Below are 137242 nucleotides of genomic sequence, written 5' to 3' on the forward strand. Positions count from 1 at the left end.
AGGCGTGTGACTAGATTTCTGTGCAGGTATGGGTTCAAAACAGAGCAGGCACTGCTCAAAAAGGGAAGGTGTAGAGAAAGGAGGACAAAGCTGACAGGAAATGGAATTTGTGGGAAGGCTGGCTGGTGAAGGAGCTCACGAGGAGACCACAAGGCTGTGGAGTGTCCCTGTGCCATGGCAGAAGAAAGCAGGCTCCCACCTGTCGCAGTAAATTCCAGCGCTTTGCCTCACAACTTCATCTCTGACAAAACACGTTTCCATCCCCTCATGGCCCCTGCACTGTGGGGATGAGTGTGTGACCTAGGGGCCTTCGAGGGACCTCTGGTGAGGGCCAGTAGAGCTTGGGGAGCCCTTGTCTGTGTGCCATCAGTGCTGTCTGGCCCCTGGGGTGCCCACCTCCATCACCTCAGGATCTCTGTCAACCCAGGGGCCCTGTTAGGGTGCCCACCTCTGTCACCTCAGGGTGACCCCATCACCTCAGAGGCCCCCCCCAACACCTTAAGGGCCCTGTGGGGTGCCTCCCCAAGTCACCTCAGGAACCCTGTCACCTCAGAGGCACCATGGGGTACACTCCTGTCACCTCAGGGGCCCCATCACCTCAGGGGTCCCGTGGGGTATCTCCCACCCCACGCAGCTACTTCAGGGGCCCCGCGGGAACGCGCCACCTCCCGCGCTGCCCCTTTAAGAGTCTCTTTGTCTCCGATACATCCTTATTTACCCTCTTGTGACTCAACCGAACTTCAGCCCGGGATTCACAAAGCCCGGTACGTCACCGTGCGGGGCCGGGCCCGGGCAGTCCCCGCCCCTCGGCGCTGCCCTCCCGCTGCGCGACCGTAAACCATTGAAGAGCTCTCCCTAGGGGCTACGCAGACTTCGTAAGATGCGCCAGAACTCTCTCTGCCGCGGCGTAGACTGCGCAAACGACGTCCACCGGTTGGGCCGGCCGCGCCGTTAGAGCCAGGCTCCGCTCTACGGAATTGGCGTAAGCAGCGGCTCTGAATGGGGAGCGGGGTGTGTGTGTGGGGGTGTGTGTGTGTGTGTGTGTAGGAAGGCGCGAGCGCTGTGTGGCGTGCTCTCCAGCCAACGGTGGGGCGGGGAGGGGCGCGGCGGGCGGCCAATGGGCGGGGAGTGGGCGTGGCCGGCGGCCGTTGGGGCGTCTCGCGCTGGGTGACAGCTCGCGCGTGCTGATGATGGCGGTAAATAAAGGGTCCGGGGGGGGGGGCAGGAAGGGGGGAGACCGCGACCCTCTCTGAGGGGAAAGACGAATGGGGGGGGGGGAGGCTGAGGGGGTGGGACGACACCCCGCTGTGAGGAGGGTGCTGAGGGGTGTCGCTCTCCCCCCCCCCCCCCACCAAAGGTTGTCCCGCACCCCCCCCCCCCCCTCCCCTCAGTGCGGTTGAGGGGCGCGGGAGCCTTTGTCTGCGGGCGGGAGCCCCCCAACTTTCCCTTTGTTGAGACGCGGGGGCGGCGGGAGCGACTTCCCTCCGCCTCAAAACACCCCTAAACCCGGTACCGGCCCCCCCCTCAGCTCGGTACCGGCCCCTCCCGGCGGCGCCTCAGCGGGGGCCGGGCTCTGGCGCCCCCTGCCGGCCGGGCGGGGGCACAGCGCGGGTCCCGCCGAGAGGGGCGGGGGGGGGGGGGTCGTGGCCTGAGGGGAGGGGAGAGCGCCCCAAAACCCCTCTACCCGCAACCCCCGTGCTGTGTTTGGAGAGGGGAGGGTGGGGGGATGGTGAAGAATGAGGAAAATCAGTCCTTATTCGTGTTTCTTTAACAAAAAGCTGTGGGGGTTTGTGGTAAACAGGAAAGTTAATAACGGCGGGGGTGGAGGGGGCGTTTTGGGTTGAGGTCTCCCAATGGCGAGCACCCACCTCAGGGAGCACAGCGGGCTTTAAGATCACGTTTTAAGCACAATTGGAAGCAGAGGGGATCGCGGCAGTTGGTATTTCCCCCCCCCCCCCCCCCCCCCCATTCTGTGAATGTTCAGAAATAACTGCCTACGCGCGTGAGCCCCGGCAGACAGGAGTCAATTTTAGAAAAGCTGCTAATTTTAGGAAAGGCGCCCGCTAATCGTGTTACGTGCAATTGTTCGTAGGGAAAAAAGCGGGGCGAGCTGCGTGGCAGGACTGCTCCCGATGGCCAGGTACAGTCGGGGGGGAAAGGGGGGGGGCAAATATTGACAGATGTGATGAAAACACCCTTTTATTTTAAAATTTACAGGGCGGGGGGGGGGAAGCATCTTTACTTTTCAGTGCTTCGCTTGTACTTTTAATCATGGATAGAGCTCTGGGAGTCCCTGAGCTCGTCTGGTGCGAAATGTTGCAGAATTTGGTCCTTTTATATCCTCCTGCTTCAGGGAAGGTGCTGGCTGGAACCCGAGGAGCGTGCGGGGAAGGATGCGATGGGAACCGCTGCTGGTTCCTCAGCCCGGGCAAAACTCTAATTGGCTTCGGCGGGAGCTTCTCCTGAAGCAGCGTCAGTCGTTCTCGTGCGAAGGCAAGGGGAAAAAAAAATAGGGAGCAGATTAAAAGGGGTGAGAGGGAGGTGGGGCTGGATGCAAAAATAAGGTGTCGGGGAGGAGGAGGAAGGGGGCTGTCGGTGGGAGATCTGAGCGGCTCCTCGAGAAGAGGGGATGCACGGCTGGGACGTGAGAAGGTTTGGGTTGAATTTCTGCTGCTTTGCCCTTGGCAGCTACATGTGGGGGTGGCTGTTGTTGTACAATCATCAAATGAGCTGGTATAAAAAAAGTGTAGGGGGGAGCAGCAAAAGCCTTCGGTGGTGTTTTTAATTGCTTTGAAAGGATTTTAGGTGCAAATATTTGAAAATTATGTGCCAAGCGTGAGCAGCATTTGATGTCTCTGAGCTAGGTGTGCTTTCAAACACGAGGCTGTGAACGGTAAACGCTTGCTTATTTTCCCCCTAATCGTTCTTCCTGTTAATATGAGATGATTTCAAGTGAAAAGGGCGTTTTGAAGTTGGCAGCTTTTCAGGTCTGGAATAGTTCTTGGTCTTGTGCAAGTTCTGTTTGTTACAAAGAATTTTGCTTATTCAGGAGCAGGGCTTAACAATAGTCACATATGCAACGGTTTATGGAGTGTTACAGCCAGTAAGTCAAAATTGGGGATTTATTTAGCTGTTGTATGTCCAAAAAATCGTTAGTAAAGAATCTGTCGCTGCAGTTCCTGCGGAGATTTCAGATTGTATGTGGGTACAAAGCCCTGTGGTTTGACAAGACGCGCTTGGAGGCCTGTGAGAATGGAGAAATTGTGAATAAGCCTCATGTGCTGCGGCTTGCGAAATGAAAACAGCGCTTGGGCTGATTAGTATTGGGATTGATAAACTTGAAGGGAAACGGCAAAGCATCTCTCTTTCGCCTGTCGTACTGTTAAATCATGGCAATACTGCTGACGGGAATGAAAAAGGGCACGTTTAGCTGGGTGTATGGCCTCTCTGCCTCTGGCTGGGAAAGCCCGGAGTGCAGGTTCTTGCTGCAGTGGGTTTCTGGCCGCTAATCGTAATCCTTCGCTTGGTGATGGCTTGTTTCGCAGCTCTCTGCATCAGACCTTGCAGGTTGTTTTCCTCGGTGCTAAAACACACTTGCTTGTTAATTGGGGTTTTTTTAAAAGTAGTTATTGTTTTGTCTCAGCACCTAAGAACGAGTGACAAGGAGCACTTTCTCTAGTAGCAAAGATGGTATAAGTTCCTGAATATGTCTTTTAAGACCCTATTTTTATTGGCCTTTTTTCTTTCATTAGTTGTTTTTACACTGAAATTTCTTAGGACTTCTGCTGGGACTCATAAAGTGAAATTTAGTGTTTTCTCAGCCCTTAGAAGATGTTAGTGGATAGATTCAGACTAGCTAACGAATGGAAATGCTACCAAATCCAGCTTCTCTCTTATAAGGTACGTGTGAAATCTTTCATGTGCAGTTTTTGCTTTGGGAAAGCGTAAAAGCATTTCTGAAGTTGACCTCAGCTCTGAGTCAAAAGAAAACTAAGGTTTTTGTTTTAAAATCATTCCTTAGAAATGAATAGAGAGATACTACGTCAGAAAACTGTGCCTGTGACTGGGCGCAGTGATTGGGATCGAATGGGGGAAAGGGAAGACGAGGTGGCTCTAGTGACAGCTCGCTCAGAGCTGTGTGGTGGGACACGCTCCGATAGATCCCCCCGCTCCTTTATTTTCTGCAGGAATCCTCTCCGGCTCACAAGACAGTGGAACTTTCTCACTTTGTTTAGCAACCTTTGTGGTTTTCAGCTTGAGTATTTCATCAAGGGTTGTTTTTTTTGTTGTTGTTTTTCCTTTGGGGAATGAAACCTTGGGAGATGTTCTTGTCTCAGCAGCCTGTTGTTAATTGCTCAGTATATAAACACTTCACCTTTCCCAAACACTTCACCCAATGAACAGGCTGTTGAGTTGATGCGGGTGGGTAGAAAAAATCCGCCCCCCTTCCCTTCAACGTCAGTGAATGGAAGACCATTCTCGTTAGCATGAAACCCTTAATGAGTCACTGCTTTGGAGTGTACTAAGCAAACTCAACAAAATGTTTAACAGGAACCGCTACCATTTTAAAATCCAATTTATAGATCAGAATGTCTCAGTTGTTTGCTCCTATCGCCGTGTGTACTGACACTAACGCTCTTCACTTTTGTTTTTATTAGACTTTAGAGCAAAGATGGCTCATGTGCCGCTGTTAAATCGTATGTGGCTTGCGAGCCCTTGAATTACAGCCCCAGCATGGAGGCTTCCTCACGTAACTGGCAGCAGAGCCCCGGAGCAGCTATAACATGCCACTGAAACAACAAAAAAAGATTAAAGTGGGAGTGAGAGGAGAGAAGGTAAAAATGGAGGTGGAGATTCTGTCCTTTGCCAGGGTCGCAGGGAAATAATTTCGAAGTGGCCCAAAGCTAATTATTTGTACGTTTGCAGTAATTCATATCATAGCATGTTGAAGAAAATGCAAGTTAAAATGCGCTCTCTGGTACACTGCATTCTGCTGGTTTGGAAAGGAAAAAAAATCCCTTTACCTTTTGCAACAGCATTAAGAAGTGAGTTACTATCTTTAAAACAGGTAGAAAAAAATTAACTTAGCTGCTTTGTGCTAAGTGTTGTTAATTAGCTTTTTGCTTATAAGCTGGTAAAGGCTGCACATTAACTGTTACACCTCCAATTCAGCACAAAGATCAGCATGAAATCTCTCAGAAAACGGCAAACTTGTTGGGGCGTACCTTGAGATTTTTTTAAAGGAGGCTCACTAGAGAAGTTCCTTTAATTAGGTAATCATCATGTAATTTACTGAGAAGTCTGCCCTCTTAAGAACTTTACTGAGAAAGCAGAAGAAAAATCCAGGCAGCTCTCTGAAAACCAGAAGCTTTTTCCCTTGTTCCTCGCTTTCTTGTCTCGCTGCCTTGGCTGGGTGATTCAGCCGCATTTTCAAATGAAGACAGAAAACTGGAATACGCGCATCTGACAGCTCAAAGTTAGTACGAGTGCATTTGAAATGTATCTTGCGTAACGTGTCAGTCGTGACAAATGTACTCTTTAAAAAAAAAAAAAATTCTGACTAAGGAAATGCTTTTTCGATGTTTTCTAATTTTGTGAACTGAAATGCAAAAGGGTGCTCTAGCCAAAGCAAAACCCACACACTCAGACACAGGAATCCCTACAGAAGGTTGGAATTATAAAACAACATGCTCCATCTTGGTCTTTAAAAGAAAATAATCGTTTGGTCTGTTATAGTCTACTTCAGTGGGTAGAATATATCACAAAAACTTTCACACTCAGCCTCTACCCAAGCGTACTGAAAAAGAAACTTCTTTTTCTCCCCCCTCTGGGTAAAGCCAGTGGCGGTTTTGAAAGAACCAATTTAATGGAGAAAAGCTTTAGTGCATTTATGTTCTTTTCAGGCTTTTCAGTCGAACCATGGAAGATCAAGTCAAGAGTTATGGGCCACAGCTGTGTCCTTCCATTGAGACCTTCTATAGGACATCAGCTGAGCCGATTAAGAAATGGTGACCACAGCTCCCTTCCCTTATTCACTCTGAAAGGCAAATCCGTCCACTTGATTGAGAAGCATTGCCTTGCAACCATATTTCCCCATTCACTTGCAGTGGGCGGCTTAGATTTGATTAAGAAATACTGTCCTATAATTACATTCTCTCCCTCTCTCTCATGCTATGAAAAGCCTCCGAAGACAATTCGAGGTTTTTTTGAACTTTCAATAAAAATGGTGCGGAAGGAGGGGGCTAGGTGGGTGTGCAGATGAAGTGATAAGTAGCTTTTAGCTAGAAATACTAAAAAGAGTAGCCCAGGAAGGGCAGTCAGCGCTGGCTTGTGTTTCTCTACTGCTCCGGCTTTGTTCCCCGCTTGGCTGGGAGGGATCAGTGTCTCTAAGCCTGACTCTGTTCCAAGAAGTTTGTGACAAATGTGCTTTCCTTTTCTTCAAACAGCAAAACCGGATTTTATATTAAATCCTTTCATTTCTCTTGGCGTGATGGGACCTGGTTCATCTCTTGCCTGGTGCTGAAGCCAGCTTTCCCCACTAATTTTAGATAGTTTAGAATTTCACATTATGTTGTATATTAAATGTGTTCTAGCTGAATAACAAGTGCCTTGTGTATTAAGAAAATGATGGCGATTTGTGGCTGAGTTCTAGCTTGAACGTTTTCTGCATAAATACTCAACACTAGTCTATCATAACAAATAATTTTTTTCATACACTAAACTTTAGCAAACACGGTTCGGCGTGAACGCCTCCCCTCCCGCCCCTGCAGGTTTGTGTCACTCAGTCAAATGAGGAGCTAACATCTTTTTTTTGACTAATTGGGGTTTGCATTTATGTTCACTGGGGTTTTTTTATACTTGATGGGGTTTTTGGGTGGCAGGAGGGATCTAAGGATTGATTTAAACAGACTATGTCTATATATTTGTGTGCGTGCATCTGTCTAGATATGTGTTGCTGGGACTGGACAACACGCTCTGCTTTTGGATGATTAGGGGTTTTACAATCATTAATGACCAGTGCAAAGTGATGTGTTCTAATTTGGAGATTGCAGCTGGCTTAGTATGAGCCAGCGGGATACTTAACGATGAATTAACTGAAACTTGGATTGTGTGTTACTGAGAGAGAAAACCCCCATCGTCTGATGGGGATGTAGATCAGCGGATTTCAGCATCATGCTCTCAGAGGAGTGATGCCTCCAGCTCTTCCATCCAGTGACCTTCATCAGGAGTTACAGGGGAGTTTTATTTTTGCTTCTTAGGGGAAGCTTCTTGTCTCCTCACCGTCCCATCCATGTCTCCTCTCATGGAAACACAGAAGGCAAAAGCAATGAATTAAGGCAGCTCGTTGAACCGGGCTGCCTCCCTTCTAATTAAATGGAGAGAGTGATGGCTAAATTATCTCCATCCTCTGCCAAGATACAAAAATTTGGGGGAAGACTGCTCCTCACTTTCCTTACTCATGCTGCCGATGGAGGAGGAGGACATTGAAAGGGTGACTTGAGGTACCTGCTTGGCGGCTGCTTCTGCGTTACTTTGTTGGCGTGTAGTGAAACCGTTTGCTGATGGCATGGAGATTTGTGGTGTCATATTTGGAATATTTCATATAAAAACAAGGCACGCTTAAACGTGTGCTTGATGTCCTCAGCGGAGGGGAGTCATTGACTGGTTGCTGTTCGGGAGAGCTTCACTTTCTGTCTCTGTAGAATCGGTCATGTCTTCTGCAGCTGGAGAGATGCAACGGGAACAAATGTGCCACGCTGGCTACAAAGGAACAGGTTGATCAGGATAGCTGTTTCTCTCCGAGGAGAACAAAGGGGTTTTTTATGCGCTTAAAAACCACACAAACATGAAAGACGTGTTTTAATTTTAAGGACAAGTATTCTAGACTTAGAATGATATTAATTATTCTGAAAAAAAATCCATTTAAAGCTCTGCTGTTGTGCTTTTTTTTAAAAAAAAAAAAAAAAAAAAGAAGTCCCGTCCGCTAACTGCTTATTCACTGGAGTTGTGAGAAAGCCCTTAGCTTGGATTTAATGATGTTTAATCATTCTTTCAAAAATACAAAGGGGGTACTAAAAGCTGTTCAGCTAAGCTTTAAAGAACTAATAGCTATAACTCAGATTCAAAAGTGATTTAGTTCCAGAGGTAAGTCTATAATCCTACCAGTCATGAGTTAATCTGTCATCAGACTAAGACTAGAAGCAAATCTATTTAACTAAGAATAGTTAATTCACCTGAATGAGAGAGCGAGGATGAAGATCCTTCTCACAAGAGTTAGTTTATTTTGAGAAAAAGTAAAATTCATGGTAGAGAGTGAAAATATTGAGTGTTTTTCAAAGGTAGGCTGAAAAACTCTGCTTTGAAATGTGTACTGCTCTTTTTCTGAACTTTTCAGGACAGTTCGGTAGCATGGCTGCCCAAAGTGCTATTTTGGACACTGTAGAAATGAGTGAGTGGGTGAATAAGGAAGATAATATCCTGTTTGTTATAAAATTGGAAGGTTTTAAGAACAGCTTTTTGAGACACTGGATCGTGGCATCAAACCCAGATTCTCCTCTCCCTCTTTCCTTTCCTTGTCCTGTTTCATCTCAAGACAAATTGATGTGATGAACTCTAACCTCTTAGTAGGATAATTTACTAAAATAACAGATGCTATAGAATCGGGCCCAAGTTGATCTTCAGTTCTTAAAGAAGATTAACAATCTGATATTTTGCAAATCAGGTTCCCATTTCCTACCTCATTCTGTTATGTCGACGTGTTGTGGTGAGGACAAAGGCATTGCTCGGATATTGCTTGTAATTTGTAGAAAAGGATTTCAGCCAGAACAGGATTCATAATATGCAAATTAGGAATAATTCCATCAGGAAAGGGGGCGGGGGGGGAAAGGTGCATTTGAGCAAGTGAAATTGTTTCTTATGTACCAGAAAACAGGCTCAAACCTCCTGTGTCCGCTGGGAGGCTGGGCTTGGGGAAGGCTGAGGCTGAAAATACACTTCTTGGTTTTATTAATACAGCTTTAAGTCCCCTTTTGCCCACCTATGGAGAGGAGGATTTGAGGTACAGATTTTTTTCCAAGTGCAAACCAGGCGCATCAGTTGGGCAGAGCAAGAGGAGGCGTAAATCTCTCTGTCTCATTCTTTGTCAACAAGAAAACAGAGGAGACCTTGGCCGAGCCCAGCGGTCCAAGCCAAGGCTGGGTCACATTTTTCCCTGCTTCTGGAGCTGAGAAGGTGGCAGCACCCTCCCGTACCGGGCCGTGGGCACACTTATGGGTGCTGTTCAAATAATTGTGGCATTTTGGGCTGTTTTCTGGGTTTTGTTGCTTAAAGACATAAAAAATCAGAAGTCTTTGGTGCATGTGGATAAATTGGTCACTCTGATTTACCCCATTTACCATCTAACAGCATTTATTAAAAGAACATGTTCTAGCTGCTGCTCTGTTTCACTCGCTTGGGGCTTTAAAAGACCGAGTAGTGGTTGATTGGCAAGTGAAGGAAAAGAAAATGATGGAGAGGTGTGTCGAAACCCTTCGTTATTTTCATCTTGTTGTAATCTCTGCTCCTCAAACATATCGAAGGCGCCTTTCCCGCTTAAAACGCAGCAAAATGGGACTGTGGAATACTGTACTTATATTTAATACTATTTGCCTATTCATTATGGCTGTGAAGATAATAAGCCACAGCCTGCTGGGGTTGTCTTGTTCTTTATTGCTTCAGTAGATGGCACTGACATGTTCATTTGACTGATTGCTTTATATGTTGTATCAGCTGTGATGTTGTTTTAGATTAGTTAATAGTCTTGTCTTAAGATTTTGCCAAGATGAATATGAATTAAAATGGGGGAGGAAGAACGGCAGAGGGACTACCCATAACTTACCAAGTATTCACTCTCTGGTATAATCCGTCTTTGTGTCTATCACAAAGAGATTCTGGAAGAGGCTGTTAGTCTGCCGCTGAATACCGGGGCTGTTCAATTGATCTCTGCTGCAGCCGTCGGGTTTGTGTGCGTGAGCAGCACCCAGAGGATTCACTGATGCTCCGGAGCTGGAAAACTTCACCCCGTACCTGTGCGATGAAGGGCTTTGGGTCTGGTTTGGTTTATGAAAATTGCTTGTTTTTTAATACAAAAATAATCCACTTTTGCAAATGCTGGGGGAGCGGAGCAAGATACTATAGGTCAAAACGCAACCGGTTCTGACCTTGCTAATGAAGTGCTTTGCAAGTAGCGGAAAGTTCTGTTTAATTTTGTTGATGTTATTGTGAAGGCGGGTGGAAATTGTGTGGAATTTTCCCTGTCAAAGGTTGAGTGTGTGGTTTTTTGCATTTTTAATATGTAATGTCTGAACTATTGCTGCGAACCTCAACTCTGAACGTATTGTTTACGTGACAATTGGTGATAAATGTGATATAAACTCAATGTAAAAAATAATGCTTAAGGATCATGGTCAAAAAAAAATAATGCTTTCTGTGTTCTGAAAAATGTAGCTTTTTGGCTGCATTGTAGTAGGCCGTGATTAAAAGGAATAATAAGGTAGGGAAAGTGGGGACACAAGAGAATGGCTGTTTATCTCCTCTATCCCTGCTTTGTTTGGCCACGATGAAATGTAACATGGCTTGCTTTGTTTAACTTGTACCTTGTTAATTATTCTTAAACTGCCTTGTTCGCTTGTGCGCAGGTCCTGACCCGTGAATACGTAAGCGCGTACTCTATCCATTTGAGCAGGCTCACTAAAGTTGAATACTTGCCGAATTGGGCAGTGGTAAGTGTGAAAGGAAGCAAAAAGACATCAGCTTTGGGACGAATCCTGACAGTTCGGGGATGGTGGGGTGTGAAAAACTGAATTTCTAAATAGTGATAATTGATGTAGCTCCTTGACGTGGAGTCAGTGCCACTAATTCTGCATCCGTTAAAGCTCTGTTAGGGTCTGCTGTGGCAGGGAGGGTTTCAGGAGCGATGTTTGGGGGCAAACACGTAGAAAACTTTAAAATGTTACGTCGTGTCACTCTCTGATGTTGTCACAACGATGGAAATAGAATTTGTTGGAAATTCATGGATTCTCTAAAGCTGGTTGCTTGACTCATAAAGTGAAATTGTGGCTTTATACTGGGCGGTTAGCATCTACTTTCAGGTTGTTCTAATGCAAAACATTTTTTCATGTTTGATTCTGGTAATTCAAATTGTATGTATTTGCTGTATTTGCTTCAGGCTTCTACAGCTTTAAGTACCAGTGGAATTACTGCATTGACTCCTTCCCTTTTGGACTGGTTCACTAGGGCTAGGGGAAATACTGTGAATTGTTTTAATGTAAAGCGAGTGGCTCTTTTAAACAGCGTATCCATATCGTGTTTCCCAGCTTATTAACACTTCAAAAAGCCAAACCGAAAATAAAACCTCAGAAGCCTATGAAAAGAAAGGGGAGGGGGGAAATTTATGTGTTGCAATAAATGAAGAAACATTAACTTTCAGAAAGCCATGAGCTAAGAAGTATATAGCATTTTAATAATGCTTTTTAACATCCAGAGCCATTATATAGCAACTTCTCACATTTTCAGGGAACTGTAGGACATGTTTGTTTTACGGTGACCCTAAAGAATAAATATTATTGGTGGTATTACACATTGAAAAACTATTCTTAAGGTGAAGTTCAAAAGGTGAAATTCGAAAATGCATGTAGCTGGGGGCATTACCTGAGGCTTCAGTCACTTATTTTAATCCATCTCTTGCCCTACACAAGAAACAGCATGAGTTTGGTTTAGTAAGACTATTATTAAATAAGAATATTTTTAAACTTCCAAGTTTAAACTTGTATGGCTGGAGAATTTGAATGGCAGTGTAAGTAACAGAATAGCTAGTTTCTAAGGACAGCTGTATTAAAAAGCTTTGCGAACTGAAGAATTTCACCTTCTCTTCGCCTTTCTGTGATTATTTTCAAACCATAAACTGTCGGATCCATTCCTGGTGAATGCTGAACTGTCTCTGGTTTAAGCGGATCTTTATTGGGAAGAAATGTGGATAGAAGACACATGCACATTTGCAACTATTTGTTGGCCTGTATGAAGTATGAATTACTGCTTTTTTTTTTTTATAAAGTTTGAATTATTGCTCTTTGAGGACTCAGGCAGTGTGAAGTCTTTTGTTTTAGTCGTAAATTTATTCTGACTGAACAAAAGGATTTTGGTGGTTTTTTCTAACTTCTTAGAGTTTGCCAACAACTGTCTTTGGTAAAGAGAGTGTGTATCTGCAGAAAGGTTGGTTTGGGTAGTATAGCTGAACCAGTTCACCAAGCACAGGAAGCTGGAACAGCAAAAAAAAAAGGCAAGATAAGTTTATCTGTTCCAGGCATTGACAAGTCTGGAATGGGGACCATTTCACATTCTTTCCAGTTTTGATCAGTATAGATGGGTTAACAGCACATTTCAGTTTATGCGAGGCCTTAGATTTAAGTATGAAAGTCATGTTGAAAACAGTCTTGGAGACATGAAAACTTTTTTCTAAAGTACTCAAAATTCCAGAGTTCTAGGAAAAAGAGAAAGTTTTTTCGTCCTTGCTCCTTCCCTGGAGCTTCGTTCCCTGAGGACTGAATTCAGCTTTAGCAATTTGTCTGACTTGGTGGTTAGATTGTTAACAGATAGCACCCATAAATGGTGATTTTATATATATATATATATATGTATATACTACCTGTAGCTGCCTGGAGTTTGACAGGTTTTATGTCCGGTGCATTGTGCTAGTGGGATCTTGCCATCTCTGATTGGGGAGGTTTGGGACATTTACGTCTGTTGGGTGATGTAAAACATGAAGCAAATGGTTCTCTTCTCTCAGTCCCTGCCCCCTCCAACCACGTGAGCTGAACTTCTTAGAGAGGATGACCAGTTTTTGTGGGTGGGTTGGTGTTAGGGACAAATTGGGGGCCCCCTGGAGCCTTGTACTTTTTGCTGTGGAATAGGAAATGTTTGAAGCTAATTGCACTCAGCACATCACAGTGTCTGTGCTTTGTTGTACTCTAAAATCAGATATGGACCGATATCCGCCAACTTTAGCTTCCCAAGATGATTCAGAGAACGAAGTCCTGCAGAAGTCGTGTTTATTCCCACCGAGGATGCCAGTGCAGAAAATAGGATTTTCTCAATCCTCATGCTTTTGAGTGCTTTGGGGGTTTTGGGGTTGGTTTGGGTTTTTTGTTGGTTGGGTTTTTTTCCAATGACTGAATATTTCTTTGAAAACTGATTCCCGAGATTCCGACTTTGAGCCTAAAGCAAATTTTTACAGCACAGCGTGAGCTCCCAGAAACAGTTTAACATTGACATAGTTATAATTAACTTAAAGGAGTTAATAAAATAGAACTCGCTGTGGAAGTTGGCAGGAAAGTCACATTTCCGTTGGGCTTCCTTGTGATTCTTGCTGCAGAGTCCAACAGGGTGGTGGGGCATGGGGTCCTCCAGCTCCTGTATCATTGAGACCAGCCAAAGTCCTTTGAGCTTGCCATGTCTCCTGTAGGACACCGGCTGCCTTCCCACGGGTGAGATGTGTCAGAATTCCGTAAGCTTTGGGTTCAGGTGGAGTATTTCTGTGTTACAGGGCTATGGCCGGGTAAGGAGGTTGATGCTTGAGGAGGGAGGTGGGATCGGTGACTACTTCTGCTGTCACAGCTCAAGTCTGTTTGTCCGTCTGTCTTTCAAACTGTGGTTTATCATTGTATTCACAGTAGCTATTTAATTCACTGCTTTGCTTGCCTTTTCAAAGAAACACCGAATCCTGAGTCATCCGTAACTCTTCTTCCTGCATTTTCCTTCTTTTCTTTGTCAGCTGTGTTAATTTGCCTGTAACTAACTTGATAGTATGTCATCCTGGATAGAGGGAATCCAGCAATTGTAGGGTATAAAGCTGACAGTTTTCAAGAAAATATGCTTTCAGAATAATTGAAAAAATCTCTAGGGCTATTGTTACTCTTTGGAGATGCAATTTAAAAGTCTAAAAACAGCAGGGTTCGAACTGGAGGAGTCAAGGGAGAAACCCATTCCTGCCCAGGCAAACTGGTGGCTCTTTGGAGGAAAAAAAAAAAGAAGCAAAAAGAGCTTTCTGCACGTTTTCCTGGGTGTTTTCCATGCTCTGGTTTCCGTGTGAGCAGTTCTGGACCATGCAGCCACTTTGTAAGGACAGAGGATACCTGCTCAGGTGATGGGGTGATGACACTCCTTCCTTTTCTCTAACGGAATATCGATTACACGAGTTTTTCCTGTTGGACGAAGTGTCGTTGCTGGTGGTTTAGAGAAGCGAATGCAGGATTTTGCTGTGATTACGTTCACGGATGGCTCTTGCTGGCGGAGGAACGTGAATGTCTTGAGCAGGAAATTTTTTTCACCATTTTCCGCGCAGCTCAGATTCCATGTTTTCATTAGACATCTGGTTGAATAATTGGTTCCTCACAAATGGGTAGGTTAAAATAATTGGCGGGAAAAAGTTTTTTTGAGTAGTTGTATGCAATTTTTAGATATGTATTATCTCTGTTACCTCCTTATTTGCATTTTTGAATATTTGAAGCAGGCTAGAAATTCTACTCTGGAATTGAACGTAAAAAAATGTTTATTAGAGGGGAGAGTGAAGGTGGTTGGTTGTTTTGCATCCAAGATTTTTAAGCCTATTTGATCAAATGCACTGTATTTGTGTAGGACATAGTTTTGACTGAAAACAAGAATATCAAAGGATAGTTTTTTCTTACAGTGTTTTAAAACAAAACGAGAAGGAGGGAAAACAAAAAAAAAGGCAAGTGTGCTTTATTTATGGCGGTACCAGTTCCTGGTGGACTGGGGAAATGCTGCCGTGTTTCACTTCTCCGGGGAGAGGGATGAATGAACGAAGCCTGAGCTTCCCACCTGTCTGTAAAGATGATTTCCAGACCACAGCTAAAGGAGTTTGTGGCAGCGCTGAATACTCTTATTTGTTCTGGAATCAACTCTTAGCCAAATGAAGGATGCGTCTCGTTTCCAAGGCTAAACATCGAGCATCTTTCCTGATGTATTTTTTTCCCCTCCTTTTCTTTTTTGCTTTGTGCACATTTATTTAGAAAAAGAAAGTAGCTAGTGTCAACAGATCCCTACAGATGTCTTTAATCAGTTTCCAAATGTCTAACAATGGTACAAAGAAACATAATAAAGTCATGTGTTTTATTTTAACACTCTTTTAGGGTCAAGAGCCAAATTGTTTCTGCTGCGTTTGGTTCTTGAAGCTGTTAGAGCATCTTGCCATAAGTTTTTCCAGGATTATGAGCCATGCAAGGAAAGAACGTAGAGTTTGACCCAGTATTTAAATACTATAAGTCATTTGCAAGGAGAGAACTTTTCAAATTGTCTCTAAAACATTGCTGGCTAAACTAGAGTCCCTATTTTCGTTTTATTTCCTGTTATTTTATTGGTGTTTTAACTCCTCTTTAGTTGTATTGCAGCGCAGCTGCACACTTCTCTGGTACCTCTTCTCCATGCAGAGCAATTAAGCTTGTTCCTACTCCCCTCTTTTCCTTCCCCCACCCCTTCTCTGGTAAAGAAAAGATTAAGTAGGTGAGAAAGGACAAATTTATAGATATTTCTTAAAATGACATCTATCTTGATGGAAAAAAAAAAGTTGTAAAACCAAGAAGTCAACCTGATAAACTCATTGCCAAGAGAAGAGTTATGTTTGTTTCCAAGACCTTAAAATGTAAGCTGTTAATTCTCCATCATTAAACTCTCTTGTTGCTCGTGGCTTGTCCTGGGCTGTCACATCAACCACATCAATCCCTGCCCGGTTGTTGCAATGTCTTAAGCAGCTCCAGCTCTGTAATCTCTGCAAGGTTTGTTGTTTCCCCTTGTGCGACTGTTTACAAGTTCTGACTCATCCGTGGGTTTCCCTTTAATCATCGCTCTGTAATTTCTCCTGTTAGCGCGATCTTTTTGTTCTTGCTAGTAGGTTGGGGCAAGCTATTTGTTTACCTACGTAAAAGGAACAAATTTTGTTCTCAGTCGCGTAAACGTCTTTCAATGACTTATTTAATAGTCTGTTTGCGTGTGGGATGGCAGGGCTGAACCTGCAGAGGCTCCAGCTGCCTTCAGTACGTGTTGCACAAGGCGAGAGAGCCAATTTTTTATTCTTTTTTTTTTTTTTAATGGAGGGGGTCAAAAATGTGAGTCGGTAAGAGGCATGTTTAATTGGAGAAATCCCAAAGCACGGGGCTGCACGGCCAGGAAAGCTGCGCAGGTGCTGTGCAGGCAGCGTGGACACCAAAACCACAGCGAGGAAACGCAGCTCTTATTTGAGGAAGTTGAAAAGACGTATCATTGAAGTGGTGTGGGTTAAATAAACACCGTTTATTCCTAACTTGCAGAGCGGCCCAGTGTATATGGTATTAGGGCTTGGATTTGCAAGGGAAGTATCCATAGATACCTAAAGAGAAACAGGTGGGGGAATATCGCATGCGGTATCAAAGATGCTTTTGTGCTGAGAATTACTGAATTAAGGTGTAACAGAGCTGCTTTGTTAACTGACCAGCGTTGTTAAATTCTCTTTCCTTCTGCAAACAGGAAATCTTGCTGGCCCACACAGGAAAAGCAAAAGCAGTTGACAAAAAGGCTTGTAATTTATATACTGACAGCCTACTTCATTGTTAAACATGATTCTTTAATGCACTGTATCTGGTATGTGATTGATTTCCTTGTAGCCTGTTACCCAGCTGAAACCAGCAACATATCAGCATTGTTTCTTTTTTCTTGGAAATTGAGGATAAATTCAGTGCTCTTTGAAAATATCGTGTCCTGAGACCTCGCAAAGCTGGTGAGCGATGGCCCTTGGCGGCTGTTTAATTGGGCTCTAGAAAATTGTATGTAAAAGGCCTGTTTTTTGTTACACAGTACAAATCTCGGCTGTGCTGGTGAGACTCAAGGGTTAAATTCCCAACACTGTCGCATATGGCAGTGAGCAGAATCACAGATGTTGATGATACAACATAATTAGTATTCTTTTATGTAAATGAAGGCTGTCAATGTTACCATAGTGTCTATACTCTTTCAAGCTGGAATCTATGCCACTTGGTCTCACCAAGGCTAGACGGGATTATTCCACAATTTTCTATCAAGACTGGAGCAGAAAAAGAAAGAAGAAAGAGGGGAAAAAAGGTCAGGGAGGAAGGTGAGAGGAAGGTGGGAAGGGACGTTTCCAACTTGGAAGCAGGAAACCAAATCAGTCCTTTGTTTAGTGTTGGATTTCCAAAAGTGTCTTTCCAGATCCTGGGATTTGTGAGTGAGTGAACACAGCGCAAAGGAGAGGTGGAGCAGGTTTTTGAACCATTTTAAAGAAAAAACTAAAAGCAGTTATTTAGACACCGCGCAATCACTCTGTGGAGGTGGGTTCTGAAGTGGCCACTTGTGCTTTAATCTGGAGTTGAGAAGAGTAAAAGAATAGAAGAGCTTTGATTTTTCTTTAACGGATTCCATCTTTAGCAGCAATGTCACTGGAAAAAGATTGTAATTAAAGTAAATTTGCATAATTTGGGGGCCACTAAAAATATGTTGTCTTAGCCTGGTCAGATAGGTTTTCTGCATAGCAATCGAGGCAACTGTTCAATACCTGTCCTGAAGCTTTGGGAAAGCATGTCGTGGCCTTTGTTATGTTAAACTTCACCCCTCCTAAAATGATTTTTAACTAAATATTCTGTATGCCAGACCTGACACTCTCTGTGACATCTGTAACCACTTTGTGCCTATTATAGCTGTCCCTCCTATCACTGCTTCATATTGTATTCAAGTGCTGTAGTCGTAGATGCGTAAGCAAGTTAATTTAGTCTTTCTTGGGTTATTACAACAGATACATTTTTACAATCTTTTCTGCCTTTGGCAAAACACAGGTTTTTCCTATTTTTCTCTACTCTGTAGTTCTTACTTTGTTGCAGTTCACACTTGACAGCTATTAATTACTTGGTTTTATTGTTTGAAAAATCATCTAGAAATGAAATTTAATTCAGGACAGACTTTTTTTTTTTTTCCCCTTTTTCCCCATCTCCTCCCCCCTCCTTTCACCAAGTTATCGAAGCAGCCAAAATTGAAGTGATCACAGGAGGTGCACGTTTTTGCTCCGTGGGTTTTTTTTTTTACTCAGATTTTTTTTTCTCTGCCATATGTTGGGTCATCCACTACAAAAGACTTGTGATGAAGAGGCTACATGTGATCAGCAGATTTATAGATTCTCAGAAAATGAAAGCAGAAAAAAAATTAAATTCCAGAGTGCCTCTTCCATGTGACGTTTTTTAACATCTAAGTATTTGGGTTCCTAGGTGCGTTCAATGCTTCGACTTCCAGATAATTCTGTTCTCTGTAATAAATGTGTTCTCTGCAGTAGCTCTTGCACTGAGGGGATTAATCGTGTTCAAAAGCAACCGTGCCAGCGTTCTTACTTTGTTTATGTGCATCACAAGAATATTCTCTCTCTAGGGCTTTGAAGCTGTGCTGCCTTACAGTGAAGACTTAAGTAGTAATTAAATTCTCGAAGAACCGCCAAGACTCCTTTGGCTGAAATGGGGATGTTCTGCGCCCTGGATGCTGCGTGGCGGAGGAAAGGATGTATAAACATGACTCCGTGAGTAGAGTGAGCGGGTCTGGGGGCTGTTGCTGCACCCCGACCTCTTTCACTTGGGTGGGAGCGTTGGAGGGGACTGTACAAAAGAAACTACAGCGCTGACACGCGGTGTTTTAGTTGTGCTCTTTGTACAGTGGGGTATCTTCTATAAAACATATGGATGAAGGACACGAGAGTGGAAGCTTTTTGCGCATTCCAGTATCCCTGCTTTGATTTCTTTTCACTTACAACATAGTAATTTAGTAAATCAGTTCCTTTTTCTGTTTATGTGGGCTCACACAAACATATACACATGCAGATGTTCCTTTAGGTTTACTGTAACAGGATGTTACACATTGCAGTTTTTCTCCCTGCTCATTTTTTTTTAAACACTGAAATATTCGGGAGGCTGTGGGAAATCAGAGAATCGGAGGGTAGAATGTAAAACCTGCGGACTTGCAAATGCTCTGCTTATGACAATTATCTGATATTTTTGTGGCTTCTGCGAGAAGTTGGTAACCTCCGTCTAGTTCCTGATGACACGCATTCCAATTCCAGATTCATTTTGTATGTATCAATTTCAAGGGGGCAGCTAAAGATCAAACGTGTGTGTGGACTGAATTAATCTTTTTCTCCTTGGAAGCGAGCCATTCAGGTTGGGTGAGGCGTGCTGGCAGCTGTCTGGGCTGTCCTTAGGAGACAGATAGACAGTTTTATTCTCTAGACCTTGTCAATCCAATATCTTTTGCTGGTACTAAAAACTGCTTTTAAAAAAAACTGCACGCAGGAATAATGCAGTCGGTCGAAGGAAAACTGCAGTTGGGATTGACAAGATGCGACATTTTTATAGGTACAAAAGAGATCATTTTAAATATGTATGGCGCCTCTAAGATCCTTTCCTTTCTTTTTTTGCCTTCCAAGGTCAAAGCAGCGAAGACTCCTGTAAGACATGGATAGATGCAAACATGTTGGGCGGCTACGACTCGCCCAGGACCACTCTATCCTGAACCCCCAGAAGTGGCGCTGCGTGGACTGCCAGACAACAGAGTCCATCTGGGCTTGTCTGAAGTGCTCCCACGTCGCCTGCGGGAGGTACATCGAGGAGCATGCACTTAAACACTTTGAAGAAACCAGGCATCCGTTGGCAATGGAAGTTAATGATCTGTACGTCTTTTGTTACCTTTGTGAAGATTATGTCTTGAATGATAACCCGGAGGGTGATTTGAAATTGCTGAGAAGTTCTCTGTCAGCAATTAAAAGTCAAAAACATGATCCGTCGACAAGAAGTGGCAGGACATTGCGATCGATGGCGTTGGGAGAGGATGTGTGCAGCCATCAAAGGAGCCCTCAGGGACAATCTCAGATGCTTACAGCTCTCTGGCACAGGCGCCAGTCCTTGCTTGCAAAGGCGCTGCGGACCTGGTTTGATAAGAGCTCTAGAGGCCAGCTCAAATTAAAACAAAAGAAACAAATGGAAGAGTTGGAGAAGAAGAAGGAGGCAGCCAGGCAGCGGCGGCAGGAGATGAAGAGACAGCTTCTGGAGGAGCTGGCAAACACTCCTCCACGGAAGAGCGCAAGGCTGTTGTCTCACGTGCACAGAGAGAACTTGATTCCAAGGAAATTCAGGGAGGTGGCGACCGCTTCCCCTACCTCAAGGCAGATGCAGAGCAGCAGATTCAAACAGTTTTATTCCATCCGGCGTAAGCCTCTGATGACTCCCGGGGTAACGGGTCTAAGGAACCTGGGAAACACATGTTACATGAATTCTATTCTGCAAGTGCTAAGTCACCTCCAGAAATTTAGAGAATGTTTTTTGACACTTGATCTCTGTGAAACAGAAGAACTCTTAGCCAAAACTGTGAACGGGAAGTCTAGGATGCCTGGCAAATTGGCAAATGGGTCTGCTGCTAACGAGTCAGGGAAGACTGACAAAGTGGGATCATATGGCACGCAGAGCTTGCCAGCTGGCTTAAATGGTGGCTCCTCAATAAGCAGGAGTTTAGAACTAATACAACCCAAGGAACCAAGTTCAAAGCACATCTCCCTCTGTCATGAATTGCACACCCTCTTCAGAGTGATGTGGTCTGGCAAGTGGGCGCTGGTGTCCCCCTTCGCCATGCTGCACTCCGTGTGGAGCCTGATCCCGGCGTTTCGAGGCTACGACCAGCAGGACGCTCAGGAATTTCTCTGCGAGTTGTTGGATAAAGTACAGCAGGAGCTGGAATCGGAAGGAACAAAGCGCAGGATCCTCATCCCTTTCTCCCAGAGGAAGCTCACCAAGCAAGTCCTGAAGGTGGTGAACACCATTTTTCATGGGCAGTTGCTTAGTCAGGTATGAACCTGCTTTTACACAGAAATCAGTTGGAGCCGTTCACACCAAGGAGCAAAGGCTCTGTTTTTTGAGGAGCCACCAGATCCCTAAGAACCTATTGGGTTACTGTGCAGGTTGGCAGCATTTTCAATACTTGTCACGTGTATTGTAAATTCAGTTGGCTTTTGCCACTTCAGAATGAAATCTGCACAAGTTTTTACTCTGTTTTTAAAGCGTCTTTGTAATTTGTTTTGTCCCTCCTGGGTTTGTTTCTGTGGCTCGAAAGAATATGATGAACAGCAGAGAGGGCAGTCATCTGGTGCTATAAAGAACAAGCTGTGATTTTTTTTTATTTTTTGCAGGCATTTGAAAGTCATTTTCAGATACTGAACGTGCTTAACGTGTTTCTGTAGGAGCTGAAAGTGCCTGTCATAGTGCTCGGTCTCTTATTCCTGTGCTGTTCCCTTGTCTGAAATGTATTATTCCCTGCAGGGCAGACCCTGAGAGTCCCATGTGTTTGGAAAGCCCTCAACTTCCTTTCCTTTCCAGGAGAAATGAAACTCGTGCGTAACTTGATGCTTACAGGTTGCGAGAACAGACCATGAAGTGTATTACAGAATCACGGAACGATACGGGGTTGAAAGGGACCTCTGGAGATCGTCTAGTCCAACCCCCCTGCCAAAGCAGGTCCACCCAGAGCAGGTTGCACAGGAACGTGTCCAGGCGGGGTTTGAATGTCTCCAGAGACAGAGACTCCACCACCTCTCTGGGCAGCCTCTTCCAGGGCTCTGCCACCCTCAAAGTGAAGAAGCTCCTCCTCATGTTTAGGTGGAACTTCCTATGTTCAAGTTTGTGCTCTTGTCCTGTCCCTGGGCATCACTGAAAAAAGACTGGCCCCTTTCTCCTGACACCCATCCTTTAAGTATTTATAGGCGTTGATCAGATCCCCCCTCAGTCTTTTCCTCTCCAGACTAAAAAGACCCAAGTCCCTCAGCCTTTACTCATCAGAGAGATGCTCCAGGCCCCTCATCATCTTTGTGGTCCTCTGCTGTACCCTCTCCAGCAGTTCCCAGTCCTTCTTGAACTGGGGAGCCCAGAACTGGTCCCAGTGCTCCAGATGGGGCCTCCCCAGGGCAGAGGTATTATGTGTGTGCGTTCTCATTACTATTTATATCGTCCTTCTCAGTGCCAGTCCTACTAAGCTTACCACTCCTAAGAACTTACCTGCACGCTAAAAGATTAAAATGTGTATTTTTCAAGTTAAAGCTTTTGGCTTTTCAGGGAAAGGCTGCTTGAAGTCATGGTTCGTGTGAATCATCGCTGCAGTGCATGAACTTCTTGTGGATTTCTTAACTAAAAGCGCTTTGTTCGGTTGTCTCTTGACTCTGGTCATGGTGCATGTTCCAGATTCAGTGGCAGGTCTCTGTTAACAGCCTGAAGATGTTCACAGATCAGTGTAATTTATCTGCTACCGTGATACACTATAAATAACTTGCTGAGCTACTTATGGAACTCTTGTGTACATGTACTGTATTTCATTTCAAACCCCTCTATGCACAGAAGTTTTCCTTCCCCATCTACTGGCTACAAATCCATCTGGAAGTTACTGGTGCCTTCAGTGGATGAAGCTGCAGGGTTGGGAGTTGGTTTTTGGTGGATGGTTCTCACAGTAACAATCTGACCAGACCTGCTTTCTGGTTTTGTTACCTCCTCATGGTCTCACTTTCTGCCTCTGAGTTTAACTGAAAACTTTTCTGCTGTTCTTATTTATAATAGTCTGAGATGACATAAGAAAACAAGTGCATTTGAAATTTGTCCTTTCATGCTCTGTTAATGAAGAATTTTTATATAGTTAGCAGATGAAACATTAAAGGAATTATACGCTTTGAAATATGCAAGGAAATTAGAGGAACTATGGAAGGAAGATTGCGTGATAAATGCAAACGTGTGCTTTTTATAGTAGCAAACAGATCCAAAGTGCTTGTTACCCAGCAGTGAATTGGTATTATACCTGTAGAGGTGTTTATCTGAGGAAGTCAATCCCATAAAGGTGAATATTGTCTCCATTTTTTTTGAGACTTGAGAAAGTAGTTTAAATTATTTGCTCAAGATAGACTTAGCTTTCAGATTGGAAATAAGCAGTGTTTCTCTTAATTCATAGATCATCTCTGTGTCTGTGAAATTGCGCTGCCTTTGGGGCATAAACTTGCTCTTTAGATGCGAGTGTAAATGCCAGTCTGCATGTACAGGCATACGTAACCTCATTTGTGTGTACACGTTTCATTCCCAGGTCACCTGCATAACGTGCAACTACAAATCCAACACCGTTGAGCCCTTTTGGGATCTTTCCCTGGAATTCCCTGAGCGCTATCACTCTATGGAGAAGGGCCTCGTCCCCGTTAGCCAGACGGAGTGCATGCTGACAGAAATGCTGGCCAAGTTCACCGAGACGGAAGCTCTGGAAGGGAGGATTTACGCCTGCGACCAGTGCAACAGTAAGTCAGGTCCTGCTGCTGTCTTTGCCGTTAGAAGCACTGTCTGTTTTTCTGAGTGAGAGGTTTCTGATGCGTGTTTCGTGTGTCTGAAAACATGTATTGTGGCCTCTATGTATTGGAAAACTCTGTTCTTCCTCATTGCTTGTGCTGTTGTTTCCTCCTATTGGTGGCTTCTGCTCCTTTGGACACCAGTTTGGATCTGAAATGTCATTTTGCTCTCATCTCCACCATTCAGCAGCACAATTTGCTAAGAGTTTAATACGACCCTCTTCAGAACTGCTCTCTCTGCTTGCGCTGGAGCAGGAGGGAACATCAAGAATTTGAGGGGGGGGAGAAGGGGATTGGATTTAGAGAAAAAAAAAAAGGCACCTATCCCCTATGGCTTGCTCATCTCCACATGGCAAGAAAGCTTTTATAACAAGTCATCTATACGCTGCTTGTTCTTGATGGAATCCTTTAACCAGAAATCACACATGTGGAGTTCTCAAAGTCTGCTGCCAGGTTAGAGTTTCCATCTCTCTGTAGGAATTTTCTCAAGGAGCAATGAACTGACATTATCCTGGGAGTCTCAGGTTAATGTATTGCCCTTTATATGAATGCATGTGTTCTGCTGCGCTCAGCTAAAATAAGACTTCTTCTTTCCTGTAGTAGGTCTGAGTGTAAGGTCATTATATGCCTGAAAAATAATTTTAGCCTTGTGTATAATCATGCAGCTCAGCTACTCTGATAAGCTGGATTTGAAATTTTTTTTCATGCAAGTATTTATGGCAAATGTTCATCCCCTTGGGAGGAAAATGCCAATAATTTGACTTACATTGCAACTAAGCAGCTGAAGTAGCAAATATTTGTCAAGGTCTGTTCTATATCAACTTGCAAGTCTGTTACCAAACATCTTCACAAAGCGTTAAGAAATAATCGTTGACTCAATGTTCTTGAAACAAAGCAAAATATAATTGGAACAGGTTCTGATTCACAAATAATGTTCACAAAGCATCGATATGGATGAGTACAGCTTCATCCTAACTCTGTTTTCTTTGATTCTTTGTGAAAGCCTGAATTTTAACAGTTACTTCAGGGTTAAATGGCTAAGGAAACATTAACCAGCTGAAAAAAAACGTCAGGGAAAGGCAACCAGCCTGTATCTAGGCACTTATAACTATTGGGGGCACTGCTTGTCAGACGTGATGGAGAAGGAGCGACCCATCTGTTCTGAACTGGTGCAGTGAGGTGCAGAAATCTAATTAACAGGTACATTTCTTATTGGAAGCTCCAGAAGCCACCTGTCTTCCTCCTGGTACAGTTGTATGTTCAGTGTCCTGGAAAGAGTAATCACTGGGAAGAGGAACCTTTTTTCTTCTTCTCCGGTTTCGGTTCAGCAGTTGTTTTACGTTCTTGGGCAGGCAAAACCCCTGCGAGAGGTGGGACCTTGCTCTGGAAGCATTTTTTCTGACCTATATTAATATTCTTGAACTAGTGAAGCTTCCTACTACAAGCTTCAGTAGTATAATAAGCAGATCAAAGTAGTATTTTAACAGAATACAATGTCAAATAGCAGTATTATTTGTATGCTGGTAGTTAACCTGTTGAAAGTGCTACAGCCCTGGATGTCTTTGGCACTAGCTCTGTCTTCATATTTCTGGTGTGTTTCTCAGAGCAAAATGTCACCATGAGCAGCTTGAGGTGATAACTGATGGTGTGATTATGAGCATCACAAAAGTGAAAGAGTTTAAGTATTAAGTATTTTTAAACATGAGAGTTTTGATCCTAGAGAAGTTGCTGCTCTGTGAAGAAGTGTTTACTTGCATGTCCATCCTGAGTGATGTGAGCTGGGCTACTGCTACTGAGAGAAAGAGAGTTCAGAAAGTGCTCTCTTCCCATTCTGAAAATTAATTCCATCCTAACAATCTTTGCGCGTGATTTTTTTTAATTTTTTTTTTTTGTAGGCAAACGGCGAAAGTCTTCTCCTAAACCTCTTGTTCTGAGTGAAGCTAAAAAGCAGTTAATGATCTACAGACTACCTCAGGTCCTCCGGCTGCACCTTAAACGATTCAGGTGAGTGGGGGACACACTCCATGGTGTCAGGCACTGACTCGTCTCTGTCTTTTTAGAAAGACGTGATTAGTGTGGGCCTTTAACTTCTCTGGTTTTCTGGTAAATGCACGTGTATAAACGTCCCCAAACCAGGTGTGTGATACCTCCTCAGAGTACTACTTACATTACAATCAGTAGCTTGTTTGTAGTGTGTTTTCTACTATACGCATGGTGTAATATTTTGTAAATATTAATACTGATTTCCTTGAATTGTTACTCAACAGTGTTTGTCTGAGTCTGCAGAAAAATTGAAACGGTGGCTGTGAGATGGATGAACTGCCCGGTTGAGTGACAGATTTGTTGAAAGCCTGTGATAGTTAAATGCCAATGTTATGTATTTACCTGTTGAACAAAACATAGCAGACAAAGCTCAAAATATTATGAAAGGTTTCTAAAATGGTTAGCGCAGGCAACTGAGGTGTGTGGTGTTTATATAACTGAGTATTTTAAATGCTGTTTGACTGCCACAGGAGATGTTTGACTTCCTTTGTGTTGCAAATCCCAACAATATCCTGGTTCCGGGTCCCTTAAGTGGCCAGCCCAGCCTAAACCACGACACAAATAACAAATGGGCTTCAATGACAGAATCAGTTGCGTTGAAAAGATGTTAGAGCGAAAACAGAAGGGAAAAATCATATGATGCCTGCTTGACCCTGGCAAGGAGAGCTCTTCAGAGTTGTTTAGCAGCAGCTGCTTCTGTGTTTGTCTCCCCGCAGCCCTGTACCGTGTCAGAGCAGGATCCCGAGTCTTTGATTCGTGCCCTTGTGTTTGCAGGTGGTCTGAACGTAATCACCGTGAGAAGATTGGGGTTCATGTCCTCTTTGACCAGGTATTAAACATGGAACCTTACTGCTGCAGGGACTCTCTCTCCTCTCTTGACAAAGAGACCTTTGTCTATGACCTCTCCGCTGTGGTGATGCATCACGGGAAAGGGTTTGGCTCAGGACACTACACAGCATATTGCTACAACACAGAGGGAGGTGCGTGTGCCTTATTACGGGGGAAACAAATTCAAGAAACTCATGTTTTATTCTGTAGACATAGAGCGTTGTAGAGCTTTATGATCAAAGTTGTTGAGAATCAAGTTTCCTGAAATTCGTACTTGTTTCCCAGAATGTATTGCTAGTAGCATGTTTTCTTTATTATTTTTTTTTCCATAAAGCCACAGATTGCTGCTCTTTGCTTTGCGGCCCTTTGGGATGCCTTTTATTGCTTGCTGTTAACAGCATGAATGCTTCATTTTCTCATGCAATGTCACTCTGTGGAGCTGCTCCAGCTGGGTGTCTTTTCTCAGTATCCTTGGGATGATGAGATAAACAGAAAGTGTTTTGAAACTGGACAGGAACTATTCATGAATAACATCCGCAGGGTTTTTGTGAATTTCCAGCAGTCTCTTTCTGCAGCTGAATTAGTATTGACTCTGCCTTCTGACTTGTGGAGAAAGAGGTACAAATTGGCTGTCTCCAGGGAATTTTTATTTTCCTAATTGAGTCTTTGGGCTACAACATACAATTGGTTAAATTATGATTTGGTATTTCTAAACTCCCTTAACAGCACAGAAACGATCCAAGTGTTTTCCAGATTAGAAACTCCTTCCCAAAGCATCTGGAGGGGAAAAGATAGAGGTGCCTTTTCTCCTACATCGCTCTTTTTCTCTGTGGATGTTTCCTCTGAACAGTTCCAAAATGCATTCAGATGGAATGATGCCTCCCTTACTAATGTCATCTTTCTCGCTTTGATTCCTAGGTTTTTGGGTCCACTGCAATGACTCCAAACTGAATGTATGTAGCGTGGAGGAGGTGTGCAAGACCCAGGCCTACATTCTTTTTTACACTCAAAGAACAGTGCAGGACAAAGCAAGAATCTCAGAAAAACAACTCCAAGCTCAGGTGCCCTCCAAAAATAGTGATAAGGACAGAAGACTGACATTCCCGTGATGGGGAGCTCTGTAACTCAGTCAACAGTCTCAGTTTTTTTTCAAAACCATTGGCGTTCACATCTTTCCTCTTTGTAGGAAAAAAAAGGCTCGCTGCAGGAGGGGGATCACATCACGATGTTTGTCGCCCGGGGTCTGGAAAAGCGTGTCGAGGTGTGCGATTCTGACACGTACGATTGTAGTCAGAATCTTGTTTTTAAAGCGTCTTGTTGTCAAGTTAACGCTCACAAAACAAAATGAGGGAGTTTGATGCTGTATATCGTTCATCTCGTATCAAAAAGGAGTTGCGTGAGGCGTGTAACAAATGAGCACGAGCAGGAATTAGAAGCATTCAGCTGGCTTCAAAAACTCTCAGCCCCTAGTAATGCTGATAAAACTCCAGAAGGAACAGGTACAGTACCCTTCCCTTTAATTGCCATTCAGATTTCCAGGGTCTGAATCACAGAGTCACCCAGGTATTTATTTGAACGGTTGTTGGATAGATGGAGTTGATTGCCCTGAGAGCCATTCTTGCTGGAGAAATGTTTAACATTCTTCTACCAGAGAAAATATTCCCCTATATATGCTATCTCCGCAATACCAATTTCTTTGCCGTCAGTCGAGGGCAAACCCACGGCTGGCAAGCTTTGCCAGCAGCGCTTTTTCTCAGTGTTACTGAGGTTCTGTGCACACTTGAAGGTTTATTCTCTGGGCTGAACTGAATTGGCAGCTAAATTCACTAGAAATGTGATTTTTTTCAGTTCTGCTCTGGAGAAAGTGTGTTTAAAAACAAAACGGTGTAGTACAACAGGAATGTACCTGTGTGTCGTATCTGTTTACAGTGGCAGCAAAAACAAAGCCTGTGCTACGGGCTTCTGCTGGCAGAACTTTTGTCATCGGGATTATAGAGAGGTCTGAGCCCTGGCTCGCACAGCTGTGGCAGCAGAAGCGGGGAACGTGGAGGCATCGTACACTGGCAAAGTAGCACTTTTGTACAAGGGTGGCTTGTTTTCCCCAGGGGAAACAGGGTGGTCGTTAATACCGCGACGGTGGGAGACACAGTGAGCTTCTGTCATTGCTTCTGGAATGGAAATCTTCATTAATTGCGGTTGTCACACCAGACCGAAGGCAGTGGGGTCACACAGGTGTGCAGAATTCAGCCTCTGAAGTCTTTATTTCTGCTGGGACATAAAGGGAAGGAATGTAGTTAAATCTCAAATTCCATGTTGAGTTTGAAAGGTTACAAAAATGTCTGTGTCTGTAATCATCTTGCTTTGAGAATCCTGTGAGAAACATAAGGGCCTTAGTTGACTACTTATAGTCACTTCTCAGCCTCCAGTTGCACCTCAGGTGTTTTTATGATTTAGGTTTTGGCTGTTCACATTTCATGTTTTAATCAAATCTGAATATGTAACTGCAGAGACACATGATGTCTTTCGGTCTTGATGGTTTGTTGGTTTTTTTTTTTAAAGCGGTTAAAAATGAAGTAACCTAAAATATGATGTTCTTCCAAAAAATTGGTTCCATTTTCAGGCAGAGAAGTTGTGAAAGTGTGTTTCACTTCCTTCCTCTTCTCGTTTTATTCTTGTCAGCATTTGCCCATCAGACACACGCTGACAGCCCTGTGTTGTTGTTGGAGGGGGTGAAGAGGTAAGTTTCCCAAATCCCGTTCCTCTCTTTCCACTGTGACTTTTTATCTCCTTTCCTATGGGCAAACTGGTCTCACTTCATTCTGCCGCTGTCGGTGGCTGCAGCCGTGCAGGGACGAGCACAGCAAATGAGAAACTTCTATTTTCTCAGAGCACAGTGTCGCTCTGAGTCTCCTCTGTCCTTAAAGTTTCCCATTTCTCGCGTGTCTGAGAAACATGCTGCTTTTTGAACCTACAAAACTGTCTTTTTGGCAATTAAGTATAATTTTGAGATCCTGTGCTCTTTATTCTTTTTGGAGACGAGACAGTTTGAAACAGTCCTATGGGAAGTGACTAAAAAGTTTTAGTTCTCTAAATGTAGCAGGGTCTGGAAGGATTTCTTACGAATGTCTGTAATTTCTGTGTATTTATTGGGTAGGGAATTTTTTTTTGTGCTACCAGTAAGTAATATTAATAAAAATGCAATAGGCCAAACTGAGATCCAATAGAAATAAATGTGACTGTACCTGTTGCAGGGGAAGCGGAGTTGGGTTCAGCCCAGGTGGAAGCTGACATTCCTGAAGGAATCAAAATTAGTGCTTGTGATTATCAGATACATGATGGATTCTTTTCTAGAGCAAAACAGACGCTCTGTGAAGACTGTGTGTCTCGAAAAGAAAAGGGAAAAATAGTGCTTAACATTGCCATTTTAATCGAAGAGGTGGAAGGGAAAATGGTATTTTCCCCGTGCATCTGTCCTCCCAGTCCCGTCCGCCCTTTAAGAGGATTATATTCCTTTAAGCAACAGTCATGGTTTCCTGTTGACTACGGAATGGTGCGTTCGTCCTCTGAATCCCTCGGCCATGCTGGCCCTCTTTATATTACAAATTTGATAGCAAGGCAAACCGTACCGCGGCATTAGTTGTTACGGCAGCCAGCCCAGACTCTTTGCTACGAATACTCATCTTTTGACTGAGTGTTTTGGGTTAATATTTGAATTCAGGTAGTAACACATTTGTCACGTGAGTGGAGTGGGTTGCGGAGGGGAGCGGGGACCTGGGGTTGTACCTGTAGCCGCTGCTGCATCTCATCCCCCCCCCGCCCCCGAGCAGATTCTGTAGCATTTGCTGGTGACGTCTTTTGACACGAGTGGCCTCTCCACGTGATGTTAGCTCAGTTTGTGCTGAAATGTGGAGGTACTGCAGGCAAAAAAAAAAATGATTGCCCTGATAGGGAAGGAATGAATTATACTTCAAAGTAAATAAACTTGCTTTTTCCAACACTGTGAGGTTTCTGTAATATTTAGCTTTTATTTGGAAGCGATAGCGTATAGCATTTTTTATGCTGTTTGGTTTATATTTGTCTACTGCAGGCTTCTTTATATAAGCAAAGCCCGATGCTCCCTCCGTGGTGGACACTGTTTTATAGTGTCCTGTTTGCCAGAAATTCTGATTGGAAGTTACCTCTCTCCATCAGTAAGATGAAAATACCGCTTGTGGTTACAGTGAAGCCCACTTAAGCCTGATAAAGAGTAGCCTCTAAAGCAAACTTTGTCCCTCCTTTAATGGGACGGCTTCAAATCCTAAATACACTGATGCGTATTTAGACTAAACCCAGGTTTAAGGCTCTGCTTCTGCAAACACACAGGCAGATGATGTGATTTAACTCAAGCCTGAAGTTCGGTGGCCCCAGCTGTGTGTTGCGAGCAAAGTGTCTGCAACGTAAAACCCTTTATTTTTGGTGAAACTGGGAGCAGAGTTGGTTTCTCTGTGTGCTGGGATGCCTGTACTGGGGTTCCAGTTGTGGGGCAAGGAGTGAGTTACCTTGAGAGATGCTCGGAGGAAGCGTGAGGCTCGTGGCACCTTGCAGATCACTGTCTGAAGCGCAGGAAGCCGCTGTGCGCTGGCAGAGTGTCAGCGTCGGGAGTGAGCAGCCTCTGGGACACAACGGTCCCAGCATATCCTTATTCCATTCTGCTTATAAGTAATTTGGCATTCCTTAATTTTATGTTTTTATGAATGAAGAATCTTAATGTATTCATGGCCAGGTATGATACAGCATCTGCTGCAGTTGTTGGCAAACCCTTTATTTTAGGTAACTTTATTCCATTAGCAGGTTAGTTACATACATTTGCCTTTATGTTATCCTTTTACTCTCTGTGTTCCCGAGTTGAACTATGCATCGTGCAAAACCAGTTTCTCTGCAAAGCACTGAAAAACCAATTTTTTTCCCCATTAGTTCTGACCGGAACAATTCTCTGATCTGGCTTGGAAGTTGTTAATGGTGAGGCAGCAAATGGAATGATGCATATTCAATGCCTGACCTCAGACTTGCCTGGGTGGTGGCACCACCCCCACTTAGGGAATTCCAGATGTTTATTTGAGTGTAAGAATCAAATTGGAAATGGTAAAAGCATTGTGTCCTATGGACTCGCTATCAAGAGGGATTTTTTTCTTTTAGAAGTCAAGGCTTCTAGCGTAAATATTGTCTTAGTGGTAATTTAGAAACTCTTATTGATTGTAACGTCCCCAGTGCTTAATTGCATCCCAGTGAGACAGACTAATGAACTCCTGGCTGTTCAGATCACCCTGGGATGAGCTCCAGTGGAAGTCGATGTTGTGCAATGAGAACTACGTAAGCAAGAGACAGGGAGGTTACTTTTACCTGCCAATACAGTTTTGCGAACTAATTGTGTATGATTCCTTAGACTTGGTGCCTTGTACCCAATAATATTTCGCATGGGACAGAAACATTGGGAGATAAGTCATGAGTGCCCCCCCCCGGCTGAAGCAGACGGATTTGTGTGGTTTTACAAGTACTCAGTGTCACTGACATTTTTACATGTCACATCTGTACGTGAATGAAGTTCTCCAGCAAGCTCAGAAGCGGGGATTTTAGTGTTATATGTTTGAAATCTCTGTTTTTGTAATAATTCAAATAACGGCGTGTTCAAAGGCGGATTAGATTTGGCTTCTTAGATTTTCTCATGTCATCCAGGCCCCTCCAGCCCAGGTCAGCAAGTTGACGTCTGTCAGAGCACGTAGCATAGAGCAAGGATTAGAATCTCCAGCAGGGTTTTTGCTAGAGTAGCTGTAGCTTTGGGAAGCACCTTCTGATACAAACCTAATGATAATTGCTGGTTTTGAAAAGAAAAAAAAATACAGTTCCCATTGCTATGGCCGTGTTTGCACAGGTTTCCTCTTAGCAGCCTAGAAAATCCTTCCACCCGGGAGGAAAAGCATGCGGCGGTGATGCCTGTGTGAATTTAATATGCAATAGATACAGTTGTGTACGGTGGCCAAGTGTCCCTTCTTCAAAGTAAATTGTCAAACCCCAGCACCAGCTCTGAACACTGCCTTTTTGTGTGCGTCTAATCCCTTCGGCGGGTTTGAGAGCGGATAGGATGGACTTGGGTTGAGAATTTATTGCCTGGGGGAACAGAAAACCTCAATTCGGTGGGTTTTTTTGGTGTCTATTACATTAATATTGCTACCTGTGTATTGCAGATGGGGATGTGAAGCACTCTAGCAAGCTTCGAAATTTCTAAAACCATGTTTAAATCATCAAAAGCTATATGCATTAGTTAGTGATGATTTGTCTGAGTTGATTTTAGGGGGGTGCTTTTAGGCCGCTCCTTCTGTTGTACTGATTTTTATTTAGTGCGTGTATGGGTTCAACTTGTTTAAAGCATGGTGGGCCAAAAGACCTTCAAAACAAGTTCTTAAGTTTTAAAAACGAGCTTTGCAATGTATATTCCCAAAAGGGGGAGGGGAAAAATAAAGGAAAAAAAATAGAAGACCAGCCCAATGGGCCCAAGACTGACTTTAACCACTGTTAACTGTTTATTGCTCTGAAGCTTGGCCTGATGCTGTACCCTCCGGGTTGTTCTGAACTGCCAAACTGCTGATTTTGTGCCGGCTGGGGGTAGGGAGGGAGTTGGAATGAATGAAATGACCAGTATAAAGAAAGCCAAGCAGACTGCGGTTATCACTGATCTAAGTTTAGAAGAGACAGGAAGCGTCTGATACGGGGACCTCACGTGTTCGAGGATTGTGTGTTTCGCAGGCAGAGACATTAACGAAATCCAAACGCAGTCTCATCAGCAGGAAGCTCCGACTGGTTTTGCGGCAAAAACTTTCTCTGATCAGTAGCCTCAGAGTGGCAAAACAAATGGTGCTTTTCCATTAGATATTACAGTTCCTAAGGAACAGTCGCCCAGACTCTCAAGTTTTATAAAGGAGGTACCTACTTAAGACCCACAACGTCACCGTAAATGCTTTGCCGTAACTGGAGGTGAGAAAGGAGATGATACAGTCGATGACTTTACCTAATTTGATTTGTAATTTTTAGTCTTGATGACGTACTTCCAATAGAGGTGGCAGGTGGTGAATTTGATTTTTTTTTTTTTTTTTTCCCATGCTCAAGTGCTGTGCCCTGACTTGTCAAACTAAGACTTGGTGGAATCTGGAGTAGAAAAAAACCTCCTTGTTTCTGCCATTTTCTGCGTGAGCACGTCTTTATGGGAGCGTGGGGCTTCTGAATGTCACTCCCGTTAAAGAGGAACCACCGCATCCCTCGACGTGGGCAGGGTTCAGCGGGAAGGACTCAGGCCTTATTTCCTTAGATAACCGTATCCGTACCATGGGGATAACTTGTGTTGTTAGAGCTGTGCTAGTAGGGATCCGTGCCGCGTCGGTGGCCAGACGAGGTTAAAGAATGTACGATAGCGGGTACAGGCTGGAGCTGAGCACGTGAATAATGTCACCGCTGCTCGTGGTGCACCGCCGAGCAGAATGGGTAGCTGAGAAACCAGGATACCCACCCGTGGGGCTCCTCTGTTGCAGCTGGCGTGGTGTTTGGGCTGCCTAACTCCACATCTCTGATTTAGGAATAGCATTTTCATAGCAAGTGTCATCTTGACTCTCCTCACATTTATTAAATGACATTACCAGGCCTGGCACTTAAGACAATTTCCTGTTGCTACACAATGAACCACATCTTTCCATGTGAAAACCAAGTTTTTGCCTAGTTTATCAGATTGTGCAAATTACAGTAACAGCACTGCCAACCTCGTGCCCGTGTAAAAGAATTAGGTCCCATTTTTTTTTCCCTGCTTAACTTCAGCTTTGGTTAAGCAGTCACAAACTCTTTAAGCCACATCTAACGAGCCATTTACAGGAAAGGAACAAGTGGATGAGTTTGTTTCCAGTAAAACCTTTTTTAACAGGTCTGTCTTTCTGTAAAAGAAACTTATACACAGCTTAGAAACTTAGAAGAGCTTCTCCGAGAGGAGTTGTGCCCGGGCAAGCTCCCTGAAGGTGGGACAGGTCTGGGCAGGAGGCTGCCGGGGAGCCCCTGCTTCTGCTAATGCCCTGGAAGCTTCACTCTTGACTTAAGGGCAGAATTAAAGCTAATCTTCAGCACTTTAAAAAAGTTAATCCCGCTCTAAGTTAAGGCTGCTGGAAGGGTGATGTTGGCAGAGGCCAGATAGAAGACAAGCAGTTTTCCCTCAGTTTTCCCTGGCAGCCTCATGAACGGAGCCAGGCTGGAGCTTGGGTGGGTTTCCTGATTTTTCAGTGGCTTCTGTGGGGACCTTTAAGTCAGAAAAAACCTCTAGTTTCTCCTTCTAGTTTCTGGTACTTGCGTCACTAATGACTTAAGCTGATGTCTGCCATGCTGTGCTCATGAATGAGACTGCCTTTGCTTCAAGGACACTCCTAGGCAGCAGCGAGTGACAAGAGAATCCAATTAATTACTGAATGTTTCTGGCAATCTGTCCGGCTGTCTCGCAGCTCGGCATGAGCGCGCCCCTCTTAATCGCAGGCTCAGCAGCTTTTATTTTAGTCATGGTTTGTTAAGACACCATCCAGGAAGTCACCTACGGCAGCCTTATGTGCTTAACTGCCCCAACTGCCCCCTGCCTGAACCCCGGCCTCGGGAGATTAGTGTGTTCTAAATCAAAACGAAGATTAACCATAAAATGACTTAAATGTTCTAATTAATCCCCTTTTTTTCCCTGCAGAAAGTGTTTCTGCATAACTTGGATTATCCCTACTTCAAAAGAACTTCCATTTCTTTGCGGGATGTTAAAAATACCCACTTTGAAAACAGCATTTTTAAGGTAGTGGAATGTGTTTCTCTCCGGGGCAGGCGAGGGGGCAGTTGTGGGTCACGAAACGCGGAGGTGACGCGACTTCAGAAGAATGTCTTAAACTAAAAAAAAAAACACCCCGTGCGTAACCGTCCAAAGAATCTGAAGCCATGTCGCAGTCCTACTGCCGCCGTGCTCAGGGCTGGGAAGTTTAATTCTGCTCTAGAAATAGCATCTTGGAGGAGCTGCCGCTTAACGACCCGAGTCAATCACAGCCGCAGCTCCCACCTCAGCCTCCAGCGGTGCTTTCACTGTCCCCCAAAACAGCGTCACCACCCACAGCTGGACTTTAACTTATAAGAGCAAGCTGTAGTCTCAGTCCAGGGCGCTAAAATGCTATGCAACACCAAACGGCTGCTTCTTCCCCCGCCACACAAAGACATCCTTCCTTTCCAGGGCGCATCCCAGCTTTATCTCATCCCGCCAGCACCCGGGAAACCTTCTGGTGGTTGGAGTTTCCCCAGGGCTTCTCACAGCTTCGTTTTTCCTTTTGAATAAGTAGCTGATGGGTCCTGCTTTCAACCCAGGACTGGACTCGTTCCTTTTGTCTATTGGGTGTGAAATATAAATCATGTTTTTATGATTTTTTTGTAAATCTTTACTCTTTTTACACCTTGTTTTTTGTAAGCTGAAGTTTCTTATTAAAAAAAAATGAAATTCCAGTGGGTTACGTCATTATTCTATGTACTTTAATAAACATCTAGATGGGGGTACAAAAGGAAATTCCACGCACAACGGCTTTGCACCCTTGAGAAAATTTTTCTCATTGTGCCTCGCAGAACGAACGGAAAAGAAATTCTCCCTCTCGTACTTAAGAGTTTTTTCCCCTCCTTGTCATGGCTTCAAGCGGGACAGCGCTGACCTGCGAGTAGCAGCTCTGCAGAGAAGGAGAACAGAACCTACTCCCCTGAACGCATCTCCTCTGGTCCTCGTGTGCGGGGAGGGCGAGCTCTTCTCTCTTGCAGCGCTGTTTCTTTCCTAGGGCAGTAATTAAGCAGAGTTAGACAGGGTTGTTTCTCGTTCTAGTTGGCACGTGGCAATTTAACGCAGTTTTGCAATTCTGTGTACAAATTCCACTGCTCTAGGCTTGGTGCCAGGGTGTGCTCGGGGTTTAGTCCCCATTGTACCTCAGTATTTATTATTCATTCTCCTGTGAAGACAGGCTGAGAGAGTTGAGGGGGTTCAGCCTGGAGAAGAGAAGGCTCCGGGGAGACCTTAGAGCCCCTTCCAGTCCCTAAAGGGGCTCCAGGAAAGCTGGGGAGGGACTCTGGATCAGGGAGGGGAGCCATAGGAGGAGGGGGAAGGGTTGGACACTGAAAGAGGGGAGATTGAGCTGAGATGTGGGGAAGAACTTCTTTGCTGTGAGGGTGGTGAGAGCCTGGCCCAGGTTGCCCAGAGAAGCTGTGGCTGCCCCATCCCTGGAGGGGTTCAAGGTCAGGTTGGAGGGGGCTTGGAGCAACCTGGTGTGGTGGGAGGTGTCCCTGCCCAGGGCAGGGGGTGGCACCGGGGGGGCTTTAAGGTGCCTTCCAACCCCAACCATTCTGTCATTATCTTGTATTCGGTCACCTCACGCGGTGCCATCCCCTTCCCGGGGGGCGCTGACGTGTTCTGGAGGGTTCTGCCCGCGGGAGGGCACACAGGAGCGGTCCCCCCGCCTGGGGCACCCATATCTGGGGACGAGCTTTACAGCCCGGCGCAGCAGCCGCCGCCCCCGGAGGCCCCTCGTCCCTCCCGGCGCCCCCCTCCCCCCCCGCTCCCCGCCGACTCACCGCCGCTACGGGACGGGCTGCGGGGCCATCAGGTCGATGTCCGTCAGGTTGCGGGCGACCCAGACTCCAGCGGCGAACAGCCCCAGGTTGACCAGCAGGTTCCTGAAAGACAAAACCGGCAACGTCGGCTCCCGCGGCCTGCTCCCGTTTCCCCCCGCGGCCCGTCCCCGCTCCCGGCCCCCGCCCGCGCCGCACCGACCTGCGGAAGTCGTTCCGATCGGTGGCGAAACGGTAAGCGCTCCTCAGCCACCCGCGCAGTCCCGCCGACCCGCTCGCCTGCCCTGCCGCAGCCGCCGGCCCCGCCGCCGCCATGCCGCTTCCTCCTCCCGCGCCGCCGCCGCCGCTCGATGCCGTCACTTCCGGCGCGACGCCGCCTCGCGCGGGCGCCCGGAGGGACGCGGCCTAGCGCGGGAGGGTGCAGTCCGGGATCCCTGAGATGGCGGCGGGGCCTGGAGAATCGGGAGATGGGAGACGGGGAGGATGTGTGGGAAGTGAGGGAATGGCTGGAAATGTTTGGGAAGTGAGGGAATGGCCGGAAATGTGTGAGAGGTGAGGGAATGACCGAGGCGCGGCCCTGGCCCCGAGCCGGGCCTCTCCTCCCGTCCCGACTCCCACTTTTCCAGGCGAACCCCGGAGCCGTGAGGGGCGGAACCCGCCCCGTTGCTCCCCAAAGGCCTGCGCTCGGCGGTGGGCACCGGCCTCGGGAGCCTTGGCAGCGCAGCGGTGCCCAGGAAAACGTTTCTCCCCTTTTCCTCTGCCCGTCCTGGGCTGTGCCTGAACCCTCCTGCTGTTCCTTGTGCCCAGATTCTCCCTTCCCCTTTGACTCTGTGAGAAACGCCGACTCACAATTAGAATTTGATAGAGAACAAAGTCACCGAAGCAAAGAAAAAAAAATTAAAAATTTATTATACGAAACAGCGCTGACTCGGGTGCATCTCAAAGCAGAGGCACACCTCATCTTTCAGCTTTGAGGTATTTATACCTTGTCCCGGCCGTCTGAGTTTCTGTCTCAGTGGTTGAGAAGTTGGAGCTCACGTTCTTCCCGACCGCCCAACCTATTCCAGGCTCAGTTCGTACCTGTTCACCTAATAGGGCATACGCACACCTACTCTACGAAGTCATTATTCTAAACGTGCCTTTGATTAGTTGATTACGCTACAGGTTATTTCACAGTCTTTGCTACCAGAACGAGTTCTGTCTTTGACAGAACGAGAGGGAATGGCTTCAAGCTCCAACAGGGTAGGTTTAGACTGAACATTAGGAAAGAATTTTTCACAGAAAGAGTGGTCGGGCATTGGAATAGGCTGCCCAGGGAGGTGGTTGAGTCACCATCCCTGGATGTGTTTAAGAGCCGTTTAGATGTGGGGGGGGGGGGATATGGTGTAGGGGAGAACTTTGCAGAGTAGGGTAGATGGTTGGACTCGATGATCCCAAGGGTCTCTTCCAACCTAGACGATTCTATGATTTACTGTCCAGTGTTAGTAATTACAAGCACTCTGGTGGTCGTTTACTTCACCAGGTGGTCGTATCCTCCTCTTCATCAGCTGCCCTCTAGATGACCTTAGTCCACTCAGCAGATTTATCGTCCAGGCCTGGTTTCTTTGGCCTTATTGATACTCCCCTGTCTTCTGGTTTCTTGCATTGAATGCCACATTCCAGTCTGTTTCTCTTCACCTAGATAACGTTCTGTAAACAAGGATCCCTTGACAGACCCAGGACAATTCTAAGGATTAATTGGGTACGGTTGATTAGATTCTACTATCACTAAGCCTCCTTTGTTAGTACAGACACACTAACAAACATATATCAATTTGCTGAAGCAAAACGTAACCCATTTCTCACAACTCCTTCCTGCTCTTCGCTTGGGTTCACAGATCTCAAAACCGCTCTCCACTCCATGAGCCTGGTGCCCTCAGCCCCCAGCACGGCCTCGCTTTTCCGTAGTGATGCCGTTGTGAGAAACGCGCTCACTCTATCAAATTTTAGTCAGGGACAAAGTCTGTGGAGCAAAGAATATTTATTACAGCGCTGGGAGCTACACAGGGGATTTCTCCTCCTGTGGCTTGTTCTCTTCTTACAAATGCTTGTTTTTATTTCTCATTACTGATACATGTTCATTTTTTTTCTTGTAAAATGATTTACACAATCAATGAGCTCTTGGAAAACAACCCACCCCCGAACACACCTCCCCCCCCCGCCCCACAAACGGCGCAGATGTTTCCCCAGGGGTCTTCCTGGTGGTAGTCGGAGGAAGGCTCGAAGTCTTCATCACCATGTCCTTCTTGTGGCTTCTCCATTCTTTACACGATTGACACCCCCGCGGTTATCTTAGCTAACCACACCACCCCTTGTTTTGCAATGGTTCGGTACTTCCCACTGTTGCTTCCATCTGATATCTTATCTAACGTTATCCATTTCCCAGCCGCATAACAAGCACATTCCTGTTTCAGCGGAAGCCATAGCAAGCAAGCACATATCTATTTTAGCTGAAGCAAAAATGTTTGCTAAATTACTTATTACAATTCCACCCTTTTTCTTTTCATCATCTAATTTTGCTGAAGCATCCTACATTCGTCCCGTAGGATTCTTCCATTTTAGCAAGAATTTGAGTGGCCTTGTCGAGGTTTTCTTTTTTCTTGGGTTTTCTCAAGATCATGATTTTCTGAGGCCCCGATGCTGCCATTTTTGGATCTACAGGCATGATCGTTAGCTGCAGTCCTTGGACTACACTGTGAATTAATCTTACGAAACAGGGTATTAAACAAAGCAGAAATAAGAAACCTGCTAAGGCACACAGCAAAATCAGTCCTAATTTCTTCCACCAAGCGACCCCTAGTAATCCATCCCACCAACTGGCATCTACTATTGATTTCCATTTTTGTACCGGTACATGTGCTATTTTCCGGATATCAGTAGCGATTTCTCGTACTGCTTCGCCATTGTTATCAATCTTTACACAACAATCAGATATGTTAAATTCTCCACACACACTCCCCTTCTACTGCTAACAGATAGTCTAGTGCGAGCCGATTCTGGTAGACTGCCGCCCTTGTCTGAGTTTGTTGGTGAGCTAACAGTTCTAGTCCTGAAGCCGTTTTGTTAGTGATCAGCTCAACTATCGCTTGCAGTCTTATAATCCGATTCAGCATATAGATGGGGGTTCTGTATTCCCAGCTACTGTCTTGGGCCCACGTGGCCGGTCCATATGTCTCTATGATTTGTTGAGGGGTCCACTCATCTTCTCCCCACTTTTGATGTCCTCCTATTATGTTCCGCTTCTGTCTCTTTAAGCTTTCATATACCGGTACTCCTAGCTCGTCACCATCTTTAGATGGTAGTAGGAAAAATCCTGGTTGAATTATTCCTAAGGTGCGGGTCCCTCCCCAGTTAGGTGGTGATTCCGGGAATGCCCGGTTGCCACATATCCAGAACAACCCATCTGGTGTCTGCCAAAACCCTTTCATTGTATCCTCTATATTTTCCCAATATTGCGAGATGTCTTTTATTCCTGAGAATGGATTCATACCCTCCTTCTTACATCTAAAGAGACTACGTTTTTTTCCCTGGGTACAGTTTTTGGTCTCACTTTGAAACGTTAGATATGACCTTGGTTTCTGAGGAAACCAAGTGTGGGTGAAATTTGAATCTATCTTTAAGACTCTTTTACATGGGGTCTCCCCCATTCGATCTGTAAAGTTCTCTCCCTCCCGGGTCAAACAGACTTTTCCAATTACCGTGGAACTTAACACCCACCCGTCAGGTCTCCTTTTTCATCTCATGGTGAGAGTATAATTCCATTCCAGGATTTCAATTGGACCCAAACTTGTGCCTCTCCACAGCCACTCTACAGTCATTAAAGGTCCCCCACAGACGCAGCAGCCAGTCACATTCAATTCCTTAGCTATTTCTGTTGCTGGATTTAAAAACAAGTTCTGCCCAAGAGTGGGGAATCCTAACTCTTCTTGCAACTGTTTTTGCAGCTTCTGGTATATGCTCTTGTTTTGTACTTCTAATTCTTTTCCTTTCTGTTTTATAACTTTTGTCACGTTCTTTACTAGTTCTTCCTTCACCATATCTTGTACTCCCCCTCCGTCTGCAATATCCCAGTGATCTGTCTTAGTGAAGCAGAACCATAGTTCTCCTCTAGGACATCCTACGCCTAATCTTGTTCCACCTTTTCCTAAGTTCTGTCCGACCCAATATTCTTGTTCACCGTATTTGCACACTCTTAAACTCCCACGGTTATAACATTGATGATTGATATGCGTGTGCACGGTCATAGTATAAAAGGACCGTCTACCCCAGGAGACCATCTGATAGCACTTCTGGCATTCATCACACTAGAGATACCACTAGTGATAATAACACTAGAAGTGGAGGTCCAGCATGGCTTATACTCCTGCCTCTCGTGCCTATTGGGGTGCCTCCAACAGCCGAGAAAAATATTTCTTCTTGGCAGCGAGTACAGAGGCCAACCTGGTCTTGCCCTCCATCCTCTTTAGTTCGGTATCTCTGATTTTTGTGGCACAATAGGATTCTGTTTTTGGCCCTGGAACTTCTATTGGAGTTGGTATCTCAAGGATCTATAAACATTCTGGTTGGGTCAGTCTATATTAAGTAATTCTCAGTGGGTTCTGCAACAATAATATCTAATCCACTTACACTTATCTATTGGGGTTGTATACCTACATCGGATACACCAAAGATCAAGGACTTGGGAGAGGTACTGCTCCTGTCTGCCACGGGGACCTAAAATGAGCTTATTACAATTATTACACTTAACCCGTATATACACGCAACAATTACAATAATAGCAAAGTAGGGTCGAAGGGGTTTGGTGCTGCCCTAGTCCGAAGGCGTTTTCGAGGCTTTCGCTGTCTGTTGCTCCCATGTGTCTTCTGAAAGCTCTCCAGGGCTTTTTCCTGTCAAAGCAAAAACAGGAGACTTCCCTCCCACGGTTAATTTCAAGGGGTCTTCGTGTGTCTCTACCACCCAACCCTCAGGTGGCTGTACCGGTCCTTTTACTCGCATTATGTGGGTCCACCCTTTTTCTTTTGTTCGAATTGCTGTTTCAGTAGTTAGCAGCACTTGGAAAAGACCTTCCCAAGTAGGTCTTAAAGTTTCTTCATTCCGTGTTTTCACTAATACCCAATCTCCTACCTGGATATTGTGTATTTTAAAGTCTAATGGGGTGGTTTGGGGGAGTCTTCCCTTCTCTCGGAGTTGCTCTAATGTCTTTACAATGGTTAAAACATACTTGCGAGCATAGGACTCTCCTAGTTCCGGGACTAGAATCCTTTCCCTATTGCCCATGTAGGGGAGCCCGAACATCATTTCATACGGAGAGACCCCCAAGTCTCTTCTTGGGGCTACTCTGATCCTCAGTAGTGCTAGAGGCAAATATTCTGTCCACAGTATCTGTGTCTCTATTGATAATTTAGTCAGGGTTTGTTTTAACGTCTGGTTCATTCTTTCCACTCGCCCTGAGCTCTGGGGATGCCACGGAGTATGTAAGTCCCATTCTATTCCTAACGCGTCTGTCAAGCCTCATATTATTTTTGACGTAAAGTGAGTCCCTCGATCTGAATCAATCCTTTCACAAATCCCATACCTAGGGATTATTTGTTTGAGTAAAACTTTGGACATATTATTTGCAGTAGCTTTTAGAACAGGGTATCCTTCAACCCAATGAGTTAGATGGTCCACTATTACTAGTAAATATTTCCATCGTTGAACTGGTGGTAACTCAGTGAAATCTACCTGTATTGCTTGGAAGGGTCTTAGAGCTAGTTCTCTCCCACCACTCACCTGTTTTCTCATTACCTTTTTGTTTACCTTCTGACAGATTAAACACCGATCTACCAATTGTTTAGCTACTGTATATATCCCTATACACCCATAATTCCTCAAAAATTGGTCACATAAAGCTTGGGTTCCCCAATGGGTGCTTTGATGCAGCTGTGTCATTACTTCTCTAGCTAAAGCTTTATTCAGCATTTGTCTCCCATCTGGGAGTAACCAAATGCCTTCGGAAGTTTCGGTTCCTCCTATTCTTTTCAATTCATCTTTCTCTTTCTGTGTGAACTTCGGAATCTGCTTTGGAGGCTCTTCTGTCAGTATTAAGGCTAACACGGTTATCGGCCCTTTCTGTGCTGCCAATTTTGCCCGCTCATCCGCTAATCGGTTTCCCTGTGCTTTGAAAGATGTCCCTTTCTGATGTCCCTTTATGTGCACGATAGCAATTTCATTCGGTTTCATCAATGCTTCTAATACTTCAGTGATGAGTTTTTCATGTACTAGCCCCTTCCCTCGGGAATTTATTAGTCCCCTCTCTTTCCAAATTTTTCCAAATTGTCTTTGAGACCCTCAATCCTTGTTCTTCTAAAAAAATTTAGCAAGCAAGTATCAATGTCTCTCTGACTTTCTGCTCTTTCTCTCCCGATACTAACAGATCATCTACATATTGCAAGATTCTTACTCCGGGTTCTGCCTGAACTCCCCTAAAATTTTCTCTAGCGTCTGTCCAAATAGATTTGGGGATTCTGTGAATCCTTGAGGCAGGAGGTCCAGTGCAGTTGCTGCTTCCTCCCAGTGTCCAGATCTTCCCATTCAAAGGCAAATAAGTTTCTACTCTCCTCTGCTAATGGGCAGGACCAAAAAGCATCTTTAAGGTCTATTACACTAAACCATTTATGATTATACGAATTTTACTGAGGAGGGTATATGGGTTTGGAACTACAGGGTGTCGGGTCTGTACTTGCTTATTGACTTCTCGTAGGTCTTGAACTAATCTATATGTCCCATCAGCCTTCTTGACCGGTAAAAGTGGACTATTGTAAGGTGACATACATGGTTCCAATAATCTGTCCTTCAATAATGAATCAGTTACTGGTTTTAGCCCTTTCCTCCCCTCATAAGATATAGGATATATATATATCCTATATATATATATATATATATATATAGGGGTCTGGAGCACAAGTCTTACGAGGAGAGGCTGAGGGAGCTGGGGGTGTTCAGCCTGGGGAAGAGGAGACTGAGGGGAGACCTTATCGCTCTCTACAACTGCCTGAAAGGAGGCTGTAGAGAGGCGGGGGTCGGTCTCTTCTCCCAAGTTACAGATGATAGGACAAGGGGTAATGGCCTCAAGTTACACCAGGGGAAGTTCAGGTTAGATATTAGGAAATATTTCTTTACTGGGGGTTATCAGGCATTGGAATGGGCTGCCCAGGGAGATGGTTGAGGCACCATCCCTGGAGGTATTCAAGAGAGGAGTTGACATGGTGCTCGGGGATATGGATTAGTGTTGGGTGGTGTGGTGGTGTGTGTGGGGGTTGTGTGTGGTGTGTTGTGTGTGTGTGGTTTTTTGGTTGTTTTTTTTTTTTTCACTGGTTGGACTAGATGATCTTAAAGGGTCCCTTCCAACCTAGGTGATTCTGTGATTCTGTGATACTGTTTTACCCTTACTGGCCGGTCATCACTTACTTCTATTTTCATAGGAGGTATCTTTAGACCCCCTCTATTTCCTTCCTTAACCCACGCTTGAGGCATAATTCGCTTTTCATCCTCCTGGGTTAATTCAAAGATTTTGACTACAATCTTTCCATTCTCTGGGGCAGTACCTATCCCTAATTTGACTTGTAAATCTCTACCCAGCAAGTGTACTCCTGCTTCTGGTACTAATAAGACATCTGTTCTTATTGTCCTCTCGTCGTCTCATATTTCTACTTGTTCTACTATTGGCACTTTAAAACTTTCTCCCTTTGCCCCCTACCACAGTAGTTTGTCTCTTACTAACTTCGCATCCATAAGGTAATTTCATAATACAAGACTTCTCAGCTCCTGAGTCTACTAAAAAGGTGTAAATTTCCTCCTGGAATAATTTTATATTTATCAAGGGCTCGCTAATTCTTTCATCCCCCAGGAGGTAGAGCCCCTGACACCCCTAATCGGTAGCATATTCTTCCTGTTGACGTATTTTAAACACTCGTTGATCTCTCTCTCGCTTAGGACACTCTCTCTTAAAATGTCCAATCTGCCCACAATAGTAGCACTTTCTGCCGTCTGAGGCTCCCGATTTTGTCCATATGGGCTTTTTGAGTGGCAGCAGATGGGTTCCCTGTATCTTGTACGGTCTCATCCCTGGCTTCGGATTCTGGGGCGCCCTATTTTTAATCTTTGCTATTTCTTTTACAGTCTCTACCGTTAGTTTTGCTTTTGCCTTCTGCTTCTCCTCATCGCGCCTCATATATACTTTTTGTGCTTCTCGTAACAACTCATTGATCCCTCTCTCATACCAATCTTCCATCTTTTCCAGTTTCTTCCTAATGTCCGGCCAGGCACGGGTGACAAAAATTACTTCTAATAATTTCTGGCCAACCAATGTCTCTGGGTCAATCCCAGAAAACTGCTGAAGATTCCTTCGGAGCCTTTCCAACCATTCCGACGGAGACTCCTCTTTCCCTTGTTTACTATACAACTCCCTCGGGGCTGCCTCTTTAATTCCCCTTATAATTAATGTCCGATAATCAGACATGTCTCTTCTCCCTGCGGGGTCATTTTGATTCCAATCAGGTCTTTGTAGGGGTAACTTTTGATCCCCTGCAACCCCGTGAATGTTTTCCCTTTCCCATATTCTCATCCCTGCTACACGAATCATTTGTCTTTCCTCAGGGGAGAACAAAATTCCCATGATGTATTGCATTTCTTCCCAAGTATATACATTTGGACCTAAAAATAGGTCTAATTGTTCTGACAAACCTAGGGGATCTTCCAACAACTTCTTCATTTCTTTCTTAAAGTTTCTGACTTCTGTACTGGTTAGGGGCACGTTCACAAATCCTACCCCATTTTGAACTCCTGCCATCGGGACCTCCTGTAACGGATACAGCCCGATCGGTTCCGCCATCTCCTCATTTTCTTCCACTATGGGCCTTCCTGCTCCCTGCCTCCTAACGGGGGCCTGAGGCTCTCTCGCGCCTTTCGGGTTATGTGGGGGAGGTAAGCATTCAAGAGGATCCCAAACTGGTCCCTGGTCCTCCTCCTTCTCCTTTTGTATCCCCAATTTAAAAACTCCTGCATCCCCTTTCCAACAGGCTGCATATTCGCTCTCTTCCTGATCGAACGGTTCTTTAGAACTGACGTGTGCATGTAGTGATTGACACAGCCATCCCTCCACAGAACCATACGTTGGCCAATACAACTTGTCTGGCCTTATGGGCTCTTTGGTCCATTTGAGCATTTGGTAATTGATCATCTTTGCTTTGTCCTTACCCCGGGTGCAAGACTCTCCTTCCTGCCCCCATTGTAACAATATCCTCCCTAATGGACTCTCTGGAGGTATTTCTGCAATTTCCTGATCGGTTTTTCCCTTAAATCCCCTCTTACTTTTTCCTTGTCCCATTTTTCCCCGGGGAATCTCTCAACTCCAGCCTCTCGCTTTGGCTCTTCACCGGCCGGTCTCCTCGCGGAGATACGGAACCGGGGTTAGAAAGACTCCGCACTCGCTGTGCGGATCTAGTCCGCGTCTCACTCGCACCGCTCTCAATCCCCCGTCACCCAGCCGCCCGAGTAATATTTAACAGTCAATTTTCTTACCCGGGTCTTGTGCACAAGTATTATCGGCTGCTGCGGTTATCCCTGGGGCCCCTCTTTGGTCCACATGTCCCTTCGCCGGGCTGTTGCTGCTGATCCGTCCCCGTGGGCGGGGAGAACCCGAGGGTTGCTGAAATCAGCGATGGGGCCCGGTTCCAGCTTACTCTCCCGTCCAAGGCTGTGCACGTAGGCTCCAGATATCCCGGACGAGCCTCCACATTGTGAGAAACGCGCTCACTCTATCAAATTTTAGTCAGGAACAAAGTCTGTGGAGCAAAGAATATTTATTACAGCGCTGGGAGCTACACAGGGGATTTCTCCTCCCGTGGCTCGTTCTCTTCTTACAAATGCTTGTTTTTATTTCTCATTACTGATACACATTCATGGGTTTTCTTGTAAAATGATTTACACAATCAGTGAGCTCTTGGAATGCAACCCACCCCCGAACACGCCCCTTCCCTTCTAGTGGCGCAGGCGCAATGCTTCCCCAGGGGTCTTCCTGGTGGTAGTTGGAGGAAGGCTCGAGGTTTTCCTCACCATGTTCTTCTATGGCCTCTCCATCCTTTATATCGCTGCACTCCTTATGCATCCTCTGTGGTTATCCTAGCTAACCTCACCACCCTTGGTTTTGCAACGGTTCGGTACTTTCCACTGTTGCTTCCTTCTGATATTCTCCCTTATCTGACACTATCTATTTTCCGACTGCATAGCAAGTACATACGTATTTTTAGCTGAAGCAAAATTTTCTTTCTAAATTACTTATTACACCAACAGCAAAACAGGCTCCATTAAGCCCTGCACGCCTGCCGGCTGCTGGGGCACTCTGTACTGGCGCTCCCCTGGGCAGCCGTCACCTTTTCTCAGCCCCCTGGTACTAATCTCACTGGGGTTGTGGCCGTCCCTGTCTCCATTTCCACGCTCTTTTATCGGCAGATTATATATTATCGTGCCCACGTGGTTCCGCATCAAACAACCCGGGATGGAGCAGCTGGGGTCGCTGTGATGGCTGGTTACTGGTGGGACAGGGCATTGACTGGGTGAGCTGGGAGCAGATCGGTGCCCCGAGACGGGACCTGGAGCCTGCGCCCGAGCTCTTGTGCCTGGAAAAAGCAGATGACGGGACTGAGACCTGCTGAAATGACCTGGCCCGAGCAGAGGCGTTCGCTGCGGAGCCCCAAACCTGACTCAGTTTGCATTTTTGGGGGTGCGCTGTGTGTCACCCAATGCTACAGGGAGGGGCAGGTTCTTTTGAGGCTCCTCTGTGGAGTGAGAACCGGCCACGGGGTTGTAGTTACAATTAGAGCTTTATATAAAGATTTTAGTAATGAGCGCAGCTTATCCTTGCACAGAATTTCTAGCAATTAGCGTAGCTTTCCCATTACTCCCATTTCCCTGCGCCCTGAGAGCTAGTTCTCCTCCTCTTTGGGGACACCCAGGTCACCAAGCTCTGGGAGAAGACATGCACCAGCCGAGGAGCCGCGGGGTTACGGAGCCACTTGGCTCTGGAGGGGGACACTGTGACTCTGGCCATCCGGCCTGCAGCTGCGTTGTCCCTGCTGCTGTTTTCCTTTCCCAAATGGCAGAGAGCTAGTCGATCCACCCAGTTAGTTAATTGATTTATAGCTGTCAGAGACTATCATTAACCGACCAGCTGGAAAGCTGTGTGTTATCTGCCCGGTGGGAGCAGCGTTGAGAAGCAGCCAGCTCCGATGGGCCACGGGCTGCCCCCTCCCCACCAACAGCACCGCTGCTTTGAAGGATTTTCCTCCACCCCCCAAGACTTTAAGCTTTCTCTCTTATCTCCTCCTTTGCTGAAGTTTGGCATCAGCGAGCTCACCCCGGGCCTCCCTGTTCTCCCTTATCTCCTCCCTGCAAGGTCGCGAACTCCTCTTCACGGAGCTCCGTGTGGGTGCAGGAGTTTGTGCTGCCGGACAGACCAGTTCAGACCAGCTCGTTACCAGCGCTCCCAGCCCCCAGCCCAACCTCCCCGCCACTGCCGGACCCTGACACCATGCAGATGTTCATTAAGCATCTGGAAGGTGATGCATCTCGTCATCTTGGGGGCCGGGGCGAATTGTCTGTACCTTGTACTAGCACATCTGGCCGGTGCTAACGAGCTCCTGGGAGCGACGAACTCCTGGGAGTGCCGTTGCCTGTGGGAATGCAGGGAAATCCGGAGGAGGAGAGGCTGTAGGCGCCTGGCAGAGGCGTCCGGTGCCTGGCTGCACCAGGAGGCGATGTGTTGGACGGGCAGTGGGTTGGGGAAACCCTCTGAGCTGCAGCGGGGGGGTGGCGATGCTGCGAGCAGGGCTCAGACTCGGCAGTGGTGCTAGGAGGCGAGCGGACACCGGCAGCTTCAGCGGCACCTCGGCCCCGAGCAGCTCTCGGTGACCCCTGCGGCACTGACCCTCCCGGACCCCCCCGGTGCCGGAGCCCGCCGTGCCCGGGGAGCGGGGTGCTGGGTGCGCTGCTCAGCCTCCCGGCGTTGGCAAAGGTGGGTGCGATGGCAGCATCCCTTCCTGCTGCGCCCTGTCCTGCCAGGGCCACAATGCTCTCTGGACCCTCCTCTTCCTCTTCCCCTCCTCATCCCTGCAGGCTGTGCCATGGCCCTGGGCGGGGCCCTGCTCCCCCAAATCCCCTGGCACAAGGTTGGGAGCATCCTGGGGACCGTGCGGCTGATCCAGGTGATGGAGCTGGATGGAGACAGGCGCTGGGAGTGTGGGCTTGCACGGATGCTGTGTGACCTGGGGGTGCTGGGTGCGCCCTTGCATGGATGCTGAGTGACCTGGGGGTGCTGGGTGCGCCCTTGCATGGATGCTGAGTGACCTGGGGGTGCAGAGCCCCCCCTTGCACAGATACTGAGTGCCCTAGGGGTACAGGGCCACCCCTTTGCACGGATGCTGAGTGCCCTGGGGATGCTGGATGCTCTGGGGGTTCAGGGTGCCCCTTTGCATGGATGCTGAGCGCCCCGGGGGTGCAGGCTCCCCCCTTGCACGGATACTGAGTGCCCTGGGGATGGAGGGCACCCCTTTATACGGATGCTCTGTGCCCTGGGGGTGCAGTGTGGCCCTTTGCATGGATGCCGAGTACTCTGGGGGTGCAGGGCCCCCCCTTGCACAGTGGAGAAGCAGAGGTGTGATGGAGCAGGAACAGGGGCTGCACCCAGAGGCTGATGCGGTGCAGAGTTTGCAGGTCTTGGATCAATCTCTGCTTTAACCCAGGTTTGCTGAGGGATCTGAGATAACCGGAGGCGTTTTGCAGTCCCTGGTTTATCAGAGACACCAGTTTGAGAAGAGGTGCTGCCTGGGGTCTGTGCAGCCCCCCGGGAAAGGAGAGGGGTCTGTCAGCCCCCTCCCCTGAGCAAGTGTTTATTTTCAGCAGCTGAAATCAGTGTGAGGAGACACTCTGCAAACAGCAGTAAAAGCTCCTGGAGGGCATTGCAGCTTGGCTTGCCAGGAAGGGAAATCAAGTGCTGGGGAGGGCTCCCAGGGAGCTCCCTCGGGGGGGGAGTTAGCACCTGGCTGCCATCAACAATCGCTTGCTATTGGTTTGCATTCAGCAAACGCGGAGGGGTGGGGGAGATCCGGCAGCCCCAGGGGTGGGGGGCTGCCCAGAGTTGGGCTGGGGGTGCAGGGGGTCTCCGTTGTGACACTCCTTGGTGCTTCACCTCTCCGGGAGGGCGAGCTGCTTTCTGGGGCCGCCTGGGACTGATCTGCCAGGTAACACCTCCATTTGGGGACAAATTTCTTCTACTCTCCCTGCTCACCTGCCAGACAGAGTGGTGCCTCTGCTCCCATTAACTCCTGCCAGCCTGGGTCGAGTGTTAACTGGTGGCTCTGGGAGCCCAGTGCCCTGGCTGGGCTGGATCAGCTGGTTTTGGGTCAGAGCACCCTCTGCTCGCTGGGACTGCATCCCTTGGGATAAACCCTGGTCTCTGACCCCCGCAGCCGCTGCGACCCAGCCGTGGGGAAGGCATAAATGCTGTCCTGGGGAGCCTGGGCAATGCATTCCCTTGGCATCCGCAGGGTTTGAGCCACTATGGAGGGCCCAAACTGTGCCCGTGCCAGGCTGCCCGTGGGAGCAGCACAGGGGCAGGGACACAGCCTGGCGTCGGGGTTTGTTGGGTTTAGTGTGACCAATTATTGCCGTATCTATGGGCCTGACACTGGATGCACGAATAGTACAGTTTAATTTTATGAAACATATACGGATTCTTTAAGGTTGCCAGTGATAAATGCACTAAACTGCAGAATAGCTATAGAGCTTTAAAAATATGATTTCAATCCCGAGCTTGAGGAGGCCAAGGTCTCGAATATTACCAAAAGGCGTCCATTTTTTGGAGGGGGCTGAGGAGGATAAACCCGTCAATCCATCTCTATGATTTGGCGTTGAATTCTCAATTAGGTACGAAATTACCCCTCAATTAGGTACGAAATGGGGGTTGTATTTATACCACTATTGTGCAGAGTGAGTGGGTGGGACTGTGGTCAAGCCATCGTTCCTTGTGGTTGTACCGTGAGCCGTTGAACAAAACGTTACTTGTGAGCCATTGTACAAAAGATTTCTTGTGAAAAGCGGAAGAAGGGGACTGCGTGGCCTCCACCCTGCTTCTCTTTCCTCCCTGGTGCCACAGCAGCACAAACCACTGGATCTTCACCCGGTTTCCGCATCTGTTCCGGGCACCAGGTGTTCATCAGCAATATTGAGCTTTGCTTCCACCGAGGTTGCACCCCGGTGCGGTGCCGGGCTGGCCGGGGGCACCCGGCGGGCGGTTTGTCCCTGCTGCGGCGCTGGGGAGGGACAGCAGCTTGGCCAGGATCCCGCGGGACAATAGTGGGGTGGTGCCGCTGGGTGCTGTGACCCGTGGGGCTTGCACAGGGCGATTGAAACGTGGCTGCAAGCGAGTGGAGGCTCGGGCGGGCAAGGGGAGCTGCTTCGGTAGGGTACGGGGGTGCCTGGTGCCGAAGGAGCCGCCCCGGCATTGCCAGGACCTGTGTCCCCTCCTGGGATGGGAGCAGGTCCATGGGACCACTAGCTCACCCGTCTCCTGTGGGTCCTCACTGGTGGCTCTGAAGGTGACACCTGGCTGGCAGCCATCCCCGAGCCGGCAGTGACGTCCTGGGGGATGTGCTCACCCACACCTCTCCCTTTGCAGCTCGGTGCTAACCTCCCCGGGGGCCTTCTCCCCACTGGAACTGGGACCAGGACAAGCTTTTGGTGAGATGTTCTCCCCGTTGGGCTACAGGAGGGGCTTCCCCAGCGAGGTAGGTTGGTTTGTAACCCTCCTGCTGCCTCATAGCCGGGGCTGCCGGTGTGGCTGGGAGTGGAGGAGCTTTCTGCTCCATCGCTCGGGATGCCAAGGAGCCAGGAGAGCATCACTGTGGGATGGGGAAGAATTAGGAATGGTCTGGGACCTCGGCTGGGAGAGGAGGGTGGATGGGCTCCTGACTCCCTGTCTCTGCTCAGCATCCAGCTGCTGCAAGGGCGAAGGTGAAGGTCTCATCCTGCTTTCATCTCCCTGGGCCCTCTCCGCAGCCCGGTCCATGGCAGGCTGGACAACCCCCCCCCCACCGTCATGACCCCTGGATCATCTGGCACAAGCCACCCTGGGAGCCCCAGCACAGGAGAGGAAGGGGCATATGGCACCCGGTAAGGGGGCAGGGGCCGGGGCGAGCAGCCGTGTGGTGAGGGGAGATGGCACCGTCGAGGTTCACCTACAAATCTGGGGTGGCCAAAACTGGGCGCTCCCCTGGGAGCAGGAGAAGCAGAAAGAGCTGAGGGCTGTGGCAGGAAGGGGGAACCGCAGCAAAACCAAACCACACCAGTGAGTTGCCATCCTCACCAGCAGCCATTTGCTGTTGCAGCCCCGTCCCTGGGCCCCCAGACCCTTCCGTGGCCGTGCCAATTTCCATGGGAACGAGGAGGACAGGAGATGGGCACCCCACGACTGTCCCCCACCACCCTCTTGGGATGACAGAGAAGATGACCGAGGACCTGAGGACTGGTTCAAAGAGGACTGGGACCCGGTGAGGGGACAATGGGCTGGTGGGGGTGGCAGCTGTGTGGCTACCCGCAGCGTGCCACCATCCTCACCGGCAGCAATTGCCATTGCAGCCTGGTCCCTGGTACTGCGGACCCTTCCATGACTCTGCCGACTTCCCTTGGGATGAGGAGGACAGGAGATGGGCATCCCACGACTGTCCCCCACCGCCCCCTTGGGATGACAGAGAAGACCACCGAGGACCGGAGGACTGCTTCGAAGAGGACTGGCGCCCGGTGAGGGGGTGATGGGCCTGGGGGGTGGCAGTGGCCATGGGACAGAGGGCAGGGAGCGGGTGAAATGGGGCAGGGTCCATTCACTGCCCTGGTGACAATGGCAGTGCCTGGGGACAGGCTTCCCTGTACGGCGGCGGGAGCAGTGGCAGCCCGGCTTCTCTGCTCCGCAGTCGTGGTAGCCCCTGTCCTGCTCCATGTCTGAACCCACCCCCTTCCCTGCAGGAGCCGCTGCTGCCCGGCCCCAACCGCTTTGCCTGGCCTGAATTCCCCGAGGAGGAGGAGCACCCACGCTGCCCCCCCGGCAGCCTGCCAGGGTGGGTGCCCGTGCCGAGGATGGAGGGACCATGGAGCTGTGGGGTGGCCAGCAGGGACAGGGGTGATGCAGCATTGGAGCTGGCCCTACTCAGGGTGGGAGAATTTGCACATGAGATTCCTTCCAGCCTAAATTCCCTCCCCCTGGGGCTGCTTTTGCTCTTGCAGGGAGCAAGGTGGCTTCCAGGATGGCTTCCCGTCCTGGTGTTATCATGGCCTGGGTAGGAAACACCGACATCTTCACCGTGGCCGTCATAAGTCAACCCTTGTCCAGCACCTCCCGCGTCCCAGGTCCTCCAGAGGTTTGTGCTGACCCTGTACTGGGCTGTGAGGGGACCCATGCCTGCTCGCCAGCATGTCCTCAGTGCTCATCAGCAGTCGCTCCCATTGTGTTTCTCCCTCCTCAGGGAATCATCCATCCTCAAGGTCATCTCCATCCCGCTCTGCGACCAGCCGGCCAGGGGCCAAAGACGAGCCACAGCACCCTGATCCTCCCCGGCCACTTATTTCCTGCAAAGATGGCTCACAGAGCAGCGAGGAGATGGCTCAGGTTGTGGGTTTTTACCCCCCACCCCCCACCCCAGCATCCAGCAGTGACCCGAGTTTGCACGGTCTGAGCCCCACGCAGTGCTGCCATGTCCCTAATCCAGCGTGTTTTCCCCCAGGGCCCACCGGTGGAGAGTGGGAAGGTCCCAGAGCCCCCCGGACCAGCTGTTGATCCTGGGGCTATGACAGAGGCTGCGGAACCGGAGCAGGCAGCAGGAGCGATGCCGGTAGGAGAGCACCTCTCTCCTGGGGACAGGCAGGGACGCTCGCACCCCTGGAGGCACCCAGCTCAGGGTCTCTTCAGCCAGTGTAACATCTTCCTTCTCTCTCTCATCCAGCCCTTTCGCTCTTCACCTGGCTGTCTCTATGCCAGGCACGGACATCTTCCTGTCTCTTCTCTGGGGCTGCAAAGCCCCGTGGTTTCCTTTGGGTTTTAGCGCCCAGTCCGTCCCGTCCCCCAGCTCTTCTCCCCAGGATAGACACGTGTCCCAGCCTCACGCCATTGCGTGTCCCCAGGTCGAGCCGGGAGCCGAGCAGAAACCTTCGGGCAGCCGTGGCCAGAGTCCCTCTGCTTCGGAAATGGAGCCAGCCTCGCCGGAGGAGAGCTCTGCCGGGACAGAGGAGCACCCTGAGGTACGAGCAGCTCTTCTTCCCACCTAAAATTAGTTCCCAGGGGAGGTGGGAGCTTGCAGTCCCCTTTGCACCCCCTTTTTTCCCCTTGCCTGAGGGGAGCCACCCCTTGCCGTGGGCTCTGCAATGCATCTTGTAATGCTTTGCACAGGTAGAGCCCTGCAGCCAAAGCGTCCCTAAGGCTGGCGCGGGTGGTGGGTCACATCCCCACACTCCGACAGCCCCTCCGGAGCCCGCCGAGAGCGTCTACACAGCGGCTGGCTCCGCTGGAGAAGTGGGTGCTGAGCTCTGCCCAGGCTCCCAGGGATGGCAGCACCTGCTGAGTGGTGCCAGAGAAGCCAAGGCAGAAGATGCCTGCGATGGGGTGGGTCTCAGCATGTCCCCCCCCAAGAACAGAGCCCACCAAGGCCGCTGCTGTGGGTGGGAGTGCGCTAGCAGCGCTGGCTCCCCTGGCTTCTGCGTGGCCGCTGCTTTCCTTCTCCAACCACTTTCTCTCCCACAGCTTCTCGGTGGCCTTTGGCCACCCAAAAACTCACAGGTCCTGCCGGGAGCTACCGTGGAGCCCGACGTGCAGCCCAGCCAGCCCAGCTCCGACATCTGTGCCCCACCAGAGACCTCACCGGGCACCCAGGACCCTCCTGGGTCCAGTGAGACAGAGGTCAGGATGTCTCTGCTTCCCCCTGACTCACCCCAAGGTGTTCCCACGTAGGGCAGGTGCCCTGGGCTGAGGGATACTGCCATAGCCCAGGAGCAGCGGAGGGGGATCCCTCTGGCCTCCCTGTTTGCAGGATTATGGGCTGGGGTTAAAGCGCTGCTTTGTCTGGAGGCAGAGCCCGTGTCAGCCCCGGTGTCGGCTGTGCCGGAGGTGCTGATAAACGGGAGGCAGCTGGGAGGAAGGCCAGAAAAATAACTAGAGGCTTGAGAGCGTGCTGGAGCGTGAACGACCCCGGGACTCGAGCTTTAACGAAGCAAACGAGAGCATTGCAGAGCAGCTTAATTACTGCCTAATGGGGAAGAGGAAGCTGCTCGCCGGGCTCTTGGCAGCAATGCTGCCAGGAGGTGGTGGGTGGTGGTGGTGATGGAGGTGGGGGGGCAAGGGGCAGCTCCTGCACCTGGGGAAAGGGTGGCAAACTGGCACCCCGGGGAGCCAAGGTCCCAGCAGGTCCCCCCCCAGAGTCACCAGTTCCTGGCTGGCAGTCGGTGCCAGCAGCCCCAGTTTGGCCCCAGCCTTGCCCAGTCCGTCTCCCCTTCGAAGTATCTGACCCTTCCTTGCCTTTTCCACCACCCAGGCTGCAGGTGGCCGGCACCAGCTCTGCTCCACACTCCTGACATCCTCCCCGGCTGGTACAGACCTCCGCTCAGCTGCCGTCCTCGCCAGGAAGGAGGAGATCGAGCTGGTGAGTCCCAGTGGCCTTTGATTGAGGTGTACCAGGGGTCTGAGACCAGCCATGGGGTTGGGGGACTTGCCCAAGGATCCTTTTAACCATGGGGGATGTGAATTTGGCAGTTATGGGGTCACTGGGGAGAAACCCCTCCTGGTGCTGGTGGTTGCTTGTGGGCAAGAAGGGCTCTGCAGGGGAGCTCTGCAGGGGCACAGATGCTGCCACGGGGGGTGTTTGTGGACCAGCCCTGGGGGAACAAATATCCCTGGAGGGCTGCATGCTGCCGGTGGGGAGGTTTTGGGGTGCCCCATGCTGACCCCGTGCTGCTCCCCTGCAGTCGTACCAGCAGTTCAGCCTGACCATCGCGGTGGTGGCCACGATGCTGCTGCAGAAGGAGCCCTCCATGGAGGCGGCGCTGGGGCTGGCGCTGAGAGCCAACCTCCGCCAAGGCCGGATCCACCACCTCCAGGAGCTGGAGGACTTCATCAACAGCTACGACTCGGCCACCCTCAGCCGCTGAGGGGGCGCTGGGGTGAGCGGACAGACAGCCCCTCTTGCCAGCCAGGGTTTGGGGGGCGATGGAGGGCCGTGCTGGTACATCAGTGTGCTCATGATGGTGCTGAGCCCTCAGGTCAAGGTGCTATGGACACGTTGGTGCAGTCCCACCATCTCTCTTGGAGATGGAGGAGGAGGGGGGTGCTTAGCTTTACCCCTGCCCAGACTTGTATGTGCAGCAAAAGGGGGGAAGCTGGTTTTACTGGAGGGAGAGCGGCTGCAGGGAGCCCCCTTCTGCCCTGGCCCCTCGCTCCATTCCTGGTTCACACGAATGTGCCCCCGAAGCCCAGAGACTGTTCTTGGTTTTAAACCAAAAAATAAACCACTCGTGATCTTTGCAGCCTCTGCTCTGCCATCGCTCTGGTCGCACTCTCCTGGGGCTGACGTCCACAGGGAGAGGGGTCCCACGGTGGGCCCCCATCCCAGACCCCCTATGGGGGACCCCCAGCTACAGTAGAGGGCAGCAGCTGCCCCCAGGGATCACACCCCTCCGGTGGCAACGACCCTGGGGTGGGGAGGAACAGGACAGACATGTTGGCTCTCAGGTTCAGGTCTCAGCTGAGCTTTATTGGAGCTTCGTCTGCAGCAGCAGCAGAGCTGCCTCCCCCCTGGTCCCCTCCCATCCTCTCCCCACGGTGGCAGGGGGACGCGGTGCCACCAGGGATGGAGAGCATCTGGCAACAGCGCCCATCCTTCGAGGAGGTGTCCCAGGGAAGGATCCGACCCTGGTGGCCAGCACCCCGATGTCCCCATAGGTCCCCAGTGGGGTGATGCAGGCAGCTGCCCTTGTCCTAAGCACCCACTTGCCCTCCCCTGCGTGTGGCTGTTCTCCGGCGCTACCACCTTGTCTGAGATGGGAGTCAGAGACCGTGCCCTGGTGCGGGTGGCCGGCTCTCTGCTCCCTACCTGCTTTACCTGTTCCTAATTGCGGGAGAGGCCGGCAGGAATTGCAGGCTGCGCTTTGCCAGCAACTGCCGGGGGGAAGGATCCCAGCGGCTTCTCCCCACCAGCCTTGGGCTGTGTCCAAAATGCACTTGGAACGTGTTGAGACCATGGCAGGGGCTGGCAGGATGGCAGTGCCGGTCGAGGACACCCTGTGCCCGCTGCTAGGACACACTGCAGTGCTTGCTGTTGCCCCGTGGCTTCACCGTCCTGCCCCCAGCCCTCCCTAGGGGTTCCCTGCCCAGGGAGCTCATCCCGGGCTTGGGGATGGGCTTCCCGAAGAAGAAACCCTCTTCCTCCGAGTCCGAAGATGAAGAGCAGGTAGGACACCAGGAATCATCCTCCTCCGTGATGTCCTGCAGGTCGATGTCCTCCGGCCGTGGGCTGTGTCGGGCAGGGGACGTGTCTGCTCGGAAGTGTGGGTTTCCATTGCCTGTGGGTGTTCGGGGGTCAGGGCCCCCTGAAACTGGATGGCCCAAGGCTCCAGGCCCATTGGGACCCTCTGTGCTGGGCTGGAGGCCAGAGGGGTGGCCAGCCGGTGGTCCCAGCGTCCCTGCATGCACAGCATCCCTGTTCTGCTCCTTAGCAGCTGCTCCATGGTCCTCCAGGCTCCTGAACGCTGGATGCACAGGGCCCTGATCCAGAAATGCCTCTGGAAGAAGGAAAACAAGAATGGGTGAGGAAGGGGAAGGCTGAGCCTGGCCTGCCACAACCCCTTGTGCTCCCCGGGGTGCAATGGAGGCTTGTACCAACCAAACCCCACATGCCAGCCCTGCAGGAGGTGGGCTGGGGGCTCCTTGGGCTGCATCCCTGCAATGTACCCCATAAAGTACTCAGGGGCTGAGCAGAGCCTGGTTCTGCTCCCACTCCCCTCCCGCCACGTTGCAAGCAGAGCAGTAGGATCCCTACCAGCCCCTTCCACCCGCTGCCTGCGCCCTCCGGCCACCGAGCTGCTGCCCGTCCCCGGCGCGGTCCTGCCGGCGGGGCCGGCTCGGGCGAGGGGCGTCGAGTCGGGGGACGGGGCGGAGGCGAAAGCCGAGTCGGAGGAGTCGGAGGCGGTGGAGGATGCATCCCGTCCCAGGCTGCAGGTCTCGGAGCAGAAGAGGCGGCCGCGGCGGGAGGTGAGGGGCTGCCCACGCAGCGGCTTTCGGCAGAGGCTGCAGCAGAAGCAGGCGGCTCGGGCATGCCAATGGAGCCCTTGGTGGGTGGCCTCCTCGCTGTCAGCACCTGGGGGGCAACCATGGGTGAACGGGGAGGCTCTTCCCGCCACTGTGTGCCAGAACCCGTCCTCGCCACCGTGTGCCAAAACCCATCCTCCGCCCCGAGCCGCGGGGCTCTGGCTCCGCAGCCCTCCCAGCCCACGTCCCGCCTGCGCCCTGCCCCGGGGTTTGGTGGGGGGACGACGGGGGCCATACCGATGGGGTCCCCGCAGGCCTGGCACGTCTCAGCAAAGAGGGTCTCGAAGCAGCCGCGGCAGCAGGGCCGGCCGCTCTTCATCACGTAGCGCTGCCCGCGCAGGGGCACGTCGCACTCCAGGCAGCAGAAGTGCTCCAGGTGCCAGCGCCGGCCCTCCGCCTCGATGCACTCCTCCATGAAGATCAGCTGGAGATGGGGAAAGAAGCCATCCTCTAAGCACCCAGCTAGAAAACCAGGAGCCCCAAGGATGCTTTGCTGTGCCGAGGAGAGAGGAAGAGCCCCCCCCCCGCCTCAACGCAGACATGGGGCTCTCTACAAAGCTCAGAAAGGAACCTTTCCTCCTGTCCACCAGCAGGTCTTGGCCAAGCTCAGGAGCTTTTAACAACAGCAAAAGGGAGAAAAAAGCCTCTCCCCTGCCTGGCACCCACCTGGTCGCAGGAGGCACAGCGGGGTCGGAAGAGCTCGGCGTGATGCCGGCCGCAGTAGATCCTCCCATCCTGCTGGAAGTAGATGAGGTCCACCAGGGGCTGGTGGCAGAAGTGGCAGGAGAAGCAGGACGGGTGCCAGAACTGGTCCCCCAGCCGGGCTGCCGAAATCCCCGGGTCCCCTTTGTTCAGCCTCCTGCCGCACTGCAAGGCAGAGGGATGTGGGGTTTGGGGTCAGGCTGGCTTTTGGGGACGGGTCCCCACTGGGGAACGGGTGCTGCCTGGTACCAGGAGGGGGGATTCCTCACCTTCTTGCAGGGACAGCCATGGCAGGGACCTGGCACGGGACACGCCAGCCCCTGCCCCAGGGCCTCCCGTCTCCGCCGGGCGCTGAATGCTCGTAGCTGCCTCCTCTCCTCCTCTGCCAGGTCGGGGCAGTACCGCTCCTGCGTGGGGAGGTGGGGGTCAGGGGGGTGCACGGTGGGCGAAACCCAGGGTGGGCAGCACCCAACAAAGAGGTGTCTTACATCGCAGTCCTGAGGGGGCAGCTGCTGCAGGAGGGCTCTGGCGCGGAGACGGATCCTGTCGGTGGGAGAGGATGGGTCCTGGGGTGAGTGGGTGCCAAAGCACACCGGGACCTTGGGGTGTCGCACGGGAGAGAGAAACACAAGAAGATTTTTTAGGGGGATTAAGCTGCATTGCTTGAGGCTGCTAAAACACTTGTTTCATCCCAGGGCGGCAGGTACCACCCATGGGTGGCACCCACAGGGCTGCAAAGGGAGCCTTGGGAGAGCCGGGGTGCTGCCCACCTCGGGGGGAGCGGGGTCCGCGGAGGGCTCCGGGTACTCTTCCAGGGCACAGCCGGAGTCGCTGTCGGAGGAGGCCGGCGGGAGGCCGGTGGCGGTGCCGCAGGAGGGAGGCTCGTCTCGCTGGGGCCATGCGGGGCTCGGCAGGGACATGAGCTGAGAAGAGAGGAGCAGAGGTGGTGAGACCTTCGGCAAGGTGTGGAGCAGGGGGTCCGTCCTCGGGACACGTATCATCCCATCTGCCCAGCTCGGACCTGTCTCCACGTGGCAGCAGGACAAGCAGCCCCTCGTCCTGGGGAGGGACCCCAGGGCAGGTCCCACTGGGATGATGATGCTCAGCACCACCACGACCTTGAGACCCTTGGCTGAACCACTGAAGTCTGAGGGCTTTTGGGGGCTGCTCCTTTCTCTGCAAACCCACACCAAGGGGTTGGCAGGGCTGGGGCTTTATCTGCTGAGCAGGAGGTGCTGACGGGATGGTGATGGCCTGAAGCCAGGCAGGGAAGACCCCGAGTGTCCGTGCTCAAGCTGGAAGGGGTTTTGTGAAACCACCAGCCTTTTGCTCACCCGCAGCAGGAGATTTTCCCTGGAAGATGCCAGTCCTTTGCTAATCCCTCATCTAGTGGCCTGTCCCCGAGCAGGGCAGTGGGAGGAGACCGAGGTCTAGCCCAATTCAGTGGAAAATAATTTATTCCCCTCGGGCTGCTATTGTTCTGCCCTGAGCGGCTGTTCCTGCCCGGGCAGCCGGCTCACCCAGCCGCCACCACCTCTCCTGGCTAATGGTTACGCGGTGGAAACCCGTCCGGTCCCGTCCCCTCCTCCCCACGCGGCGCTTTTCACCGCTCGCTTCCTTCCTGGCTTGGCTTTCCAAAACAAAGGCGAGATGGCGATGCGGTGGCTGCTGGGGCTCCCTGGACACCGGCCCAGAGCCCGACACCCTCTGCCCGTGTTTCCTGCCCAGCGTGGGGAGCGAGGGTGGGATGTGGGTGGGATGGAGCTGAGTCGCTGCTCCTGGGGCAAGTCCCAGCGTTGCAACCAAACGGCCCCAGGATACCCCTGGATGCACCCCAGTCCCCACTGTGGAGTGACCAACCACTTTGGAAAGTGTTTTATACAGCAAGAGGCTTGGCACGGGCTCAGGCTGAGGATTGAGGGGTGGTAACCCCCAGGCCACGCACGTAGGTCCTCCTGCATCACTGCCACCACCACGACCAGTTCACTCCTTCGCACTGGGATGGTATTTTTCCATGTCTGGTTCCCCCCACCCCCGGCCCATCCCGTCAGAGCCATCCTGGTCAGCACCAGCAGCCGCATCCCCACAGCTCCCGCTAAAGAGCTTCGACATCCCCGGCTCAGCCCCGGCTCCCAGTGTGCTCCCTCCACAACAGCATCTTGGGGTGCCGGGATGTTGCACCCACATGTGGCCAGCTCTGGAGCGGTGGGATCAGCCCGGGGCAGCTCAGGTTTCCCTTCCACGCACCTGGCTCAATGATTAACACTGCAGATCGGCTAATCAGCGGGATAAAGCAAAAGGGCTGCTTGCTCCTTCCTGGGGCTTGGGGTCTGCCAGCCCTGGGGTTAGTCTGGGGAGACGGCAGGGCTGGCTGTGCAGTGCTTTTAAAGCTGTGCTCAGCTCTGGGACCTGCATAGCGATGAAATCATCTGGCCCATTTCTGTGTATCTGCAGCCCAAAGAGGGTCCTGGCCTTGCTGATGTGGTGAAGGATCACTCCACCACCGCTGATGCTGGGCCAGTAACCAGCCTTGGCTCTACGTCTGCGCGAGAGGATCGTGTGCGTCCCTGGGGATGCTGAACGGGGACCTCCGTGGGCTCAGTGACGGGTCCCAGCTCTGCTGCCGCCCTGTCTGGGTAACAAGTGTCTCCGCTCTTCCCTCTCTGAGGCAGGTGGGTGGCAGTCCTGGGCTGTGCTGGGCTTATTAAGCCTCCAAGCTGCGTTTGTCTAATCTGTTGGGGCTTTGCTGTAATTAGACCCCTCTGATGCTCTGCAGAGCTGCTGGTGCCTGCGTGGCCCCAGCTCCGTGGCAGGGTGCACAGGGCACCTTGTCCCAGGGCCATCAGCAGGGAGCCCAGCGGGGTGATGCTGGGGGGAGAGTGGAGAGGGCAGGGCTCCTGGCTGCTCTGAATCCGTGGGGCTCGTGCTGCAGAGCCCAGCCCAGCCCGGTTTGATGTGATTACGCCGGCTGGCAGCCGTCTGGGCTGTAGACAAGTCCCTGTAATTAACCCCAGACGGTGACAGCGTTATGCGCCTCCCATGCTAAGGAGCCAGGCAGCCCCAACAGGTCCGTCTCCTCTGCTCCCTATCCCTGTCCCCTCTTCCTTCCTGCCCTCCCTCGCCGCCTCCAGGCACTCCTGCTATTGCCCTTCCCTGCTGGCCTGCAAAGGGATACAGGGATGCTCCAAGCCTGCTCCTGCCCTCAAAAATGGGGACAGGAGAGCCTGGACCAGGTGTCAGGGGGAGGTGGCAGGAGGAGGCTTTGGGGAGCCGTTCCTCCCTGCCAGCGCAGACCTGAGCACTGGAGGTGCATCCTCAGAGAAGGAACATTTGAGGTACCAGTTGGGCAGGCTGAGTGCCACTGGTTGTCATTTGCCTTTGCTTTAAAAGCCTCTCGTCCTGCCAATGGGAGCTCCTCCAGACTGTGATTCCTCATCTCCCCTGAGCTCCCCGAAAGATGGGCAATGTCCCTGCCGAGCTCCCCTGCCCACTCGCAGCCTTTTGGTGCTAGCGTGGCTTCAAATGGCCACCCAGACTCCGGTCCCAGTGCTGGCACTGCCTGGCTTGGAAGCCCCAGAGGATCCCCCTTCCTGCCCTGAGCACGTTTCCCACAGTAGCTACAACCCTTTGCGAAGCAGTCGCAGCTCCCTGGGTACAAGAAGCTAAAAATCACAGGAACGTTCATTTTATTTGGCTCCCCCAGAGAAGCCCCCGTCTCCAGCTGGCTGCGGGAGCACGTGTGGGCTCCCAGCCTTCTCCTGCCGAGGTCACACATTAACTTGCAGCGCGGCCACCCCGGCCCATTCGCATTCAGCGCAGCCTCCCTCTTCCCAGCACGGCCAGGGGCTGATCTGCATCTCTGCCACAGCCTTTGGTTTTTCTAGAAGTCATTTCTCCATCGTAGAAGACCCACTTTCAGACCCCTCTAGCCTGTTTTTTCAGAAGCACCAAACACTCCCCAGCTCCACAACCCTGAGGAACCACAACAGCTCACCGTCACCCAAAAGACCAGATCCCCTTTCAAGCGCCCAAAACCACTGGCAGCTTCCAGGGGCTTAGCTCTGTTATTCACCACCTCACCCACAGGATAACCTGTTTTCGCTTGAGCTCCCGTCAACACAGCTGCAGTGAAGCTACGTGGAAATAAAGATGCAGAGCCATAAAGATGCACCTCTTCTGGGGTGAGATAAGCTGAGGTCTGGCAAGGCGAGCCGGAGCAGCTCGTCCTGCAGCGCAGCCCAAGCCAGGCTGGAGCCTGTCTCACCAAGGAGCCCGCGGTGGCTTTTTGGACCTGCGATGGCACGAGGTGGAGCAACACTTGGGTGCTGCTGGCTGGGTACAGCTGTCCTGTGGACCAGCAGTGTGGAGGGAAAGGGGCAGCACAGCCCCCCAGATGATTGGGGGGGGGTGTCTCAGCATCCTGCTCTGCCATACGGCTCCATGGCACCGTAGGGGACTGTGGCCGACGCTGTGGCCTGTTTGCTCACAGGGGGATGTGTGTGCTGCTAAGGGCTTTTCTTTAGTGTTTTTGCCCATCCTGAGAGCGCACGTGTGGCCGGCTGCTCCGGCTTGATGGGGAGCAGTAACCCATTAACCTGCCATAACTCAGCCATTTGTACATCTATGGGTACAAACCAAGACCCGCCACCCCTCCTGTCCCCTGAGGCCACTGGGTTTCACCCTGACACGTCGGGCTGCGACGGAGCCCACCCACCTCCAGTGGAAAGCTCCATCGCCAACCCCAAAACAACCCATTCCCACCAAATCCCGGGCGGAGGAGGGATGATGGAGCTAGCACCCTTTCCTGGAGACCCTCGTTGGTGGAGGGAGGTGGGCAGCCCTGCCAGTCCCGTGCCCATGGCACCTGCCCGCTCGGGAGGTGGCCACACAGCCTGGGATGGCAGAGTCCGGCACGATGGAACAGACACTGATTCCTGCTCTCATGGGACTTTTTTCCCAAAAAATAAGACCACAGGGGCAGCGATACCATTCTGCCTCTCCTCCCCTCCCCCCCAATTTATTTCTCCCGGAGAAGAACAGCCAAAAAACCCTCCCTCTCCCCGCGTTCGCCTCCCCTTCCCCTTCCAACAATTCCCGGACGGGACTCCCCGGTGCCCCCCTCCCCTCGACTCCCAAGCGCCTTCTCCCCCAGCTCAGCACGTAGCTCGGAGAACCGACCCCAGGAAAACTTTTCCAGCCTCACCTACCTGCCCGTTCCCCGCGCTCCGGTACCCGGGCTCCGCCGCTCCGGGCTCCGCCGCCCGCTCCAGCCCCGCTCCGGCCGCCGCCGTCCCGCCCTGCTCCGGAGGAGGCGAGGGAATGGAGGCTCAGCAGGGAAAACTTCGCAAAGCGAAAGGAAAACATCCAAGCTCAGTCAGGGAAACAGCTTTTTTCTCTCTCTCTTTCTATTTTTTTTTTTTTTTTTTTTTTTTTTTAATCTGCCTGCCCAGGAAACTGGATCTGTGTCAGCCGGGGTCCTAATTACAGGCTTTTTAGCCTAAACCTACAGAGACAGCCAATGGCAGGGACTCCCAGCGGCGGGCAGGGAGGGGAAGAGCAAAGGATGGCGGAGGGGGGGGGTGTACATTAACCCTACAGGGGAATGAGCTCTAGATGACATCTGTTTTTCTCGCTACCTCTCATTTTCCGGGCGTCCGCACCCTTCCCTCCATCTGCGGCTCAGTTCACCCCAGGTTGCCGTTTTGATGGCTTTTATGATCCTGCGCGGTGATTTATTTTCCTACCTAGATCAGAAAGAGTCGGAGCTTCATGAAAGAGGGGAAGTGTCATTACACCCCAATTTAGAGGTGGAGAAACTTTGGCTGGGCTCTCACAAAGGAGTTAGCCAGAGGCAAGTCAGGATGTCCTAGTTTTCCCAAGCCCTCAACACCTGACGAGTCTCCTAAAAGCCATTCAAACCGGCTTTGGCTGCGGCAATTGCGCTCCAGCAAGAGTCAGGGTAAAATTTATCAGAGTCTCCGACGCGAGGCAGAGTCTCTTTGTTGTATTTCTGTGTATTCCTCACATGCCACAAGATTTTCCTGCCTGCTGATGTGTCTTTGGGGATGGGTCAAAGACGCAGCATCCCCCCAAAACCCCACGTCTACAGGGACTGGACCAGACCTCTGCCACCCGTGTGGTCTGAGCACCTCGCTGCCCAGGAGCTGCGTCTTGTTTTGGGGCTCTCTTGGGAGCTGCAAGGGGTGCAGGTGGCTTATGCATTATGTAGGTCCCCGGGACCAGGGTCGGGGCTGCAGTTTAAATCTGTAAATCGGTGGTAATTTGTCAGAGGAGGTGGCCAGGCTCCACGGAGAGACAGTGGCACTGCTGGGAGAGGCCGGGCAGGGGGATGTTGGTGCACGGGTTATTGCAGTGCTCACTGGTGGTTCATATCTCTGCAAAATCACCTGGGCAGGGAAAGAAGCAGGAGGAAAAGGAGAAGGGGCAGGCGAGGATCTCCTCAGGCTGCCGCTCTCCGTGTCCCCGCAGAGGGGTCCCCTCTGGGCTGTCGAAGCAGCGCTGTAATTCCCTGGGGACCCTTTAAGGTCTTAGATCTGCACCGTGGAAGTTAATCCACTGTTTGGCTTTGGTGGGAGGTTGGTCTCCGAAGCTTTATCTTGACCTGTTTGCTGCTATGGACTTTGTACCACCCGGTGGTGGTGGCCCCCCCCCAGCTCCTCCCGGCTGCCAGCTCCCAGCCCAGGCTCCGAAACGGCTGCCGCTTGTGCTCCCCACGCTCTGCATGGCAGAAAAATCAACGGGCAAAGTTCTCATTTAGGAGCCCAGCCGAGCACAGGGACTCAGACTGGACAGATGGGTCACTCAGGGCATTCCGAGGTGGGACCAGCCACCGCTCCACCAAAGCCACCGCCCTGGAAACACCACGAGGTCCCCCACGGGCGCCGGACGAGCGTGCACGCGTGATGGGCAGGACACTGGCCCGCTGGGCTTCCCTGCTGCCAAAACACTGGCGAGTGACCGGCGTGCGGCCGGCAGCGTCCCGATGGAAAGGGCAGGGCTGCATCAGTGCGACGCCAGCACTGAGCTGCCATCACCGTCCTGTTTTTTAGTGCTCTGATACTGGTGGAACTGGGGTGGGTGGCGCACAGGGATGCTGTGAATGGGGGCAGAGTGCACCCCCAGCACCTTCTCCTGCCCCAGATACCCCCAATCCCTCTCCACTGACCCCCTAGAGCACCCCCCAGTCCCAGACCCCTCCAATCCCCCTCCACTGATGCCCTGGACCCCGCAAATCCTCTTCCTCTGACCCTCCCAGAGCATCTCCCTTGCCCCAGACCCCTCCAATCCCCCCCCACTGATGCCCTGGACCCCCCAAATCCTCTTCCACTGACCCCCTAGAGAGCCCCCCAGCCCCAGACCCCTCCAATCCCCTCCACTGACCCCCCCCAATAGAACCTCCTACCCCTTGACTCCCCCGATGCCCCAGAACCCCGTCCCTAGCCCCCCCCGCTGTTCCCCAAATCCCCCAGCACATTGCCTGGCCCCCCCCGGACCCCCGCCTTGGCCCCGCCCCTCGCCACGCCCACGCCCCCTCCCAGGCCCCGCCCCCTGGCAGCCGTGGCGCCGCGGACCCGGCGCGCCCCCTGGCGGCCGCGCTGCTGCCCGGCCGGGTCCTCCCAGCCCGCGACGCTCTAGGCGGCGGCCGGCGGACTCGCTGCTCCCGGCGGGCCCGGCCCGGGCTGGGGGGACGCGGCGCTGGCGGGGCCCGACCCGCACCCGGTCCCCGAGCCCCAGCCCGAGCCCGGACCCGGCGGGCCGGGCAGGGGACGGGCCGGGCCGGGGGCCGGCCGGCAGCGGGGGCCCGGGCCTCAGCTCCCGGATGGCGGAGCCGGGCAGCGCCTCAGGTACCGACCCTCGGGCCCGGGCCTTCCCTCAGCACCGGCACCGCGCCTCGGCCCGGGGCCGCCCGCGTTGCCCCCTGCCTCCCTTCCGACCCCTTGTCCCCCCTCCCCGCTGTCCCCTTGCATCCCCTCCGCGCTCCCCGGCCGCCCCCTTGCACCCCCTTCCCCGTTATCCCCCTCCTTCCCCGTTATCCCCCTCCTTCCCCGTTATCCCCCTCCTTCCCTGTTATCCCCCTCCTTCGCCATGCCCCCCGTCCCCACGGGCTGTGCAGGCCCCTTCCTCCTCCCTCCAGTCCCTTCTTGTCAGCAGCCCCTTCATCTTCCCTCCAGCCCCTTCTCCTTGTCAGCAGCCCCTTCCTCCTCCTTCCAGCCCCTTCATCTTCCCTCCAGCCCCTTCTCCTTGTCAGCAGCCCCTTCCTCCTCCTTCCAGCCCCTTCATCTTCCCTCCAGCCCCTTCCTCCTCCTTCCAGCCCCTTCATCTTCCCTCCAGCCCCTTCTCCTTGTCAGCAGCCCCTTCCTCCTCCCTCCAGCCCCTTCTCCTTGCCAGCAGCCCCTCTTGCCCCCGGCGGTGCTCCCCTGCAGCCCCTCTCCTCCCTCCCGTGCTGGTTTGTTGGGGGCGGTGGGTCCGTTGCCCCCTGTCAGGAGTGGGTTGGTGTGGGGCCATGTGCATTTCCACGCGAGGTGTCCGTGCGCGGGGCCGTCGTGCTGGGACCCGGCGATGCTGGGGTGCCCTGGTCCTTTGGGATTAGGTGGACCCTCACGTTCGGTGCTGGGTTTCGAGGGATTGCTTGGAGCACGGAGGCAGGAAGGGTGTTCTGCAAGCTGGGGGGGGTACGGATGGAGCCTCTTTGGGAGCAGAGGGTTTGGGAGGGGAGCGAACGACCCGGGAGAGGTGAGCTGTGGTCTGGAGACTGGGCCAAGGAGGGCTGCGAAGATTTGAGGAGGATTTAAGTTTGGGTCCTGGGAGGTGGGGGGGGGGACTGGAGGGGAGGATGGGGCTGCTGGTCTTAGGAGGCACGTGCTCTCGCTCGCAGGGAGGCGTATTGTACTATCGGAGTGTTTGGCTTGTCGAGTTAAGGCTCTGAACAGGCAAACTGACGTCGGAAAGGTGCGTGTGGGAAGCGCTGAGCAAAACACCAGAGTCTTCTTGAGAGCCTCCGTGTCTGCGTGAAAGGGATGCCACTGAAATATTCAACAGCGAGGAGTGGCGGGAGGCCCGAGGGAGCCTTCAGGGAGCTCACAAAGTTGTTTTTGGTTTTTTTTTTTTTTTTGCTTGTTTGTTCAGTTCTGACCATAATATCTGTTTGGGATAGGCAACAGCACTTCAACCTAACCCCCTCGCAGTTTAGACAGAGGTGGGTGGAAGGAGCACCGGAGGGAGAGAGGAATAAAGAAGAAAGAGGGGGCAAAGGTAACATGTTTTCTGCCAGATTTTTTTTTTACTGAGGGAATCGATGAGCTGGGAGTAGGAGGGCAGGGACACTAGAGGACAAGGCCCCCGGTGACCAGATTAGATGAAGCGGAGAGGGTTCTATTGCTAAATTATAGATCAAAGCCTGTAAGGTCAGCGGGGAGTAAATCCATACTGAGTCTAGAAAAACAAATAGGATGGCTCAAGCAGGATGCGGCGTTGAACAGGGAACGTGTGGTGGTGTTACTGTTAGGGGTGAGGGGTATGTGCAGGAGGGCAGGTGGCTTGAATTGTGCCCGAGCTCCTTCAGCTTGCTCAAAAGGAAGCGTTCCCTTTCAGTAGAATTTTGCAGGGTTAGGATGTGGTAGGGAATTCTGCAGGGGACAAAGTGAAGGTTGTAGTGGAAGGTGATTTAGGTTCTGTTTTGGTGTAAAAAAAAATGAAATGGGACCCCTCGGTCAGCTCACCGCTGGCTCTTCCCTCTCCCTCCGCACCGCGAGGGAGCCTGAGGGCAACTGTGCGACGTGGGTTTGCACCGAGATGCGATTCCGTGATTCATTGTTTAATTTGGAGCGACTGGTGAGGCAGATTCTGGCACGGCAGAGTGCGAGGTTTCCAATAGCCTTTTCATTTTATTTACTGCTCCAGTGCCAAGCTGGTTATCCGTATGGCTTTATTGTCTCACGCCTCAGATGAAGAGATTGTTAGCTCCTGCTCTCGCCAAATAAAACATGCCATCCTCTCGTGTTATCTGCTGCTGAATCCCCTGCCCTAGAGCGGGTGTGGAGTCCTTTAACTTCGCATCAAAGACAAGTGGTATTTCTCACTACTAGGCATGTGCAACTCCTGCCTGCTCGATCCTGCTGACTGTTGTCAGATAGCGGGGTTTTTGTGTTTTCTGGCATTTGTTACTTTTCCTAGCCCAGAGTAGAACAGCAGCTGTGTTCACTTGCTTTAAAGGCTGCTGGTTCTCTGACCCTTAAGGACCTTCCGTCGAGTGAAGGTACCTTCGCATTCCTAAGCAGCAGATGCCTGTGATTCCTCGTATCCTCACTGCCCTCAGCCATTTAGTATTACTGTGGTGTTTTATTTGTCCACTCCTGTGTAGGATCTTGTAAGGCCAAGAAGTAAAATATCACTTATTTTGGGGTGGGTTTTTTTTTAGCTGTAGACTGTATTTTTTTTTTTTTTTTTTTTGTCAGAAATTACAAGGCTGATATTTGAAGAGAACTCCAGGCACACACACCCCTCCCCCCTCCTGCTTCTTATACTTCTCTGGTTTTTAACTTTGTTTAATTGTGTTCTCTTTGTCAGGTGGAAGATGGGACCATTCCGCTTGTGTTTGAGGTGACTGACACCTGGTTACCATGAAGTCCCGAAGGAGGTAGAGGGACAGTAGTGGGAATTTCTTCTCACTCCTCCAAAAAAATCCAACAATTGCCTAATGGTAAGAAAGCCGTTCTTTTTAACAAGCCTTATATTGTACAATGTCCATTTATCGAGGAATATACTGAAGAATTTGACATCCAAACCCACTGGGCCACATGCAGGGGGATGGAGGATGACACAGGCTGTAAATGCTGCGTGTTTGGAGAGGGCAGGAGGAGTTGGTTGGAAAATATGATTGTCCCCTGTTTTGTGTCCTTTCCCCAGGGATTACCTCTTATCCTGACGTCATGGGGAGCTGCTGCAGTTGTCTGTGCAGAGACAGCATCCCAGACAACCATCCCACCAAATTTAAGGTAAGTATTGCACCGTCATCCCCATCAGAGAGTCTGTGACAGCACCGACTATTAGCAAAGCCCAGCGTGGGTTGGACTCCAGGCACGAAAGGAAAGAAAACCTCTGCTCTGCAGAGGAGACTTTTATTTGATGAGATTTGCAGATATATAGTTTTGGTTTGGGTTTTATTTCCACCCCCTCCCCACCCCCCCCGCCTTTCCTTAAGCAACCTCTGCTGCAAATATGTTTGTATTTGCAGTAGAAATTGCCTCTGCGCTGAGATTTAGCCTGAGCAAGGAAATGGGGAACCGGAGAGAAACCTTTTATTGCTCAGGGCTGCGTTCCAGCGTCTGTGCTGAGACACATCAGCTGGACTGCCAAGCGCACAGTCTCCAGGGCTGCCGGCCTGGCGCCTTCTGCCAGCGATGAATTCGTGCTCTCAGCTGAGAAAAAGGCATCTCAGTAAACAAAAGGGGAATCCATGGGAATTACAGTATCCTTGTGGGTGGGCTTTTTTTTTTTTTTTTTTTGATGCCAATGTCCTGAGTCTCCTGCTGTGGCCTCTGCAGGTAACGAACGTGGATGATGAAGGTAACGAGCTGGGATCTGGGATTATGGAGCTGACGCAGACGGAGCTCATCTTGCACACTCACAAGCGAGATGCTGTCAGGTGGCCCTACCTCTGCTTACGCCGCTACGGCTACGACTCCAACCTCTTCTCCTTCGAGAGCGGTCGTCGCTGCCAGACGGGGCAGGGTGAGTGTGGAGGTTTCTGGAGGAAGGAGCGTTGAGGTTTCTGTTGCTGGGCAGCTGGAGTGAGCTGATGCTTGTGTCTTCCCAAATTCCTGCATCTAATGAATCAACAGGTTCTTCTGCAACCTCTGTTCCCCCAGAACACCGGAGTGTGCATGCACGTACAGTTAATACTCCTGATTAAAACGCTAATGAGAACAACATTGTGGCTCAGGACCTGGGTATAAATCTAATGGTCTCGTTTTGCTGCTGCACTGGTCTCATGAGGTAATCGGTGAAGCAGCCTGGAGCGCTTGGATGGGGTGTATTTAATGTCAGAGAAGATGTTGGTTACGCTGTCAGCTCTGGGCTCCGGTACCAAACCATGCAGAGCTGCAGCAGGGGGGGTTGCTGGACTTCTTTCCTTAGGAGCTAGAAGGTGATTTTTGCAAGACTGAAGCTTTGTTAAGCATCTTTTCACTCCAAGGGTAAAGCAAAAGGGCATCACCTGCACCTTTCTGCAGGACCCTCTTAGGGTTCACTTATTCCAGAGCTGCCAAACACACATCAGTAGCAACAGTTGTTTGAGTACATTTTGTTTTTCTTGGTGCATTCTCTCTGCCTTGTTCCACTTAATGCTTTGCGTTTTGTGTCTGGCAGCACTTTGTAATGTAGAGGGAAAGGAGTTTTACGTTTTACTGATTTTTATGCACGGGGATGCTGTGCACAGAGAAGGGAAGTGAGTCACCCGGGAGCACATGCCAAGTCATCAGCAGCGCTGGGAATAGACTCCAGTATTACAATGGTGCCTGTTCGTTCCTTTACCAGTCTGTCTCTCTTGCTTTTAAAGAGCTGAACGTTTTCTTGGCATCTGCATCTCTGGGAAAGAAAAGTTTGTTTCCTCATTCTATTAATGTGTTTGTAAACTCCCTTCGTATCCAGAAGGACTCCACGTGACTGCTCGGTGTCTGTGTGAGGCACTGCACAAATCTGTAGTGCCGTATGCTCCTTTTTGATATTTATGGAACTGGGGTTTTCCTCTCCTGGAGGCACGTGCTTATCAGTTGCCAGCGATGGGAATTGCTTGTCTTCGGTTTCTGGGTTGCCTTTTGCAGGATGCAGAGCGGTGATTCTGCCCTCCGTGTGTTTGGGTTTTGTTTAGGTCCAGGTAGTGGTGATAAAGCACTTCGTGTCTTCAGAAATTTTTAGCAGGCACGTACTTGCTCATCAGTCTTAAAGCAGACAGAAATGAGAGTGAAGGTGATGTGTTTCGATGAGCTTTCTCCCTTCCTTGTAGGATTTATGCGGCTTAGTTAATTTTATTTGGAGGATTCCTTCCTGATGCTGCTCCACACCTTATATAAGGCAGATATAGCTAATTTTTTTGCCAGAATTTAAAAAATGTTATTCTTTGGGGGTAGCAGCTGTTGTTGCCATGCCGTTTTCGTTGCTATGGCTTTTGTGCGTGTGTGTGCCTGCCAGCTTGGGATTGGTTAACTCTGCCCACACCGGCTCTGCTTTGGGCTGCTCGTTTGGGGGGACACGGTTTAATTCCGTACAGTTTTGAAATAGGATGTTCTTGTCCACGCTCCACAGGGCCCAATTCGGCTTCCAGCAATCGATAGACTTTCCCTTGGTAATGAGAACTGGACTGGGTGCTAAGTGAGTTAAAATAGAAGATTAGAGAGGAAAGGAGACCGGTTTGCCTGTCCCTTTCACGCCTCTGCTCCCGTGGGACTGATCCTCTGAAGCTAACTGGGATGCTCGCTGTCTTTCTTGTAATAATGCCCCATTTGGTCAGACGGCAGTGGTGGTGCTGTATTTCTGTTGATACAATAATCCACAGAGTTGTTGGGTATTTTCCTCTGGCTGGGGGTTGATTGTGTTAAAACACCGCAAAAGAAATCGGAGTTTCCTGTTTGTTTAGAGCCGGGAATAACATCTGCTCTTGTTAAAGCAGAATCGCTTTCTTGCTTTTCTGACCCTCCCCTTCGTTACTCTGCAGGGATTTTTGCCTTCAAGTGTTCCAGAGCAGAGGAGATCTTTAACCTCCTTCAGGACCTGATGCAGTGTAACAGCATTAATGTAGTGGAAGAGCCCGTTGTCATCACCAGGAACAGTCACCCCACGGAGCGGGAGCTCTCCCAGACCCCCCAGGCACCCAACAGTAAGGCTCCTTCAGTTGGGGGGATCACAGAGACGTGCTCCCTTGTCCTTCAAAAGGGGGGAGCACAGAGATGTGGGCGATGTCTGCAGTTGCTTGTGTGAAACTGCCCTTTGCAGCCTATGGATCTCCCCCACACGCTGCCTCACTGCTGACCTGTATCTTTATGCCCACGTGTGCCCCGTGCAGCGTGTTTATTTTAAGGCCCTGCTTGTCTGCGATGTGGTGTTTTGTTTCCAAGGAAACGGCAACAAAAAGCCCTTCAAATAGTCAACTGAGTTGTCACCCTTCAGCTGGTTTTCATCTGAACCGCTGCCAAGGGGCCTTTTTTAAGAGGCACCTACAAGGATAGGATGGTTTCTAGAGGACACCATATCTGGAAGAATTTGGATTTGCTCAATTCCTGTCTCCTTTAGGAGTGACTTAAATAGATGTCAACAAGAGGGCCTGGCCCTTGTATTTATACTGGGCACTTCATCGAAGGGATCTTCCCCAGACAGGCTGATTCTGACTTACAGGGTGCAGTGAAGCTTACTGAAAAAATGAAGTCAACCCTATTTTGTACCAAATCAATGCTCTAATACTTCTCTGTCCTGAATCTCTCCCAGGTCTGGGGTACACCGTCCCAGGATTTCCCAACGGATTTCACAGCTTCCCTGGAGAAACCCTCTCCTATCCTGCAGCCCGCCACCCCTCCGTGAGCAGCCTGAGGCATTCTTCTGTGGGCGAGGACTCTACTCATCCCCTTATTGGGCCTGATGAGCAGGTAAACCTGGGTGTCCTAAATTCTGGAAGCGATGGACAAGCAGCTTGTTTTGCCAGCAGTCCTGTGCAATTCTAGGTTTCTCTTGCTCCAGCAAACCTCAGGGGATCCTCATACCTTGTCATCCTGTTTTTTTCTCTTGTGCTTCGTTTTGCTCTCGGAGACTTCTGCTCTGTGACATTTCACTAGAGCAGATGCTCAGTTGAGGCTGAGTTGGCTTCCTTCATCCACGAGTATTTGCGTGGCGATTATTTAACAGCAGCACTTACCTTGTGAGCCCAAGTCACGTTGCCTCATGTGTCAGCTATTGCTGCAACCCTTAAACTCATGTGCAGCTGCATACGGAAGCTCAAACAACTTTTATTTTTATTTTTGATGGTCAGCTCTCTGTTCATGGTTCTAGAATTTAAGATTTTTCCCTACGGAATCCAGCTTGTCTCAACCATTACCAGAGAAACCTAGGTAGGTGTGAGCGCTGCAGTATCGCCAGCGTAAGCTGCTCAAGGAAATGGTTTGCAAGTGGCTTTGCTGCTTGTTCTGAGCGTGAAGTAGATGATGTTTATCTTCTGCAGTTGGACTCTTTTTTTGTCTCTCCTTCAGCCCGCAAATCCAGAAATGGCTTTTGTGTTCTGCTTCCCAAAATCTTCTCAACTTCTGTAATTTTTTCATCACCTCCTGCTTGATCAGCCACTGAAAAATTTCCTGTTCCTGTTGGTTTCTCGGCTGTTGGCAGCTGCTTTGCTCTGGTCTCTTCTCCTTTCACTGTCCCTCTGCTTCTCTCCTTGCAGTCGCACACCTACGTCAACACGGCCAACGGCGATCAGGAGCTGAGGGGCCGACACTGTATGCACTCCTTGCCTGAAGTCCACCCTCCTTTCCCCCATAGGAACCACAGCTGCTCCCTCGAAGACCGCAATCCCCGGGTTCTTCTGCAGCCGGGGGAGGTTAAGTTCGTGTTAGGTCCCACGTCCAACTACAGACGCGTCTGTCGGCACCACCGGGAGTGCAGGACGCACTTCTGCCCCCCCAACAACAACAACAACGAGTGTGAGGAGGAATGTCCTTCACCCCAGTGCGTCTACGAGAACGTCAACGGCTTGTTGCCCCCCAGCACCTCCTCTCTCTGCCGAGGCGGGCGCTTGAAACTCCCCCGGGAGGACGCGGGCTCGGCCGGCTGCTCCCATCGCAGAACGGCATTGCTGCACTACGAGAACTTGCCGTCGCTGCCCCCAGTGTGGGAATGCCAGCCCCTCCGGCACGGTGAGGAGGACACGGGCGCCGGGGACGCATTGACGCCTTCCCCCAACGGTTACTCCGAGGCCGGTGAAGAAGATCCCCTGCAGAACTACATGAACTCAGAGAACACGGCGCTGCACGGGGGCGGCAGCCAGCGACGCAGCAGTTTCCTGCCAAAGCCTCGTCGCCCCTGCATGCCCAGCGTCTTCAGCTTCGACTTCCCTCGGCCCTGCCCGGAGCAGCCGCGGCAGCTCAACTACATCCAGGTGGAGCTGGAGGCTGAACCGTGCAAGGGACATCAGAACCCGCCGGTCCCCCGTGTGCCACCTCCTGCCACCCACGAAGCCCGCCGGACGGACTCCTACGCGGTCATTGACCTAAAAAAGACAGCGGCCATGTCCAGTTTGCAAAGGGCCCTGCCCAGAGATGATGGGACTTCACGGAAAACTCGACATAACAGCACTGACCTGCCTCTGTGAGGGGGAACGCCAAGTGCAAGCACTGTGTCGTGGCTTCGGTACCTGCCCTTCAGTGTGTTGCCCGGTGTGACTTCCATTTGCCATTGCCTTCTGCTTCCCTGTTTACCCCATTACCTGGTGTCATGGGATGGCTCCTACAGCTGATGTTAAAGCTAGTCTGTCTGTCTGTCTGTCTTCCCCTCTCCGTCTCTCCCGTGTAGGTCGTTTTTAAAGCCATTTGGGTTGTTTGACGATGCTGTTTGAAGGTTAAATTTCTGGCAAAAGGGGCAGAAGGTGCCAGCGAGAGTGCCGGCACTGGATACAGCCTCAAATCCTATCAGCTCTCCTGGTCGCCTGGCGGCTCCGTGAGCGGTGCCGACAGCCTGGCTGCAGAGGCAAGGCAGTAGCGTGGTGGAGGCCTGTTTCCAAAAGCGAGTTGCTTTAGGAGCTCCAAATCAAGCCAGTTCCCATGGATTTCATGCCTTGCGACTCCAGGCGAGCCCTGCAGCCAGGCCTCTCCAAAGTCGGGTTTAGCCTTGGGGTTTGGCTGGTCCCTGATGACTTAGGAACTCACGCTGCGGTCTTTTCCCCCTCAACTCGTTCCTTTCTCTTATCTTCTTGAAGCTCATTGAGGCTTTTTATACTTCTGTCCCTTTCTCGGTTTAGATTTAAATTGGGCAACTCTAGAAATTGATAGAGGGGGACAAAGAGCCATGGGCACGGTGATCACATAAACCTGATCTCCTGAAGAGACCCCCCTTTAAAAGAGGAGGGGAAGACCGCAACTGCGAGAGAGATTTGAGGTTTGATATAGAAAACTTCAGTTGTACCGTATCCTGTTTTGATTTTTAAGGGTTCTTTTTTGGTGGCTGTTCAGAAGTGCTCTTGATTTATTTATTTGTTTACTTATTTATTTATTAAATGGGTTTGGGTTTTTTTTGCATCCCAGTGGTAATTGCCAAAACCGGTGCCAATATGAAACGTGTACTCGCTGTGGCTCACCCCTCCGGTCTGGGGGACGGATCTCGGAAGAAGTTGATGGCTTTGCTGAGCTGCAGTTGGGGAAAAGAGAATCCAAAATGTTTTTAACCGGGACTGACTGTCAGAGGGTGGGTGGGAAATGGGACGGGAGGCATGGGAGTGGGAGCAGAGCCGAGCTTGGAGTCGTATCAAAGCCGTTGCCTACACCCACGTGCCTGGCTGGATCCATGAGAAATATTTGATCAGTGTTTTGAGTGAACGTGCAGTTTGTTTCCTACAACTACGGACTTGGAAGGGCTAAATTTCAGCGCTCGGGTAAATTTGTGGCCTTTGATGTGGATTTTTTCCTCTTGATACTGGGGCTGAGTCGAAGCTGAGCTGTGGGCCTCTGTGTGAGGTCCCAGGTAGGGTCTCTGCTCCTCTTCCCCTTCCAGGATGTTCCACCACCCCTCTCCGCATGGTGACACGCTGCAGCTTTATCCCTCCCTGGATTACTCTTTGCTGTTAGAAGCCGTTTCAATGAAGAAGTGCTCTGGGTTACTCTGGAATCCCACCTTTCTGCTGTCTGTTCTTCATCTTCCTCCCTGGGACAGGAGTTGAGAGATCCAGTGCTCTGTGAGGTGTCCCGCTGCCAGCAGAAACGTGGCCAAACCCTGATGTGTTCTCCTTGTCCCCGCTGTTCGCGATGTCGAAGTCAGTGAGACCCCAGCGGGAAAGAGGAGAGAACCCCATCGTCCAGCTGCCCCCTGCTGCTGAGCTCCAGAAACTTCATTCCCAGATTTTTGAAGTTCAGCCTTTTTGGTTTTGGTGCTGTAACCTTATATTGAAATGTGACCCCTTTGGGAGCAAGGAGATGTGCCAAACAGTTCAGAAAAAGTGATAAAAGCATGAGTAACGCCACGCTCATGTCGACGGAACGTGGATTTCTTTGCCTGCTGTTGCACTATAAATTCAAAGTGCACCACGTGCTTAAATTCACTGGTTTTTCTTTTTTTTTTTTCTTTTTTTTTTTTTTGGAAGTCCTTGTGCTTGTCTTCCATTCTTTTCTCCACCCCAGCCCTGGTGTGATGTATAACTGGAAGGAAACCTAAGTAATATATTTTTATATGTATACCAAATGACTTTATTTGAAGGAAAAAAATAAATAGAAAAGTAATGTATCCCCCTCAATCTAGCTTTCATTTAGGAAAGTGAGAAAAGAAATTGTTTTTATATATATATATATAGAAAAGTTAACTGCGTTAAGCTTTAAATAAACTATTTAAATAAAGAGTTTTTAAGCTGTAAGTGTCACCTTCTGGGACAGCACTGGCAAATCCCATGTGGCAGCGCAGGGCAGGGCTCTGGGAACCTCCGTGTGAACCTGCCCTTCCGCTGCCTGAGCTGAGAAATGCAAAATACTTATTCCCCCCTTCCCCCTAGAAAGGGGAAAAAAGGATGAAATGTGTTCCATTTCCATGGAGGAAGACATCAGGGCCCTTTCACACCCGCGCGGAAGGTTTGCGGGTTGGTTAAAAGCAAGGGAAGATGCTGCTGGGTGGCAGCTTGTGTCTTGGGAGAAAGCGGGTGAGCCCTGGGGCTGCTTCTTGGGTGCTCCCCGTGGCCACCGACCTGGTTGTGTGTCTCCACCGGGTGGGATGAGGCCGGTGTGAGGGTCTGCAGATGTTGTGAGCTCCAGGGAGCAGGGAAAGCACCACCGGTGGTGGTGGTTCCTCGGAAAGGCTGGGCTCCCAGCAATCCCCAGCTGAGATCCCATTTCGGTGGCTTGAAATTAGCTTTGCTTTGGGAAAGCTGCCTTTGACCTTTTGAACTGATGACTTTGGTGTCCTCCAGCCAAACTGGGTTGTCCAACTTGGGCCTCCCTTTCCTCTTTGGCGAATCTGATGCTCCCCTACCTCCCAAGGGCACTGAAAGCAGCAGTGACAAGGACATCGCTGTGTGTGCACGTGGCAGGGATGTTATTGCTGCTCCCCAACAGCATTCCCTACCCATTTATAGCGGAGAAAAAGGATTCCCTTGACCTTAAAGATGAGAAAACGTAGCGCTGGTGCTGGCTTTGGGTGCACCATGATCTGATGTGGGTGCTTTGCTTCACTGTCCCCTGCTTTTCATCCCGTTGTGTCCCCGCTGGTGGCCGTGGGCCGGGGAACAGCGCTGCTGGCTCAGCAGATTTCCCTCCGCGGGTATCTCAGGCTCCCCGGAAAGCTTTGGGAATGAAAAGCTGGTCACAGCTCATTGTTTGCAGTGGGTTTGTTTAATGTTTAAGCGGTTAAATGGGAAGCGCCGTGCAGGCAGCCAGGAAACCAGTTGTCATTTATGGCTTTCAGGGTGCGCCTTTGGGGTCACGTCCCAGTGATTTTCTTGCTTTTTTGCTTTTCTGGAAAACTTCGCAAGATCAACATCTGCGTTAAGTAGCCAGGACCCTTTGAGAACTTCTTAATATTCAATTTTTCAGGTGGTGTGGAAGCACAAGGGAAGACTGGAGTCGTGTTTGGACACTGAGGCGGTGGTTCTTGGGGCACTGGGAGAAGGAATGTCCCTATTTCGGATTCCTCCCCGTGTTAGGGGCCGAGCGGTGCTCACCAGTGTCGCAGCTTCCTCTAGCGGCCACGCTCGAAATGGTTTCAGAAGAGAAACCAATAATTGGGTTGAAAGACGAGGACATCCGAGTTCCCATTTTCTCGTTCCTTCAGTTCTTTGGTTTGGGTGATGGGCGGGAGGGGTCCCTACTGAAAGTTTTCTGGAGTCTTTCCTTGTTATGGTTTTCTTTCGGTTGAGAATTCTCTCTTTGAAGTATGTTGTATCTTTATGGCACGTGGCAGCGTGAGCTGAGCCGTGGGTTGACGTACTTTGCCGCGGAGCAGGTTTGTGTTGCCCCCGCTGGGGACCGCGTTGTGTCTCCGCTGGTTTTCTTCCTCTGCTTGCGAGGCTGGAGTCGAAGGGATGAGCTTGGTGAGCGGCTGTGTGCTGACGCGGAGAGAATTTTACTGTCTTAAGCTTTTTAAGTGGTTCTTGTTTGAGTTTTGAGTTAATCAATCAGACTTCTTCCCCTGGTAGTTCTTCCCCGGTGAATGCATAAATAGATCATTTACCCTTCCCTTTCCTAAGAACCTGTTGGTAGGAACATAGCTTCTCCCGGCGCTCACTTGTCTTTCATCGGGGGAGGGTTTTTTGATTTGTTTTTAGTTTTGACCCATTTTATGTGCCTGCTTTTCCCCCCTGGGGAAGGGGGTCTGAGTATCCGTGAGTTGTACCTGCCTTACAGGGAGAGGTGGCAAAGGAGAACCTGGATTGTGAGGATTAAAGGATCAATATTTCTGCAAAGAGACTGGAATGTGTTAGTTGTTACTGAAGTGTTGTTATTTTTATTACCTAAGCCATGCTGTTTGCTGGGAGGAAAACCAAACCAGGGCTTGTTGTTACAGCTGTCTCTTCTCTCAGCCATTTTCTCCCAAAGTCTTTCCTCCGTCCCTCCGCGTGATGCGGCTCAGCCCTCTCGGGTGGTATCTTGACTGTGAAGTATCATTTAACGAGTGATCCTTAATGAACGCGTTGCCTAAATTCAGCTTCTGGGAGGGCTGCTGTCGGTCTTTCTGGGAAGTTTGTCTTTCCCCCAAATTTGGCTCATCTTGAAATGCCTCTCACAGGCAGCAGAACAGGTTTAGATTCCTGTTACTGAGCAGGACCAAAGGTGAATACGTTAGTGGAAATGCTGAGAGCTTTGAAGTTGGTGATTACAGGCCGGGGTATGGAAAGGGCTAATTGTGAAGAAAGGATCTAATTTGGTTTTCTTCCATAAGTGACTGTGATTTTACAGTTGAAAGGCCCAGATGCATCTGTGTTATCTCCTCCTGTGCGATTCTCCTCGTCGTTACTTGTACTGGTGTCTTTGATACTGAACATTTCTGATGTGGCAGAAAAAACAAAGGTGCTTCGGGGCTTTGGCCACCGGGGATTCAGTTGCTCTTGACCAGAGGGGTTGATCTTGCTGTGTAATTGCTTCTTCAGGTTATTTCTCTGGATATTCATTCGGTCCCTCTTTATATCTCATCGGGGTGTAACCTTCCAGGTGAAGAACAACAGCAGTGCTCTGTGACCTGAGGAGTGCTCATGTCTTACATTAATGTGCACTACGAATGTATACAGAATAAATGGAATATGACGATTAGCCGGTGGTCCTGTCTTTTGTGTGTGGTGCAGAGAGACAACTGTCACGTTTCAAAGTGAACTTCATTTAAAATTGAAGGCTGGGCCGGTGATCACCAGTTGTCCTCGCGCAATTCAAGCTGGACTTCTTGCAACCTTTTGTTTTCCAGGTCTCCTTTCCCTGAAGGAATAATGTCTATGCCCTTATTTATTCTACCTGGAGCAACGGCTGCTGTCTTCCAATTGGTTAGTCTCACTGCAATGGGTTTAAAAAATAAATGAAAAAGAGAAACATGCATGGAGAGACAAATATCTTTCCCTCTCCGTTGGCTGGTGACCCACAGGGATATCTTTGCAGGACGGTTCCACACGCTGCTTCTTTGAGCTGATTCACAGAATCACAGAATGATATGGGGTTGGAAGGGACCTCTGGAGATCATCTAGTCCAACCCCCTGCCAGAGCAGGTCCACGCACAGCAGGTTGCACAGGAACGTGTCCAGGTGGGGTTTGAATGTCTCCAGAGACGGAGACTCCACCACCTCTCTGGGCAGCCTCTTCCAGGGCTCTGCCACCCTCAAAGTGAAGAAGTTCCTCCTCAGGTTTAGATGAAACTTCCTATGTTCAAGTTTGTGCCCGTTTCCTCTTGTCCTGTCCCTGGGCACCACTGAAAAAAGATTGGCCCCATCCTCCTGACACCCACCCTTTAAGTATTTATAGGCGTTGATCAGATCCCCCCTCAGCCTTCTCTTCTCCAGACTGAAAAGACCCAAGTCCCTCATCTTTTCCTCCTAAGAGAGATGCTCCAGGCCCCTCATCATCTTCATGGTCCTCTGCTGTACTGTTGCCAGCAGTTGCCTGTCCTTCTTGAACTGGGGAGCCCAGAACTGGTCCCAGTGCTCCAGATGGGGCCTCACCAGGGCAGAGCAGAGGGGCAGGATGACCTCCCTCCACCTGCTGGTCACACTCTTCCTGATGCACCCCAGAATGCCAGAAGGGTTTGGATGAGGTTCTCTGGCCCATGTGAGACAGGAGCGGAGGCTCTGAAGCCACCAACTCTTTCCTGGGACTCTCTTTGGGGCAGAGCCATCGCTGGCAGGTGATCGTGAGGGTGCAGACCAGACTTCCATTGAGCTGAGCATCAGGAGGAAATCACGAAGTTGCCTTGTAAATCGATGTGCTGTGGATGTAGGTTGAACACTGCAAGAATATCCGTGCTCTCTGCAGCACCCACCCTTTGAGACGTGCTGTTTCCACCATGGGAATTTAAGGTAATAGTTTGGAGTGGTGGAATTGGGGGTCTGGTGGGAACGAGGTGCTTTTGCCGATGTTGAACAAGATGTGGCTTCACTCCTGGCCATGCTGATGAGCTCTAGGCACGGCCCTTTCCACGGGTTCTCTGCCATCGCTCTGTGCAAAGAGCTGATTTGCTTGTTTTTCCAAACTCCACAGCAAATGAGAGCTAATCGTGTGGTAACACGCACAGCTTAATTCCTTGGTTATAAAATTCCCCCTGAAAACTCTTTCCCAGCAGGAATTGACTTAAGAACAGCTAATAGGGCCATTTGTGCCTTTCTAAGCGTGTGTGCCTTCAAGATACGTGGTGTCTTTCCAACCCAAACCTGTTCGTTTCTTTCCTTCAGGGTCATTCCATGACTTTCTAGAACGCTGGAGGTACGAACTGGAAGGGAAACAGGAGATAACAGGAGTGATGATAAACCCGTGTTATTCTTTCCACCCTACCCCAGGAAAACAGAGTGAAACGTGTTTTCATTTCTCTTTCCAGGAAGGCTTTGATAGCTCTAGCGAAAAGGAGCTGAAAATAGCTTGAAAACAGCGCGGCATTTGCCATTGGCCTTTGGCTTGGAGGTTTCAGGATAGTCCTCAGCACGGTGGGAAAAACCTCTTGCCGCGGGTGCGTTTCTAAACTTCAGGGGACGCCGATGCGGGAGGTGGGGACCGTTTTGGGGGTGGTGTAAAGCTCCAGCGTCAGCCTTGGGGTCTGGGCCTGAGCAGGGTGACTGGAGGTCTCGTGGGAAACCGCTCACAAAAGAAGATCATCCATCACCAAGCGGCTGATCCTTGCCCCGGGTTTGGGAATTTAAACGTCAGACCGACAGCCGACCTGTTTATTGCAGGAGCCCTTCTCACGGTTGCGTAGGAAAAGAGGGGTATTTATTTGGATGTGGCTGGAAGCCGTTCGTCTGTGGACTGTCATGTCTGTTTTGGAAATAAAATGCTAAAACCAGCCCGGGCAGCGCTGAGGGAAGGATGCGTGTGCCTGTGTGCGGTTCATAAACACAGCTGCTACGGGCACGCACGTGCCGTCGTGGGGTTGCTTCCACCAACGGCTTTTCTGGGTGGGAGAAGCCGAGCGGAGAGCGATCGGGCTCCAGGCAGAGCGTATAGAGCTATTTTAAATTAATCACGTGGAGTAAGACTGTTTAAACGACCGAGGGGGAGAGCATTGACTCGCGTGGGATTCAACACCGTCACCAGGACACGGTGCTTGTGAGAGCAACAGGCTTTAATGACCGAGGGGAGCTCCTGGCAGTCCCATATTTCACTGAATTTCACTGAATTTCACTGAATTTCACTGAATTTTTTTTAGAGTTGGAAGGGACTGTATAGATCATCTAGTCCAACTCCCCTGCTGAAGCAGGATTGCTTAGAGAATGCTACTCAGGACTGCATCCAGGCGGGTCTTGAAAATCTCCAAAGAAGGGGACTCCGCAACCTCCCTGGGCAGCCTGTTCCAGGGCTCTGCCACCCTCACCGTGAAGAAATTCTTTCTCATATTCGAGTGGAACCTCCCATGTTCCAGCTTGTGCCCGTTGCCCCTCGTCCTGTCACTGGGAACCACTGAAAAGAGTCTGGCTCCCTCCTCCTTCAACCCACCCTTGAGATACTTATAGGCATTAATAAGGTCTCCCCTCAGCCTTCTCTTCTCCAGGCTAAAGAGTCCCAGCTCTCTTAGCCTTTCCTCATAAGGGAGATGCTCCAATCCCTTAATCATCTTATTCATGTTTATTAAGTTCTGTGCCACCATTTGTTAAGGGAAATAGCAATATCTTGTGTCTGGGGCAGAGGTACAGGAACCGGGTGGTAAATTGTCCTGGAGTTGAGACCAGTCCCTTCTCAGTGCTTTTGCCATGGGTAAAGCAGACGCTGGGGGAGAGTGGGAAACTCGGGGTGATGGCAATGTCTTTGGAAAGGTTTCTGTCCCCTGATGGCCTTGGGAGTGGTGTCTGCAGGCAGGAGAGGTCATGGGGGAGGATGGATCCCTCTTTAAAGCCTATTTTTAATCCTGTGAAATGCTCTGTTGAGAGCTACCGGCTTTTGGGAGAAGGTGCCCACCTCTGCAGCGGCTGTTGGTTGACTGGGATTTGTTGGCTTGTGTTGGAAATGCTTAGGTTCTCTGGATGGCCGGGATATCTGCTGCTCACGGCTCAGCTCCTTCGTTGGATTTGCTCCTCTGCCGGGAGAGGTGGTGGAGTTGGCCGTGGGATGCAAAGGGGATCCGAGCTCATCTGGGAGAGATGGGATTCCCTGGGCTGGAGCCGTTTGCACCAACCCAGAAAAGAAACTGAAAGCAAAGGAGGGGAAATGCCCCCAGGAGAAGTCCTGCCGCGGCCGAGTCCTGCTCTGCGCAGGGACGTGGGATCTCGGATGTTAGAAACCCTAAATCCTCGATTACCGTTCAACTAAATGCCTCGGCAATCAAGTGCTGTCTAACTTTGGGTCAAGAAGTGGCAAAAGTAGAATGTGTTTGTGTGTGCTGTAGAGGGCACCTTATTCCTTTGTCTTTTGGCAGGGCCGAGTCCCCGTGGGGACCTGCAGATAACACTGGGTATATTGACGTTTCGATAACTGCTCTTTGCTTTCAGCCAGAATTTGCTTTTTTATCCAATCTTAATAAGTTGATCTTTCTATCAATCCTGCTAGCAAACAAGATAATTGCTTTATTATAGTCTCAATATCCAGCAAAGGACACATACTCCCCGGTGCTCCCCGGGGAATCGAATCTGTGCAGAGCATTGACACGGGATGAGCGCGGCGATAGCGACGCCGGGCTATCGGCAGGTGATGGAGAGAGCGATTTCCCCGCTGTGAAGAGCCAGGCAGCTCCGGGCCGGGATGAAAACAGGGCCAGAGGAGGTCTAGAAAATATTTAGGTTATAACTGAAAACATTTTGGTCCCTTTGCTAGAAAATATTTAGGTTCTAACCAAAAAATATTTTGATCTGTTTGCTAGAAAATATTTAGGTTATGACCAATAACATTTTGGGCCATTTGCTAGGAAATATTTTGGTTATACCGGAAACATTTTTGGTCTGTTTGGGTGTTTATTGGCAGTTTGGGAGGTCTGTGTTTGTGGTTCTCGTTTTTCTCACAGAAAAGAAGAGCAAATGAGAAATTTCCTGACTTTCCAGGGTGGTGCAAGGACCCAGCGGATGGGTTAAACCTCCCCCATGTGGGGAGAGCAGCACCTGCCTTTTAATGCAGGATGGGGGAATTTGTTGTTCCACAACATAAAAAAATGTAAAAAAGGAAAAATATTTGATGAGGGCTGGAGCCCCTCTGCTGCGAGGACAGGCTGAGAGAGTTGGGGGGGTTCAGCCTGGAGAAGAGAAGGCTCCGGGGAGACCTTTGAGTCCCTTCCAGTCCCTCAAGGGGCTCCAGGAAAGCTGGGGAGGGACTCTTGATCAGGGAGGGGAGCCATAGGAGGAGGGGGAAGGGTTTGACACTGAAAGAGGGGAGATGGAGATGAGATGTGGGGAAGAACTTCTTTGCTGTGAGGGTGGTGAGAGCCTGGCCCAGGTTGCCCAGAGAAGCTGTGGCTGCCCCATCCCTGGAGGGGTTCAAGGCCAGGTTGGAGGGGGCTTGGAGCAACCTGGTCTGGTGGGAGGTGTCCCTGCCCAGGGCAGGGGGTGGCACTGGGTGGGGGCTTTAAGGTCCCTTCCAACTCTAACCATTCTGTGATTCTGTCCAAAATAGCATGAAAGCAGGGGGAGGATTGAGGTGTGCGAAATAAGGAAATGAGCTGTACCTGGAGGAGAGGATGGTGAAGGACTGGGAGGCTGATGAAGAGGTGGAGAAGGACAGACCAGATGAAGAAGTGGAGAAGGACAGACCAGAATGCAGAACAGAGCTGGGAACCACCTGTGATAAAGCAGAAGAAACTTTGTGGGCTCCCCAAGCCCCTGGGACAGGGGGAGCAGAGCAGTCGGCTCCAGCTCTTTGCACTGTCCCCTGGGAAAGCCTCAACACCAGCAGCCATCCCTCCTCCACGCCAGAAGGTCCCCACGGGGGGGCGGAAGAATGGCAGACAAAAGTCCGACGCATTTCCATCCTGCGCCAAGAGCCGCGAGCACCTTTGTTTTGGGAAAAAAAGGTTTGACCAGGTTTTGACGAACACAGATAACGCCCCACCACGGTGACGTCTGGGTCACTCCTCTCTTTGCTGTGATAAGAGCTGGCCTCTTATCGGATGGTAACACTTTGATCTCGCTATCGAAGACGTGTGCCGCTCGATTCTCACCTGAGCGCCTCGCTAAGGACACAAACTCCTCAAAATCCTCGTGGCCCAAAATACAAAGGAACCCTTGAAGCCGGGGGTGCACGTGGTGGTAATGGAAAGTGGAGGTCAGCAGATAAGGGGGAGTTGCTGCTTCCCGGTATAAAACCGGGAAGTCCAGGCAGCTCGGGTCATCTGCTCCGGTCTCTGAGGAGGTGTGTGTGGACCGGTAGACAAGTCCTGCACCATGAAGTGGTTCATCCTGGCCCTGGTGTGTCTCCAGCTCTCGGAAGGGCTGGTGAGGTGGGTGTCCTGCAGCGGCAGAAAGAGTGGGGAGCGGGTAGATAACACACCCCGCTGCAGTTTTACCCTGCGTGAGCTGCCCTGCGTCCCTGAGGATGCCAACCAAGTCTAACCAGGTGTGACTCCAGCCTCCTGCAGCTCCACGGACCATCGTGGTCCCCAGTCCAGGCTGCATCCCTCACTGGGAGGACAGCCCCTGGGGATGCGCGAGGGAGCTGAGCAGAGGGAGAACCGATCATTTGAAAATGCCCAAATCTCCTCCTGATTTCCTGCTGTATTTGTTGTTGTTTTTTTTTTTTTTTCCTCCTCTGTGCAGGATCAAACTGAAGAAAGCCAAGTCTATACGGCAGAAAATGAGGGAGGCTGGAGTGCTGGACGACTACTTGAAGAAAATTAAATATGATCCAGTCAAGAAATACAGCTTCAGTGACGACTATGTCGTGTATGAGCCGATAACCAACCACCTGGATGTGAGTATCCCAGGTCCCTCTCTCTCTGCCTGTCCATACACCGCGCTCCCCTTTCCCTCCTTCTTCCCAGCTGCCGGAGGGATCTGTTCACCCCTGAGCCCCCATGAGTGAGAGATTGGTTGGGTTTTTTTCCCCCCACTCTTTTTTAAGCTTCTATTTTAGACTTTAGGAAAGTTTTCCCCCCAGCCATGAAAAGTGATACTTTTCTATATGTAACAAAAAGCATAACAAAATAAATATTTAATATTACGTCTTTTGGGAGAAAAAAGCAGGGTGAGAGTTAAGTCCGTTCCTGCCTACTTTGTTGTTTGGAAGAGTGAGCCCGGCATTTCCGACACCCTGCGAAGCACTGGGATGCTGGCGTGGGGCTGGGAGGTGGAAGCCTGGTCTGTCCCTGTCCCTGTGGCCAACGGAGATACCCCGTCTCTCGCCTGCAGGCCTCCTACTTCGGGGAGATCAGCATCGGGTCCCCTCCGCAAAACTTCTTGGTGCTCTTTGACACCGGCTCCTCCAACCTGTGGGTGCCCTCCACCTACTGCCAGTCGCCGGCGTGCTGTGAGTGTCCTCGGGAAATGCCCTGCCGTGCCTGGCTAATGAAGATGGCTCAGTAGCCGTGGCCATCCTGGGTGTCCCCAGAGTGCAGAAATCGTAGTGCTGGGCGGAGGGAAGAGCAAAGTGACAAGTCACGGAGCTGATGTCCCGCTCCCCGGCAGGGCTCATCCGACGTAACTCGCTGCCGGTGGGAGAGCGATGGGGATTTAGCTGCTGATGGCTTTGCTCGCGCTGGGGGGCTGCTGTGGGTGTGACAACAACAGTTGCACCCCTTGAGAGGGGCGCAGACAAAACTGGGATGCAAAACCCTGCCTTGGAGATAACCCCGGGGCAGAGGAACAGCCCGTTCCACTCTTCACGACTTGCTCCCTGCCGGGGAAGCCGCTTTCCCAGGTGTTATCCCGGCAGAGCCACCGGTGGTGGAATCCCACCAAGCACATGCCCAGGAGCTTTGCCCTCTTCTCTCTCACACAGACAATCACAACACGTTCAAGCCCAGCGAGTCCTCCACCTTCACCGACGACGGCCAGTCCTACACCATCTCCTACGGCAGCGGCACAGTCACGGTGGTGCTGGGCTCCGACACGCTGAGGGTGAGTGCGCCCCACGTCCTCCTTGTCTTCCTGTGTCCCCAACACCAGCTGGGTGCCCCCATGGAAGGAGTCTGGGGGACAGCTGAAGGGCAGATCTCATGTAGACAAGACTTGAGCGGACCAGGGCCTGGGATGGGCAGAACCTTTATAAAGTGGTTATTGCCACCGTCAGTTACCCAGCTGGGTTTGTACTTTGTTTTAACTCAATTCCTGCTAATTTTCCCAGCTGCTTGGAGATGTTTTCACCAGCTGTGACCTTGCAGTGTCTTCCTTGGGCTTTCAGAGCATCAGTCATCCCATCCGATGGCTGCTCTAAGTGCCCAGGCTGACCTGGCGTCCCCTTCCCCTCCAGATCCAGACCATCGCGGTCAAAAACCAGGAGTTTGGGCTCAGCAAGAAGGAGCCAACTCAGCCTTTCTACTATGCCGAGTTTGACGGGATCCTGGGAATGGCCTACCCCTCTCTGGCGGTGGGAGGGACACCGACCGTGCTGCAGGGCATGCTGCAGCAGAACCAGCTCACCCAGCCCATCTTCAGCTTCTACTTCTCTCGGTAAAAATCCACGGGGGTCCCTCTGCACATCCCACGTGCACCGGTGTCCCCCTGCCTGTCCACATGAGGGTTCCTTGTGGATTTGTCCCTCGCCATCCCACGTGTATCGCACCGATTGACCCATCTCTGCTGCTGGAACTCTGTGTTTTTGCAGCCAACCCACCTACCTCTACGGGGGAGAGCTCATTTTCGGCGGTGTTGACACTCGGCTCTTCCACGGGGACATTACGTGGGCGCCGGTGACCCAGGAGCTTTACTGGCAGGTCGCGGTTAATGAGTGAGTCGTGTTTGTACCTGATGGGCATGAGGGTGGTACAGCTTCAGATGAAGCTGCAGCTGTTGCAGCAGGCGCGGGCTCAAGGCACTGCATTTCAGAGCATCCCAGGCTTAGAGATCCAGCCCAGACAAGTTTAGTTGCCAGAGGGTCCTCGAAGTGACGTCCTTCTACCTGTTCTCCTCCCAGGTTTGCTATCGGGCAGTCAGTGACGGGCTGGTGCAGACAGGGCTGCCAGGCCATCGTGGACACGGGGACGTTCCTGGTGACGATGCCCCAGCAGTACATAGACAGCTTCCTTCAGGCCGTGGGTGCCCAGCTGACCAGCTACGGGGTGAGTGCAGGGGATGCTTTGGGGGTGCACGGGAAGGCTTGCAAGGGAGCCAGAAGCCGTGGGCTTGACCAGGTCCCACAAAACTCATGTGGCATCTACAGAACGTGGTGCTGCAGGGAGGGATGAGGTGATGTGGCACTGCCAGGGGATAAAGTGTGTGTTACCCCTGTATATGGGGGTGTCGCTTCTCTCTTGGTGGGTGCTGTTCCAGCCATAACCTCCTCTTCGCCCTCTCTCCGCAGTATGCAGTCGACTGCAATCAGATCCAGAACATGCCCACCATCACCTTCACCATCAACGGAACTCTGTTCCCACTCCACCCTTCTGCCTATGTCTTGAATGTATGTATTAGCTGAGCAGCTTCATCCTGCTGAGTCCTTGAGGGCCAGGAAAGGAACTGGTGCTTCTCGACAAGCAGCAGCACTCTCCCTACCTGTGTGGGCAGATCCCACCTCCCCACGGCCCAACCGGCAGGGTCTTGGTGCTTGTTTGGGGCTCTGACTCCACGTTATATCCCCCTTACAGGACAACGGCTACTGCACTCTTGGCATCGAGGCCACCTACCTGCCTTCCCAGAACGGGCAGCCGCTCTGGATCTTGGGTGACGTCTTCCTCAAGGAGTATTACACCGTCTTTGACATGGCGAACAACCGTGTCGGCTTTGCCCCATCGGCATAGAGGAGCGGAGTGGCGGAATCCAGCCCCTCTCCCGGCCACACACACCTCAACCAGCATTGCTGGGGTCATTCCTATGGACCTTTGTGTTCCTTCCCGTGCCTCCATGGCTCCCTGTCCCTCCGGGATCTCTGTGTAAGTGTGTCCTCACAGTCTCCTGTTCCAAATAAACCCCAACATCCCAAATCGTCTCTGACCTTCTGAGTTTATTGAGCGATGACTGAGCGCAGACTGATGGGTTGTGGCCCCCAGACACTCTTCTTCCAGCAAGGTAAGCGCCGCGATAAACTCCTAGGCAGATTTCCACAGAGTCGGCATGGGGAAAGCGGTGGGGAAGCTGTCCCTGGGCTGCTTCAACTCTAAATGGACGTATTTATGTTTCTTGCAAAGGGGTATGACATGCTCCCGACTCCTAATGGCTGCGGGAGACTCTCAGCCTTTATCTGCAGTGAATTATTGAGCTTGGGGGTGGCTCTGATGAACGCAGCAGGCTCCAAGCTGCAGCTCAGCTCACAGCCCCGATGGGCGCAGGGGTAGGAGTGACCAGTCCCTCCCCACGCTGGTGCCTGGGGAAGGTCCTGCAGAGGGTGCAGCCCATTCCTTGGGTATGAAGATGTCCCACAGCCCAGCCCCGTCCCCTCTGCGAGGCTTGTGCGACTCAGTTGGGGGCTGCAGACCTTGTGTGTTGGAAAACTGGCAGCTGCTGTCCCCCAAATCCCGGCTGCTGCACCCCACTTGTGTCCTCCTTGTCCTCAATGAGGGACAAGCCTGGAATGAGTGTCCCGAGCCTGATTCCTGCAAGGGCTTTGCTCTGCAGGGGAGAAGCACCACGCGCCGGGCTGCAGTGCAGGGGATCAGGACACCAAGAGGTCACTGTGGTTGGTCTAAAACACCAACCACAGCCCCGGGGACAGGAGTTCCCCGAGGGATTCCCCAGAAAGCCAGTTCTGCTCTGGGCCATCAGGCACTGGTGCGTGCCTGGAGATGCCGTGCGAGTCCCTAACGGGGCGGGACGGCTTCACCCTCCTCCAGTCACCTCGGGGAGATGCTCACCAGCACCTACTCAGGCAATTACAGAGTTGGCCGGTGGCGGTGGACACTGCTTTGCTTGCAGTGACCTTGGAGTGACCGTGGGGACATGCTGTCCTGTCTCTCGCTGCTGCTGGTACTTGCAGGGCTGCACCCATCGCTCCGACTGGCCGAGGATAAAGCTGCGGGACCGGTCGGTGCCCGCCTTTGTCCCTCTTGCTGGGCATCGGGAAACCTGGTCAGAGGTGTGTGTGGGAAGCCACCAACCTTCCTTGCAGCTGGATAAGGTTTAACAAAGTCCTTTGTCTGAGTCAAAGTGGGAATATGAAGCCAGATTAGGTTAGTCGTGACATCTAAATGACCTCTAAATCCTGAAGCAGGGGCTTTACAGTCAGGTAAAACAACAGCTGAAGTTCGGGAATCGTGGTCTGCGGCCAAAGGGGACGGGGAACACCTTGGCCGGGGGAGGCTCGGGTAACACCGCTCTTTCCTGGCATCCAGACTTGTTTCTTAGAAGCTCTTTATCATTGGAGCTCATTATCAGATATATTAATAGCTCTGTCATTTCACCAGAGGAAGGACACAAACTCCGCTGTGCTTTGTGTCAAAATATTGACACAGGCTGAGCGCAGCGAGAGGGAGAGGAGACAGGCGCGGATCCCGGGGAAGGGCATTCCTCCTCCCCGATAAAATGGAGAGGTTTCGGAGAGCTGAAGCTGCTCCGGCAGCAACGGTGGCAGGAAGGGACAAGTGACGGCTGACCATGTCCTTGCTGCTCTTTGCCCTTCCCTTTGCTTCCTGCAGGATCCGGCCAAGCAAAGGCAGATCCACCAGGATGAGCTGGAGGAGGAAAAGGGGACCGGGGGGGGTTTCTGAGTTGCCACAGGCTTGAAGCACCAGTCCAATGCTGACAGCGTGGATGGGAGCAGCAAGAGGGGACTGGGGTGTCTGTTAGAGGGGACTGGGGTGTCTGCAAGTGCCTACAGCAAGGGGCACTGGGGCTGCTCCTGCCCGACCCTGGGGAGGATGGCCACGGTCCCTCTCCTGCCTCCTCCCTGGGGTGCGTGTGTTGGTGACCCCCGTGGGGACATTCAGAGCTGGACAAAGATTTTTTGTCCCAGCGAAATGGGAGCAGAATGGCAATGTGCGGTGGGTACTCGAAGCAATATGTGTTAAACACATGGTTAGTGGTGGGGCTGGCCCAGCGCCGCGTCCCCAGGCAGAGGGGTCTGGGCAGCCTCGGGCTTTCAGTCCAGCTGGGGCTCCTCTGCTGAGAGCTTTGCACAGAAAATCAACCCCATGTTTGTCTCCTCAGGTTTTCCACAGGAGATGAGGCTGCCAGGCTGATGGGGACGTGGGGACACTCACCGTTCCCTGGCAGCACGTGGCAGAGTTTCTGCAGGTGGTGAGTGCCCAGATTTGGACTATGAGGCTGAGCAGCATCCTTGGGCCACCAGATGCCAGGATGGGTCCTCAGTGACCCAGCAGGGACTGGCAGGGCTGGTTGGCTGGTAGCACCTTCCCAAGGGGGAGACAAGGGTCTCCTGGGACTAAAAATCCCCTGGAAATGAATGCCTAAACACACACTTCCCCTGGATTTTTCCTGCATGGCCATGACAATGCATATGGGAGACACCACCAGACGTGTGACCTGAGCATCCTCGGCGTAACTCTGACATGGATAATAAACTGCAGCAAATCAAAGCATCCTTTGGAGATGTTTGAGTGGTTGCAACCAGGCAGGTAAAGACTTGTTACACCTTTCAGGGCTGCTGTACCCAGCAGCTTCCAGCCCCAACCTCAGCTTCCTTGGGGGTTATTAGCAGAGCTGGAGGGCAGTGAAGGGCAGAATAGTGACTAAAGGACAAATTCCTGGAAATACAGACATTTTACGGGGCATGAGCTGGTTTACAGGAGGCTTGGAGCTGGGCTGAAACACCATCGCTGCCGTTTCGTGCTAGCCACGTTGAAGGAATTGGATGTGACACAGTCTTTAGACTTGGATGAAAGGAATACTGTGGCCCCGTGGCACTTCCTTGGCTGACTGGATGGGTCAAAAGAGGAACACAAGCATCACAAACTTCCGTTTGCTATAAAGGGTGTGTTTTGCCTTTGTTTTCTGGAATGGTCAGGCCGGTGCTGAAGGCAAGAGAAAACACTAACTCCTCGATAACAACAGAACTCTGCATTTTATCAGATGTCACATATTTGGTTTGGGTATCAGAGGGACGGGGCCAATCTGTGAGCGCCTCAACAGCCTGGGAACGGAGGGAAAACCAGGGCGGCCGCAGCGATAAAGGCACCGCAAGCGTTGGTGTTGGGTGGGTGCAGAGATAGAGAAAAGGGGTGTTGGGAGTAAGGGGCTGGGCACAGCTCCTGGTTATATAGACCCTGCCCTGCCCGGGCTGGTGCAGGAGCTGCCATGGAGCCACCAGCACCTGGGGCCATGTGGTGGCTGGTGCTGGCCCTGCTCTGCCCCTGGCTTGGGGAGGGGATGGTGAGGTGAGTCCCGGGGCCGGGATGGGTGTGAGGGTGGAGGGTCTGGCCATGGGCACCCCACCCTTGGCACATGGGGGTGCACACAGGGATGGGGCCATCGGACGGCTCGGCATCTTGCTGCCATCTCCATCCCACGCAGGATCCCCCTGAGGAAAGGCAGGTCCATGGGGGAGGTGATGAGAGAGAAAGAGGTGCCGGAGGGTTTCCTGAAGGACCTCAAAGGGGACCCTGGTAGGAAATACCAGCTCAGTAATGCTGTGGCTTACGAACCGCTAACGAACTACCTGGATGTAAGTATTAAAGCTTTTCCTTCCTCTTCTGAGCCACCTGGCTCGGGTTTTTGGGGCTGCCTGTGGGAAGCTCCCTCCCTGCTCACCAGTCACAGGGCTGTGCTGGGTATGGGCAGGAGCTTCGCTGCCTTTGTAGCCCGGCTCCAAGGGCTGGGTGGTGTGGGGAGATGAAGGCAGGAGGCTGCACGTCTTATCCTGAATTGATTTCCCTTCTTAGAAAAAGCAGAGTTTGATGATTATAGGGCAGATCTACTACTCCCAGCCTTGCTGCTGACTGTGTTATGTTGTAGGCAAATTATTGCCCCTTTCTGTGCTTTAGCCGCCCTGGATGCTCTCTGGAAGGACTACGAACCCTTCCTACAAGCCCTGTAGCAGTTTGGGTTTCTCAGGTAGCAGAGGGCAGAGAGCTGAAAACTCTCACTCAAAAAAAAAAACCAAACCCAGGCAGAAACAGAAATCCTCCCACGCTCTTGTTCGCAGTCCTTCTACTTCGGGGAGATCAGCATCGGGACCCCTCCGCAAAAATTCCTGGTGCTCTTTGACACTGGCTCTGCCAACCTGTGGGTGCCCTCCTCCTACTGCCAGACTCCAGCCTGCGGTGAGCATCCCTCAGGGGACACAGGGGGGAGTTGGGGTTTCCCCCCCCTCCGTGGCTGCTCTCAGGCATCTCTCGCATCCCTCTGTGGGATTTGGTGTCTGCTCTCGGCTCAGTGACACCGGCCCCTTCCCTGGGAAGCCCCTTGGCTGGGGATTTCTGCCCCTGTGGGGACAGAGATGCTGAACCGAGGGCAGAATGTGACCTGGGGGCTGTGACCTTCTCTCCGTGCAGGGAATCACGCCAGGTTCAACCCCAGCCTGTCCTCCACCTTCTCGGGCATCGGTGTGACCTGCACCCTGAGCTACGGGTTCGGTGACCTGTCGGTGGTGTTGGGGTACGACACCGTGACAGTAAGTGACTTCTGATGTGTTGGTGCGTTGCTGCAATCAGGGTAAGAAGTGACTGTGGTTGCGATCAGTCCAATTCGGTTAAAAATTGAGGGGGCAGCTGAAAGTACCTTCTTATTTTGGATATTAGTGCCTGGATCGCCCATGTAGAGTTTATGGCGTGTCAGCATGAATTGACTCAGACCGGGACACGCAAACCAACCCCGACCAAGTCCTCTGGGCTCTTCAGCACTGGAAGAGGGTGATGTCTTTGGCCTTAAATGTTTGCTTTTTACACTGACTGAGCTTTGTCATTAGAGGACTTAAGAAACATTCTGCTGTGAGACCTGCATGCTGTGGAAATGTGATTTTAAACTAATTTAACTGAGGCAAATCCCTTTTGTGGGTATTTTTGTGTAATAATAAGGGTGATGGGACAAAGGATACGAGCCAGGCCGCCCCCAACTCCATCTCCCACCTGCGATGGGGGAGAGTTCGGCACCTCCCAGTGCAGATTTACCTTCATGACCTTCCTGACCATCCCTGCCTCTCCCTAAAAACTCCCTGCTGGGATGCTGCTGTCAAGGGGAAATGTTCAAAATGCCGACATCTCCCAGCATCTTTCCTCTCTCTCTAGATCCAGAACATCGTCATCAGGAACCAGGAGTTCGGTCTGAGCCTGGATGAGCCCAGCAGACCCTTTTACTACCAGGACTTCGATGGGATTTTGGGCATGGCTTACCCGGGCGCTGGCATCGGCGGTTTCAACACGCTGATGCAGAACATGCTGCAGCAGAGCCAGCTCACCAAACCCATCTTCAGCTTCTATTACTCCCGGTGAGACCTCTGGGTCTCTCTCTCGCATAGACACAGCCTGGATCCATCCTTTTCTTCGTTCCCTCTCCATCCACACGTTCTCCCCGCACACCTCTATGCTACACCGCTTTCTGCTCAGCAGCCTGCCTGATTTGGGGGTGAATTTTGTGTCTTCCCAGCAACCCGACCCATAGCTACGGCGGGGAAGTCATCCTCGGAGGGGTTGACCCTCAGCTGTACTCCGGGGAGGTTATTTGGGCTCCTGTGGTCCAGGAATTGTACTGGAAGATCGGGATCGAGGAGTAAGTGCCACACCGTGACTTGAAAGGGGTCTTGGGCGGGGAGGGGAAACCTTTTCTAATGTCTTTTCTGCTGCTGTCTCCAGGTTCTCCATCGGGCCGTCGGCCACCGGCTGGTGCAGCCAAGGCTGTCATGGCATTGTGGACACCGGGACGTTCCTGCTGACCATCCCAGGACAATTCATGTCAGCCTTCCTGCAGGAGTTGGGTGCGGAGGAGAGTGATTACGGGGTAGGTGGGAAGGATGCCCCGCACACACGAGGGGCTGATGCCATGGGATGAGGACACACGTGGGTGGTAACGCTGAGCCACGGAGGGCTCCCAGCACCTCTGGAGCAAAACATCTCCCTTTGCGGTGGTGTAAAACAACAATAATTCTTCCAAACATGGTAAACCTGGGGCAGCACAGCCCTGAGGGACCCTTAGGGAGCATGGCTGGGGTTACAGCAGGAGGGAGGTGCCCATCCCTGTGGGTCCTGACCCCTCTGCTCTTCTCTGCTTCTTTTGCAGTTCGTCGTGGACTGCAGCGATGTCCCGAGCATGCCCACCCTCTACTTTGCCATCAGCGGAGCCCAGTTACCGCTGCCTCCCTCTGTCTACGTCTTAAACGTAGGTGTGATTTTATCATCCCCAACATGTGTTCACCGTCACAGGGCAGTGTCGCCCAGGAGAACATCAGAGTTTCTTTTCAAACACAGAGGCTTCCAGCAGACTTAGTGCTATATTTCCCAGCATCCGATTTCAAGGGGCTTTTCTGTGCCTGTATGGGACTGTAAGGAGGGTCTAATCCTGCTCCCAGCCAAAGCAGCCATGAAGGCACGGGCAGCAGAACCCCCCCGTGCTCCTCACTGGCACTGAAATTTTCTCCTTTTCCCCCGATAGATCGATGGCGTCTGCACCGTTGGGGTCGAGAGCACGTACGTGGCCTCTTCCAGCGGCCAGCCGCTCTGGATCCTCGGCAACCTCTTCCTCCGGCAGTACTACTCCATCTTCGACGTGGCCAACAACAGGGTTGGCTTTGCCTTGTCAGCCTAGGGATGCCGAGCATCGCCCCTGGGGCAATTTGTCCCTGCAACACCTTATCCTCCCTCGGACCCCTGTATGGCGAGGAGTAGTCTCCAAATCTCCTGTAGCGAATAAAGGGCTGCAAACCTGCCTCGTGTCTCGTCTGCCTGCAGCTGAGCAGGATCTGGCACAGCTTTTCTTAATAAAACAACAAAGTCCGAGTTCATGCTCGAGGTTTCCAGGCGCCGCCTGGGCTTTCAGACACGCACGGAGCCTTTGAATTGGCAGCAATGACAAATTTGGGGTCTCCTTTTTGATTGGGACCCGCATCTCTGCTGGAGCTGGGCTGGGAAACCGGGATGACTGGGAGAAATTCAGGCTGCACCGTGTGCTCAGTCACAGCTCGGGGACCCCAGGGCTGAGCCGGAGCGGTCGCTGGAGGCTTCAGAAACCAGTTTGGAGCAGGATGTGCAGAGACGAGGAGCTGCGTGTGAACAGCTTGTGGTTCATTAGGGTTGGGGGAATTGCCCACACGTATTTGCAAATAAATTAGGGATTAAAAAAGTGTCATGCAAGGACACTCAGGCTGAGGAAAACGCCCTGGTTTTGTTCTTGAGGGGTAAATCTCTTCATTGCTGCAGCCTCGAAGGATGGATGATGTGAAGGAAGGGGGCGGCGTGTCTGGGACATGGATGTCACCTCCTCCTAGAGGAGCTGCTGGATACAGTGTCAGACACATCAGGCCAGCGCCGGGTGCCCGGATCGGACCCAGGACGCTGCTCCTCGAGGTCCAACACAGGGCAATGCACGGGAGATGCAGCACTGAAGGGCCCATCGCCCGCTGTCTGACACCCATCTCCCGGTCAGATGACAGTCACCCCACTGGGGCATGTGACCGCCCGTTAAATCTGCTGTTTCCAGCCAAATCTGCCACGGCGGGTCCTGCGGAGAGGGGAGCTCCCAGCCACAAAGAGGGAAACACCATCCTGGTGCCACGGGCAGCCCGGTGGCAGGGTGACACTGTGCCCTGGGGACTCGGGGTGCAGGGGGGGGGTTGCTGCCTCTGACTGGGTAAGGTCCCCACTGTTCCCTCCCGCTGCCACCCCCTGTCCCACAGAGTTCATCTCACACAAAAAGCTCCGCACCCCCCCCACAGCCTCCCCCGGCAGCGGCCAGACCCCAAGGGTCCCGTCTGGAGGGTGACAAACCCCCCTGTGCCTCCAGCAGGCACACGCTGCCACTGCTCCCCACCACCCGGCATGTCTCCAGCTCACCCCCAACCCTCCATGGGGACAGCGAGCCTCTGGGACCCCTGCAAAGGGGGGCAAAACCCTGGTGCAAGGGGCTGTAAAACCCCAGTGCAAGGAACTATATGACCCTGGTGCAAGGACCTACACAATCCTGGTGCAGGGAGCTGTATTACCCCAGTACACAAACCTGCACGATCCTGGTGCAAGGAGCTGTATGACCCCAGTGCAAGGACCTACACGATCCTGGTGCAAGGAGCTGTATGACCCCAGTGCAAGGACCTACATGATCCTGGTGCAAGGAGTTGTATGACTAGTGCAATGACCTGCACGATCCTGGTGCAAGGGGCACGATCCCGGTGGAAGGAGTATTACCCTGGTGCAAGGGGCTGCACAATCCTGGTGCAAGGAGCTGTAAAACCCTGGTGCAAAGACCCGCCCAACCCCAGTGCAAGACGCTGCATGACCCTGGTGCAAGGAGCTGTACAACCCTGGTGCAAGGGGCTATATGATCCTTGTCTAAGGAGTTGCACGACCCCGGTGCAAGGAGCTGCAGGACCCTGCCTTCACTCCGCCCCGGCACCCCTCGCCCCGGTCCTCTCCGGGGGTGGAAACCCCCGTCTTTTGGGGAGGAAACCACCAAACCCAAACTCCTGCTGCGGCCGAGGAAAGGGACTACAAGTCCCGGCAGGCTCGGGCAGCCCTGCCCCGCTCGGGACTACAGCTCCCGGCGTGCTGCGGAGCGGAGCGGGCCGGGCCGTGCCGCGCCGAGCCGGGCCGGGCCGGCGGGCGGGCGGGCAGTGCTGCCCTCCCTCGGCGTGGGAGCGGCGGGGCCGGGCCGGGCCGAGCGGGGCCGAACCGAGACGAACCCAGCCGAGCAGGGGGCCGAGTGGAGCCGAACCGGGCCGAGCGACAGACGAACCGAGTCGAGTGGGAGGCGAGTGAAGCCGAACCGGGACGAGTGGAGCCGAACACCGCCGAACCGCTTCGTTTCACTTCGCGTTCCGTCTACCCCCGCGGGGTAAGTGCAGCGGGGTCGGGGGTTCTGGGGGGGGTACGGTGATACTGGGGGGGTACTGGGGGCCGGGGGGGAAGCCAGCCATGCAGCGGGACCCCCTCGGGTCGTAGCCCGGCCCGCGGAGGGGGGTTGTTGTCCTGCCCCATCCCGGGGCACTTTGAAGTCGCAACCGCGGGGTTGTTTCGTATTTTTTTATTTTTTTTTAACTCCTTTGCTGTAAATAACGACACCCCCCACCCCCCCCCCCCGCGTGTCCCCCTCCGCTCCCGGGAGCGGCCCCCGCTTACAGGAGGTTCCAGCCGGGCCGGGGCTGCGGCTGCTCCCGGTGCCGTCGGGCTTGAGCCGCCAGCTGGGGCTCGGGGGGCTCCGGCTACTCGGCCGGGTCCCCCCTCCGAAAGACCGAGGGTTCCAGGGGCTGCGAGCCCTCCGGGAACCAGGGGGGACTTGCCCGGGTGGCCTTTACCGGCGTAACCCCCCCCCCACACACACACACACTTTTCCCCTGCACCCGTTACCGCACGCGTGGGGAAACTGAGGCACGGATGCTCCAACCCTCGGTGCTGCCACCCCGAGCGCTGGCTTTGCTCGGGGGTTTCCGAGCAGCCCCCCCCATGGGACAGGGTGCAAACTCCGGGGGGCGGGAGAGTGGGTCCCCCCCCCCGGCCAGCCGTCTGCCCCCCAAGCCCTTCTGCTTTTGGGGTCTGCAAAAGACAGGGGAAGAGTTGGGGTACCCCACGCCACGAAGCTTTTAGGGGATTCCCCCCCCCCGCAACTTGCTCCTGTGGGGCAGCAGGAGTTTGGCGGGGGGGCGTAGGAGGGGGCTGCGCTTAACCTACAGCCGCCGATTAATGATATTCATGAATTAATTGCAAAGCAGGAAGGATTACGCCAGCCCTTATACCCATGTCCTCTAAAGCTTCAGTGAGTCAGATGATGGGGAAATTTCCTTTTTTTAAAAAAAAAAAAAAAAGAGAGAGAAAAAGAGAGAAAATATGGTGGTTATTGTTGTGCTCTTCTAAGATAAATAAATAAGCCCGTGCAAGTCCGCGGACAAGCAGGGCCTGTTTCCAGGAATTGCAGCGCTTCTGCGCGTTCCCGGCCCTTGGGGGAGTTTGTGATTTATTTATTTTTTTTATATAACGGCGGGCAGTTGAGCGGACGGCGAAGGTGTGGAGTTCGGGGGATTTTTTTATTTATTTTCTTTTTTTGTTCCCCTCCCCTTTTCCCCTTTAGTTTCCCCTGCCATGTTTGCTCGGCTTCATGCACGGCTGCTCCGCCGGCCGGAGGAGGGAGCGGGGCCGGTTTCTCCCTGCTGTGGGTGCCGGTGGCGGCTCAGCCTGTGCTCACCTGCTGCCGGGGGGCTCCGGAGGGGAAAACCATGCTGGGGCCACTGGGAGTTTGGGAATTGGGCTGCTGGAGTTGAAAACCCACCGGATTTTGGCTACGGTTTTGGCTGAGGGGGGGTTGCAAGCGGCACGTCCTGACCCCATGGTGAGTGGAGGGGAGCTGGTGTGTTTTCTGAGGGATGCTGGCTTTGCCCCCCCAAAGGATTCTGGCTTTGCCACCCCAAAAGATGCTGGTTTTGCCCCACAGAGGGATGCTGGCTTTGTCCCCCCGGCAAGGGATGCTGGCTTTGCCCCCCAAAGGATGGTGATTTTCCGCCCGGCAAGGGATGCTGGCTTGGCCTCCCCGGAGGAATGCTGGCTTTTCACCCCCCAAAGGATGGTGGCTTTGCTCCCCTGGAGGGATGCTGGCTTTGCCTGCCCCAGAGGGATGGTGGTTTTCCCCCCTGAGGGATGGTGGTTTTGCCCCCCAAAGGATGCTGGTTTTGCCCCACAGAGGGATACTGGCTTTGTCCCCCCTCAAGGGATGCTGGCTTTGCCCCCCAAAGGGTGCTGGCTTTGCCCTCCCCCGAGGGATGCTGGTCTTGACCCCGGAGGGATGCTGGCTTTGCCCCCCTGGAGGGATGCTGGCTTTGCCCCCCCAGAGAGATGCTGGCTTTGCCTCCCACCCTTATCAGTAGGAAACCGCTCCGGGGTGGGGCTGGCTGCGACAGGGCGACTCCAGCATCCGGGTGTTTGGGATGGAGGTTGTGATTCCAGCCAGGTCTTTATTTCTTTTTCCACACTCCCCAGCGCCGAGTTTACAGCACGTGTGTCCCTGGTGTCCCCCCACCCCCACCCCCCCGTCTCCGTTACCGCCTTTACCGTGACGAGGTTTCCCCCGCTCGCCGGTTTTCGGTGGTGCTGTGGGGAGAGGGAAGAGCCCTGCGTGCGCAGCCACAAAGTGATGAATCATCGGAGCAGGGGGGACATTTCCAGGGCTGAGGGTGGGGTGGCCCGAGCAGCACAGCCCTGCGGGGAAAGGAACAGCCGCTGCAGGGAAATGGGGCTGGGGAGGCCACAGTGGGGGTGCCCCCCCTGCCAAAAGCACGTGTACGGAGGGTGGAAATGCCCTTCTGGCTCCCGGTGGCTCTCCCGGTGCTTGGGGGGGGGGTGTTTGTGTGTTGGGGTCTGGATGTTGCGATGGCACCGTGGGACCTCAGCCCTGGATGGTGGTTTCTCCCTCCTTTCCCGGGGGGGTCCGGATGGACGGTGGGGAGGGACGGAGTTCTCCCGGTGCTGGGCATGGCACATCCCCGTCACCGCTGGGCTCCCTCCTTGGGGACATCTGGAATTTGTGGTTTGGGGTTTTTTTTGGGGGGGACCTTGAGCTGCACCCACTGAAAGACACCCGTTTCCAAACTGCCCTGCGTGAGGTTATCCCGTTCCCCAGCCAAAGAGGAATCAGGTCCGGGGGGAAAAAAGCTTTCTGGGGTCAACTTGGCACAGCGATGTCCCCAGCACGGGTGCTGCAGCCCGGCAGTGGCACCGCGCCGCTGGCATGTCCCCATGCCAGCATCGCAGCATCCTGTGGCTGCAGCCGGCGTTGACCCGTGGCAGCCGTTTCGTGACACCTTCCCCGACCCTCTGTTTGCTGTGGGACATCTATGGGGCGCTTCGCAGCCGCAGGAGCCAGCGCTGGGGGCTTCGCAGCCCCATAGAAGAGCAGAGGCTGCTCGGAGGGGTGACATGTAGGGTGGAGGGCATCCCGTGGTGGCCTTTCTGTGGTGGCATCACCTCCGCGAGCCCCGGGGAGGCAGCAGGTTGGGCTTTGCCGAGCTGTGGTGGGGTCCCGGTGCGGAGGTGTCCGGGGAGTATCTCCTCGGTGATTCCCGGGGTGAGCTGCGGTCATTGTCACCCTTGCAGCTGAAGCAGGGGATGGTGGTGGCGGAGCAACGCTTGGAGGGATGGAAAGGGTGAGCTCTTCATGAGCACGTAGGCAGGAAATGCGTGCTTATCTTCCCCCCCCCCACCTGGTATGCCCAGAAAGAGCCCCAATGGTTCCCCCCAAAGTCACTGCAAGGTCAGGGTGGTCACTTGGGTTTTCCTAAGGGATTTGTGGGCACGTAGGGTCCTACAGCACCATCAGCCCAAGGATGCAGGAGGCCGAGCCCCACGCTCCAGGATGAGCTCTGGTTCCTGCTCCTCACCTTCCAGGGAGACCCAGGCGTTGGCCAGAGGCGGCGCGTTGCTGAGAAAACCGGGAGCGACGGGCGCGATCCCGGCACCGATGCCAGCTCTGGTCCTGTCCAGCTGATGCTGACGACTGCCTTTGAAGAAGCCGTCCTTTCTCCAAACATCTTCCCCCTCGCTCTCTGCTGAACAAACAGGCAGCGGAGCAAAGCCATAAATATTAAATTGCAAAAAAGAAGAAAAAGAGTAAAGAAACCACACAATCTCCCTGCGGGCAGAGGAAAAGTACGCGAAGGCTGAGCCCCGAACGGGGCTGCCTGGAAGGACCTTTCCAGAAGCACTTGGTGTGCCGTGGCGGTGGGGGGGATGCATCCCAGGAGGATGGTGTGGGGCCAGATCCTGGCCACCGGGAGCTTGTGTTGTGCCATAGATCCGTAGGACGGAGGCAGAGCTCGGCAGCCCCCCGGGAAATGGGGGATGCTCCATCCCTGGGGGTGCGGTGGGTGGTTCGGGAGGGGTTTTGGGGGGGTTGGTGCGTTTTGGGGCTGGGAGCCAGAGTGTGGAGGTGAGCACTGCAGCGGCCCAGGGGATTTGCAGCGATGGTGGGTGCGTTCGCCTGGACGGGGTCACCTGGGGAATGTTTGAGGTCTTTTGGTGACACATCCCACCCCAGCCCCGTGGGTACTGCAGGTATCCAGGCTTTGCAAGGAGGCTGTGCCATCTTATTTTTAAAGACTTCTAAGAATTGCCCCCGGGGTTTTGTCACCCTTCCTACAAGTGCATTCAGCTCCCCACACCCTGCCGTCTGCTTAAATCCCCTCCTTTAGTTAAATCGGAGCAACTTTCTTTCCGGCTAAACCTGAAACGCCCAGGCAACATCCCTCCCTGCCACTTACATCCCTCTCTTCCCTTCCCTTCCCACTCCTGCACCCTGTTAAAGAAAGTGATTTACTTCTCGTCTAAACAGTTGCGAAGCCGAAGGTTTCCCGTGGCCGCGCTGGGGCTCAGCGTTATCCGGGGACTCCACTTCGGTTGTAAATTCTCCTTTCAGCGCGCGGCTGAACCTCCAGCACAGTTTGTGCAGCTGCTGCGGCAGCGCCCAGGTGCCAAAATCAGCAGGGCCAAGGGGGCACCCGACCTGGGCACCTTCGGACCCCCCCCAACCCCGGCCCCGCGCCGCATCAGAGGGGCTGAGGGTCCTCCCCAGAGCAGAATCCGGGATGGGACATCTTGGTGGCAGTGGCTGGCGATGAGCTTGGGGATGGGCAGGGGACTTTTCGGAGCCTCGGGGACAAGGGAGGGCTGTCACCCGGGCTGTTTCCTTTGAATTTTGAGGGAATCGGGTGGAGTGGGGAATTTTTAGGGGGAAATGAGGAGGGGGCTGCGGCTGTGTTGGGACACAGGGAGCGTTTCCCCATTCCCGGCTTGCAGATCCCATGGGAGGAGGGGAGGTAGGGTGCCAGCAGGCTCAGCCTTATCTGCAGCAGGGTGGGTGCCATGCTCAGCCCCGTCCCCGCCGCCGCTCCAGGCTCGGGGCAGGCGAAGATCTCGCCTGGAGAAAGCCCAGTCTGGTGGGGGAAAAAAAAAAAAACACTCTGGGCTCCTTCATGGTCAAACCGGCGTAACCCGTGCCAGGGAGGAGGCAGCACCCGTAGTGAGGACCTGACCCGGTTGCACCGGCAGGGTGCCAGGGCAGGGGCTGGGTTGGCAGCGGGGGCTCCCGAGAGCCACGTTTGACCTTCACGGAGCAGGAAAGCGCCGGGCTGAGCCGGGGGGAAAGGAGGGAAGAGGAGAAACCTCTCCTCTGCTGGTAAGCGGTGATGGCTGGGTGCTCCCTGGGGCATGAGAGGTGCTGCTGGGGCCGGGATGGTGGTGGTGGTGGTGGTGGTGGTGGGGCGAGAGTCCTGGGAGCTGTTTGGGAGGACAAGTCACAGGCTGTCCCCAACTTGTTTATTCTTGGGGATGAGGAACAGCTGCGGCTCCCATGGACGGGGTGGCCGCGGCGCTGGGGCTGCCGGCTGCGGTACGGTTACATGAAATCCGCCTCTGAGAAGCCTCCTGGTTGGGCGCTGGGGGCCGGACGCGGCGTATTTATAAATATTACCTCCTTCCAGCAGCACGGGGCCATGGAGGGAGGGTGGGAGGAGGGATGGGGGTGGCACCGGGGGGGGGGACACGGGGCTGTCACCTCGCGCTTCGTGCAGCAGAGAGCTGCGCTGGTGGCAAGTGGCACCATGAACTTGGGGCGCGTAGACCTCCAGGGCTGGCTTTGCTGAGCCGTCCCCGCTTTCCGGGCTGGTTTCTAGGATTTTGGGGCACATGGTGCCTCTAAACCCCAAGCACCGTGGTGCGGTGTGTACGTCCTGCTGCAACCAAGCCGGGGGCGAGGGATGGTGCTGTCCTGCCTTTTCTCCTTATTGCTCATTTATGCAGTTATTTAAAAAAAAAAAACAACCAAACAACAAGTGCCAACACCCAAGTTGTTTGGCGTCAGCCCGCCTTGGAGCAGGACGGGGTTTGTTCTTTGGCCGGGGGTTGCGTGCGGGGCCCCGTTCCCGGCTCCTTCGACCTTTGCCGAGGTGATGGGGACACGCTGCGGCCGCCCGTCCCTCCCCGCCGGCGCGGCCCGGGCCCCTCCAAGGTCACCCCGCTCCTCTCCTCGCCTCCCCGCTGAAAGGCGGACACGATACGGGGCTGATTAATCACTCAGCCCCGGGTGGTGCCGGGCTGCGGCCGCCGCGCGTCCCCCCGGTCCCTGCGCTGCCGTTGGCTCGTCCTCGCCCCAGGAACGTCCTTCTGCCTGTTAACACTTTTATTTTTAATTGCGGGGGGCGGGAGGGGAGGGCAGGAACTTGTCGGCTCGGGCTGTTTGCGCTGGCGGGCTGTGAATTCCCCCGGCGGTCAGTTGGACAGTGATGTTTCAATCAGGGCTCCTGCACCGCGCCAACCGCCCTGCGGGAAGGGCTTTTGCTCCGGTTTGGAGCCACCGCGGAGCTGGGGTCCAGCCCCACGGTGGTGGGGTGTCAGGGGTCCCCTCCTGCCTCCCCCAGCCCTGCTCCTGGGGCTGTACCCAGATCTGGTCCGCGGGTGCCATCCTCCACCCACCGTTCCCGGCCAGGGTGATGGCATGTGTGCCATCCCCAAGCTGTGCCACCTTGGGCAGAGGAGCTTTTTGGGGTGAGGGATAGGCTTTTTGGGGTGAGGGAGAGGCTGCCACACACGGGTGGGCCCTCATGGATATCCCTTGGCACCACCAGAGCCAGGGGGCTTTTTTATGGACTCCACTTATTCTGCCCTGAGGGTGACACGGTGACAAGGGACACTCAGCCCTGGCTCTTGGTACCCAGGGACTGATGCTTTTCCCTCTGCCGGGTCCCTGACACCTTCCCGGTGAGGTGAGCCTTACCTGGGCAGTTTGGGGACCACTTTAGCCGGGGTCCTGCTGTCATACAAGACAGCGTTAATGTTTTTACTGTGCTGGATACCTGGGCCGCTTCCAGGAGCGGTATTTAACGCATGGAAGGGAAAACGTTTAGCCTCTGACCCAAGCGCCTGCTAACAACGCTGCGGTCCACGTTTCTGGGATGCCGGGGCTAAAAACAGTCCCGGTGACTCAGTCTCTCGCTGATGTTGTCAACTGACCCCGGGTTTTATTTGCCAAGTCCCTCCGCCTTCTCCTTCTCCCTTTCAGGGCTGCGTGCTCGCTGCGCGGGGAAGGTCCCTCCGGACGGGGCTGGGGTGGCTCTGACCATCCACCTGCCCGACCCATCTCCTGCCCACTGGGTGGGTGATGGGGAGGGCACTGTTGCTCTCTGGGGTTGGAAACGGGGCTATCCCCCCACCTTTCCCACCACCCCATCCTCATCCCAGAGGGGCGTGGGCTGGATGGGACCTCCAGAGCCTCTGGTCCAGCCCCAAGCATGGCCAACATTGGGGTTAGATCGGGGTGTCCAAGGATGGAGGTTGCTCTGCTGCCAGGGTTTGACCACCCTTGTGGTAAGAATCCCATCCTAGTACCCAGCTTGGACCCTGTCCCACTGCCCCTTCCTGCGGCACCTCGCTCCTCAGTGCGCCGATGAAGATGAAGGGGTCCTTCCTCCCACTGGGTGCTGGTGTCACCCGACCCCTGACACTGCGGGTATGGCATAAATCACCCCCCGTGGTGGCCTTGCCAAGTCAGGGCGAGTGCCCTGAGGGACCAGTCCCAGCTGGCCGGGAGCGGATGGGTGCCAGCCGCGTTGCTGGCAGGGTGGCACGGCAGCGGCTCGCCGGCCCGGCCCGGGGGGGGGGGCTTCCCCGGTGGGTTAACGGGGGAGCTTGATCTGCTCGGGGTGCGCGGGGAGGTGCGACGGTGCCCTGCTGGGACGGTGACACATCCAGCACGGGCGCAAAGGGGAAACGGTACAAAGTGGGTTTCCACAATGGGAGGGGTGGGGGGTACCCAACACCGTGCCAGATACTGTGGGGTATCACACAGGCATCCTTGTCATCCCCTGGCTTTGCCATCGCCATCCTGGTTGGTGCCGGCTGGCGCTGGCATTGCCGTCCCGGTGGGGACCGGTTGTGGGTGGCGGAGGGACCCCACGTGCAGCCGGAGGGACCCCAATGGGGCCAGATCCAGCTGCGTAATGTTGGTGCTTGTTCTGCACCCGCTCCAGCCATAGGGAGGGTGAGGGATCCCTGCGTGCCACATTCCCTGGAGGGACAAGGGACAGCTTTTGTCCCTCTGTGTATTCGCAGGCAGGGATGTCACCGCAGGCAGCACGGCCAGCGGCTCCCGAGGGGACGCCATGGGGCAGACCCAGCCTGGGCTCGGGCACCCCGGGGAGCCCGGCAGCCGTGGCCGCATCTTTTTGCCACGCTTTTTCTCAGCTCGGTTGCTAACTCCTGCGTTGCAGTGAGAAAAACAAGCAGGTTTGGAGGTTTTTTTGCAACTTCCCCCTCTCCCCCCGCCGCCGCCACCCCGCCTGCACCCTGCGTGGCTGCCACCACATTAAAAGCAGGGTCCTGAAAATGAGGAAACGTGGGGCCGGCGCAGGAGCCGGGCTGGCCCCAGTGAGGAGCACGGAGGAGCTGCGACCCGGCACCCGGAGGCCCCCCCGGCCCCGCCGTCCTGCACCCAGGTAACCCCTGCCCCCTTGTCCCCCTTCCCCATCGAGCTGGGTGGCAGCGGAGCCTGTCCCCGGGCTGTGGGCACCCCTGGGGTGGCTTTGGGGGTGCCCGGTGGGGTGGGACCTCGGTACCAAACGCTGTTGGACTCCTGGCTATGGGACCCAGCTGGCCACTGCCTGCCCCGAAACGGCTTTGGGTGCTTCACCCTGCCCGGGCTGGGGTACGTTGGGGTCCCTCGCTCTCCACCCCCGTGTCTCACCCCCCCCCCCCACAGTGTTTGAAAACGAAAAACGAGGAAGGAAGGCTCGACAGGCACTTGCTGCCGGTAGCAAGAAGCAGAGCTGCTTTCACTTCTTTCTTCTCCTTTTCCTTTTCGCCGCCCTCTCGGTTATCAATGAAGCAGCCCGGACCGGCGGGTGGGTGGGTGGGTGGGTGGCACGGCCCCCACCCCGGCTCCCCTCCTTCCCCGGGGGTCCCCGCTCACAGCTCAAACCGCCGATTGATTTTTCCGCTCATAAACGGCCACGATCGACCGGGAAATAAACACCCGCGAGGGCAGGCGGCTCCTTGGTGCAATGAGTTTGGGGGTTCTCAGCTGAGTTTCCAGGGCTGAGCTGCTGCATCGTTCCCCTCTTTTCCCTCCAGTTTTCGAAGCGGGGGGGGTGGGCAGGAGATGTGTTGCACTTGTTCTATATGTCTCTGTGTGTGTGTGTGTGTGCCCGTAGGTTGCAGGCAGGACAGGCAGCGCGGGTGCCGCTTCCCCCCGGGACTGCCCGGGGAGGTTAAGGCGATCCCGTATTTTGCAGGGGCTAAATGTGGAAACTGCCTCCGGGCAGCTTTTATTTCCGACCCGCACCTGGGCGCAGCGATGCGCTCGGGGAGGAGGCGGCGGGGGTGCCGCGTGGGCACGGGGACGGCGGTGTGTCCCTTGCGGGGTGGCACCGGCTGCTCTCTGCAGCGGGGTCCGGCGGCAGCCCGGCCCTACGTGTTGCGGGGCAGCACCCGGTGTTGCTCCAGAAAATACCGGCGATTGCTGAGCTTTATAAACTCCATCGGCCGCCAGGGCTGCAGTGCCACTGGGTCCCACGGGGACGGGGGACAGCTCGGGGCCATGCAAAGTCCTGCGGGGGGGGGACACACACAGACACAAGCTGTGGTCGGGGCAGCTCTGGGTGCCAGCGGGGTTCCTCCACCCCCGAGTGCCGCCCCGCTGGGGGGGGGGAGGGCACGTTGGGCTCTTGGTGAAATAACACCCCCAGAGGAAAAGCAAGAAAGGTCCAGAAATAACCACGTTGCTAAATAGCAGCGGAGATATTTTGAAGGGAGATTAGTTCCCTGGCTTCGGCCCCGCGCGTTGTCCCAGCGGAGGGTCTGGTGTGCGGCGCTGGAGTACGGCTGGTGCCTGGCCACCCCGCTGGTCCCCAGCCACCTGGGGGGGGTTTCACTGGAAGACCTGCTCTGGCTTTAGGGTGTGATCCTGCAATGAAGTGGGATTAACTTTTTCCCCCGCCTAAAGGAGAGGCATGGCTGTGAGGTTTTCGGAGTTTCCTTTGCGAAATCCATCCTTTTTCCTTGTGTTCCTGGTTAGACCCCGGGCTGGTGCTTTGGACCCTCTCCATGGAGCTGGGGGCTGCAGCCAGGGTCAGGATCAGCCCGACCGATGGTTGGCCATGGGGAGCGCACCCTGTGCCACGGGCAGGGGGTCAGGGGTTGTTCCGGGCGTGGAAAAGTCAGCCTGTGTCCCCCCTGCCACCGATTCCCGCTCTCCGGACAGGAAAGGTGGAGTCAGGGTGTGGAGAGCTGCCGGGGCCGTCCACCCTTTCCCTGCTCCCTCCTGCCTTCCTGCCCTTCAGCCCCTCTTCTCCCTCCCCATCCCCTTCCCGTTGCTCCATGGCCCACCCTGGACCTCCCACCACCTTCCTTCCTCCCTTCCCCTGCTCTTCCCTCTCCGTGACCGATGGGGACGTTGCCCCCAGCAGGTGCCCTGGCAGCACGCACCAGGAAACCCAATGCCCGGGCATGCCCTGGCTGGCCGTGCTGCCAGCTCAGAGCCAGGAAAACGGCTGCCCGAGCACAGGGACAGACCCTCACGGGGGTCCCCTCCAGGCAGGGACCGTGCTGGGGCTGCCCCTGGCATGGGGAGGGCTCCGGCTCAGCGGGAGAGCCCCTGGGTGTGCTTTTCCCAGGATGCCAACATCTTTCACCTTCCCAGGAATACCAGGCATCCCGGATGGAGCTGCCGTCCTGCGTGCTTTATTTCTGCCTGCCTGGACCAAGGGATGGCGGGGTGGGACGTGTCCCCCGGGGTGGGGTGCCTGCTCCGTGGTGCCGGCTGGGTCCCCATCCTTTCCCACCGCCAGCTGCCTCCCTCCCACCCACCACCCTCCCGCCGGGGCTGACTCAGAGCAAAAGCAGAAGCTGCTCGGCGTTTCGGGGGGCAGGGGGGAAGCCAAGCAGAACCAAGCGGGTTATTTTAAACCTGACCTGATTTCCCCTCTCTCCTTATCGGGCTCAGCTCTGGCCACCCTTCCCCATCCTCGCCCTCAGCAGCTCCCCTTCTCTGGAGTTTCCCGGGGGGGAGAGGGCAGCGCTTTCGGCCCCCATTTCCTTTAAGGGAGCCGCCGGGGGGTCCTGGAACCAAGCAGGGCGGTGGGACTGGGGCCGGCGGGGGTGAGCGGGTGCCGTGCCGTGGGTGGCTATGCCTCAGCACGCTTCACATGACACGCTCCTGCCACCATGTACCGGCTGCCCTTCCTGAGAAGAGCCTGGATCCCCCCAGCAAACACAGGGGCTGACCGCTAAGTTTCCCTTGAACGGCTCGAAATCCCTTTCCCCTTCTCCCCCGGTGCTTGAACCCCTCGAAAACTTCTGTCTCATGCCAGTCCCTCCAGGCCACAATAGCTCATCCCATCTCCTTGCCGCTCTTGGAGGCTTTTCCTCTCACCCTGCGCTTAATATTTGGGGTTGTTACATCCCCCGTGGGCATCAGCTGTGGTTTATCCCTCTTCAGCCTTGTTTCACCCGCTGCAGGCTGTCCCTGGCATCGCTGGCTCACTTTACAGGGCTCTGCTGTTGCTCGTCTCAAGCATTGTCCCCCTGTGCCCTCCTCTGAGGCCGTTTGTGACAGCCGTCTTAACGAAGCTCCGATTGATAACTGTCCCAGGCTCCTCTTCTCCCCTCCCCCTTTAGATGGGCCACCGTGTCTAATTAATTACCTTCCTCTTGCCGTTCAATAGCTGGCTCTTGATCCATGTAATCGTATTTCTGTCCATGCTGGCTTGATTTAATTTCCCCCTTAGGATATTGCGTGGCACCGTGTATCATGCCTCGCCGAAACCCCGGTGTGTTGTATCCACTGTGGCCCCTTTGTCTGCAATTACGCATTGTATTTAAATAGCAAAACCTCCAGATTTGTCTGGTTACGCCGCCGCAGAGCAAACCCCGGGTGTTTGGCTCCTGTCTGTTCCCCTGGCAGCGTTTGCTTTGGGTCCTGCGCTCTGTTTTCCCTCCTGCCCTGAGAATGCTGTGGTCCAGACCCCCATCCCGCACAAAATCTCCCGCATCCCAGCCCCGTGTGGGAAACCAGCCCCGTGGAAAGCCATCGGTGTCCCCCAGAGAGCCAGGGTAGGGCATCCCCCCTCACCCTGGCATCCTCTCCCCCTCCCTCCACGGGCCGCCGTCCCCTTTGTACGGGGGAACAAGGGCCGGTCTGTGCGGTGCGGGGGCGTCGCACGCCTCCCCCCCGCCTCCGTGCTCGCGTGCCGGCCCCGCACAGAAGCCGTGTTGTTCGTCCCCGCGCCGGAGCTGGGGTTTTGGAGCAGCCGGGCTGAGGGTTAAACCCTGCCTCCGGCTCCTGGCACCCGCCGGCCTTTTCTTCCTGCTCTTCCCTTGCTTTCTCTTTCCCTTTCGCTCCCGGGCTCTGGTTTTTCCTGGTCCTTCTGGCTTTGCTCCGGTGTTTCGGAAGTTGGTGGCTCAAAGCACGCTCCAGCTGAACCCGGCGGTACGTGAGTCCAAGCTCGCTGGCTGTGGGGGTGTCCCGATTGCTCCCTGCCCACCGTGTTCCCCCCTGGGGTGTCCCGGCTGTCCCCAGGGAGAGCGCTGACGTGGCGGGGAGCTGCGGCAGGAGGGTAGACCCGTCCGTCTGACGTTGGGGCGATCATCCTGGTCCAAGTGCTCGGCGATGTCTGCTCCCTCCCTGTGCCTCAGTTTCCCTGTTGCAAAACGGGCTGTTGCTGATGTGCCGTGTCCTCCTCTCAGGGTCACCTCCGTGCCCGGTGGGCGTCCGCGTCCCACCCCCCCGGTGCACCATGGCGTCCCGCATCGGGCTGCGGATGGAGCTGATGAAGCAGCAAGCGCAGCAGGAGGCGGAGAGGGAGCGCATGCAGCAGCAGATGATGATGAACTACATGCAGCAGCAGCGGATGCCGGTGGCCTCCACCCCGGCCATCAACACCCCCGTCCACTACCAGTCCCCACCGCCCGTGCCCGGAGAAGTCCTCAAGGTACAGTTCTGGGGGTGTCCCCCCCTGCCCCGGGGACAAGGGGGTGTGGGAGATCCCTGATGGTTTGTCTCCTCGCAGGTTCAGTCCTACCTGGAGAACCCCACCACGTACCACCTCCAGAAGTCACGGGACAAGAAGGTTCAGGCTTATCTCTCCGAAACCTACGGGAACAAGTTTGCTGCCCACGTCAGCCCAGTCAGCCACTCTCCCAAGCCACCCCCTGCCGCGTCCCCCGGTGTCCGACCCGGCCATGTCATGTCCTCCTCGGCTGGCAACAGCGCGCCCAACAGCCCCATGGCCATGCTCAACATCGGCTCCAACCCCGAGCGGGAGGTGAGGAGGGGCCACCAGGCTGCTGGTGGGGGTGGGGTGGCAAAGGTGCTGGAAAGGGCAAAGAATCCCACTGGCACCTTATGCCTTTCCCTTTCAGTTTGATGAGGTCATCGATGACATCATGCGCCTGGATGACGTTTTGGGCTATATGAACCCCGAGGTCCACATGCCCAACACAGTGAGTCTCTGATGCGCGTTAGGAAGAGGTCAGACCCTGGGTTGAGGGAGGGAGGGTGACCTGGGGGTCCTGCAGCCCCGTGCTTGCAGGGACAGAGGTGGCACTGAGGGGACCTGTCCTCCTGCCACATCTCTGCAGCGGTGCCCGGGTGCCACCCTGACCCAGCCTCGTCCCTGGGGACCTGGAGGCAGCGAGATCTCCCTTTTGCAACTGCAAGAGCCAGTTCTTCAGCTTCTTTTCCTCTTTAATGACAGTTGGGAGCCCTTCTAAAAAGCAGGAGAGATGGGAGAAGGGTGTGGGGAGGGACCAAGGGTCCACTGCAGCGTGGGGGGACGTTGGTGCTGGGAGAGGTTTCCCAGCCAGAAGCTTGCTCGGTGCGGCACCGTCTCCCGGGCCAGGTCCGTACGGCAGCTTGTGCCTCCCAGTGGGATTCATCCTGCCGAGCCCTTCTCGGATGTGATTCATCTGCCCTATTTTAGATGCTGGCCGTGGGAGGGGATCAGCTGCGCCCTTTGAAGTCCTGTTTTCTTTGCTGCTCTGATTATAGCTGGTTTAAGGGCCCGGGAAGACAATTACACCTGCCTGGGCTACGCACTCGCATCCCAGAGGCTGAGCAGCTGGGCTGGAGCCCCGGTTCCCACAGCCCCGGATGGAGCTAACCCGCCTGTCCCTCTGCTTTTCAGCTGCCGATGTCCAGCAGTCACATGAATGTCTATAGCGGGGACCCCCAGGTGACGGCCTCTCTCGTAGGTGTCACTAGCAGCTCCTGCCCTGCCGACCTCACCCAGAAGAGAGAGCTGACAGGTATGTCCCCGGTTCCCAGAGCCGGTGGTGACAGCGAGCACCAAAGCTGGCCTGGGCTGTCCTGTCCCTGCGGGTGGGGAGGGCGGCTCTGGGGGATGCTGGGGTGCTCCAACGCCAGCTTGGGATGCTCGTGGGGCGAGATGCAGCCTCGTCCCCTCCAGGTGACGTTGTGGGTCTCCGTTGCAGATGCTGAGAGCCGAGCCCTGGCAAAAGAACGCCAGAAGAAAGACAATCACAACCTGAGTGAGTTCAGCGCTGGTGTGCTTTTCCCTCTCCCCCCCCTGCAGCCCTTTCCCCATCACCCTTCATCCTCGTTGCCCCTCTCCCCAAGCCGGGTCCCCCTTCCCATTCCACCTCACCCTCACGAAATACCCCCGCAGCCCCCTGCCGTGGCTCCCTCTTTCCCAGCTCTGCAAAATGCCCACTGTGGAGGAGAGACCCTGTTGTTCTTCTCGTTAGCACTGGGGGAAGGTCAGACCTTTCGTCTCGTTAGCGCTGGGGCAAGGTCAGACCAGCCGGAGTGATGGATGGGAGCAAGGTGCCAAAGGGTTGGCCCCAGAGGGGCCCCAGTTTCTCATCCCAAGCTCCCCGACTCCAGAGGATCTGGCCAGGGCACGATGGTGGCTCCCAGCCCCACGAGCCGGGAGCAGCAGCGTGGCCGGTGGGGGCTGTGGGGCATGGAGCTGCTCCTGTGCTCTCCTCACCTCCTTCCCTCTCTTCTCACCCTGCAGTCGAGAGACGGCGAAGGTTTAACATCAACGACCGCATCAAAGAGTTGGGGATGCTGATCCCCAAAGCCAATGACCTGTACGTATCAGTGGTCTCCAATGGGGCTGGGATACCTGTGGGTCTCGTGGGCTTGCTCGACGCTTGGCCCCAGAGCTGGTGATACTTGCAGAAGGGCTTTTTGATGGAGCAGGGGTGAGGGGATGCACTGGTGGCACGCAGGTGGCAATCTCTTTTTCCATCCTGCACCGCAGGGACGTACGCTGGAACAAAGGGACAATCCTGAAGGCGTCTGTGGACTACATCAAGAGGATGCAGAAGGACTTGCAGAGGTCACGAGACCTGGAGAATCACTCGCGGCGTCTGGAGATGACGAATAAGCAGCTGCTGCTCCGCATCCAGGTGAGCTTCCCTGTGCTCTTCCCTCCCTCTGCTCTGCTCCAGCCCCACCAGCAGCTCAGTCCTGCCCCACCAAGGGGACAGGCAGGGGCTCTCCTCCCTCCCACAGCTGTCGAGTCACCAGGAACAAAGTCTTCAGACAAACCAAACATCTGAGGTTCAGGTCACCACAACAAGTGTTGTTGACCTGTTGGGTCACCATTTTCCATCCTTCACCTCTTCCATGGGCTCCTTCACTGTGAGCTTCTTGGTCCCTCTGTCCCTGTCCCTGCCACCTCCGTGGATGCCCATGTGCTGTGTCCCCATGCGTGACATCCCCACCAAAGACTTCCCGTGCTCTGTTGGCAGGAGCTGGAGATGCAGGCGCGTGTCCATGGGCTGCCCACCTCCTCGCCCTCTGGCGTCAACGTGGCCGAGCTGGCTCAGCAGGTGGTCAAGCAAGAAGCCGGCGGCGACGAGGGGACACTGGAGCCACTGCTGCCACCCCCGGACCCCGAATCGCAGCCGCAGCCGGCGCTGCCTCCACCACCCCAGTCTCCCTACCACCAGCTGGACTTTACCCACAGCCTGAGCTTCGACGACGGCTCCCGGGGCTTCCAGGACAGCCTGGAGCCCGGCCACAGTGCTTCCTTCCCATCCTTATCCAAGAAGGAGCTGGACTTGATGCTGATGCAGGACACCATGCTGCCCCTGGCCTCCGACCCCTTGTTCTCAGCCATGTCCCCGGAGGCCTCCAAGGCCAGCAGTCGCCGGAGCAGCTTCAGCATGGAGGATGCAGACATGCTGTGACGAGGAGCTGCTCCGACACCGGGGGCGAGGACTGGACCTTCAAGTTTGGTTAGTGAAGTTACAGGGCACTCTTCTCACGGGAGGAGCCCGTCCTTCCGCGCACTTGAATCTATGTAGGAGTTACCTTTTCTCTATGCAACGGGGGTCTCGGATCAAGGCTCGCCGGGTCCCGCCGTGTCTTTCGCAAGCTTTTTTTTTTTTTTTTTTTGCCAGGACCTTCTTGGCTTGTCGTGGCGTTGGCCTGACTGCAGATTCCCCAGCCCCGGGAGCGCGATCTCGGCTGCTTTTGCCTTTCAGTGAAATCCTCCCGGACCGAAACCCTTCCCCAGGGTGCTGGCTGGGAGCCGGAGCGGGCAGGAACCTTCCAGTCCCTGGGAGGAGAGGGACGATGCTCAGAGCTTTTTGTCTGGCTTGCTGCCTCTTTGCCACCCCGCTCCGGGAGCCCCCGTCCCCAAGGAGTCTTCCCCAGCGGTGGCCTCTGAGCCCTGCGGATGCTTCATGGTGCCAAGTCCTTCACGGTTCCTCCTTCCTCGGAGCACCCGTTGCCTCTCCGGAGGGAGAAGAGGTGTTAGTTGGAGCAAGTTAATTCACGGGGCATGGGGGTTGTCCAAGTGGGCTACAAATTCGGGTTGAAGGCTTCCAAAACGGCCCGGACGGGGTGTCTGATGCTCAGTCAACCCCCTGCTGTGACCCTCCCCTCGGGGTTTGGCAGCACCCACCACCCCAAAACCTCGCTGGCCTCTGGATAAGGGCTTCGTGGTGCTGGGTGACCTTCAGCCTCCCTTGAGATGTCCCCACAGAGGTGCCTCTGCCGCATAACACCAAGCCTCCGTTCTTCAGGTGGAAGAATAAAGGGTTTTTACACTTTTTTTTTGGGGATACTTGTTGAAAGCAGATGTCCTGCCCCACATCTGGGCATGGAGGTCCAGGCTGGGGACCAGGAGATGGTTTGTACCGATGCCAAAGCTGAGCTGCCACTCTTTGCCTTTGGCTCTCGGGGTTTATTTCTCTTCCCAGTGTCACCAAGCTCGTTCCCCAGCCAGGAGGGCTCCGTGACGGGGAGCTGATTTGGGCGCTGCACCATCTCCTCAGCCTGGCTGGTGGTGGGGAGGGAGCTGGGCAGGGGAGGGGGATGCTGTTCACAGGGAAAATACCACAGGAATTTTTTCAGGGAGAGGAGGGAAGGCTGGAGAGTGGAGACCCCTTTGCGATCCCGCATTATAGCACAGCATCACCCCCCCCGGGGCTGTGGGAGCTGTGGCCGGATGGACAGCACAGGGATGGGGGGGTCACTGGGTGCACCCCATCCTGGACCAAGGGTGGGGGATGTCACGGGGTTGGGACTGCAAGGGGAAAGCCCAGCTAAGAAGGGACAAGCTTGCTGCATCGTGGCTGGATTTGGGATTGCGAGGTGGGGGACAGCCCCAGTGCCCCCCCGGAGAGGTGCCTGTGGGATGTGAGGGTGTGGGGAAGTGCAGAAGGTGGGGAAGAGAGGGGGAAAGGAGGAGGGAGGACGTGTTGGGGTGTCCTGGAGCGCTGGGGCAGGACAGGGTCTGGCCGATGCCCCGCAGGGGTGCAGGGAGGGGAGCGGAGGGATGTTGGGGTGCAGGGCTGTGTGGGTTTGGGGCTGCGTGTTCACGAGAGGCCTTGGCATCCTTCGTGCACTGCCGTTAGTGCCTGTAAAGAGAATAATCCCCCCTGGCAGGGCGGCAGCACCCCGTGTGCTGCGCTGGGTGCCGACAGACGTGGGTGATCTGCGGCCGTCCGGACACCGGAGGGTCTGCGTGGGCGCGTCGGGGCAGGCAGATGAAATCCCAGGTCCCTTGGGATTATCGTGGCCGTAAGGTGGCTGTGCTGAGCCCTCGCTGGTGGTAGCCACGTGTGGGGCTAATTGGGGTGCCCGACCCCTCTGCCCCGCTCCTGGCACTGGTGGGCAGAGGACCGTCCACTGCTCGGCATGAGACGTGGCGTCTCCCTCCCCCCGACCGTGAGTAAACAGTTGTGGATTATTATTATTATTATTTTTTTTTTTAATCTTTTGGGGTTTTTGTTTGTTTTACTTTCCTTTTCTATTTTTAATGCACTGTGCTCTGATTAAAAAATTTTACTACTGTTTTATAAATAAATGTATAAAAGAATGAACTGGAATGGAAGAAGAATCATTAAAATATATTTATTTACAACATCCCGGAGCGTTGCAGCGTGGGCTGTTTCTTCTCGTCCCGGAGGAGGGAGGGTCAGGACAATGTGAGCACCCAGAGCCGCTTCCCCCAGCGATGCCTGAAGGTCTCCCTCTCCCAGGGGACGTTCCCTGGATTTGGGGGACTGGATTTTTTTTGCAAGAAAGCCTGGCTCTGTTAGAGGGGAGAAGCACCTCTAATTCTGATGGCCCCAAGGTGATTTGGGGTTTTTAGGGTCCCTCCAGAGGGTTGTCAGCCCCACAGCCGGGTGCTTTGGGGCTGCTGTGCACAGCTGGGACTTGTGCGGTGCTGACCCATCTGCTGATTGCTTAATTGGAACCAGGCTTGGTCCCTTAATTAGTAATAGTCGCAAGGCCCCAGAGAGCAGAGCTGGAAGGAGCTGTGTCCCTGTGGCTGAGCGTGGTGGCAGGAGTGGGACAGGTTGGTGGTGGCTGTACTGGTCTGTGCTGGGCAAGAGCAATGGTGGAGCCATCCCAGGAGCTCAGGTGTGTTTCCTACCTGTTGGGTGGCACCTGGAGCAGGTATGGGGCTGTGGGGGGTCTTTTCTGTCCCTTCCTCACTACTGGGGCTGGCTTAGCATCACCCCTGGGTGCTCCAAAACCCTCCTGGGGGCTCAGACCCCAGGTACCCAAGGATATTCCCGCTCTGTTTGCAAACCTGCTGCAGTCTGGGGACACTCCTGCCCAACACAAGGAAGGGAAAAAATACGTCTGCACAGCCTCCTAGCTGAGACCCTGCCTGGTAAAACTCATCACATGCCATGTTTCCAGGCCCTGCCTGTGCTCCTCAGCGTGCAGAGCCATGTACCAGGCTCCCGCTGCCCCCTGCTCCCCCCTGTGATGGTGTTAAACACACGCAAAATCAGAAAAAGAAAAGAAAATCCACCTTAAAATAGACTTGCCAGGACGGAAAATCACAGGGGCTAATCTTGGAAACTTTATTAAAAGAAGAAGGAGGGGAAAAAAGAGAGCGAGGAGGCTGGGGGGAGAGAAAGAGTAAGTAGTTTCAGACACTTTAAAAAAAAAAAAATTCCCTGATTTGATTTATCTGGGGAGTGTGAACACTAAATAGAGAACAACGCCTGAAGTGTGAATTATTTCCTATATTAACACAGAGAAAAACTGATAGCCTTTTCATGTCAAGAGAATAGCACGGAGGGGAGGGAGGGGGGAGAATGACATTGTTCAATCTCCGGGTTTGCTCACTCTTTATCAGGCTGAGATCAAAATTTATTCCCAGGATGAGGCCTGCGGCCCGGCTGAGGCCCTAGAGATTTTTAAGGGCCTAATTAAGAAAACAGGATGAAAATGGCGAAATAAGAGGGCAATTTACTTCTTGCAGAATAGGGAGATCAAATCAACTTATGAGCAATTAATGTGCACAAGGAGAGAATAAAGGGATGCCGGGATATGGTAGAGGGCCTCATTTTAATGACATGCTCTGGTGTTGGCATAGAGGATTACTCTGAAGGTCAGATGTAGATTGAAACGACCTTGCAGATTCTTAACCCTCCTTCCAATTAACAGAACCAACTCAGAAATGCAAAAGACCCTGGCTTGGAGCACTGTCATCCCTTTATGTTCAGAAGGGAGAGAGGGGGGGGGGGAGGAAAAAAAAAATTATAAAGGAGAGAGAGGACGAAAGGGGGTTTCCTTCACTTAAACAGCAGCTGCTGGAGACGGGAGCTGGGGCAGGCGGGAGAGAAGGGCTCTTAATTACAGTCTGTGAGCCACCCACGGAAAAAAAAAAAAAATCAAAAAAAAAAAATCGGTGTCAAGGCTCCAAGTGGGATATAAAAAGGAGGGAGCGCTGGCTGCGGTGGGTGTGACGAGCTGCGGCCGGGCTCTGCCGGCAGGGAGGGATGGGTGGATGGACGGATGGATGGATGGATGGATGGACAGAGCAGTGAGATGGGGACACGGTGGCAGGTCACCGCTGCTCCTGGTGCAGCCCCTTCGCCATCGCACCGGGGGGATTCAGGATGCTGCACCCCGGAGGGGGGGGGGGTGTCCTCGCATCCGTCCCCCCCCAACCCGTGACACGCTCTCTCGGTGACACCGTTGGTCTCGCACAGCTTGTGGCACTTTTTCCCGCTGCCCCGCTCAAAGTTGTGGCTTTTCTTTTTTTTTTTTTTTTTGGGGGTGGTGGGGGGAGGCAGGAGGGTGTCGGGCGGAGGCATCGCGCGTGGAGGGGACACCCGGGGGGGGGGACAACAGCGTGTCCCCGCCGGCTCCCGGAGGGTTGGGGCTGCGGGGCGGGAGCAGGCAGGCTGCAGCGGGGCTGAGCAGCCACAAGAGAGAGCCAGACGGTTGCCGGAGAAGCCGGGGCTGCGGTGGGGGAACCGGCCCGGCCGAGGATGAGTATCCATCCCCCGGTAGCCCCGCCGCAGGCTCCCGGTGCCCGGGACGGGCTGGCAGGGAGCGGAGGGGACCCGGCTGCGCTGCTGGTGGATGGCATCGCTGCCGCTTTGGGAGGGAGGAACCACCCTGGACAAAACGCAGCTCTCCCCGGTAGCTGATGCTGGGGTTTGCCCGGTCCCTGAGAGCTCGTAGAAACATTTAGTTTGGAAAAGACCTTTGAGATGGAGTCCAATTGTAATTCAGAGCCTTGTACTGGGGCTGATGCCTTCTGCAAGTAAGAGCATCTCCTGCTCGTGCCCTCAGCATCCCTGTGCCAGGGCCTCTGCCCCGTCTCCCTCTGGAGGGTTAAAAACAAGCTGGCTGGCGGGCAGAGGTGCTGAGCATCTCTGACAAACCACCTTGCTGAGTTTTTAATCTCCTTATGCCTAAAGTGCCAGTAAAAGCTAGGGATGGGAGAGCCCCTGGAAGATGCTGGGGGTGAAATGGGCTGGAGGAGAGCAGAGGGGCTGCAGGCAGGGTGGGGGGACAAGCAGGGGACAAGCACCTGGCTGGGACGGGATGGAAACCCTCTGATATGCAGTGCCAGGAGGCTGAGCCGTGGGTACCGCACTCTCTGGGAGAATGCAGCCACGTCCCCTTGGGCTGCTCTGTGCGAAAGGTGTTGGGGCTGGGTTTGGTTCTCTCGTTTTATTGTCAGACTGGACTTGCCTGAACAACAAAGATCTGTGTAAAGAGAGCTGTGACTTCCCCAGCACCATCCTTTACGTACTGCTGTATAGATGTCTCCAACCCCCCTCACAAATGCCGTTGGCAAGTTGTTTCTCGAGTCCTGGGGAATTTTCTACAAAAACTTTTCTTGGGGAGGGGAAAAAACCTTAAATAAAACAGAAGATGGGCTTGATCCTGAAGCGAGAAGGAATGAGCGCGAGCCAACCCAGCCCTCAGCACCCCCGGAGAGAGGTGCTCACCTGAGCAAGGCAGCCCTTCCCTGGAGACCGGAGCAGAAGAGCGGTGCAGAGGCAGCAAAAGGCGGGGGAGATGGTTCAAGGGGCTTCCCTTGCTCCACCCCAAACCTTGGGCTTTCTGGGCCCAAGGAATCCCTGCACAGCTCCGTGGCATCCCTGATGTGGGACCGACACGACCTGCAATCTGGAAACCATCCCCTGTCTCGGTGCTGGGCTATTGCTGAGTTTTCCTTCTCCCCCCCACCGTCTCCCTTCATTTCCTTTCTGGCTCTCACCGAGCTCCTTCTGTGGTTTGAGCACTTCGGCTACTCCTGCTGCTCCTTCCCCACCTGAAGTCCTAATCCTCCGCTGGTGACGTCGCCGGGGGTTGTTGTGGCAACCGTTGGGATGAGGTCAGGATGAAGGGATGGCTTTTTCAGGTGGGGGAATAGGCAGCACGGCCGCCTTGGCTTCGAGAAACTAAAGCAGCTCTTTGCAAGTAAATCTTTGCATGTAATAAAGAGAGAGAGAGACGGGAAAACGTCTGATGCCTGTCCAGAAATTGTTTCCAAAGAGAAGGGGCTAGGTTGGTCCCTGGGTGAGTCCCTGGCTCGGAAGGGTTACTCCCTGGATGCTTTTGGCCTGTTGTTTTTCCGTCAGCAGCTTTTTAAAGCTGTGGGGCTGGGGGGCCCTTTGGACTCTTGGAGCCCTTGCAGACAGTTTAACGGCTGTTGGGATTCCTGGTGCCTCGGCAGGAGTGGCTGTGTGCTGTAAACCAAAGGGCCAGGAGACCTGGGGCTGGAGGGTGGTGGCTTGCCGGTTGTGAAGAGGGGTAGAGAAGTGCTGGAAAAAAGCCCTGAGAAGAGGAAAATGAGGTGCAGGTAGAATGTCCTTCTCCATGAGGGGATGGCTTTGACATAGCGCTTAGTGACATGGTTTAGTGATGTTTTTTTTATCAGAGTTACGTTGATGGTTGGACTAGATGATCTTACAGGTCTCTTCCAATCCAGACAATTCTATGATTCTATGACATGGAGGAGGTCCATGCCTCAGTTTCCCCACCACCCTAATGAGGATGGCAAAGGCTGACACAGGGAAGTGACCTGGCCCTTGCCACTGAGCCCCTGTGGTGCTGGTAGCAGCTCACACAGCAGTGATGCTGGAGCAGCCCCTTCCACATGGGATGGAAGCCCCCCAGGCTTGAGCCTCGTGGAGCAAACCCCCAGTTCCTGACTGGCTGTGCATGGCCCCTGTGTGTCGGATGTGGCTGAGACAAAGCTGGGGTGCTGGGAGAGGCTCAGCTCTGCCTCCCAAGCGGTAGGAAGAGCAGCGGGAATTTGCACCCCCAAGTTTTTGCTGGAGCCAAATGGCCCTGCTCTGCTGGCCCTGGCAGGGCTGGGACTTGTGCCAGGGGGAGCTTTGGCTCGGGATACCCAATAGACCCGACAGCAGCCGCCCAGCTGGATTTTCCATGCCTGACGCTGAATTTACAGTGCCGGATGCTGGAGCAATTGCTGGCTGGCTTGTTGTTCAGGCATGGTCTTGCTGAGATCAGAGCAGCGGAGCTCTGTCCCTGCAACCAGAAAAGGGGACAGCAGGCACCTGGAATGAAAAGAGCAGTGGCTGCAGCAGCAGAAACCCAGGGAGCCGTGGTCTTGGGGCCCATGGAGGTGCTGGGACCCCAGGGAGAGGCCCAGGCTGAGACAGGCAGTGCCCCATTTATCTCGCTGTATAGAAACTCCCCTGGAAATCCGGTCCTCTTGTGCTCATTGAGCCACACAGACACCCCGAAGTGACCACTGTGGACGTGCCGGGACCCTGTCTCACGCCAAGCTGCATCCCAAAGTGCTCGGCCATCTGCTTTCCCAAGGATGCTCTGCCTAGGAGCCACCCTGCATCCTAGTCCTGGGATTTTCCTCCCAGCTGGGAGCTGGGGACGACAGGGACCTTGTGGATGGGGGATTCCTCATCCTCAGCCCCTTCAAGGTCCCACTGTGGGTTTGTCCGTCTCCCAGCCCACCGCAGAGCCCTTTTACCTCTTCCCCCACACTCCAGAGCTGGTTTAATCAGCTCACAGTTTTCATTTAATGCCTTTCTCTCTCTCCCTTTTTGAGGGGGCAGTGAAATTTATACAATATTTAAGCAGCATAGTGGAGTCCTGGAAGATATTATTAATGTAAAAGGGACAGGCTGGAAATGCACTTGAACCTGGTTACAATTAGAGGGTGATTTTTCTAAAGGTCAATGAATTCAGATAATATCCACAGGGGGGAAAAGAAATTTAATACCTTTTTAGTGAATTAATTAATTATAATATTATATCGGCTTGGGGTTCTTTTCCAGAGTGATTAAGGGAACGATCTGTCTTCGGAGAGGCTGGGGGAAGTCAGTGAGCGAGTGAAAGACTGACAGAGGGAAGGGAGAGAGGGGGAGAGCCGGGGAGAGTTTAATGGGAGAATAATGGAGCCTTTTCTTTCCTTTAAAAACTTACTGTATTTCCAGGCCACATGATCCCTGCCTGCCAGGTCCAGACCCTTTCCTTGCAGCCTCCCCAAAGGCCGTTGGAGGGATTAGTTTATATTTTTTTTATCTTTCCAAAGTGGCTTTGGATGCTTTAGGATCTCAAATGCTGGACGTGGTGCAAGAGGCGGCTGGACCCTCTGCGGCATCCCCATCCCTGGTGCCACCAGCACCCCAGGACTGGCAAAGTGGCTCTTGCTGGGTCTGTGTGTGGGGAGATGGGGTCCCCAGGAGCCACCAAGGGCTGTGGCCCCATCACGGTGCTGCTCCCAGCCCCGGGGAGCCCTGTGGCCCCAGCCCTCAGCCGTGTCGGTTCATCTGCAGCCCGAGCTGAGGCTGGAATTTACACTTTCTGCTAATCCAGCCAGCCCCAGAAATTAATTACAGTCTTGTACATTAAAAATTAACATAACCTTTCTGGATATATGTTCTTATAGCACAGGAGTGGGCCAGAGTCCCTCAGCTGCCTGTAATTGGAGCTGGTTTTTTTCTAATTCTTTCCCCCCCCCCCTGTTTTTTAAAGAGGTGGACATTTGAACTCATTAATCATGGAGCCTGGTAGCTGGTAAAGTTTAAGAGGTTTGTAATTGCAGAGTTTGCAGGGAAAGGGAGGGAGGAGGTGTCTCTCCTTGCTCGCAAAGGTTTAAGCAGATTTGAGGGAAGGGGTGCCCGTGTTTATCCTGGCAGTGGCATCTCCTGGCACGGGTCAGGTACCAAAAACCTCTCAGGGAGAGTTATCAGGGCTTGGCTGCAGGAGAGATGGGCTGAGAGGTCTTTGCAGAAGTTGCTCTATGATCTCCCATGTGCCCCGTGCAGATGTAATTCAACAGCCACTTTTACTCTAGAATAAAAGCAAGCTTTTCTTGGGGGAGGGAGGGGGGGTATAGCATGTTTCTGCTCTTCTGCTGAGCCATGGGCTGCAAATGTCCCAGCCCAGCAGGTCCAGGTGGGGTAGATGTGAAGCTGTCTTGGGGGGGTGATTTGAGCTCCAGGTGCTGAGCTGGGCCCCGTGGATCGAGCTCTCCCACTGCTCCTCTCCCCTGATGCGTGGTAACATAGGGAGTGGTGGTAATGGAATTGCTTGAGAGAGTTTGTATCTACCATTAATGTGCTTCTAAAGCGAAGTGTGCGTCACGGGCGTGAAGAGCATCCTCATGCAGGGATTTGCTCTCTCTGGCTGCGGCATCGCATCCCTGGGCTTCTTATCTCTCCAGTCTCTGCTTTCCAGCTGGGGCTGGAGCCCCCTGCCCAACTTCCTCTGGGTGGTTGGAGAGAACTCCTGTCAGAACCTGGCCACTGCTGAGCCCTGGGTGATGCTGCTGTGTCAGGGGAGTCTCCTGGGGAAGGGGATTGGGGAGGACCAAGTGGTGATGCTGGGCTGTGCTGGTGGCTCAGAACTCAGGCTCTGCTGTATGCCATGCCCTGGCAGGATCTGGCACTGCCCCTGTTCCCCCGCTCCTCCCAGGGAAGCATTCATCCCTCAGCAGGCTCCCTCCTCCTCCACCGCCTCCAACAGGGCAGAGCACTTGCCAGGTCTTTGGACACGTCTCCTCTTTCCTCCTTCCCCATCTCTGCTCCTTTAAAGCCCACCATTTTTTATCAAACCAGCCCTTTCATTTCTCTTTCCTCCCCCCTCCAACACCACCACCACCTCCCTCCCACCACCTCCACCTCCCTCAGCCAGCCAGCGACTGCCGGAGAGAGCCAGCTCGCTCCCATTGTGCTATCTTTGGGTCCTAAATTAAAATTTATGACATCTTGAAATGAGCAGTGAGGGTAATTTTGCTTCTGAGCGAAGATGCTAATGAGTCCCCTTAATGGCGTGAATAAGGAGTTGACGGGTCGTGTGTCACTTTGCGCAGACCGTGCTGGTGGTGTAATGGCCGCAGTAAGTGTCTGTAATTATACCCTGTCTCGCTGTATTTTGGCAGCCGTTGTGGGAGAGCAGGCGGCTCAGCCGCGTACAAGGCAGGGGGGGGGAGGGAGAAGAGAAAAGGAGGGGGGAAAAAAAAATCCCATCACCTCCTGTACTTCCTCCCTGCTCCCCGGACTCCTCATCCCTCTGTCCGTGCAGGTCCGGAGCGGTGGCTTTGCTGGGTTTGGCTCCGGCCGGGAGGCAGGTTGGCTGCGGTTGGGTTGAGGATGGGCTGTTCCATCTCCCATCTCCCCTTTTCTCCCTTTTAAAACAAGGTGACAAACCCACATGTGGCAGAGCCGGGGCTGCAGCAACGTGCCCGGGGTGGGACGGCAAAGACCTGTTGGACCCAAGCTCCTGGGACAGCCCTGCTCAAAGCCATGGGTGATACAGGGTCCGTCCTTGCCAGCCCCCAAAAACACAAGGTCCCAGCTCTGTCTAGGGAGCAGACAGGGGGTCCTCTCCCATGGCTGGCACTGAGACACCCCCCCCCCCCCAGCTATTCAACTCAGATGCTGTCCTGCTCTTTGCTTCCTTTCCAGCTGATTTCATCCGTGATTGTCCTGTCCCTGTTTTAGTCCCTCAGGGGTTTATTTTTTTCAGCTATTAAATGTACCACTGAAAGCTTCCCACAGAGAGACAATTAGTCTGGAGGCAAGAAATGAGCCCCTCTTGCTCCCTGGGGTGTAAAACCAACCGCTGTCACCTGGGCAGGAGCTGAACCCTCCGGTGGGGTGGGGAAACGGTCCATCTCCTAGTGATGCTCTGCGCCAGCTCCTTCAGGCTCCATCCTGGTCCCTCCGCCTGGCACAGGGATGCTGCCCCCAAGGAGCTGTGCCTGGGGATGAGGCCAAGCAGAATGAACTTTTCCCGTCCTGGCAGGAGGAACTGCTGGGAGTTGCCCTTTTGAGGAGTCATTTTGCAGACAAGCTCCGTGCACGTGCGTTTGGGACTCGGCACCACATCCCAAGTGAGGTTTTGCTCAACTGCAGCGCTCGGAAGACTGGGCATTGCTTCAAAAAAGCACAAACCAGCTTTCTGAAGGTTTTTTATCTGCCTGAGGATACCATTCTGTGGACAACTTCACTCCCAAGCCTCCTCGGGACCATAAACCTTCCAGTCCGTGCTCGAGTTGTTTGTTTCTTGGCAATACCCGCTCGGCAAGGGGTGGGATGGTGGGTGAAAACGCCGAAGCCCCAAGATGTCTGGGTGGCTGTGGGAGAGGGTTCCTGCTGGGATGCTCCTGGCACTGGTTAGTCCTTGGTGCAGCAACCTGGTCCCCAACCCAGCCAAGTACGCGTTGCCACAGTACATAGAATGAATAAGTAAGACCCAAACTATGCGGTAACCAGCTTCCCGAGCGAGCCAGGCTTTAATTTGCTGGCGTTGGAGGAGTTTGCGAGCCCCGAGGTGTGCGTGTGGATTTACACGTGGGAAAGTGCCTGGAGTGAGGGCAGGGGGTTGGTGGAGGAGAATGTGACAAAGAGCAGCTCCGGTGCCTGGCATGGGATGGCTCCCAGTGTCCATGGAAGCCAGCTGGGAGTTTGGGAAACCGTTTTCCCTCCCAGCTGCTGTCATGGCACATCCACCCTCGCGCCCTGCACCTTCAAGTTGAAAAATAGCGAGCGGCTGGCTCTTTTCCATGCGTCTCTGGGCTTGGGAGCCTTCGAGCCGCTTGCAGAGGGTGATTTACAAACTGCGGAGAGTTTCCTTGCTTTGTTTGTGTAGGTGGATTTTTGTTTATGTGTCTCTTGAAGCCTTGAGAGCCCTCAACATATTTCTTCCTTTCCTTCCACTGCCTCAGCCCGCACCCTTCCTGACACGAGAAATTCCCGGGTTATCCCAGGCCAGGAGCGCCGTGGGCAGCCATGGGACCCTTTGCCTTGGCTGAGCCCAGACCGAGGGAGGTTTTTCTCTGCACCATAGAGACTCTGCTGGTACGGGTGTTAGGGTGGAAATTGTTCACCCTGTCTCTCCTCGCACTTCCTTCATGTCTCCTTCTTGCTCTGCCATCACCAGCCACCACCTTCAGCTCCTCAGGGCTTTTTGGGACACTTTGCTGCCCCATCTTTGTGGCAGGAGGGTCTGGAGCTTGGTGGAGCAGTGGCTGTGGGCACAGCCCCATCGGCCAGCACTGGTCCAAGGTGCCCCTTTGGGGACGTGCTTTGTGATCCAGCTGCTCTGCAGTTTTCCGGACTGGAAGGACACAGGTTTAGCTCTGGGCACTGATGTGCCTACTGGCAAGTTGTGGTCAACTTTGGAGATAGCAGGGATGATTATGAGGATAAAAGCATTTAGGTACAGAAAATATTACCGCTCTGGGTGTTGCATGTTTGTTTTTAAAAGAGCTTGGGAGCTCCTTGGAGGAAGCTGCCTGCGTGTGGGCTTGTGCGATACGGGGTTGTCCAAAGCTGCTCGGTGGTGGCTGATGCTGAAGAAAGCCCTGAAAGCTCCTGGCAGTGGGATCCTGTGGGTGCTGGTGTTATCAGCCCCGTGATGGGTGGCCCGGGCAAGGGAGGCTTCACCCAGCGCAGCCCTGGGGATGCCGGTGGCCGACGTGAGCCCCATCCTGGTGGGAAGCAAAGCTCTGCCACGTCACCAGTGCCTGCAGAATCAATACAAGTGTCTGTTACAGAAATACACGCGGCAGCGTTTTAAAGGACAATATCAATAAAGTCGGGAGAGCTGTTAGCAGGCTCCGGCGAGGGCTGGCAAGCAGGCGCTCCCCGCGTCGGGGAGATCATGACCATTGAAATATTGAAGTACTTGCATATAAACTGCGCTTTCAAGTATTTTTGACAAGGGTACTAATTAAATCTTAATTGACACTGCACTAATTAGCTTCTTAATTACATGGAACCACATAATTAGCAGCACACTCTGTGCTAATTGTTAATTAGGAAAACCAGGCTTCCCCCTATCCCCCCCAATCCCTCCCCTCCTGTTGTCGCTTTTAACTAAAGAGCCTCTGGTGGGAGGAGGAAGAGGAAGAAGAAGGAGGAGGAGGAGGCGGGGGGGGGGAAAGAGGCTGTGAAACCTGGCCTAGGGGGGGCAGTTGTGCTCCCAGCACAGGGCACTGGGATGGTGTATGGCTCCAGCTGGGGGTTTGGGCAGGGGGACAGGGATAAGGGTGCAGGCACAGCCGTGGGGTGAGAGGTGCTGTGGGCATTGAGTGGGGAGTGCTCGTTGGGGTTCGTTAACGATGGATGATGTGTTAGTGACGCAGCACAACCCTCCTCCTGGAGCTGTGAAGCCCCCCACCAGCCCCTTTCCTGCAGCTCCATTCAGAACAAGCCACTGTGGCACTGGGCAACTGCCGAGGGTGCTGTGACCCCCTGTGCCAACAGACCAGCTCTGCCAGCTCAGTCCGTTGTCCCCACCATGGTCCCAGGCCCTCCCAGCCCCTGGCGTGCTGCCACCCCACTGTGGGGTCCCACGGGATGGATGATGCAGACCCTCAGTTCTGTGCTGGGTTGTGTGACCCTTTGCCCCATGGCCACGTGCCTAACATTCCCCAAAGAGGTTTTTTTTCCCTTTCTGGTGAGTCTCTCCACTCACTCCCTTTATTCCTTTGGTTTTTCTGGTTTTCCTGCCTTGCTCCATCCCTCCTGCCAGACAGCAGGCAACGGGGGCATCTCATTGCCAGGGCAGCAAAGCTTTCCCTTAAATGGGTCCTTCTCAGCCCAAAGCCCCCTCAGGGTTTAGCCTGGCCACTTGTTTTGCAGGGACAAGGGTCCATCCTCCCCAAAATGGGCTCGCCGTGGTGGCTGCATGCACTGTCCTGGCCACGTGCTCGTGGGAACCGTTGTGGCTTTGCTCCTGGGGTGGATTTTTATACCTCGGGTCTCTGCGTCTCTGTCGGGCATCACAGGGCTCAGGGCTTGTGGGTCAGTGAGGGTCCGTGCCACTGTTAGCTTGGCACCATAATGAAATTAAATTAAATTTAAAAATGTTTAAACCTGGTTTTGGTAGAAGAATTCTTCTGGATCTGGCCGTGCCGCTCCTATGTGGGACCAAGGCTGCTGCATCCTGACCCCTGCACCCCGCTGTGCACCAGCCCAGTGACAATGCCTGCTCCCCAAATTCCTCCTATCCCACTGGGGACTGTGGCCACGGGGCGATGCCCTGTACCACGGCATGTTGTGCCCAGCATCACCACCTTCTCCCCATCTCCCAGCCCCGAAAGCTGCTCCAGCAGAGCCTCACCACCCTGGCCAGCCCAGCCTTGCAGCTGGAGCAAAGTTAAACCCCAAGGCTGCTCCTTCTCTCTTTTTTATTTTTTAAATTTATTTTTTAATAGTGCAGTTTTCCAGGAAATATAAAAAAAATGACTTAACAGCTGCTGCAGAGTTCGTCTTTCCCAAGAGCCCGAAGGAGCGGGATGCAGAGCGTGGTGCAGCTGGAAGGTTGCAGCCCCCTGTTTATGGGGAAAGAGGTGGAGGGGAAGAGAAAATATCCGTATTTTCACCAGCGGGATAAGAGGAGGAAAAGAAAAGGAAAAAAAAAATGAAGAGGTGAGAAAATTGTTCGCATTTGACAAATCTTTCTAATTAGGGGCCAATTATGTCCTCAGATTCCTAATTGGGATTCCAGCAGGTTTTCAGGCTTGTAGGGTAATTACAGGCTCGTAATTCTATTAAGATGGAAATTTGGGAGAAATACCTTATCATAACATTTAGATTTTGCCATCTGTGTTGACGGGCTGCAGTTCGGGTGGGAAGGGGGTGCTCTCGCTCCTGCACTTGGAGCCCGATCCTCAGCTGGTACCAGCTGGTGTTGCCGTGGGCAGAGCCCGGCTTCGGGGGACAAAACGGGGCCAGAGGGATCCCAGCATTATCTTGGTCCCTGGGAGCTTGTTGGGGTCCCCGGGGTCCTGGGAGTGCGGGTTTAAGTGGAGATCCCCGGGGCTGTGCTGGGACAGGAGGGCTGGATGCCCTGTGTTCCATCCCATCCATCACCACCCCTGTCCTCTCTGAGCATCGCCCTGGAATTTCTAACCAGAAGTAGTCACAGCAATTGCTCTCCATCTTCCCCCTGACCCCGAGGAGGAAAGAGCTCCCTTAGCTGGCAGGCAGCCCTGGTTTTCATTTGTACCAACCTTCCTCTAAGTGAAAAAGAAAGGGGGAGAAAATGGGTGTAAAGTCCCTTTTGCAGCACCCAGAAAGCGTGAAGGGGCTCAGAGCATCCGTGAGCTGCTGGAGATGGGGCTGGCAGGGATGTGCCATGGGGCTGGCAGGGACGCGCCATGAGGCAGAGGTGGCCACATGCTGGCACGTCCATTTTTGCTTTGGCAGCCAAAATTAGGAAGGAGGGAGAAAACAAAACCTGGGCTTTGGGGAGAGCGCTCTGGATCCACCAGAACGCTTTGTTTAACCCCAGCCAAAGCATCTTGTGCCACTTCTGTTGGCTACCAAACAGCAGGGTGAGCTTTATGGCCCTTTCTCCTCTCGATGCGTGGAGGAAAACCACATTATTAAAAAAAAAAAAAAAAAAAGAGAGACAGCCCTGATGTGTTTTGTTTCAATAATTGCAATATTTGCTTTCCTCTTTTCCCTGTTATATTTTTCACAGAAGCTGTTTGATGTGACTCAGGTTGACAAAGAGAGTTGGAGCAGGAGCACCCCTCTCTGGGGAGGGGGGTTAGTGGCTGGGGGGGGACACGAGGGGTCCTGCTGTGTGGGTACAGGGTGCGGGTGCCCCGAGCAAACCACAGATGTCCCCACAGCAACTGATGCCTGTGCCAGGGACACGTGCCTGCAGCCCTCAGGGACCTGGTGAAGAGCCTCAAATCCCAAATAAATCTAGAAAATCCTGCTTGGACACAATTTCTCAATGGGAAATTCCCCCTCTCCTCCCAAAATCTGGGTGTGTGGTGGCTGTGCTTGTGCCTGGGACGGGCTGCTGGGACACTCCTGTCCCCAGCCCTGATGCAGGAGACATCCACACAGGGAAGGGATGCTGTAATTTGGGGTTCCCTGGATTGCTAATACTTTTTTTTTTTCCTCTTGGCTAATGAAACCAGCTGCGGGTAATTATTTTAATCTGCGTTACTGGGCGGGAATGCAGCTTCTTCTGGATCTGCAAATTTATAATAACAGTAAAAAAAGAAAAAGGAAAAAAAAAAAGAAGAAGAAAACCCTCCTCTCGGTAAGAGTTTTGCTGCCTTTGATCTTTTGTGTGAGGCCTCTTATCGGGACGAGAGTAGGTTTACATGCTGGAAGATAGGGGAATAATACTCCACCGAGATAAGCTGCAGCCCCAGCTCTCCTTTGTGTGGCAAATTCGATAGTACTGGGAAAATGTTTACTGGGAGACTTTGGGGGAGAATTAGTCCCCAGCGCAGCTGAGAAAAATAATTGCTTTGCATGATAATTAAAGGGTGGTGGGCTGGCTGTTGGCTCTGGCCCCAGGATGGGGTGGGAAGAAAGCCTTGGTTTGCTGGGAAGCCCCTTGGCTTTACTGGTGCAGCCTAGGATGGGGTGGCAGAGGTGACTTGTTATTGCCATGGCCACCACCAGCCATCAGGAGGACATGGCAAAACCCAGTTAGGAATGGCCCAAGGTATCAGATATAAAGCATTAAGTTGTTTTGGTGGGATGAGTGGGGAAATGGAAGCACCCCAGTATTAGATGAATGTCCCTGGGGTGCTTTTGGGGTTTGTCACTAATGTCAGCTCAGGAACTAGAGCATCACGGTGCAGCCACAGTGGCTCAGGAGCATCGTCCCGGGGGGGAGGGAGGGGACTGTGATGGGGATGGCTGCAGGGACAAGCCACACATGAAAAACCTGCTGGATTTCCGCCTTCTCCTCCAAAAGGAGTTTCCCAGCTCTTACAGGTGCCGGGAGGAATTTCCCAACGGCTCTTTCAGCATCTCCAGATGTCCCTCGACTGCTGGGCAAGGACACTGCTCCCTCCCTGGGACACGAAGGCTGGAGGGGAGCAGCGGGGACCACACGCCTCCAGGACCCCAGGGGTCACCCAGGAACAGCCCCCGCTGCCAGCCGCCACGTAATCAGTTTCCTATTAATCTAGCTTTTTATTATTATTATTATTGTTATTATTATTAAACATCTCTCTTCTCCCAAATCATCTCGGAGCCGTGGCGAGGTCCCTGGTAATAGCTCCATAAATTTCAGCCATAAAAAGTAATGGAGGGAGACAAATGAGATAATTAGGAATAAATCTTGGCGAGGTCTCTATTCATCAACATCCCCCAGAACCGGCCAATATTCCAAATCATTAGCAAAGCCCGTAATTAACAAAGAGCCAAGGCTTCCAACGTTAATAAAGCTCGCTCAACTCTATATTATCAGGTAGCGGCTGACGAATCAGCCCTGTTAATATTATGGCCTTTGTTAAGGATCTTCTTTCTTTCTCTCTCTCTTTTTTTAAAGCTAAAAACCCTGTGTCATTTTTTTTTTCTCTTCTGCTAAATTTTAATTAGATTTTGCATGTGCATCTGTAGAGGGCAAGTGAGGGGACAAAGGGACAGGGCTTTTTCTTTTATACAGGCAAAAGAAGAACCTGATAGATATTTTTTTTTTTTTCTTCCATCTTACTACTTTTATTCGTTACTCCGCACCTCCACGCTCTTCTGTAGGGAGGAGAAGTCCTCGAGGCTGGTACCAACTAACACCCAATTTCTTGTAGTTATTCCTCCCCTTCCCCCAGAGCCTCGGGAGTTCTGGAATGTGTGTGCAGACAGAAGGTGCCAGCTCAACTCTGCACATTTGCCACCCCTGGCCAGCGTTGGCCCCAGCACCTCCTGGCTCATCTGGGCTAAAAGCAGAAGGGATTTGCCAAAGAGCAGAGCAAGTACAATGATTGCCTAATTCCCTGTCACAGCTTAGAAATTATCTGCTTTCTGGGGCTGCTGAAAAGTTTCTGCTCCCTGCCCACCTGGGCATGGTGGGACACTCACCTACATGCCACCACCAGGTCAGCCACCCGTGTCCTCCAGCCTGTCCCACAGCAAGGCTGGCACTAGATGTCCAGATAACTTAAAAAAAACATCTCCAGGTGGGAGAGCTACAGAATAGCTGCAGATGAGCCCAGTTGCCTTTGCTGTGCCCTCCAAAGCATTCAAGAGCAGATGAGGATCTGGGAGCAGGAGATGTTAAACCAAGGCTGGCATCTTCCTTCCAGATGCTCCTGTTGCCACCACCAAACCTTCACCCTCTGTCACACCTGGTGCCACTGAGCTGGACAAGTACACTGTGTGTCACAGTGACAGTTTTGTTTCTTTTCCAGTTTCAGGGACTGATTTTCTGCTCTCTGAGCTACTGGGGGGTTCCAGTCTGCTCCACCCAGAGCCCAGCAGAGAGCAGCAAACACTGACCCCAGGGAGCCTGTCCTTACCTCCAGCATAGGACCACATCCAGGATGTCACCTCACCAGCCGGGGAGGCTACAGACACCCTTTTTCTTCCTGAAGCCTCATCATTAGTTGCTGTGAGTCAAACACAGGGGGATGAAACCGCTGCTGGGCATCCCTTGGCATAACCTGCAGGTACTGGGGGACACCCTGCACTAGCCCCCAAGAAAGGGGAGTGCAAGGGCTCAGTGAGGGGCTTTGGCTCTTCTTCAGGGTAGGTTTACACTGGACATTAGGAAGAAATTCTTCACAGTAAGAGTGGTCAGAACAGGCTGCCCAAGGACATGATTGAGTCACCATTCTTGGATGAGTTTAAGAGCCGTTTAGATGTGGTGTTGGGGGAGATGGTGTAGGGAAGAACTTTGTAGAGTAGGGTAGATGGTTGGACTCTATGATCCCAAGGGTCTTTTCCAACCTAGATGATTCTATGATTCAGAGCAGCTTTCTGACCCTCCGGTTGCCTTTTTCCATGGGTCAGTGGTGGCCATCAGAGGAGGCTGCCTCATGCTGTCTGAGAGCCATGCAGGAGGAGAGTTAGAAAACCTGGCCTGTCTCAGAAAAGCTGTCTACATTGGGGGGGGGGGCAGGGAATAGAACACACCCAAATTTAGCTTCTCTGTCACCTGCGGAGACCCCTGAGGTATCCCCCATGGGATATCCTGCTCCTAGGAGAAAAAGTGGTGAAATATTCCAAGCTCTGTGAGAGTTTCCTCCATCTGGGCAAGGGGTTTTATTAAGTGAGAATTTATCATGGTTTTTTTTTTTTTTTGTACTTTGTGCAACACTGTCATGAAAGGGCATTTCATTATGTTTCTGCCATGTGCAATTTTTATGATGGTCTATTGAACCATCATCAATAACAACCTTTATTGAACATGAAATAGTTCAGACAATAAAAAGCCTTTATTGAAAATAACTCAATGTAAATATAAAACTGAGGGGACATAAACCCCAACCTGGAAAAGCGCAAACTTTACAGGACATTACTGTATGGAATTGTTACGCAGGCTCAGCAAACACCGAGCAGGGTGACCCAAGGGGACAAAGGGACACCAGGCAGGGACAACCACAGCTTGTACCACACTCTGCTTCATGCCCAGCAAGTCCCTACTGAGGCCACAGCTATTTCCCTAGGGCATCAGCTGGGATTAGAGCAGTTGTACTAATTGTCAGTGCCATCGTGAGGACAGAGGGGGTGGTTGTGGTCCCCTCTGTTGGGCAAGGGTATCGATACCCACTCCAGGAGGATGAGTCCAGAGCAGCTTATGGCCAGTACAGAGGCCCACTGACCCCAGTTGTGTCACTGGGGGACCAAACCAGGATGTGTCCCACCAGGCAGCCTGGGCTTTTTAAGCAGAAAAATAATCAAGGGGCTATTTAATTGCTGTGGCCACAACAGCTCCCATTTACAACCAAGAAATACTGCCTGAGAATTAAATGCTCACCTCCCTCATTTGCTTCCTCTCCCCCATGGAGAAGTGCTTGCCCTCAGGGAGGAGGCTGCTGGGGCTGTTGTGAGGAAGCAAAAGGGATGGGGATGTGGAGAGGGGTCTCCTCCCAGCCCTGGTGCCATCCCTGCACAGAGGGGAGCCTGGGAATTGGGGTCTCAGAGAGATGCTATGCCAGGCACACTGATATTTGCAATCCAAACAGGCTGGAGAGAAAGGGATTTTAATTCCTACTGGACACCCGAGTGATGTGAAACGGGAGCTAACCTTCCCCTCCACCATTAGGTACTGTACCCATAAGGCCAGCCTTGCTCTGCACCCCAGTAAGTGGGGAAAAAAGGTGAGTGGAGTCCTAAATATCTATTACCTTAGAAGCAACCCTGGGATTGAGGTAGTTGGGCAAAACAGCCCATGGTCAGGGCTGTGGGAGGCACTGGAGGACCCTCTGGACTTCCCAGAGGCTACAAGCTTTCAGGGAAGAGCAGAGACAACAGCCACCACAGGAACCTGGCTGTCACCAAGCTCCAACACAACCTCCAGAAAGCAATTTATTTTATTTCAAATGCTACAGGGGAGCCCTAGGACTTAGAGAAGAGCAAAACCCAGCTGGGAAGGGAAGCTGCTCAGTACAAAAATAAAGCATCAGGACTGTAGGGCAGAGAGCTCTAGGCAGAAATGGGTGGACTCAACCCCAAAAATCACAGAAGCCAACTGCCTCTTCAGCACAAGAGGAGGATGATCTGGTGCATGGAGGGCATCAGCTTTTCCACCTTCCCATCACCAGCCTGAGCTTATCCCAGTTGGTTTCCTCCGTGTTCTACTGGGGGAAGTAGAGCACGTGCTTACCTTGGCTGCTCACTGCAGAGCCTGTCCCACTGGTCCCAGCAAAAGAAGTCCCAACAAGGGGAACACCAACTTGCCAAGAGCCTTTTATCCTCCAGCCCCTGTGCAGGTGTGTCCCCACCACTGCCCCTTCCCAGGTGATTTGCTGCTTGGGACAATTCTTCTTCCATCTCCATCACCTGCTGCTAATACCGAGCACCTGGCTGGTCCCCAGCCCCCGGGCTCTGCAGCAAAACCCACCTCAAAGCAAACCACCCCAGGGACCCCCCCCCGTTTGGTGGGGTGTCACTGCAGCAGCTGAGACAGGGCAGATCTCCCTGGGGCGGTCGGAGCCAGCCAGCACCTTTGGCTGCCAGCACAGCCTCCGACGTCTCTTTTAAGCTCTCTTACAATGATTTCTTTTTTGGCTCGGTGCTCTTAGACTAGAAACTGCTTCAGATCAAGTTGTGTAAAATCTTCGCCAGCGCAACGGGTGTCTTTGGATGTCACTAAGAACGGCAGATTCTGAGCACTTCTGCAATAAAAAATGGGATACTTGTGTCTTGATTTTCCACTCGAGGAACAAACCAGAGGCTCGAGGACTGATCACTGTTTGTCGGGCAACTGGTCCCAGTGCGAGTGTGACTGGGATGGCTGGTCATCCCCTCACTAGAGGGCAGCATCATGCCAATAAAATTGCCTTAAATCTCTACAATTTTGGATTAGCCAGGTGGGAGCATCCAAAGAACTTCACACCTTGGGCAATCTGGAGTCGAAAGGCACTGGTGTGTGCGGGAAAGGGCTGCGCTCCGGTGACAAAAAGCCAAACTGCCATTGCCAAGAGCAGCCGAGCTGGATGCAAGGGCCAGCTTCTGGATGCAAAGGATATTTTGGGGCTCCGGAGGGACCGGAGGAAATGTGCCCAGGGCTCTCCCGTCCCATCTCCTCCGGGCTGCAGGAGGGAGCCGGTTGCTTACGACATCTGGAAGCCATTTCTGCAGCTTCGCTGCCCGGCTGACGTGCGGAGAGGGGAGAGCAGCTCCCTGGCTCGAGCGGGAGGCCCGGGAGGAGGCTGAGAGCAACCAGAAAGGCTGCCAAATCCCCCGGGATTCGCTTTATTGCAAGGAGATAAAAGGTGGCTGGAAGGCAGCGCAGGCGAGGCGTGAGGTTAGCAGGGTGATGGCCAGCACGGCTGAGCCTGCGGATCCCGAGCACGGCGTATGTTATGAGATCTCCCTCCCTGCTGCCAAAATCCCTGAGCAAAATAAGATGATCTTTAAGGTCCTTTCCAACCCAAACCATTCTAATAACCAAGCCAGACACGTTAGATGCGTATCTCCCCTTTGCAGCAGGGGTATCCAAGCAGAGACTT

General features: G+C 52.9%; 7 protein-coding genes across 9 annotated transcripts; 6 read left to right on the forward strand and 1 right to left on the reverse strand.

Moving 5' to 3' along the window:
• Nucleotides 1-18456: 18456 nt before the first annotated feature.
• USP49 (ubiquitin specific peptidase 49) lies at nt 18457-27414 on the forward strand. The gene is made up of 6 exons (XM_074163147.1): nt 18457-18601; nt 19502-20912; nt 23182-23386; nt 25330-25438; nt 26252-26457; nt 27224-27414. Exons 2-6 carry the CDS (start codon nt 19530-19532, stop codon nt 27412-27414), a joined length of 2094 nt encoding a protein of 697 aa, XP_074019248.1. The 5' UTR covers nt 18457-18601; nt 19502-19529.
• An 8426-nt stretch (nt 27415-35840) lies between these two features.
• TOMM6 (translocase of outer mitochondrial membrane 6) lies at nt 35841-37264 on the reverse strand. Its single transcript, XM_074163467.1, has 3 exons — nt 37140-37264; nt 36941-37042; nt 35841-36149 (listed from the first exon to the last, which is right to left on the reverse strand). Exons 1-2 carry the CDS (start codon nt 37250-37252, stop codon nt 36946-36948), a joined length of 210 nt encoding a protein of 69 aa, XP_074019568.1. The 5' UTR covers nt 37253-37264; the 3' UTR covers nt 35841-36149; nt 36941-36945.
• Nucleotides 37265-45929: 8665 nt separating this feature from the next.
• LOC141475263 (uncharacterized) lies at nt 45930-56574 on the forward strand. Its single transcript, XM_074163530.1, has 15 exons — nt 45930-45940; nt 51690-51798; nt 52070-52183; nt 52399-52560; nt 52649-52810; nt 53033-53124; nt 53291-53424; nt 53530-53672; nt 53788-53895; nt 54185-54301; nt 54450-54662; nt 54801-54956; nt 55131-55163; nt 55588-55695; nt 56018-56574. Exons 1-15 carry the CDS (start codon nt 45930-45932, stop codon nt 56198-56200), a joined length of 1845 nt encoding a protein of 614 aa, XP_074019631.1. The 3' UTR covers nt 56201-56574.
• Nucleotides 56575-70006: 13432 nt separating this feature from the next.
• FRS3 (fibroblast growth factor receptor substrate 3) lies at nt 70007-75426 on the forward strand. The gene is made up of 5 exons (XM_074163390.1): nt 70007-70072; nt 70622-70808; nt 72790-72951; nt 73557-73714; nt 74500-75426. Exons 1-5 carry the CDS (start codon nt 70007-70009, stop codon nt 75424-75426), a joined length of 1500 nt encoding a protein of 499 aa, XP_074019491.1.
• A 10857-nt stretch (nt 75427-86283) lies between these two features.
• PGC (progastricsin) lies at nt 86284-89804 on the forward strand. Its single transcript, XM_074163190.1, has 9 exons — nt 86284-86351; nt 86668-86821; nt 87259-87376; nt 87848-87966; nt 88319-88518; nt 88673-88795; nt 88982-89126; nt 89369-89467; nt 89652-89804. The coding sequence occupies exons 1-9, from the start codon at nt 86296-86298 to the stop codon at nt 89802-89804; spliced, it is 1167 nt and encodes a 388-aa protein (XP_074019291.1). The 5' UTR covers nt 86284-86295.
• Nucleotides 89805-93276: 3472 nt separating this feature from the next.
• On the forward strand, nt 93277-96693 carry LOC141475100 (pepsin B-like). 2 transcript variants are annotated; one of them, XM_074163291.1, is made up of 9 exons: nt 93277-93332; nt 93469-93619; nt 94100-94217; nt 94449-94567; nt 95181-95380; nt 95539-95661; nt 95745-95889; nt 96169-96267; nt 96541-96693. In XM_074163291.1, exons 1-9 carry the CDS (start codon nt 93277-93279, stop codon nt 96691-96693), a joined length of 1164 nt encoding a protein of 387 aa, XP_074019392.1. The 2 variants fall into 2 exon arrangements, with proteins under 2 accessions (XP_074019392.1, XP_074019393.1); XM_074163292.1 differs by having other exon boundaries at nt 95554-95661.
• A 7526-nt stretch (nt 96694-104219) lies between these two features.
• TFEB (transcription factor EB) lies at nt 104220-117467 on the forward strand. Of its 2 annotated transcripts, XM_074163110.1 has the most exons (10): nt 104220-104253; nt 111813-112057; nt 112136-112390; nt 112488-112568; nt 113252-113372; nt 113559-113615; nt 114104-114179; nt 114353-114500; nt 114846-115334; nt 115500-117467. In XM_074163110.1, exons 2-9 carry the CDS (start codon nt 111863-111865, stop codon nt 115284-115286), a joined length of 1374 nt encoding a protein of 457 aa, XP_074019211.1. In that variant the 5' UTR covers nt 104220-104253; nt 111813-111862; the 3' UTR covers nt 115287-115334; nt 115500-117467. The 2 variants fall into 2 exon arrangements, with proteins under 2 accessions (XP_074019211.1, XP_074019212.1); XM_074163111.1 differs by lacking the exons at nt 104220-104253; nt 112136-112390 and having other exon boundaries at nt 111863-112057; nt 114846-117467.
• Nucleotides 117468-137242: the final 19775 nt, after the last annotated feature.

This window comes from Numenius arquata, chromosome 24 (assembly GCF_964106895.1).
Source record: "Numenius arquata chromosome 24, bNumArq3.hap1.1, whole genome shotgun sequence".
Lineage (NCBI taxonomy): Eukaryota > Metazoa > Chordata > Aves > Charadriiformes > Scolopacidae > Numenius > Numenius arquata.

Bases quoted from the DNA above. Each gene is read 5' to 3' on its own strand.
- TFEB (XM_074163110.1), top strand. From the start codon at position 111,863: ATGGCGTCCCGCATCGGGCTGCGGATGGAGCTGATGAAGCAGCAAGCG. The intron at 113,373-113,558 runs GTATGTCCCCGG...TCTCCGTTGCAG, and splicing joins CCAGAAGAGAGAGCTGACAG to ATGCTGAGAGCCGAGCCCTG. The intron at 114,501-114,845 runs GTGAGCTTCCCT...CTCTGTTGGCAG, and splicing joins AGCTGCTGCTCCGCATCCAG to GAGCTGGAGATGCAGGCGCG.
- LOC141475100 (XM_074163291.1), top strand. From the start codon at position 93,277: ATGTGGTGGCTGGTGCTGGCCCTGCTCTGCCCCTGGCTTGGGGAGGGG. The intron at 94,218-94,448 runs GTGAGCATCCCT...CTCTCCGTGCAG, and splicing joins CTGCCAGACTCCAGCCTGCG to GGAATCACGCCAGGTTCAAC. The intron at 95,381-95,538 runs GTGAGACCTCTG...GTGTCTTCCCAG, and splicing joins TTCAGCTTCTATTACTCCCG to CAACCCGACCCATAGCTACG.
- TOMM6 (XM_074163467.1), bottom strand. From the start codon at position 37,252: ATGGCGGCGGCGGGGCCGGCGGCTGCGGCAGGGCAGGCGAGCGGGTCG. The intron at 37,043-37,139 runs GTCGGTGCGGCG...TTTGTCTTTCAG, and splicing joins GATCGGAACGACTTCCGCAG to GAACCTGCTGGTCAACCTGG.
- FRS3 (XM_074163390.1), top strand. From the start codon at position 70,007: ATGGGGAGCTGCTGCAGTTGTCTGTGCAGAGACAGCATCCCAGACAAC. The intron at 72,952-73,556 runs GTAAGGCTCCTT...AATCTCTCCCAG, and splicing joins GACCCCCCAGGCACCCAACA to GTCTGGGGTACACCGTCCCA. The intron at 73,715-74,499 runs GTAAACCTGGGT...CTCTCCTTGCAG, and splicing joins TTATTGGGCCTGATGAGCAG to TCGCACACCTACGTCAACAC.
- PGC (XM_074163190.1), top strand. From the start codon at position 86,296: ATGAAGTGGTTCATCCTGGCCCTGGTGTGTCTCCAGCTCTCGGAAGGG. The intron at 86,822-87,258 runs GTGAGTATCCCA...TCTCGCCTGCAG, and splicing joins CGATAACCAACCACCTGGAT to GCCTCCTACTTCGGGGAGAT. The intron at 89,468-89,651 runs GTATGTATTAGC...TCCCCCTTACAG, and splicing joins CTTCTGCCTATGTCTTGAAT to GACAACGGCTACTGCACTCT.
- USP49 (XM_074163147.1), top strand. From the start codon at position 19,530: ATGGATAGATGCAAACATGTTGGGCGGCTACGACTCGCCCAGGACCAC. The intron at 20,913-23,181 runs GTATGAACCTGC...TTTCATTCCCAG, and splicing joins ATGGGCAGTTGCTTAGTCAG to GTCACCTGCATAACGTGCAA. The intron at 25,439-26,251 runs GTGAGTGGGGGA...TTGTGTTTGCAG, and splicing joins CTGCACCTTAAACGATTCAG to GTGGTCTGAACGTAATCACC.
- LOC141475263 (XM_074163530.1), top strand. The intron at 53,673-53,787 runs GTTGTGGGTTTT...GTTTTCCCCCAG, and splicing joins GCAGCGAGGAGATGGCTCAG to GGCCCACCGGTGGAGAGTGG. The intron at 53,896-54,184 runs GTAGGAGAGCAC...GCGTGTCCCCAG, and splicing joins AGGCAGCAGGAGCGATGCCG to GTCGAGCCGGGAGCCGAGCA.